General features: G+C 39.3%; 14 protein-coding genes, 2 long non-coding RNA genes, 2 other non-coding genes and 2 pseudogenes across 21 annotated transcripts; 7 read left to right on the top strand and 13 right to left on the bottom strand.

Annotated features, from left to right (window-relative positions):
- The first annotated feature begins 1,028 nt into the window (after nt 1-1,028).
- LOC103441053 (LOB domain-containing protein 37-like) lies at nt 1,029-2,228 on the top strand. The gene is made up of 2 exons (XM_008379750.4): nt 1,029-1,499; nt 1,597-2,228. The coding sequence occupies exons 1-2, from the start codon at nt 1,316-1,318 to the stop codon at nt 2,085-2,087; spliced, it is 675 nt and encodes a 224-aa protein (XP_008377972.1). The 5' UTR covers nt 1,029-1,315; the 3' UTR covers nt 2,088-2,228.
- A 5,129-nt stretch (nt 2,229-7,357) lies between these two features.
- Nucleotides 7,358-12,707, bottom strand: LOC103441052 (QWRF motif-containing protein 2-like). The gene is made up of 6 exons (XM_017334003.3): nt 10,892-12,707; nt 9,823-9,942; nt 9,443-9,556; nt 9,252-9,341; nt 8,532-8,639; nt 7,358-7,916 (listed from the first exon to the last, which is right to left on the bottom strand). Exons 1-6 carry the CDS (start codon nt 12,329-12,331, stop codon nt 7,842-7,844), a joined length of 1,947 nt encoding a protein of 648 aa, XP_017189492.3. The 5' UTR covers nt 12,332-12,707; the 3' UTR covers nt 7,358-7,841.
- A 15,235-nt stretch (nt 12,708-27,942) lies between these two features.
- On the bottom strand, nt 27,943-29,943 carry LOC103441056 (uncharacterized). Its single transcript, XM_008379752.4, has 3 exons — nt 29,439-29,943; nt 28,530-28,591; nt 27,943-28,284 (listed from the first exon to the last, which is right to left on the bottom strand). The coding sequence occupies exons 1-3, from the start codon at nt 29,536-29,538 to the stop codon at nt 28,087-28,089; spliced, it is 360 nt and encodes a 119-aa protein (XP_008377974.3). The 5' UTR covers nt 29,539-29,943; the 3' UTR covers nt 27,943-28,086.
- Nucleotides 29,944-30,452: 509 nt separating this feature from the next.
- On the bottom strand, nt 30,453-32,012 carry LOC139187422 (small ribosomal subunit protein uS14z/uS14y/uS14x-like). The gene is made up of 3 exons (XM_008379753.4): nt 31,849-32,012; nt 31,403-31,502; nt 30,453-30,662 (listed from the first exon to the last, which is right to left on the bottom strand). Exons 1-3 carry the CDS (start codon nt 31,908-31,910, stop codon nt 30,654-30,656), a joined length of 171 nt encoding a protein of 56 aa, XP_008377975.1. The 5' UTR covers nt 31,911-32,012; the 3' UTR covers nt 30,453-30,653.
- LOC114826682 (small nucleolar RNA SNORD14) lies at nt 30,785-30,909 on the bottom strand. Its single transcript, XR_003775740.2, has one exon. It is a non-coding gene; the product is annotated as a small nucleolar RNA SNORD14 (small nucleolar RNA).
- LOC114826705 (small nucleolar RNA snoR99) lies at nt 31,037-31,155 on the bottom strand. The gene has a single exon (XR_003775761.2). It is a non-coding gene; the product is annotated as a small nucleolar RNA snoR99 (small nucleolar RNA).
- Nucleotides 32,013-32,853: 841 nt separating the features above from the next.
- On the top strand, nt 32,854-38,231 carry LOC103441054 (casein kinase II subunit alpha-2-like). Of its 4 annotated transcripts, XM_029106845.2 has the most exons (11): nt 32,906-33,130; nt 33,738-33,867; nt 34,090-34,284; nt 34,456-34,613; nt 35,037-35,127; nt 35,240-35,305; nt 35,658-35,836; nt 36,033-36,096; nt 36,180-36,248; nt 36,483-36,567; nt 38,012-38,231. In XM_029106845.2, exons 1-10 carry the CDS (start codon nt 33,045-33,047, stop codon nt 36,540-36,542), a joined length of 1,098 nt encoding a protein of 365 aa, XP_028962678.2. In that variant the 5' UTR covers nt 32,906-33,044; the 3' UTR covers nt 36,543-36,567; nt 38,012-38,231. The 4 variants fall into 4 exon arrangements, 3 of the variants coding, with proteins under 3 accessions (XP_028962679.2, XP_028962678.2, XP_028962677.2); XM_029106846.2 differs by lacking the exons at nt 35,658-35,836; nt 38,012-38,231 and adding an exon at nt 35,575-35,657 and having other exon boundaries at nt 32,854-33,130; nt 36,483-36,656; XR_011583354.1 differs by lacking the exon at nt 38,012-38,231 and having other exon boundaries at nt 35,575-35,836; nt 36,483-36,656.
- On the bottom strand, nt 36,874-37,788 carry LOC103428757 (uncharacterized protein At2g23090-like). Its single transcript, XM_008366881.4, has 3 exons — nt 37,491-37,788; nt 37,237-37,277; nt 36,874-37,149 (listed from the first exon to the last, which is right to left on the bottom strand). Exons 1-3 carry the CDS (start codon nt 37,564-37,566, stop codon nt 37,030-37,032), a joined length of 237 nt encoding a protein of 78 aa, XP_008365103.1. The 5' UTR covers nt 37,567-37,788; the 3' UTR covers nt 36,874-37,029.
- A 5,442-nt stretch (nt 38,232-43,673) lies between the features above and the next one.
- LOC103428756 (glycine-rich protein 5-like) lies at nt 43,674-44,710 on the bottom strand. Its single transcript, XM_008366880.4, has 2 exons — nt 44,383-44,710; nt 43,674-44,307 (listed from the first exon to the last, which is right to left on the bottom strand). Exon 2 carries the CDS (start codon nt 44,282-44,284, stop codon nt 43,793-43,795), a length of 492 nt encoding a protein of 163 aa, XP_008365102.2. The 5' UTR covers nt 44,285-44,307; nt 44,383-44,710; the 3' UTR covers nt 43,674-43,792.
- Nucleotides 44,711-51,150: 6,440 nt separating this feature from the next.
- LOC103441065 (subtilisin-like protease SBT1.7) lies at nt 51,151-54,340 on the top strand. Its single transcript, XM_008379760.4, has one exon. It carries the CDS (start codon nt 51,699-51,701, stop codon nt 54,012-54,014), a length of 2,316 nt encoding a protein of 771 aa, XP_008377982.2. The 5' UTR covers nt 51,151-51,698; the 3' UTR covers nt 54,015-54,340.
- A 237-nt stretch (nt 54,341-54,577) lies between these two features.
- Nucleotides 54,578-57,322, top strand: LOC103441064 (subtilisin-like protease SBT1.7; annotated as a pseudogene).
- A 120-nt stretch (nt 57,323-57,442) lies between these two features.
- Nucleotides 57,443-58,864, bottom strand: LOC103441063 (protein arginine N-methyltransferase 2). The gene is made up of 3 exons (XM_008379757.4): nt 58,484-58,864; nt 57,989-58,384; nt 57,443-57,901 (listed from the first exon to the last, which is right to left on the bottom strand). Exons 1-3 carry the CDS (start codon nt 58,755-58,757, stop codon nt 57,588-57,590), a joined length of 984 nt encoding a protein of 327 aa, XP_008377979.1. The 5' UTR covers nt 58,758-58,864; the 3' UTR covers nt 57,443-57,587.
- A 793-nt stretch (nt 58,865-59,657) lies between these two features.
- LOC103441061 (uncharacterized) lies at nt 59,658-62,356 on the top strand. The gene is made up of 5 exons (XM_029106848.2): nt 59,658-60,134; nt 60,562-60,676; nt 60,803-61,438; nt 61,559-61,742; nt 61,965-62,356. Exons 1-5 carry the CDS (start codon nt 60,058-60,060, stop codon nt 61,985-61,987), a joined length of 1,035 nt encoding a protein of 344 aa, XP_028962681.1. The 5' UTR covers nt 59,658-60,057; the 3' UTR covers nt 61,988-62,356.
- Nucleotides 62,331-64,593, bottom strand: LOC103441062 (protein TRIGALACTOSYLDIACYLGLYCEROL 5, chloroplastic). Its single transcript, XM_008379756.4, has 5 exons — nt 64,462-64,593; nt 64,275-64,357; nt 64,151-64,195; nt 62,828-62,860; nt 62,331-62,710 (listed from the first exon to the last, which is right to left on the bottom strand). Exons 2-5 carry the CDS (start codon nt 64,312-64,314, stop codon nt 62,547-62,549), a joined length of 282 nt encoding a protein of 93 aa, XP_008377978.3. The 5' UTR covers nt 64,315-64,357; nt 64,462-64,593; the 3' UTR covers nt 62,331-62,546.
- A 1,972-nt stretch (nt 64,594-66,565) lies between these two features.
- LOC103410710 (3-oxo-Delta(4,5)-steroid 5-beta-reductase-like) lies at nt 66,566-68,197 on the top strand. The gene is made up of 2 exons (XM_008349385.4): nt 66,566-66,725; nt 66,817-68,197. Exons 1-2 carry the CDS (start codon nt 66,687-66,689, stop codon nt 67,948-67,950), a joined length of 1,173 nt encoding a protein of 390 aa, XP_008347607.1. The 5' UTR covers nt 66,566-66,686; the 3' UTR covers nt 67,951-68,197.
- Nucleotides 68,198-75,135: 6,938 nt separating this feature from the next.
- On the bottom strand, nt 75,136-77,205 carry LOC139198329 (uncharacterized). Its single transcript, XR_011583709.1, has 2 exons — nt 77,004-77,205; nt 75,136-76,845 (listed from the first exon to the last, which is right to left on the bottom strand). It is a non-coding gene; the product is annotated as an uncharacterized lncRNA (long non-coding RNA).
- A 17,549-nt stretch (nt 77,206-94,754) lies between these two features.
- LOC139198002 (uncharacterized) lies at nt 94,755-97,655 on the top strand (annotated as a pseudogene).
- Nucleotides 97,656-109,867: 12,212 nt separating this feature from the next.
- Nucleotides 109,868-110,929, bottom strand: LOC139197935 (uncharacterized). Its single transcript, XR_011583335.1, has 2 exons — nt 110,757-110,929; nt 109,868-110,540 (listed from the first exon to the last, which is right to left on the bottom strand). It is a non-coding gene; the product is annotated as an uncharacterized lncRNA (long non-coding RNA).
- Nucleotides 110,930-112,783: 1,854 nt separating this feature from the next.
- On the bottom strand, nt 112,784-115,577 carry LOC103441066 (uncharacterized). Its single transcript, XM_008379761.4, has 2 exons — nt 113,517-115,577; nt 112,784-113,151 (listed from the first exon to the last, which is right to left on the bottom strand). The coding sequence occupies exons 1-2, from the start codon at nt 115,330-115,332 to the stop codon at nt 113,069-113,071; spliced, it is 1,899 nt and encodes a 632-aa protein (XP_008377983.3). The 5' UTR covers nt 115,333-115,577; the 3' UTR covers nt 112,784-113,068.
- A 20,748-nt stretch (nt 115,578-136,325) lies between these two features.
- LOC103421120 (uncharacterized) lies at nt 136,326-139,174 on the bottom strand. Its single transcript, XM_008359155.4, has 3 exons — nt 138,442-139,174; nt 137,367-137,714; nt 136,326-137,282 (listed from the first exon to the last, which is right to left on the bottom strand). The coding sequence occupies exons 1-3, from the start codon at nt 138,874-138,876 to the stop codon at nt 136,659-136,661; spliced, it is 1,407 nt and encodes a 468-aa protein (XP_008357377.3). The 5' UTR covers nt 138,877-139,174; the 3' UTR covers nt 136,326-136,658.
- Nucleotides 139,175-141,274: the final 2,100 nt, after the last annotated feature.

Consider the following 141,274-nt stretch of genomic DNA (forward strand, 5'->3'; position numbering starts at 1 on the left):
CGGTGGAGTCGAACCCGGGATGTAGTGGGGGCCCGGACCAGGATGTGACATGAATAATATAGCAAAAATGTTCTCTACCCCGTCTATAAGAATCATGATCTTTAACTTGCACAAAATTTTAAGTGGGACATTAGTGGACCTTAGCTGACCTCGTCATGAACAGTAATGGTGGCACGGGCGGAGCCAACCACAAGGCTAATGTGGACTGTAGTCCAGGGAGGTTTTTTGTAAGTATAGTGCTATCTACACTCATTTATATTTCTCACACATCCCTCTCAGTTTTCTACCTTCAGATTGAGTGAATTGACGAAGATCAATGACAAAAAATTAATAAAGGTGAGTGAATAACACTATCCTTTTTTAAACTCATGCTTTAATGGCTTATGTTAATGCATGTAGCCTATATAGTCCACTCAATTCCTATATAGGTTATTATTTAATGTATATTTATTTGAGGATAGTTAATAAATAATATTTTTTATGCTACAAGTAATAAATTAGTTATATCTTCCCTCCCCCTTCTATCATATTCATTAAAGAAAAAGACCATTTACCCTATGAGATTTCGCCTTCGTACTTCTTACTCAAGAAAAGAAAAAGAATTTTCCTTTAGTTCACAATTAAATTCCTATCTCTGCAATTCCTTACTTTTCGTTGCGATTTTCTAATGAATGCAACCTTTGATATGTTCTTAATCGCTTTATTTACTTATTCTTGATTTATTTAGTAGGTTAATTATTTATATGGTCCTTGAAGTTGTTAGTTAGGGTTATGATTTCAAGAATTGATTATATTCTATTGTTGTTCTTTTATATTGATTGTTATATAATTTTATCGTAAAATGAATTGTTATTATCACTAAAAAATCTTATTCTACACTCCAAATTTTCTATATTGGGAAAGAAAAACACGCTTGTAAGGAGTGTAGAATGAGATTTTTGGAATGCCAATAACACTTTTCTACCGTAAATACTACAATCTGTTTTCATAATTCTTCATATATTATTTATTCATTTCAAAGACAAAATAAAGAGGAGGATGATGAAAAGCGAATGCGGAAAACATTCAGTAAACTCCTAAACTCAACCACAGTTTCTTCTCTCTCCTCTCTCAGTCTTGTAGTCTCTCTCTAGTTTCTTCTTCCTGCTTCTCTAAATACCAAAGCGTAGCTTCAAGACCCATACTCTCACTCCCTCCCCTCAACAAACTCAACAAACTCAACAAACCAAACAACTTTCAACTGAGAGAGGGATTTGATCACTCACCTTTGATTTGATTTAATTTGTTTTGGAGGGAGGCTGATCGGACGGTGGAGATGAGCTGCAACGGCTGCCGAGTGCTCCGGAAGGGATGCAGCGACACATGCATACTGAGGTCGTGCCTGTGTTGGATCGACTCTCCCGAAGCCCAAGGCAACGCCACCCTGTTCCTCGCCAAGTTCTTCGGCCGCAGCGATCTCCTCTCCTTCGTCTCCGCCGTACCGGAAAACCAACGCCCCAGTAAACAACCAATTAATTAATTAAACAATATTGCAATAATTTTACACGATTAATATTTGCCATTAATTGATCCATATTTTTCCTTTTTCTCTATCAGCTCTGTTTCAGTCTCTGCTGTTCGAAGCGTGCGGCCGCACGGTGAACCCGGTGAACGGAGCGGTGGGGCTTCTGTCGAGCGGGAACTGGCACGTGTGCCAGTCGGCGGTCGATACGGTGCTCTCCGGCGGCGCTTTGAGGCCGTTACCGGCTTTTACTACGCCTGCCCTCGACGAGTCTTCGGACGCGTTCAGCAGAGGCGCATGCACGCCGAAAAACCGCTACTGTCCGTCGGCGGCGGCATACTACGACGCAGAGCGAATCCAGCCGTTCGAGGCGGCGGGGCTCTCTCTGAGGCCGAATCTCGTGGCGGCAGAGAGAGGAAGAGGGAAGGGAATGTGGATCTGCGTAAGTGCCGCGATGGATCAGCGGCGGAGGGATACGGTGTCGTTTGATTCGGAGGAGTCGGTGATGACTACGACAACGACGAGGACCTTTGAAAGCGGTGGCGGCGATCTGAAGGATCGCAAGCTTCTGAACCTTTTTGTCTAAGTACTATTAACCTATGAGAGAGAGAGAGAGAGAGATTTTGATCAACTAATAGCAAATTAGTACTCGTAATTAGAAGTGATAATTGAATAATGTATTCCGAGAGGAAATACGATAATCGGAGCCGATCAGTTTTGCGTTGAATATTCCGGTGTTCTTCCTTTTTCTTTTTTTTTTTAATTTAAATTTTCTGTTTTTCAATTATTTGTTTTATTTTTGGAGCCCGTTCTGTCGATAATGGCAATGGTTACGTGTCGGTGATTGTCGCCTCTCGACGCAGGTTTCCATGGGATTGTCCTGGCCGTACATCATCTGAGAATTACACCTATATGATTTTCTGATTAAATCACGGTGATGACGACACGTGGAAAATGTCTTGATTTTCTTTAAATAGTGTTTAACTACATCATCTACAACATTAGTGTATTTGATTTCACACGACTTCATATTAGTCTAATTCGACATGAGATTGTTTTATTGAAATTTGAGTAAATTATATAAAACTATTTTAATTAAAGATAGAACCATAATTTTATATTTCATGTTTTAAACATTACAATATTATACTTCAACGTATAAATTCGTTGTAATTTCAAAGCTCCTATTAAAAATTCTGTCAATTTTTTTTATTAACGGCTGACGTGACAGCTAGGCAGCGCCTCCTCATTCAATAAATTAATTAAATATTAACAAATGAAGATATTTTTTAACAAAAAAATTAAAATATTGAATATGGTCCCACCACTAAGCTTAGCACCTCATTCCCCATCACCACCACCGTGCATACTCCTTCTCCCACACCAGACGCCACCCTCGCCTTCGTAACTCCGGCGAAGTCCTCTTCCTTCTCCGACCACCGGATTGTCCTCGCTAGCGTTTGATTATTTCTAAAATTCTTTTCACCCTCTACTGTTTTTTTGTCCAGGATTTTTTTTTTTTGAAGTTTATCTTCTACCTCTCATTCTCTCCGGCCTAATCCTCTCCCTCATTTCCCCTCAGAACACCCGTCGTCCTCCTCCGACTCCTCCCACAGCCCCCATGGGTCGAATAGTAGCCTCTTTTCTTTCCTTCCTCCTGGGTCTCTTCAATTCGAGCAAAAAAGCAGCAATCAAACTCATCAAATCCATCCCCGCCGCACCCGCATCTCGTCTGCAACCCAATTCTGCCGTTGCTTCTGCCATCTCCTGCTCCATCCTCTCAACCGAGGCGAAAATTACGAAAAATGATAAAACCCATGAACCCGCAAAACCCAAGTTTGATTTCCCCAAATGACAAGTCCCTCTGCCATCATTGTCGAATCGGTTCTCGAAGAAACTCGAGCAATCCGAATTGGTGCTCGAATGAAATAGTGCAATTATGTAACTCCGCGATTTGGTGGAGGCCCGTTCGGCCACTACTCCGAGGAAGACGGGCGGGTACCGGAGCGAATTGGCGGAGACCCGGTTGGGAAGCACGATGGAAGGAAAAGGAGGCTCTGCGCCCACCTTTTTCATTTAAAAAAAATTATTATTATTATTTTTTTTTTTTTAAATATCAGCCCATGTGTCAATGAATATAGAAGACAAAGTCGGACCGAATCTGCCACGTCAGTAGTTAATAGAAAAATTGACAGATTTTTTTTTTTTTAACATCAGCCCATGTGTCAATGAATATAGAAGACAAAGTCGGACCGAATCTGCCACGTCAGTAGTTAATAGAAAAATTGACAGATTTTTTAACGGACATCTGACATTGCAATGAATTCATAACTTGAAGTATAACATTACAATGTTTAAAACATGATATATGAAATTGTGGTTCGGTCTATAGTTGGGGTATTTTTATGTAATTTACCCTTCAATTTCTATTAGGATCGTGGACTAAAACTTATCAATATTCTCAATACACTGTTGTGAATTGTAAACTAACAACGCATATGTATTTTCATTTTTTGCCACAGTGCGACGGTGGAGTTTGCGCATGATATTGCGTGTTGAGCGATATTTCAACGTGCGATAATGGCGTTTGCACATGATATTGCGTGTTGAGCGGTATTTCAACGTGTGATAATGGCGTATCGAGGTGTAACAAAGTTTTTCTCGTTCCCACTGTTTTCAACATGTGACATGACGGCAATACTTTATGCAATATGGGTTGATGGCGTTCTACCACCTCGAAAACATGTGCAGGAACAAGCATATAAATAAAAACTTGAACTTGAAACAAAGGGAAACACAAAATGTAAAAATGCTCTCAACCCGAAAAAAATGGAAAAAAATGCTTACGTAACTGGTGACAACATGTGATCTATAATTTAGTCGATGTCAGATGTGCTTCTGATTTCCGATTTTTACTATAAATCAGTATGTGGAGTTGGTTGTAATTATTGATTATTCATTCTAACTACTATTGGCGTTTTGTTCAAGTAGAAATGTGGAATTGGATTCCCTTACGAGCAAATGGTGGGGATCCTCATGACCCACTAATATGGGCCGTTGGATATTGATCAAACGGCTACAATTACTATAACTTTTAAAGGGATCCCTTGTTTGTAGGCGTTTGATCAAAATTTAACGGCCCATGTTAGTGGGTCATGAGGATCTCCACCATTTGCTTAGGAGGGAATCCAATTCCTAGAAATGTTAAGGGGGCACTCTCAGGGTCGGTTTGGCATTGCTGAGTTTTTTTTTTTAAAGCAACTTTTTATAAAGGTTGAGGTTAAAATTGTGTTTGGTAAATAAATTTTTTTTTAAGAATGGGTTCAAAACAGCAGAAGCAACTTTTTTTTCACAGCATACAATCCCAAATTAGCTCTCAAAGTGGGACTCTACATGTACTCTCTATTGCCTCACTGTTTAACACCAATTCTCATGCTAACATTATAAAACATTGTGCCACAAGCATGAGGTGGTAAAGAGTCCATGGAGAGTTCTACTTTTGAGAGAGTCTCCTTAACATTTCTCTTATTCGAGATAACACAAAGATTGGGGGAATGCAAATGTCATGCCATTTGCTTTATCTTGTGCGTATTGATAGAGTAAATTGTATTTTGCATCTTCAAGTTTGAGTTGTAACCTTATACATATCTTTAAAATATTGCAATTTTATATACATGGTTATTATTTAGTTGCAATATCATATATCATTATATAATTTTTTAATTCGCCGTTAAATCACATGTTAAGTGATAATATAACGAGCCAACTTAGTACTACGTACGGTCTACTGGTATTTCTATTCACTTGTAAGTAAGAGGTCTTAAGTTCGATTCGAGTCAAAGCAAAGTTAAACAACATTATTATGACAAACTCATTGTAAGGTTTATCCCACTCCCTCATCCCTTGATGTAGATACTATCGGTTGTTAAAAAAAAAAGTGATAATGTGACGAATATACAACAGCCCACCCGTCACCAACAAGATTAAAAAAAGGTCTTGGAAATTGTTATTAGCATTAAAAAAATCTCATTCTACACTCCTCACAAGTATATTTTTCTTTCTAATTATAAAAAGTTTGGAGTGTAAAATGAAATTTTTGGAGTGCTAATAACAATTCCCAAAATCTAATATTCATCATAACTAATAAGCATCAACTTGATTTTCCTCTTCTTTTTTTTTTTTGGGTATTTGTAAGATTTTCTGTACAAAAAATCTTTTTGAAAAGCGATAGCGTTATATTGATAATAAGACAATTAATACAATCTTTCAAAAGAACAACTTGGATGAGATTAGGAGGTTCTCCAAAATGATAAATAAAATTAAGTTTAAATATATAATCAACTTAGCTAATTTGTGGACCACAACATTAACGAGTGTCGAGATGAAAAACTCAAGAGCTAACATCGGTTGCGAAGTCATCAGCTGGTTCCCTTTTAGATGCATTAAAAAGTGGAGAATGAGTCACAACGTTTTATAATAAGCTATTTTTGCAACCAGTTGTTAACACATCTATAACATGACAATGAACCACAACTCAGTATTCAACTCCCTAAAAATATGAATCATCTTTGCGTTCGTGTAGTCAATCTTAAACCTCCTCTAACTTAGAAGAAACTGAATATCGCTAAATCAACCATTCGTATGTATACACTTCAACTTCATTGAACCATTCTCATCAAGAAAAAAACAAAGCTGAAGCTCACTCAATTTGGAAACGGTGACTTGCGAGTTGCATTGTTTTTCTTTTATGATAGTGGTATATTTAGGTACATCTAGAGCTCTACTTCAAAAGTTGGTTTATGACCTCAAATTCTTAAAGCCAACCCTCTTATAGTAGGCACTTCACGTGCCATCTAAATAAAAGGGTGGAGTTATTGTGTCAGAGGCCGGCGAGGCAGGGATGGATAAATGGAATTTAATCAAAAGCATATGAAGAATATGGAGAGGACCGCAACCGAAGGAGAATCAACGGATGGATTTGAAGTGGGGGAGAAGTGGGACCCAGAAAAGCAAGAAATTTTTGACCAAAAGAAAAATGAAAGCGAGAAATGGTGCGGGGCACGTCATCCCCCATCCACGGGCAAAAACCTCCGCCGTAGGAAGTGGGTTCCTCGGCGTCACCACCTATATATATTTTTTTTATTTTTTATTTTTTCGAAAATAAAAAAGGTAGACCTAGGAAAAGGACACACATCGACTATTTGTTCTAATCCGTTCGCTTCGCCGCGTCTCTCAAAGATGCTGTGTGGGTCCCCCACCTACATTTCTCTCCTATTCTCTTCTCTCATGATTGGCATTGCGTTGTTCATACAACACGCGGGCACTTTTACTTTTACCGACCCATGTTAATTTTTTATCATTGACTTTTTTTTCAATAGTTTCGATCTAACGATCTAAAATTATGAAGTATGTGTGAGAAGTAAGTGTGTGAATAACATTAATCTTTGTCAAAATCCTCCCTAAACTTCTAATTCATTTGTAAAATTTTCCCCAGTAACTTTTAATTTCGGCTAATTATCCCGTACACTTTTTATAAAAGATTGTTAGATTCAAACCTTGTTGCAAGGAAAGAAAATCTGTGTAAAATATATATACTTAGGCAGGGTCATTAGGTAGCGGGCTGTATTTTGCGTGATCAGTTACACTAGATTGAAGCTGTTGTATTTGCTCGCGCAAAACAAATTCCCGCTCATGAAAGTTTTCTCGATAATTAGACTCAGTTACGTTTTACTTCTTTTGATTATAGAAATGGAGCATAGATTCGAACCCACAGCTTCCTTCAAATAGTTGAAGCCCATGGTAATCTAGGTAGATAGCATTTACAAGCAATTGTAGTTTAATATCAACGCCGCCCGCTAATAGAAAAGCTATTAAATTAAATATAAATTAAAAGCATCACTGCACATATTTACACATTTTCCTCTTGGACTTTGGATACCCTACAAACTTTAGTGTCCGGAGCTTAGGAACCAGGAAATCCGATTCGTCGGTTTATGTGAGATGCCCAGCTGAATGAGTTAATGGAGACACCCGGATTCAATTTAAGTGGTTCGGATTGCCCGGTTCGAGATCCGGAGAACATCTCTATCCTTCCTCTTTACTTGCGGATAAAGTAAAGGTGTATACAAATTAATTTGATATTGACAACACAAATTTCTTGCTATCTATGCACGTAAACATCTCAATTCCGCGTAGTACCTTAAACACAGCAACAGGCATAATTGAGTCTTCTTCTCTTGTTTTCGCTTCGGCTTCATGGATTCGAAGGTAAATATGTGCAAAAGGAAAAAGAATCTGATGTTGTTGTTAGCTGTTTAGGCAGTCATGATACGGTTTAGCTTTACACTTCCGCCGCGAGGCTGTCAGGTACGCTTTTCTGTTGTAAAATATGTGTCCTGAGGCTACATTCCTCCACCTGAGTATTAAAAAACAGAATTTTTTGCAGATAAGATAAACAATGACAAAGAGAGGACAGGAATGTTAAAAGGTATTGGAGAATAGAAAGCTGCACCACTCAAATTCTACCCCTAAAATGATTGGTTAAACTGTCTCCCAAAATTAGGCGAAGTTTTCGGGACCCTTGTGTTTCTAGAAATTAAACTGAGGTAGGTGTTTCGGTTATGAACTAAGTTTCATGATTGGTTTTGGATCGGAATAAAATTTGAGGCTGTAGAAGTACAGGGAATAATGCGATCGATCCGGATCATATTCTTCTATGTGATACTTTATGTCAAGTGGATAGAAATAAGGCAAGAGGAATCTGAAAGAAGGCCAGTATGCATTTTTATAATCGGCAAACTGTACCAGCACCGATAACGTCATATATTGTTGTCACATCTATCATTCTACCTTTTCACAAAATCAATGGTTCAGATTATACAGCAGAATTGTTCAGGAATAACTTATGAGGGTTGGGTTTATCTCATGGTAAAATAATGGGAAAATTCACATCAGTTACCACTAAACTGGTGTCTACTTCCTATCCGATGGGTGATTAGATATTGAAACCGAAACCAAATACGAATCTTACCTGCATGGCTGCAACTGTTGACAATAGATCTCTGCACTGACCAAGCAAAGCATGCTCCTTCGCAGTTATATTTGCAAGTTCAGCCACCAAAAAGTTCACATCCCCAGCCTATCAATTACATGTGGTTTCAGACCAATGGAAGAAAAAAAAACACAAAATTTTAAACAGGAAGTTCAATAGTTACTCAGTTAGGGCCAAATGCATTGTTATTGGACATGATTATTGGCTGCTCCATATCCAAAGAGAGCTAGAGCTAAATGCTTTGCAAGTGATAGAAAACATTTTACATTCATATCGCTCCATGTTTATAAGATATTTCTAACCACTGGTATTGATAAGTGAAAACCCACGGAACCCTTTTGTTATACCCATCAGATTTCATAGTTGTCACGTGTGATTTATACTGTATTCTGCTCAAAAAGCCAGCACTGGTAGCGATAATTCTGAATTTCTAAACTACATCGTTTATATCCACAACCATAGTAAGTCAACTATCACACTCTAGAACCCGCATGGATTATGTCACAACCATTATGTCACAACCTCTATTTGCAGTCCTGGAGGGACTCTAAGCATAGATTTTTAGAAGGCATGCATAATGAATAAAATTGCGGATAACAACAATCAACTCACCCTTCATCATGGTCCTGAACTAATTATAGATGCAAAAAACAAACATAGATTGCAAGGATTCCAATGATAAAAATAAAAGAAAGTCACCTTCGATAACAATAAGTATATTGATGATGCCATCGCTTGCATCACATCAACTGCTGAAGAAATAGCATCCTTCACATTGTAGACATCAGCCTGTAGCAATGAAGAGCCAAAAAAATGAAAAATTGTTAGGCAAGGAGCTGTCAGGGTATATAAGGAACTAACTAAAGAAGAGATATATGAGAGGTACATACCCTTGCTCCAACAACTGGAAGGCGGAGCGTGCTAGCTTTCAAAGCTTCAATGGCCCCTGACAAAGAATCCGAGTAATCCCGATCCATAAGTGACAACTCTTCCAGATATGTTATCTGCACTCATCAAGATAAAGGATTAAACTCAACACAATACATGCATTGAGGAGTACAAAATGGCCATGAAGACAAAGACATAATTCTTTCCTCTAAAGAATAAGTAATTTTTCAGATTTCAGTCAATCTATCTGTGCATGTGTGTAACTGAAAATTGAGCGCTAGATGGCCTTTAGAAGTAGAACTCACATGGAAATGAACTGAAAATCATGAACCAGGCCAAAGATTGATAAGAAATAAAAGCAGAATGTAGTCAGAGGTCTTACTTGCCCCTTTAGGATGGATGTTATCTTCACATGTTGCCTCAGCAGATGTAACTCAATCCGTTTTTGTCTTACAGATTCACAAAGTCTTGAACTCGTTACCCATGCATTATAGAGGCTTCCCTGATGGAAGGAATTTTAGACCGAATTAAGTATAACACATATAACAAAGCAAAGAGAAGCAGTTAATCCTGAATTCATGCATCCTTCACTAATTCAATATTTATTCATACTACCTTAGATTCCTTTTTAAAACAATAAGTTTTAATCAGTGGTAACTATCCACATCTATCTACAAATCACTTTCATCCCAAGTTCTGAAAACAAAATTTATAGAATACTATTCGTGCACAACGAGTTCTACTTTGATAGTCAAAACAGGAAAATAATTAATCTAGTATGTGTTTGGAAGAAGATTCCCAAACAAAAACCTATTGATCTCATATGGCAATAATAATTCAATACAGCATTTTGCCACCAAGCTGCATGTCAAACTTCAATCATCATGCTTTTGCGCCAAGAAGCTATCAGCTAACCACCCTAACGGTTCTCATCAATACACAAATATGCATCACATGACAAGTAACATCAAATGAATTAAAAGAATCCATTTTTTCCCTTTCTCACAAGTCACAACTTACAACTTAGCACCCCTGTTTTACGTCATTCATCCTCCCCAAACATGTTTTTAGATCAGAACACACAACACAGAATACCTTAGCTTACTTCAACATTGACTGCAAATACAAGTCTCGTTTCAATTTACGCTGTCAATATCCAACTTGGAACATTTGAGGGGATAATCGACAATATATTATGAACAAAACTGAAGGGGATGCCATATAATGTTAAGAGAATCGAAACCTGAATCACAACTTAAATTTATGATGATAAATTCTACAACCAAGAGATGTAAAGGCGATCAATTAAGAAAAAGAAACCCAAAAGCAGTCAGATTCCCCTATAAAAACAAAGGTCCCATAAACAAGAAAATAGTTAACAAAACAGAACTATTCAATATGTGGAACCAAACAATAAGCCAGACCTTAAGGATAAAGTTCAGAAGCTATACCTCTGCATTGGACCTCTGTGCAGCTAGGGTGGCATCAGCTCTTGCATTTACAAAGCGCCACTGCAAGAGCCGGTTATGTAATAGCCTCACCACATGTGCATCAACCATCCGGTTCTCTCCAACTTTCCCTCTTCGAACATCAGCAGCGAAACTTAAAACTGAAGGCATGCTCAAATTACTACTTGGAGTAGCCAACACTCCATTCCTCATCCGAGAAGGGCTCAATCCCCTCATAGGCGAAGATGGCACCAACGACCTGCTGAGCTTACTAGGCGAAGCAGGCCCAGCAGCTCCACGAATAGGGGATAACTGCCCCCTGCTATTCACCACACCTCGAGGAGATGACACTGGACTATCCATAGATAACCTGTTGCTCTCAATATGTTTAGGAGAACCCATATTTTTGGTTGCATTACCCTTATTAGACTCTGATTGGCGGCGCAATCTACTGTTAGTCTCTTGCCAAAACCTTGCAGGCACAACAATCCCTCTAGGCCGTGGTGCTTGTCCAACACCAACGTAGCCATTGGTGCCGCCACCACCGCCATTACCAAGCTCGTGCGGTCCTGAATTAGCACTGCCAAAAGACACACTATCAAAATTCGACCAAGTCTCGGTCTCGGACTGTGTATTACCTGAATGGCCCCCATCAACAGCCTCAGTAGCTTTCACTGAGACTAAATTGCAGGAATTCAACCTCAATCTCCCATCAACATCATCCACCATTGAGCTTTGTAATGCTCTAACCACATTGGCGCCAGATCCACTCATCCTCTTCCTCTCATCCGTGCAATCCAAGCTCCTACTCATACTATTCGGTTGTCGCAATCTCGCAGGCCACCGCTGCTGCTCTGTCGGCTTGGAATTCTCACTCTGATCTGCTCTAAACGGCGTCGTCGCCTTCCTCCTCTCCGGAGTGCCTTTCCTTGTACTCGGAGACGGCGCCGGTTTCGCTTTACGCACCTGGAGCGAGTACGACTCGCCCTGAAACGACACCGATAAGCTCCTCGTTGAAGTGAACAGTAGCTTCTGAGCCGCGGACATTTCACCGCCTCCAGCACCAACATTCCCGGTCCTCAAATTCAAAGAATTGGGTCGAGGAGTGACAGCTCTCCTCCTCTCCACCGATTGCGAGCGCTTCACAGACTGCGACAACGGCGTCGCCGCCGTCGAACCGCCTGTTCTGGACGGCAACGGAGAGGGACAACGCCTCGAATTCGAACAGGTAGAGGAAGAAGTAGAAGATGAGGAGGACATGTACCGGGAAGTGACCTCCCGAGCTTTGAGGCGGCGAGGAACCGCGAAGCCATTGTCGGGTTCAGAAGGCAGAAGAGGAGGCCTTACGGTGGCGTTTTGGGGACGACCTCCTCCTTGGGACGCGGCCTTGGGGTTCAATGTCGTCGACACAGCAGCTACCATCGCAGAAACACAAAATCCCATTCAAATCTCATCCTCCAAAAACCCTAACCCCTCGCAAATTAACAAAACTCCAGGGACCTAAAAGCAAAACCTCCGACTATCCCTGCGAGTTCCGCAGCTCCGAGAAAATTAAACAATCGCAAAAAAAAAAAAAAAAAAAAATTAGGAAAGCAGAGAGAGAGAGGGAGAGTGAGAAATCACAGAGTATGAAGGAAGGCGGCTTTTCACAAAAGTGCTTTTTCGGGGAGTGATCGGATAGTTGGGAATGTGGGAATATATGATGAAATATGACCGTTACGATTAAATCGGCGAGAGAAGAAGTTGCTTAGGCGAGATTTGGGAGTATAACTGTCGTACTACCATGGTTGTGGCTCAATTCAATTCCCCTTTAAATAAATATTTTTCTATTCTGGTTTTTTATTTCCTTTTTTATTTAATTTTTTTTTTGGGTCGCACGCTGGGTTTTAGGCAACGAGATCTTTTCTAATTATTAATCAAATTCAAATAGTAGGTTAGGACGTGACTGAGAAGTTGTTCAGTCTTAACCGCCTCGTATTATTTTCTAATTGTTAATCAATTTTAATCAGTTATTTATGACATTATAACTCGTGAATTCTGAACATATTTTTTAATTAAGATTATATTTTAAATATGCAACGTACCAATCATTTGTACTTTCTGAATTTTTTTGTTTCTGTTTTGATTGATCTAGTTGGAGTCCCTTGGTCCAGAGCTGTTTCTCCTAGCACCGTGAGTGGATTTTTTTAAATTTTTTTTTTTTTTAAACTAGCTCTGCAATTTAAGTTTCTTTTCTTTTCTTGTGGAGAAAAATTTAGGGGTACCGGCATTTGCGTCAGGTGATGTTCTCACAGTGAAAATTTCTTAAGATATTTTTTACTTTCTTTTTAATTAACTAAATTTAGATGTTAAATTTTCACAAGTGGGAAACACCATCGAGGCACAAATGACAGGAACACACTTGAAAATTTCTCCTTCTTGTGTCGCGGTTATTCGGCATTGTGTCTTGCTTTTAACCAAAAATATATTATTATAACATATAAACTAATAATATCACATAGTTATATATGGTTGACAAGCTCAAAATATGTTGGATTTAACTTATGGAGGCAGATTGCCTACCCTCTTGTTACCGTGCCCTTCCCATCCCCTCTTATTTATGCGGTTACGGTAAATCACATCAACATTTTATATTGATATTTTAATAGAGATAATAAGACAAAAAGCAATAGGAATATAAAATATTGACGTGATTTAACCGTGACCGCACAAACAGGAGGGGATGAGAAGGGCACGGTAACAGGATGGCAGACAATCTGCCTCCTTAACTTATAGCATGAAATTATGTGCACTTACATCATTGAAGATCATGTTTTATTTTCATGTTCTCATTTTCCACAATATTTTACCGATTGTATAAGCAAATTTGACTGTGTCGTTGTGGATGCAAATTTCCGCTGTTTTCTTTTTTGACGAAAATGTATCTGCAAAATAATAACACTTCAGATTAAGGCCAAAAGTCTTACGCACTCACAATGAACGAGGGGGGTTTTTGGTCGAAGAATTTTTGATGCCAAAGTTAGAATTTGAAAGAGAATGTAGTTAAGAGTTTGTGAGAAGGTAAAAATGGCTTAGCTTTTTAGTGGTAAAACATGACTATTTATAGGGGAGTGACTGGCCCTATTTGAAAAATAGGGGCTGGCCATATATGGTCAAATTGTGAGTGTAATTGGAAGATATTATGTGAAATAATACCTTGAAATTAATTTGGCAATTAAACCTAAATTAAATAGAAAAATTGGAAGTTACCTTTTAAATAAGGATTTGATGAAGAGTGATGAGAGAAATTTGAATAAATATCATTTTGATCACCTTCGACTCTTTATTGATTGAGTCATTATTATCCGTTGCATGCGTATGGGAATACCGGTGTACATCGAGGATAATTTTATCATTTTCATCTAAAAAGCCACATATCACCTCTATAATTTTCTTAATTATTTTTTACTTCATAGTCGTTACTTCAAACATTGAAGTCGAAATATCATTATCGTGATTTAAGCTTATAAATTGCACGCCACGAGGTGGTGCGTAATTTGTGTCGCCGAGAACAAAGGAGAGATGCGAATGAATGTAGAGGAGGAATGTGAATCTTCGAAGGAACGTTACGGTTACGCTATCCTTTCTTCAACGCGGGTACTAAAAATTAGGCCTTTTTTTTTGTCAATAAAAATTAGGTGTTTAGTTGACCAAACCATTACAATATCTGGATTCTATCAATTTTCTTGTCAAATACAAATAAAATAAAAACAATTACAAATAAATGAAGAGACATCATTATTTTCAAAATCTTTGTTTTCGAATTTATGATTTTGGTGATGATTTTTCATGATATTTATGGCTGAAGTTCGATGAGATATGCACACACAATTATGAAAAGTAAAAATGGTGTTTTCAATTCAATCACACGATAAGAAAATTAATTATTTGATATAATTTCATATCTTCTTTTTTTCCGTTCTTGGGTATAACGAATTAATATCCCAAAACTTTGCCACTCATTGAAGTTTTATTTTTCTTTTTATTGGGTTCCAGGTGGGTTTGTTATCATAAGCTAGCTCCATTTTTAGTGGTTATAATCGATATTAAATAGAGGGGAAGAAATTTTTCAGTGTGTTGGAAACACGACCTGATACACGATACTCTATAATTTAAATGGTTGAAATTTATTTTTTCAAGTATATAGTCCCTTGTATAATAACGTGTGGTGTACAACCCTATGTTCCAGACACATTGAAAAATCTCTCAGAAAGGGGCTGCGTTCTATCCCGATAGCTTTGAACTGAACTTACAGTGAATACTTATAGTGGATTAAAGAAAAAAACTCTATCCACTACAATGATTCATTACTTGCTCAGTTATGGGGAGTAAGTTAATATTATGTACTAATTGGTTTTCTAGTATTAGTCTTGGATGGCTTAAACTCCGCCTATGTATCTTACATTGCCGGTCCCAAGCCCGGATAAAGGAGGAGGGGGAGGGCGTCAGGTAGTCGACAGCCGGCACTCCATGATCACGTTGAATCCTTATGAAAATGAATCCAGAACAAAATCGCGCTAAAGCTAGGGCGTCACCCGTAAGTGGCGCGCTGTGTGGCCCGAGCACAGTGATAAATGAGCAAGGGTCGCTGTATCTCCATCGGCACCCGGATGCAGTGTTAAATGAGCAAGGGGGCCATAGAAACTTCTTTTCGAACGACTCCACTCAAAGTTGTTTGGGAGCATATGCTCCTATCAACTTTACACGGGACACACAAAAGAAGTACTTTGATCCTATTAGACGGGGGAGGGTGAAGAAGCTAGGACAGAAGGGTAGAGTTCAAGAGAGCAAAATGCGTTTAGGAACGTGGAATATAGGAACCTTAACGGGAAAATCTATGGAAGTAGTGGAAGTTATGGTGAGGAGAAGGATAAATATTATGTGCCTACAAGAAACTAAGTGGGTTGGTAGTAAGGCAAAGGATCTAGAAAACTCAGGGTTTAAACTTTGGTATTCGGGCACAAATAGAACGAGAAACGGTGTTGGCATCATCGTGGACAAGACCTTGACACAAGATGTTGTAGATGTCAAGAGGGTAGGAGATAGAATCATGGCAATCAAGATTGTAATAGGACAAGAACTTATCAATGTGATTAGTGCGTACGCACCTCAAGTAGGGTTGGATAAGAGTTCGAAGGAGAAATTTTGGGAAGACCTTGGAGACTTGGTGCAAGGAATTGCTCAGATGGAGAAGTTATTTATAGGATGAGATTTAAATGGACACGTGGGCAGGGAGACAGGCAACTATGGAGGTTTCCATGGTGGCCATGGTTTTGGGGAGAGAAACGAGGATGGGGAAGCTATCTTGGATTTTGCAATGGCATATGATCTCTTCTTAGCCAACACCTTCTTTAAGAAGAGAGAAGAACATGTGATCACCTACAAGAGTGGGTCGTCAAAAACACAAATAGATTTTCTCCTAATGAGGAAAGGAGATCGTATAACTTGTAAGGATTGCAAAGTTATACCAGGAGAGAGCGTGGCTAATCAACATCGCTTGTTGGTGATGGATGTACATATCAAAAGAGTGAGACAAAAGAACAAGACTTGGAAGTGCCCAAGGACTAGATGGTGGAATCTAAAAGAAGAAAAACAAGTCATTTTCAAAGAGAAAGTAATCACCCAGTGTGTGTGGGATAGAGAGAGGGAAGCTAGCCAAATGTGGGATTCCATGGCTAGTTGTATTCGAAAAGTAGCAAAAGAGGTATTAGGAGAGTCCAAAGGTTTTGCCCCACACCAAAAGGAATCTTGGTGGTGGAATGAGGAGGTACAAACAAAGGTGAAGGCTAAGAAGGAATGTTGTAAAGCCTTATACAAGGATAGGACCGATGAAAATGGTGAAAGGTATAGAAAAGCGAAGCAAGAAGCGAAGAAAGCTGTGAGAGAAGCTAAGTTAGCGGCTTATGACGATATGTATAAGCGACTAGATACCAAAGAAGGAGAGTTGGATATCTATAAATTAGCTAGAGCAAGGGAAAAGAAGACAAAGGACCTAAACCAAGTGAGGTGCATCAAGGATGAGGATGGAAAGGTTCTTGCTACAGAGAACGCGGTTAAAGACAGATGGAAAGGTTATTTTCATAATCTTTTCAATGAAGGACATGAAAGGAGTGCTTCTTTAGGGGAGTTGAGTAACTCAGAAGAGTGTAGAAACTACTCTTTTTATCGTAGAATCCGGAAGGAAGAAGTGGTTGTAGCTTTGAAGAAGATGAAGCATAGAAAAGCAGTAGGCCCAGACGATATACCAATCGAAGTGTGGAAAGTTTTGGGAGAGACAGGTATAACATGGCTCACTGACCTTTTCAATAGGATTTTGAAAACGAAGAAGATGCCAAATGAGTGGCGAACGAGCACTTTGGTGCCTATCTACAAGAATAAGGGTGACGTACAAAATTGCATGAACTATAGGGGTATTAAGCTAATGAGTCATACAATGAAGCTCTGGGAGAGAGTCATTGAACATAGATTGAGGCAAGAGACACGGGTTTCGGACAACCAATTCGGGTTCATGCCAGGGCGCTCAACCATGGAGGCAATCTATCTCTTACGAAGATTGATGGAAAGATATAGAGATGGGAAAAAGGATTTACACATGGTCTTTATAGATTTGGAAAAAGCGTATGATAGGGTCCCAAGAGACATTCTTTGGAGGATTTTAGAGAAGAAAGGAGTACGAGTAGCATATATCCAAGCTATAAAGGATATGTATGAAGGAGCAAAGACTGCCGTAAGAACTCATGAAGGACAAACCGAAAGCTTTCCCATAACTGTAGGATTACATCAAGGCTCATCCTTAAGTCCTTACCTTTTTGCGTTGGTAATGGATGAGTTAACAGGACATATTCAAGATGATATTCCTTGGTGTATGCTTTTCGCAGACGATATAGTGTTGATAGATGAAACTCAGGAAGGGGTAAATGCAAAGCTTAACCTTTGGAGAGAAGTGTTGGAATCTAAAGGTCTTCGCCTAAGCCGATCAAAGACAGAATATATGGAGTGCAAGTTCAGTGCAAATGGAGGCCAAAACGAGTTAGGGGTGAGGATCGGAGATCAAGAAATACCAAAGAGCGACCGTTTTCGTTACCTAGGATCTATCTTGCAAAAGAACGGAGAATTAGATGGAGATCTCAACCATAGAATACAAGCTGGATGGATGAAGTGGAAGAGTGCATCCGGCGTGTTGTGTGACCGTCGTATGCCACTGAAGCTCAAGGGAAAATTTTATAGGACGGCAATAAGGCCAGCGATGCTGTATGGCACAGAATGTTGGGCGGTGAAGCATCAACACATACACAAAATGGGTGTAGCGGAGATGAGGATGCTTCGTTGGATGTGTGGGCACACGAGAAAGGATAAGATTAAGAATGAGGATATCCGGGGTAAAGTAGGAGTAGCCGAAATTGAAGGCAAGATGAGAGAAAATCGGTTACGGTGGTTTGGACATGTGCAACGAAGGCCTACTGACGCTCCGATTAGAAGATGCGACTATGGGACAGAGGTTCAGGGCCGAAGGGGTAGAGGAAGACCTAGGAAAACTTTGGAAGAGACTCTAAGAAAAGACTTAGAGTACTTGGATCTAACGAAGGACATGACACAGGACCGAGCACAATGGCGTTCTAAGATTCATATAGCCGATCCCACTCAGTGACTTGGATTTTCCAAGTCTCCAATCGAGAAGTTTTCCTCACTCGGGAAATTAAGGGAACACTACCCCAACCTACATGCTCCACTCAGAAAGCTTCAACATACAAGCTTCAACAAAAGAAAATTCAAAGAACTTAGCGAAGAAGGTTTTGGTGTATTTAACACAATACGTTGAAATGAAGGAAAACTTATTTATTGATATCCCCGATAAGCTACAAATGTGTACATATACATGAGTCAAAATAAACAAACAAGAGGGAACCTTCACAAGGGTTGCTTAGGAGAAGTCTCAGCAGTCGGTAGAGCCCCAGAAAGAGAAGGCACCGGAGGGGGATCATTCGGAACCTCAGTACTGGACAGAACCCTAGAAGGAGGAGGCATCAGAGGTGGATTATTTGGAGCTTCATTACGCGGTACAGCCCCAGAAGACGAAGGCAATAAATGCCTTTGGAACAAACCCACAAATCTCTGATGATCAAGTAAAACCTGACCATCAGTTTCCTTCATCTGGTCAAGCTTCCTCTTCATGTTTGTAGCATAGTCATGTGCGAGCCGGTGCAACTGTTTATTCTCATGCTTGAGCCCTCTAATCTCCTGTTTGAGACTCATCACCTCAGCCGCCAATGATTCAACTTGGCGGGTTCGAGCAAATAGGCGTTGGGCCATATTAGACACAGAACCTGCACACTGAACACTGAGAGCCAGCGAATCCTTAACAGCTAACTCATCAGACCGTTTAGAAAGTAGTCTGTTATCTTTGGGAGTGAGAAGGTTCCTGGCCACCACCGCAGCAGTCATATCATTCTTCATCACGGAATCCCCAACGGTAAGAGGACCAGTAGGGGAGACGAAGGATGAGCGCCATATGTTGTCTGGAGAAGGCGGGGCTGCCTCTTCAACAAGGTTCAAGTCAAAACGACGGTCGGAGGGGCCAGACATTTTCAAAGGTGTTGAAGAGAGAAGAGGTTGGACAAATCAAGATCTTAGAAGTGCAAGAATGGAGCTTCTACTGGTGGAGATTTCAAGTGTGCTTTGGAACTTAATGCCAGCCCCTATAAAAATCTGCACTCGACGGATCTTCAGAAATCGAAGAGGCGCCTGCTCAGAAATCGAAGAGGCGTTTGCTTTCTCAAAAGCTGGGCTGCTTAGAGACCACGAGGGTTGATATCAGAAATCGAAGAGGCGTTCGCTTTCTCAAAAGTTAGGCTGCTCAAAGACCACGAAGGCCGATCTCAGAAATCGAAGAGGCGCTCGCTTTCTCAAAAGCTGGGCTCCTCAGAGACCACGAGGGCCGATCTCAGAAATCGAAGAGGCACATACTTTTCCAGCCTTGTCAGCACCTGTCACACGCACACTCAGCTTTGCGGAAATTATGGGCATTCTGTCGAAGACTTCTAAGGAAGTAGAAAACACATGAATCTTACTGTTCAATCACCCACTTCCCACACGCAACACTAGCTCATGGGTACCACAGATAACTTTGCCAAAGTTCTCTGCCAAAATTGAGCACGTAAAGCTTGCAGCTCCTACTACATCGCTCTGACCAAGAAAGGTAAAAGAATAGCAAAAAAACAGCACTAACAAAGTTTAGACCCATAAATTTTGAAGGTCTAGCTACCATATTATTACCCACAAGGGTAAAGGAACAGTACCACTGCTGGATAATTGGAAAGTCCCTGTGTGTCAACCTCTGTGCTTCGTGGCAAGGTAGACTAGTAAACATGCCCAACCTTTACTCACACTCGAGAAAACACTACCAATAAGATTGCTTGCTCCAAAATCGAAGAGGCACCGTCCTCCGAATCTCGAGAGCCAGACTCCCAACATGACTACTTTCTCAAAAATCGAAGAGAGGGTAAAGGAAAAGTACCATTGCTGGATAATTGGAAAATCCCTGTGTGTCAACCTCTGTGCTTCGTGGCAAGGTAGACTAGCAAACATGCCCAACCTTTACTCACATTCGAGAAAACACTCCCAACAAGATTGCTTGCTCCAAAATCGAAGAGGCACCGCCCTCCGAATCTCGAGAGCCAGACTCCCAACATGATTACTTTCTCAAAAATCGAAGTGACACTGCTCCCCGAATCTCGAGAGCCAGACCCCCATCATGATTGCTTTCTTAAAAATCGAAGATGCATCGTTCTCCGAATCAATCGAAGAGACGCTCGCTTTCTCAAAAGCTGGGCTGCTCAGAGACCACGAGGGCCGATCTCAGAAATCGAAGAGGCACCTACTTTTCTAGCCTTGTCAGCACCTGTCACACGCACACTCAGCTTTGCGGAAATTATGGACATTCTGTCGAAGACTTCTCGAGAGCACAGACCACTTTTTCAAAGTGCTCTGACAGAGTTAAAACATTTGAAGCTGGCAGCTCCCACTACCGTGCTATGACCAAGCAGGGTAAAGGAATAGCATTACTACTTGTTGTTAGGGAGACTCCTATATATGTCGACCTCCATCCCCAACGGACAGGCAGACCTGCAAAAATGTTCAACCCTTCCTCATATTTGAGAGGGCACTCCCAACGAAGCCTTTCGAAATATTCAGCTTTCTTTCCCCCCGATAATACCTTTGCAAACAAGCTATACTAGAGCAAGAATATCTCATATCATCAGGGTTAAAAGCAAGAGTATCCCATATCATGCTTTTTCCTTGTCTTTTCCTTTGGCCTTGTTGTTACCTGCAAGACAAGGAGAAAGAGAGCAATCAGTCAGCACTTGGAATCAAGCTTCCAGCCAGGAACTGACTGCCTGGAACCCCTTACCTGATTACTTACCTGGCATTGCTCTCGAGTACTCATCTTCAACATCTTATGTTTCCAGGGAAGATACCGCATCTGCTTGAGGAACAGATAGGGCAAGTGCGAAGGATACAAGGAAGCATGTGGAGACAAGCGTAACAGCACACGTGCCGATACATCCATTACTCTGTCAAAAGCAAAAGTATCCCATATCAGCAGGGTCGAACGTACTCTAGATTTGATGGACTTGTTTTGACCCTCAAATTCTTCAGTCGGCTCTGGAGGAAACCAGAAAACCCTCCAGCTCAGTTCAAGAATAAGCCTGTGGAAAGTTACTTCTTCAAAAGCAAAAGTATCACATATCATCTCTTCTCATCTTTCTTCTCTTTATCCTTCATGCTGCTGCAAGATGGGGAGAAGGTGAACAATCAGCCGGAGCTCTGATTGCTTACTTTGTCTGTCACCTCTTTCAGCAGATCCCCTAGCTCGGCGACCTGGGAGACTCCTACTACATGGTTTGTATCGCGCTTGACCAAGCCTGAAACTACAAGTAAGCTTCAAGTGAAATTGATACATTACCTTGTGCATCTCCACCAGTTAAAGATACCACTCCTGGATGGAGGAAGAGTACTTCCAGAGAAGATGCCACATCTACCTATGAGACAGATAAGGCAAGTCAAGACGATACCACACTCCGATACTTAGAAGTTTCGTGATTACGAGATCATTCTCTCACAATATTTCCTAATGTCATTTGTACTAAATCATTCACTTGTACTCACTAAAGGAGAGCTTGAACCTATGTACTTGTGTAAACCCTTCACAATTAATGAGAACTCTTCTATTCCGTGGACGTAGCCAATCTGGGTGAACCACGTACATCTTGTGTTTGCTTTCCTATCTCTATTCATTTATATACTTATCCATACTAATGACCGGAGCAATGTAGCGAAGATCACAAAAAGCGACCGTTTTTGCTGCCTAGGATCTATCTTGCAAGAGAACGGAGAATTAGATGGAGATCTCAACCATAGAATACGACCTGGACGGATGAAGTGTAAGAGTGCATCCGGCGTGTTATGTGACCGTCGTAGGCCACTGAAGCTCAAGGGAAAATTTTATAGGACGACAATAAGGCCAACGATGTTGTATGGCACAGAATGTTGGACGGTGAAGCATCAACACGTACACAAAATGGGTGTAGCGGAGATGAGGATGCTTCGTGGGATGTGTGGGCACACGAGAAAGGATAAGATTGGGCATGAGGATATCCGAGGTAAAGTAGGAGTAGCCGAAATTGAAGGAAAGATGAGAGAAAATCGGTTCCGGTGATTTGGACATGGGCAAAGAAGGCCGACTGACGCTCCGGTTCGAAGATGTGACTACGGGACAGAGGTTCAGGGCCGAAGGGGTAGAGGAAGACCTAGGAAAACTTTAGAAGAGACTCTAAGAAAAGACTTAGAGTACTTGGATCGAACGGAGGACATGACACAAAACCGAGCGCAATGGCGTTCTAGGATTCATATAGCCGACCCCACTTAGTGGGAAAAGGCTTTGTTGTTGTTGTTGTTGTTAGTCTTGGATGGCTTAGCTAACTTTGAATCATACAAAAGTGAGAAGACAATCACATTCCTTCATGCTTTGTAACTCCACTTTCCTTAATCTTTCTCTTTTCTTTATGTTAATCTTAAGTCGTTCTAAATCTTGGCTTTTTAATGCAATGATATTGGAGCAAACCAACTCTCTTTCTTAGCACAATCTTAACTATTCCTCGATTGTATGCGCATTTGTATCGATTATTTAGAGCACTTATCACATGCTTTCTATCTAAAACACTCATCCCGTAACTATTAACTATCTTTTCGTAATGAATGATGAGTGTTGTAGATACAAGGATGCTTGTACCATAGTCCGAAGACATTCTTTTTCCCCCAACTTAAATCCCTACTTTTTATATAATAAAGTAATTAGGATTACTCATCTGTCACTAAACAAACTTTTAGTGATGTGATTATCAATCGCTATTCACCAATAAACACATCGTTTTAGTCCACAGCTTATTTAGGATATAATATTTTGTACATTTTTTAAAGCTAACCTATGATTGCACAGTTGCACTTCATAAGTTAATGACTCAAAGGAATTAAGCGTAATTAAAGACTTGTAGTTTTGAAAACAAACAAGTCAGCTGCAGCCAACTTTTGTATATTATTTGCATGTTGTCACTTAATTAACCAACAAACTTAATTATGCTAGTTTTTGTTAATTAAATTATTAAAACCTACCAAGCAATACTTGTAAAGGAAGGGTCTGAAATATGGAACGATACGCCACATATTATTATACAATTGGAGAGACACTTGAAAAATAAACTTTTATTCAATTGTATAATGACATGTGGTATACCGCCTCGTGTTTCGGACACACTAAAAAATTTCTCTAAAGGAAGAGGGAGGTCTCTGCCAAGACTTAGCTTGCTTTTTGTCTCAGAATTGCATCTTATTCAAACTTGGACTTCACTTCCAGTTTTAAACCTAGTTTGGAAGTTACTGCACATTTCACTGCTGTAAATTGCAGTAACTGCTATTTTCAACTTGTTATATCTCCTTTGTTCAAGGAACTAGCTCTATCACCCTTTCCCTTTTCTCCTTTTTCTCCTTCTATCCCTTCTTCAACACTGTATGTGTTTGGATTTTTCTAAAAAAGAACAAATGTTGAGAACCACTCAATTTTACGATAAGAAATAACTTATATATGGGAGATTCTGATGACTTTATTCTAAACTAACAACGTACTGTCGCGTGAAAAAGTTAAAAAACACATGAAAATGTGTGATTGAAATGAGAATTGTCATTGTGATATTCAATTGTTGATAAGTTTCCCTCCAAACTCACAGAATTTTTCAACTTATGTCTTTTACATTTAATAGGGTATCTCGTGCAAATTCAATCAAGTGTCGAGAGAAACTAAAAATACAAAAAAAATAAATAAATGCAGAGGCAGAATGATGAACAAGTAGGTATAGAATACTAGTTGTGGGAAGCAATGCATTTGATTAGAGAGGAGAGAAATAAATACCTGCCTAAATTCGATGAAGAAACAAAAGTTAAATCGGATGCCCTACATTCCATTTGTTTTGTTGCTTAAGAACCACCCATGATCACTGTTTTATTGCCTAATCCAGATCAAACCCCTATTAGTTAAGGCCATACCCACTTCTCAACGTAAAGAGGGACAATCTTAGAGAAGAAGAAAGCATCTTTGTAGGATGCTGTGTCCCCTTTTGCCTCTATATTTCCTCCACTTTGCTTTGTATGCCTGTCTTTTCAAGGTCCCACCTCTCTCCACGCGAGTTCTATTAGGAGATGAGAGAGACTTGCATGCACCCGAGTGTATATTTTTGTTGTTTATATAATATTCATCGTGTAATTTAACCGTATGATGGTTTTTTAGACGCAATTTGGGTAGACTGATTATATGTAATATTCACCATTCATACATATTAGGCACACATTTGAATACATTAGCTCCCAATTGTCGGATTAAGACACCAAATTTGTTCACGAAGTTATACATTATAGAAGACGAGAGATTCAATGAGCCAAGACGTCTGAAGAAACATGATAAGTTGATAAATCCGAGATTAATTCGTTACGGCTTGTTTGAAACTGCTTTTAAAACGGTTTGAATTTTTTATGAAAATATTTTTGGAACCAATGTTTAGTAAAAATGCAAGTGAATTTTGGAAAAAACACTTGAAGTGCCTTTCTACAAGAAGAACATAACTAGTGGAACTCAAAAATATTTTCTCTAAAGAGGTTTTAGTTATTTTAAAAGCACTTCATAATAAGCTCTTAAACTCTTAAGTTGTAAAGACAACTTAAAACAATCAATTATGTCACTAAATAAGAAAAAGAAGAAAATTAAATACAAGTGAGATATTAACGCATACGTCTTTAAGAAAGACAAAACATCATAAAAAAAGTTAAGAAAGACAAAACGTCGTACATAAAGTTAAGAAAGATAAAACGTTGTGCACAATGCCAAACTGATTAAAACAAGCTACAATTGATCATTTTTTGGACTTTTACTTAGGCTGGATGCACATGAATTTTGGTCTGCTAGATAATTTTGTTCCATCATAGCGTAAAAAATAGGATTTAGGACAAAATATGGTGGTGCTCATCAATGTGTGGACAATGACTGAATATCCCACACTTAAAAGCCAAACATTAATCTTCTGTTAAGTTTCTATCAAGCATATAAAGGGATTAAGGGCTGCAAATTTATGACGGATTAAAGTCGCCTCAGTCATTATCAGCATGATGACATGGTACGACCGTCTTCTCTTTTTCGCCAGAAGAATGATCAAACGAATCTGTCACAAAAGATTAGCAACTAATGTACACAAAACCTACTAATCTTGATCCACAATTTAGTTGCAAAAAGGAAAAACAGAGAAACCATTTAGATGGAACAAAATTCTCAGTTATGGAAACCTACCAATTTTTCGGACATACGGCTACCGTACATACCAATTTATGCAACTAGTGGAAATACATACCATCAGAAACCTACCATAGGCGGACTACCGCAGTACGATTTCGTTGGTAAATGACGGTTTTCGAAAGCAAAATGACTTGGGAAATACTACTCAATCCACATCACATCATATAATTGATGGTAATTAAAAGTAACTAAATGTGATTAGGTTAGGTAAACCGTCCATCCAAAACATGAACCATATCTCACGTTGAAAGCTATATATATGTGGCCTTTTAACTTAAAATAGTCTCTGAGAATGTTATAATTTGTACTTAGTCACTTTAAAATCGATAAGAATGATTCATGAGATTGTTCACCGTCAGTCATTTTGATTCTTTAGTGAAAAATCCCCATTTAAAAGAAAAAATGACAAAAATATTCTCATTTTTGTCAAATCAGCCCATTGTATATTAAATTGAGAATATTTTTATCATTTTGCTCCTTATTTACTAAATATTTTTCACAGAATAAACAAAATGATTGATAGTGGACAAACTCAGGGACAACTTTTATCGATTTTAAATCTCAGAGATTAAAATGAGGAGTTATGACAATTTCAGCAACCATTTTAGCTAAAATTCCTATATATTTATGTACTCAAAAGCTTAGGAGAAGTGGTACTATTTTTCATGGTCCCCTTAGCTTTAATCAATAAGATGCTTCTATCCTTTAATCTTTCCACACCCAAAGCCAGAAAAAGAGCTTGACAGTGGGACGGTAATGGCTCAGTTTTCTTTTGCCTAACTCTTATTATTATGATACTCAATATTTTCTGCAACTTGCCTGCCAATATGAAATCACATAATTTCTCACCCAAATGATGTTTTAATTTTCGGCCCAATTCTTATCATTAGTAAATTAAGGACCCTAATTATCATTACAAGGACTAATCATTCTGTTTATTGAATCAGGGAAAAGTGAAAGGTAGGAAGTAGAAATGAGTTAGGACCCAACAGAAGAAAAAGAAAACAGTACAGATGGATCCTCAAAAGCTTGAGAGAAAAGGTAGGCGGACATCTTTATGTATTCTATTTTCGCTTATCATATGATGAGAGAGATAATGATAATAGATATCTAACCTAAGATAGCAATAGAATGTGACAGGAAGATAAATAAAATGAAATATACAAAAGGAGAGAGCGATAAATATGAAGAGATATACAGCCGGATATAGCTAAGATTCTCACGTTTTGCTATGAATTTGTCTTTGCTGCCAACTAACATGTATTTGGTAACCAAAAGCTCTCACTTTACCTTTTTTTGTTTTGTTTTGTTTTTGTTTTTTTTTAAGGAGACCAGCTGGTAGTTTTGCTAAGGCAATTCACCATTTTGGGGGTCAGAAAGACTCACAAAAGCATTTCAATCTTCATTTGACCACCATCGTATGATTCACCAATGCTAAATATCGAACCCAAAATGTACCGTTTGGAATACGGGCTTAAAATCCGTCTTCAACCACTATGTCACCCTGTGATGTTTAACCAAAAGCCATCACTTGACCACACTAATCTTTAACTAACATGATAATATTAGTTTATCTCAATGTCAACCCTTTTCCAACAAGACCTGATCTTAAGTTCTTAACTACCATACTATCAAACTTTCCTGAGCCAACCCCACTCATATTATAACAATTTGCAAATTAAAGCTTAGGAATGTGAAATCATCCAAAAAAGTTAGGCTCTAAAGTCTAAAGCATGTTCCTATGTATAAAATTTCAACAAAAATAGTAAGGCCTAGTTTTGTCCAACTAATACTTATTGATATAGTAGTTATTTTCTTATACAAACGACAATCTAAACTAAATAAATCAAGTATGGGAAGAGTGATTGAACTTACGGATTTTGAATTAGGGTATCTAAATTAGGGATTTTGAATTAGGGTCTCTGAATTAGAGATTTTGAATTGGGGTCCCAAACTGTACCGTAATACCGAATTTTTTTTTGAAAATACCAAAATTTTGGTTCGGTTTTGATTTTTGAAATCCCGTCCAGAAAAGGATCAGTTCGGTATTTGGTTTGTGCTTTTCGGTTCTGGATTCCAATCCGAACCACCCCTAGTTATTTATGTTATAAGACACAATAAATTCATATCATGATAAGACGACATAAGTAGTTTGAAATGTGCATGAGCGTTACACACAAAATATGCATGGAAGGTTGTTAAAACAACTTCCGAGTTGCAGATAACATCAAGATTCTAGTAATGAAAGGAACAGGTCTAAAGCTGGCTAAGGAGTACCGCGGGGATTGGGACGAGCAGGAGGCGAAGGCTTCGGAATGTACGGGATTATAGGCGCACCGTGCTCGATCGGACCGTGTTTGATGGAAGCTTTCGAACTCGGAGAAGGATCAATAGGGCGGTAATCATCCAGATGCACATTGCCAGCACTGCCCTTCTTCTGTGTCCTTGGAGCGTAGCCATTCTCCTGCAGTTTGAGAAACAAAAGACAAATCCCAACATCATGAAGAACTCGTATTAGTAAGATGATTAAACAGGCAATAACGTCCTTTGAGCTAGCTTGTGAATAGTGTTTGACACGAGGACTTCCATGCAACGGAGATGCTATTATGCATATATTAAATAATAATATTCTCGTTGCAGGTAAGTTTCTTCGGTCTGGCTTTAGGACCAGGGTGATACATGCTTTTTTCAAAAGGTTTGTGGATCTACCTTGAGCTTTCTGTATGTAACAATCGTTTTTGGCCCACCAGCATGGACGTTGAAGAGACTATCTGTAACAACACCAAGGAGATTGTAGTTTCAGTATTAGTTGGTAACCAAAAATTACGATAAATAGTTGGTAACTTTAGTGTTATTTAAGAGCAAAAATATGGTGGTTTTCACTCCCATTAAGCAATGTTTAAAATATCTACGAAATTATTGATATTTCCGTCCAAATATTCAAAAAATAAACAATCGATAAGAGAGGGGGTGAAATGCAAACTTCCCACTATATTGGTGAGATATAGGAAAATCAATGAATATCGATGATATTTACTAATTCATTGTTAAAATTTCGCTGAAACCCATTGCAAATTTCAAACTTTTGATTTTTTTTTTGAGAATTTTTTCTCTAATTCCGACTAAATCTGAATAAGTTGATACACCCATCCCATAACGAATTCCCATAATTTTCGTCAAAGGCAACCGATATCGATCTATACATTCATCGATATTTCCATAAATTTACATATCAATATTTCCTCCTAGATCGATATTTTAAACCTTGCTATTGAGCCATTAACAATTCATAATTAACTAATTACAAAATTATCACTACTTACATAATTCAAATCAGAAAATATAAAACCTGGTAGCTCAACACATGAAAGTAAAGAATTTTCAAGGGGATTATGCATGAATTTCTGCCCATGCAATTATATAAGAAAATGGTTAGTACCGAAAAGCACTGGCCCTACAAATTACACAAGATTATAACCTCAAATGAGTGAGTAAACCAACTAAACTCAAAAGCCAAAAGCCAAAAGCCACTATTTTTTTACTACTATTTATAGATTTGAGAACACCATTAAAAAACCATAACCAAATTCAACCCCCAAAAAAAGATTAAAAATTTACCCGGAAATAAGGAGCCATTTCTGCAGCTGGAGACACTGAGAAAGAACACTACAACTGTTCCGAGCACAAAAGGCAAAACCCAAAATCCAGAAGCCTTCATGGTGCTTTTTTACTTCTTTTTTGGTCTCAACCACCAGGCCTGCCGTCGCGCCAAAGATTTTAAGACAACAACGAAGTCCACCACCAGGAATTCCGGCTCTAAGAAGAAGACGAAGAACCCATGTCTTTCTTTTTGCACTGCTTTTTTTGTTGTTTGTTCTACGGTGGTGAGTGAGTGATAAAAGAGATAATGTGGGTGTCACTGACGCTTCATTTACTGCGTTTTCTTTCTAATAAGTAATAACAGAGCAGAGCATTTAAGAGTTTTTGCAGGCAGAGAAAGAAAGCAATCTCGGGTGGGGGAATTTAAAGGCTTCGGTGTTCAAGGGTTACCGTGGAATGTGAGCTTTTGGGCACGTCTGCGGCATTTGGCAGAGCCCCATTTGCACGGTAAAAAACGGAGGTAAATTGTCTGCCCTCCTGTTATGGTACAGTGCTCTTCCCATCCATTTTTATTTAGACGATCACGGTTAAACCACGTTAACATTTTATGAAGGGTAAACAATCTGCCTCCATAAAAAACACCCTTAAACAATTATTTTAAGTTTGTTATAGGTTGATTAATACAGAATTCCCCGTTAATTGGTTAATTTCTTGTTTGGTCGCCGAGAAAAGAGAGGAAAATGATCGGAAAAACGTAGCTTTTGAAATATATTAAGTAAATTCCTTGAATTTTCTTGAGAAACAAACAGAGAGTGAGTTGCATGACCATGAACTGACCGTCTTATGGGCGTAACCTTTGCACATGACTCATCTTGTTTTAAATTCTTCTAAACCAAGAAAATGACAACAGAGTACGGAATCAAGCCAACTTAGAAAGATAAATGAAATCTAATCAAAACCTGTGAAGCAAGTTAGAAAGATAAATGAAATCTCAGACCATGAAGGAATGATAAAACCAAAGAGAGAGAGAAATACCCACTGGAAAACAAGATTTCGATTCTACGAATAATTTCAACAACGGCTCAGTCAACAGCTAATTGTCAAAACTTCTAAGATTATACTACATTATGGTCTTGGATAAGAAAATGAAAAGGTACAGCAACAATGAAACCGATCCCGAGCTCCATACTTCAGACAACTTGATGGCCAATCTGAATCAGGCAGTCTCTCCATTTAGCGGTACTGCAACGAAGATACAACGCAGCATAAGTACCCATCCAAATTCAAGACGCGGACACGGGCACACAAATTTATAACAAGCAAGATAGCTGTAGAGAAGAGTGGATAATTCTAAATATCAAAAAAATCTCAGACATCCAAGGAAGGATAAAGCAGCATTAGCTCTCAAGCCTGGCGAAAGGCGAAAGCTCTTAGGCGGCCACTGCGAATGTTCTTGAGAAACAAGCCTTAGATTTTGTCATCATCGATATTTGTAAGATAACGATTTGATCTATAACAGTTCGTAATAAGATCTCGAATCACATCCGCATAAACAAAACTCAAAGTACAAGAATTTCAAAAGATCAACAAAATGAATAGGAAATTTGACAAAAATAAACTATTCCATCCAACAATGATCAGCAAGACACAAAAAAAGAAAAGAGAAAAAAAACAGCTGACAAAGTGAAAGGATGGAGGTAGGTTGATTTCATGGACTTGTACATCCCCAAAGCAATCAAACCGCTGCTAAAGGGATAACGTAAACTCCACAAAACTATATGGTATATTTTCTCAGTCCGCTAATAAAATGAAGATATAGAAGTATCGAAACCTACAAAAATTGCAAAACTAACACTAAAGCAGAAAAATCAAGCTGATTCACAATGTATTAAAGGCCTTTTCAATCGAGGCAGGGAACCAAATGCAGATTATACAATCAAAACAGAAACAAAGCAAAATGACAAAAGAAATTGAATTCATACCTTGATGAAGCCAATCTCCTTGGCGTTGCTGCGGAAGCACTGCCTGCAGCACATCAGCGCGTACTTCCGGATCAACCCATGAGGGTTTCCACACACTCGGCTGTTCAAATTAACAAAAAAAATTCCATATATCACACCCAAAAAAATACATAAGAAAACCACTAGCAGCACATAAGTATAAAAATCTGCAACACACCATAAATCCAGCCCCGTGATTAAGATTCTTGAACGTGATTAATTAAGCTAATACAAACTCAAAAGCTCCGGTAATACAGATAATATTTTACACATAAACAATCGCATAACACACATATAATATCAACAAAGTAACTTTTCACACATAATCCAAATCTCAGGAAGAATATCAGTAAAATAATCATGCGCAGATCAAAATTAATGCAGAATTTATGAAAAAACAAGTGAGATTTGGGGATTAAAATTCATACCAAGTGCGGGAACCCGGGCCGTAGTTCTTGGGGTGAGAGTTCCAGACGTTCGAGTGTCCCATCTTGAATCACGCTAGGGTTTTCTTTCTGCGTCGCCTCGGCAGCTGCGGGAATACGATGGAGATATTAAACCCTAATCCTTGTGACTCGCATTTGCGAAACGTTGTTGGTTATATAGTACTAGGTACAACGCTGCGTTTTGGTCGTTCTTGCCGCCTCCGTGCAACGTTGCGCTTCATCCTCCAACCGGCACGTGCTGTTGCCAACCAGGCCTTCATTTGGGCTTTAGCAACCAATCCTTAGAGGCTCTGTTCAGAATTTCAGTCCATATGTGATGTTGGCCCAAATAAGGAGAGAATTTTTAGTATAGTGCTCGCGCCACATCATCTAAAGACGGTCACTTAGTATTACGAATTTACAATCTAGTGATATTTCTCTTTACTTATAGTTATAAGTGAGATGTCCTAGGTTTGAATCTCCTCGAAGGCGAATTTGAATAACCTTATTGCTAGCCCATTGTGAGATCAAGTCCACCCTCACTCCCTTACTGTAAATGATATCATTTGTTAAAATTAAAGTTGACTTGACCTCACAATGGGCTAGCAATAATGCGTTTTTTTTTGTGTATGTTAAATTTATCATGTTAACGAATCGTATCGTATTAAACTTGTTATTTTAATGGGTTTAAAGTATTAAAGTGGGCCACAATTCACGTCACTGCACAGTCATTGGGCCAATAAGTAAATTACACGACCCAAGTTAAAAAATAAAGTAATGTTATTCATACCATGTTTTTGTATCACATTTTCATACTACTTTAGGTAGAATTTGATATGAATAGCACATCATTTAAATTAATAAGATTTTTAAATTTAATTCATTATTTAATAAACTAATAATTAAGAAAAATTAATTAATTAAATAATAATTATGATATACGAGAAATCTTTCTCCTTCATTTGGGTTTTACAAATATTTTTCAAACGATTTGACTGTATGCCGTATAGAAATGTAATATAAAAATATGGTATGAAAACTATTCCTCGTTAAAAAAAATAAAAAAAAAAGGTCCGGAAACCTGTAACATCTTTACGGGAAGCATCTGCCACCCTGATCAACCAGTCCGTCTGTCGATCTCCGAGCGTACCAAAATAATAATAATAAAAAATGAAATAAAGAGATAGAGAGAGAGAGCAATGTCCAGGGCTCGCGTATACGCGGAAGTCAACGTTCAGCGCCCCAGAGATTACTGGGATTACGAATCCGTCACTCTTCAATGGGGGTAATAGTCTAATCACAACCACCTTTGCAATTGAACTTTTGATTTATTTTTCTTCTTTTTATTTTGAATGTTTAACTACACCTGCTTATGTCAATTTGCAATCTTAGGGTTCATAGATTATAAATTTCTCAATTCGACAAAAAATGTGGTTTGTTCTATCTTGCTGCATTGTTATGTGTGTCTTTGTTGAAGGTTCCGGGTATTGGATTTGCATTTGTTAGCAAATTGTTGTATAATTACTCACGCTAGGGCCCGCTTGGGACGTTCGAGTGCAGAAGCGCTTTTGGTTAGCTGACAACGCTTTTAGCTATTTCAAAAGCAGTGCTTTTCGCATATGTGATTTTAGAGATTTTATTTATGAGTATCTCGTGGCGGGCCTTGGCGTAAATTGTTTCCTTGTGACCGAAAGGTCATATGTTTGAGTTGTGGAAACAGCTTCTTTGTAAAGAAGGGTAACACATCCCTCCTTGACCATCGCAGAGGGGAAACCTTGTTGGCTTGAGTCGGCCTTTTTTATATATTATTTTTTAGTATCTCCGCATGACATTTTGAAGGTGCATTTTTCCAACTCCTGTTCTTATTGTTTACTTCTTTTTGTTATGCTCAGTGAACAAGATGACTATGAGGTTGTTAGGAAGATCGGAAGAGGAAAATACAGTGAGGTCTTTGAAGGTGTAAATGTCACCAAAAACGAAAAGTGCGTTATGAAGATCCTTAAACCCGTCAAGAAAAAGAAGGTTGTGATTTTTTAACTTGTCCCCTTACTCTAGCATATACATTGTTGTACCTTTTACTTATTTCCCTTTCTTTCAATTTGTTTCGATGGTGGGCATGTTCTAGGATGGATTGGTAATTTGTATAGTCTGTGAGTCATGGCAATGATATGCTGAACTTGTTTAAATCCACATTTCTGTATTCCTGTTTCACTTAAATACAGTAATTTGTTCGTATTCATGCAGATAAAAAGGGAGATAAAGATACTACAGAATCTTTGTGGTGGTACAAACATCGTGAAGCTGCTTGACATTGTCAGGGATGAACACTCAAAAACTCCTAGCTTGATCTTTGAGTATGTGAACAGTGCAGATTTCAAAGTGTTGTATCCCACACTGACGGATTATGACGTTCGCTACTATATATATGAACTTCTCAAGGTTTCTTATCTTATCCTCTTGCTAAACGTTTATTTTTCTAACCACTTCGGTACATATACTTTTACTGACAGCAATCTGTCTTTTAATTGTGTGAAAGAATGTCATGGTTCCAACTTGTACTGCTTAGCTGCTGCATGCTTGGCTAATCAAAAGCTGGTCTCCTAATTGCAGGCATTGGATTACTGCCATTCGCAGGGCATAATGCATCGAGATGTCAAGCCTCACAATGTTATGATTGATCATGATCTCCGGAAACTTCGCTTGATTGATTGGGGTCTCGCTGATTTCTACCATCCTGGAAAAGAGTACAATGTCCGAGTAGCTTCAAGGTAGAATCTCTTCGATCCTCTAACTTTATTACCAATTCATTGAATTGTTAGTTTTCTTCTAGATTCTGGAATGGCATATATCTATTCATTCTTTTGTTTCTTCTAGGAGTAGGACTTGGGTTGGATCAACCCAAAATTTGGACAACTCGGGCAAGAATCTTCCTTAAGTCGAGCAAACTTGGACATAATTTCTTAAGTTGAATAATAGTTGTAGGCACTGTGATGATGGTGCTTTGTGCAGTTATTGCTCGAACAGTTATCAAACAGAACTTGCAGTGAGACTAAGTTTATTATCAATAGATTCAATGGTGTCTGATGGCAAAAGGGTTTGTAGTTAGTTCAATGCCAGCTTCTTACATTGTCAACATGCGAATTCTCTGTTTGCTTTGCAGAAAGTATATAAATTTGAATGCTGTTTATCAGGCACTATAAGGGGCCTGAACTTCTCGTGGATCTGCAAGACTATGACTATTCGTTAGACTTGTGGAGCCTTGGCTGTATGTTTGCAGGAATGGTGAGGGTTTATGCTTCCCTGTTGTTACTGTGTGTATTCAGGATTTGTGTAGCTGCTACATTTTTGTTAGTCATGACGGATTTTTCTCAACAAGGTGTTATCTTTCTTGCAGATCTTTCGCAAGGAACAATTCTTCTATGGTCATGACAATCAGGACCAGCTAGTGAAAATTGCTACGGTACTTTTGGTTTCGTACTTGGCTTGAAGATCTTATTATTGGCAATCCATACCTATATGATTTAGCACTTCAATCCACCAAAACTAGTTTAAAAGTCACCTCAAGATTGTTGAGTTTTACCTTTTTTCTGTAAGTTGATCATACATTTACTGTTATACTGTTGCAGCACTGAGGTTTCACAAACCGTCTGAAATGGTGGTGAAGTCTTTTTGGCTATAGTGTCTATATTCATATAACTTGTTATCTTATGTTGATGAATTCTTCTTCAGGTTCTTGGGACAGAAGAATTGAATGTATATTTGAATAAATATAACCTTGTGCTTGACCCTCAGCTCGATGTTCTTGTTGGAAGGTATACTTCTCATCTTTAGCCTGGAACCGGAAGATACACTTACATGATCAAATCGTTATGGTTGAAAGATGGTTTTGGGCCTCTGGTTCATATTTAACCCAAAAAGGAAAGGCATCGCTTTGTCTGTCTTTCTGTCAGATGATGCTTAAACGTTGCAGCTGTATCAGCAAAGCTATAGAGTAAAAATTTATCCTCATCTTTCCATTTTTATCACCTCCTCTTCGTGGATAAATAAATAATGAGTAAATAGTTGAACAAATAATTCAAGGAGTCAAATGAACAAAAAACAGTTGTCCATGCCATACTCACACATCATTCTAATTTCCTCCTCTTTTTTTTTTTTTTTTTTTTTTTTTTTTTTTTTTTCCAATTTAGGCAAAGCAGGAAGCCATGGTCAATATTTATCAATGCGGAAAATCAGCATCTGGTTTCTCCAGAGGTAATTTTCTTTTGGGTTTCTTTTCTTCTTCATCTTCTTTTCCTTACTAGTGATTATTTGATCCTTTTTTTCGCTATGCCCAGGCCATTGATTTTCTAGATAAGCTTCTTCGATATGATCACCAGGAAAGGCTTACAGCAAGAGAAGCAATGGTATTATTTAAGATTAACTGCTGTTTCATTTCATTCCTTTCTTTTTCCTTCATGTGAGTTGAACATATGTCTATATAGTGGTCAGATGCATAATGTTAAGTAGTTTAATTACATATAATGTTCAACCATTAAGCACAAAACATAATTATCGTCAGGGACCTTCACATTTTACACATGCTCAGGGTCTATTGTTATACTTGTAAAGATAATAAGTTCACGTATTCCATGTTTCAGGCTCATGCATACTTCTCCCAAGTGAGAAGTGCAGAAAATAGCTGGATACGGACGCAGTAACTCCAGACTCCAATAGAATCCTTTGGTAAAAAAACTTGTATCCCTTTTGTCTTTCTGTGTAGACTGTGAATGATCACTAAAGAAAAATATTTATCTAACTTAGGTTGTTCATTACATCCATTCTTTTCAAATTTTTAATGCCGATATTCTTTCTTTTCCGAGCACATAATTGTATTTTTCACTTGTTATGACCTAGTAATTAATCAGAATGCAGTGCAACAGTATTTGATGGTCTCAAAACCTGTTTGCTTTGGTTTGCATATTTGAGATTTTGCAATATGTTGGTCCATGTATGCGTCCTAAAACAACAATCGAAATTCCAAAAACAATCTTCAATCAACCAACAAACATGCACTTTTATAACATATTCCCCAAATAGATTTAAGCTAATTAACATCCAAGAGTCTAGGAAGAATCTTTATGCAGAACCTCCGCAGTGAACTTCAAACACATTTCTACAATTTCTTCTTTTCGGGTCGGGAACTTGTCATTTTTGAAGATGAGGGAAACATGTGTAAACATCAGATTTGGGATGTTTTGCTTCTGCATGCTCCCTGCACTTCACCTCGCTCGTCGTGCATATGAATACTTGCATACACACCTTGCACTGCAATCATCAATCACTACCTTGCATCAGAAACAATGCAGATGTTCAAAGTACAATGAAATTTTGGTGCCAATTAACTTCGTTTACCTGAATTGTCATTGATTTCTTGTTTGATTCAAGCTGGCTGCCTGCGTGTCGAGAGATGCACAAATTAGTAACACATACATTCCTTCAGTACGAAGCTAACTTCTGTTTGGTGGCACGAAGCTAACTTCTGTTTGGTGGCTTAGAAAATGAGTTATAGAAAACTCATCACTACAACTTAATTACTTGGCTCAGAAGCACACAATTAGTTTCTGAGGAAAACCAAATTGAAAGATCGGAGGGGGGGTGACAGGTACCTTTGGCAGCATTTTTTTGCTTCTCCATGTTCCTCTGGCGAGCCATCTTCGACTTCTGGCCGTTGCCTCCTCCCATGGCTTCTTCTCCTTCTCCTCCTTCTTGGTCTCTGAATGCTTCTAGGGCAGGGTTATTAATGCTGCTAGAGAAAGAGGAATGTTTTTACTTTTAAGAATGGCCAAGAAGTTGTGATGATGAAAAGGACATATCTAGATCACTCTCATCAATTAGGTATTGTTGGAGCCAGTAAAGAAACCACATATCCAAGGGCTACCTAGAAACTTCCCCTCAAGCCTTGAGGCTCTGTTCACACCGGGGACTTACCTACGCTCTCAGATGCCACTGTGGTGTCCTAGAAAACGATATAATGTCATGTGCTTTAACTTTTTACGTGATATTATGTCATTAATTTGAGATACTTAGGTGGCACCATAGTCTACAAAATGTTTCATTTGGATTGACTTAGCAAATGCATTCATACCACACGTGGTGCTATGCTCACTAGTGGTGTGTGCTTGTACAGCTGGAGCTCACAACAAATTGTGGTTTGGAAGCTAAGCAAATAAATTGACTAGAAATATGAGGATTTCTGTTGACACCGAAGTTTCATCTTTCCAATTAGCACTACTGTCTACTGATATGAAAATGTCTTGTATTTGAGTCACATGTACGTAATAATGGTTTAATATTTGTTTTAGTTTGGTGACTAATTATAATTGGCTTATTCTGAAGTTTACCGCAAATCCTCCCCTGAATATGAGAACCAATAGAACATTCCTTAAACACCCAAAATAAACCAATAGAACCCACATTTTTGTTGTGTCACCAATAACCAACTGCTTTTATCCAATAGAGCTAGACAAAATCTTAGGTGTAAACAAATATATATTAGCTTGTATCTATCTTTCTTTCTTCATATGACGTGTCATGTAAGAAGATAATTAAGTACGAAATATCATACATCTGATTACACCTAACTTTATCTCATATTTGTTACTTAATACTACTGTCTAGTGATATTTCTTTTCGCTTATAAGTAAAGTCTTAATCCAGTTTCCATTCTTTCATGTAAATAATGTCGTATGTATTGACAAAATTTTTATCTTCATCTTTAAACTCTTTCACCTAATAACCAATCCTGACCCATTACCTCACCCCCGCCCAATAAAACTCACATTTGAACTCTTCGTCTCCAGATAGCCCAATTCTAACTCGTCACCTCACATCTCGACCGGACACAACCCGTTCCTTTTAGCCCAACTTAGCTCACTCAATAAGAGGCCCATGTTTGAAGCCCAAGACAGGCCCACCACAAGAATGTGTGACCCAATTGGCTGATTCCTTGAGTCGAAAAATAAAGTTGAAATAGTGAACCGAAAAAACCTGATTCTTTGAGTGAGTGACTGACCTGGCCACGACGTCAAAAGATTATTTTATGGATCCGTTATACATAGATGATATATCACTTATTATTATATAAATGATCAGATTTTTATATTAAAAATTAATAACATAAAAATAAAAAAACTTACTACTTATATAATAATACGTCGTATATTTCTGTGATACAAAAACAATATAAAATTTCTCCACGAGATGTGCAGAAAATAAAAAACGATAGCAACAATGCACATGACGCCACCAACTGTTATTAAATCTACAAACACCCACCAATCGCTGACCGCCGTCACCGATTGTCTGGGACAGGATAAGAATGAAAACGCATCACAAAATGACAAGCTTAACCTCCAAGAAAGCTTAACCAGCTCCACTATAGAATTTTAGATTAGACTGATTGCACGATAATACATCACTTCTCTGCAAGTTCCTAAAAGACGATAGCCATTTGTTGGACGGTTGACTTGAAGTTAATATTTTAGGTAGTTAGACAGGGTTTAGATGAATTTAAGTAAATTTATTATACATAGTATAAATTAGTTTTTATTTATAGTTAAAAAAAATATACATGTACTCAAAAGAAAAAAAAATTACATAATTGTATTGAAAGACATAAGTTACAAAATAAAATGAACTATAAATATAATGAGCGTTTATTCGAGTATTAACAAATCTCTTATATTTTATTAAAAAAATAAAATGAAAAATAAAAGTTATCACTTTTCTATATATGTGAGAGTTGCGACTTATGTGAGACTAGAGTTGAATACGCAACGAACAAGATTAACAAAATAATAAGAATATTATTAAACAAATGAGAATGCCGGAACGGCTACAAAACCCTAAGAGGCTATATTGTGACTAACATAATTCTCAAACTAAATTACAAGCTCTATTCATAGAGCAATAAACCTAAGAAACCCTAATGCGTAAATGCCAAAAATACCCTACTACAAAATCAAATCAAATCTCTAATTAATTTCCCAAATAAACCTAATAAATTCCAACAACTAGGAGGCATCTAAATAGGTCTAAGCGTCATTTCTTAATTTTCAAATGCATAGAAATATAATTCGGATTGTGATTAGCCGCCTAACATCTAGGCGGAAATTTTTAGAATATGCTTACATGAAATACGAATGTAGAAGTAGTTATGTAGCATACTATTAATGCAAAGAAAATCTCAATTGCGTTATATTATTAGTTTGAAATGTGACGAAATTTCAATTGCGTAAAATTGCATTATATTATTAGTCTGAAAGGTAATGGTGTGTTGGTTGGGGGAGGGATCAAATTTTCTACCGCTACACTTAATTTAAATGCAGGAGATTCGATCTCGGTTGAGGGTGGAGGTCTTGTAGCTTCAAGGGGACTGGAAATGCATGGACCATTTGAGCACGTCCAATAGGAAACGGAAGTGTGTCCGTCAGAAAAAGTGACGCAAGGGCAAGGCAGCAGAAAGAGCATTAATTAAACATCAGAATATGCTTCGCTCTGCTCTGCAAATATCCCTTTCTCTTTGCTCACCTTTGATTATTATTTTTAATTAACTTTTGAAACTCATCGCCCAATCGCTTTTGATCTCCCTTTGTTTTCATCCTTCGATTTCAATTCGCTGTTCGCAGAATTTTGGACTCTAGCTAGTAAATTAACCACCATGGACCTCGTTCAGGACCTGTTTCTGACGGCGTCGCTGGCTCTGATCCTCTCTTTTCTCGTCGCCAAGCTCGTCGCCCTGGCGGTTGCTGGCCGCGAATCGGAGGCGGAGCTCGGGGAGGGTGGGAATGGCGGCGGTGAAGGAGTTGGCCTGGAGGAGGTGAGCTTCGAGGAGAGGAGGCTGAAAGTGGAAGGGGCTTTTCGAGGTCAGAGTCAGAGGAGGGTGGAGCTTGAAGGAGAAGTGAAGGAAGTCATTCGATTCGAAGGGGAAGCGGTTCATCAGGCTGAGGAGATTGCGGAGCCGCTGCAGCAGCATCGAGAAGGTCGTGGATTGACGGAGGAGATGTTGGAGGAAGAGTCGGTGGCGGTTGTATTGCCGGAGAAGTGGTCAGCGGCGGTAGGATTGCCGGAGAAATGGTCGGATGACGGGGAATTCGAAGGAGAAGCGGTTCATCGGGCTCAGGAGATTGCGGAGCCGCTGCAGCAGCATCGAGAAGGTCGTGGATTGACGGAGGAGCAGTCGGTGGCGGTTGTATTGCCGGAGAAATCGTCAGTGGCGGTAGGATTGCCGGAGAAGTGGTCAGATGGCGGGGAATTTGAAGAGGAAGCGGTTCATCGGGCTGAGGTGATTGTGGAGCCGCTGCAGCAGCATCGAGAAGGTTGTAGATTGACGGAGGAAGAGTTGGTGGCGGTTGTATTGCCTGAGAAGTCGTCTTTGGCTGTAGGATTGTCGGAGAAGTGGTCGGATGGCGGGGAATTCGAAGAGGAAGCGGTTCATCTGGCTGAGGTGATTGTGGAGCCCCTGCAGCAGCATCGAGAAGGTCGTAGATTGACGGAGGAGGAGTCGGTGGCGGTTGTATTGCCGGAGAAGTCGTCAGTGGCGGTTGGATTGCCGGAGAAGCGGTCGGATGGCCGGGAAATGGAGAAAGCGAGCGAGTTCGATCGCGGAAGCTCGGAAAACAGAGAAGCGGAAGACATTGGCGCGAAGTCAGCAGGAAACGACGTCGTTGCTGAACAGTCGGAAGAGGTTAGGGTTGTGGATTGCGAGGAAACTAAGGAGAAGACACACGTGGCGCCAAGTGAGGTTAAATCGGGAGATTTCAGTGACGAGGATGATTGGGAGGGGATCGAGAAGAGTGAGTTGGATGATGAATACACTGCGGCGGTGAAATCTGACGGACACGATTGATCGGTCGGCGAATGTCGGGTATCCAACGGCTCTCAACACTTGAGAGTGTGCCAAGTGGTATTAGACTTCCTGTTATCTCTCTGTTAATATAATTAATGGGATGTGCTATCCACACATCATTTTTATTTCTCACACACTTTTTTTTAATTTCTACCCATTGATTTTCTTTAATTCACCCGATTCAACGGCTCAAACTTAGAAAAGTGTGTGAGAAGTAAAAAAATGGTGTGTGGATATCACATCCTATAATTTATTTGCGTAGCTATTCATATCTCTCTGCTTAATGAATTTGTGTAGCTATCCATATCTCTCTCTGCTTGTTTTTACTTGTCTCAACTCTGAAAAGATGTGAAAAATGTGGAAATACAAGCTGTTGAAAACAGAAAAAAAAGTAGGGAAATGCGAAGCAAGATATCTAACACTAACCAAGCTGGAAAAATATGAAAAATGTGGAAATACAAGCTGAAAATTCCATACCCGTACTCATACGGTATATCCTAGGTTCAATTTCTATCGGTGGTAAATCTTACAATAAAGACTGCAATGATTGTGAATCTTTACAACACTAAAAAAAGTGGGTGCTTCGCCACCAGGCCCCTTTTAAAAATAAAAAACCAAGATATCTAACACCATTACTATACACACCACAAATGGAATTTATAGATCGGAAATTTGAAAAAACAACAATGAAATGGCAATGTGTGTGAATTGAAATCTAAGTGCGTATTCATGTAAAGTTATATTAGAAGTAGAGGGCCTAGTCATTGTTGTTTCTTATATTTTGTCGAGGGTAATGGTTAGGGGTGCAACTTGGGTTAGGCCAATATGAACCCGCTCATGTCCAATCTGATTTTAAATCCAAACAAGCGGGTTTTTTTAGTTATAAACCCCCTGAACCCAACCTAATTTCAACCCCGTTCATTGATTGGGTTGAGTTGGGTTGATTATTTGCCAGTTCATCCCCAACCTAACCCAACTCGACTAACCAAACCCAATTTAACCAGATTGTAACCCATATCAATTAAAGCTCATACGACACCCAAGTGAGCCAAGTCCAAAAATCAACGCCCTTTCTAATATTATTATGTTTTAATAAATTACCGTTTATAATTACTTAGGCTTTTAGGGAATAAGAGGTTTTGATTAGTCAGCTCATATTCATAGTCTTTAAATCCTAAAGCTTTATAGTAGATTGATTTATGAAATTAAAGTTAGCTAGCTTTGATGCTACTTGGTTTAATTTTTTTAGGAATTTATGGAAACTAAATTGTTACAAGAAACTTGAAAAAGTTGAGTAATCCTAACCCAACCCAATTAAACCCGAGCCCAAATGAACCCAAATGAAAGCCAACCCGAACCCGAGAAGTTGGGTTAGGATTAGGTTGACCTTTCAACCCATCCGAATTGCACCCCTAATGCTAGGGCATTAGCTACTTAGACTAAATTTTGTAAACTATATAACGTGATTGATGATTGGATTATTATTTTAGTGTTCGTCTATCTACCATTACTCTTTGTGACCGTCTAAATACATTTTATTGGTCTGCAATGTTTGCATTGTTCTGTTTTATTTCTTTCCCTCTAAGTACTCCACCTTATGCGCAAGGATTCGTTTGCCAACGGTCTGAGAAAACTACCTACCAACTCTGTTATCCCTCCCCATCTATGGGAAATCTCTCTCTCTGAGTCGGGCAAGTGATGAGGTCGAACAGCGTCATTTCTTAGTTCCCAGTACAAATCTGTTCTGCATATATGCATGCATAGATGTGATTTATCTGCATGTTACTCGACACTTTCATTTCCTTGTCATTCAAGTTAAAATTGTTGGCATATATTTTTTGCAACGCGTAGTTGCGACTCTTTTCCGCAATCTTTCCTCTTTATATCAGGCTTCTAATTTTTCAATTTCTCATTGACCCATTGCATTACAGAACGGGATGTGTTACAGAACAGAAGTAAGACATTTTATTTGGTTTTTCTTACTTCTTGTCCCCATAGGCATGCTACATTGGAAAATACTTATTCATCTTACTCTAGTAAAATTAGGGAAGATTCATGGAGCTAGTTCATCTTTTCATCATGACCATATACTCCACCGCCCGCACCCATCCCGCCACCATAACCTGGGCCTGTGCCTGCCCCAAATCCACCATCTCCTCCACCGCCATTACCAAATCCGCCGCCATTATGAAACCCACCACCATTCCCAAATCCGCCACCATTACCCAATCCACCACCATTGTGAAACCCACCACCATTACCACCATATCCCTTGCCACCGCCATTATCACCACCAAAGCCTCCGCCACCACCAGAGCCTCCTCCGCCGCCACCAGAGCCTGAGCCATAACCTCCGTAACCATCAGCTGTCAGTCCTTGAGAAGCAGCAGCCTCTTCACTGTGCCAATTCTTTATCCCATGGTCCAAACCAAGTCTCTTGTCTATCAGATCCCTCCCTTGAATCCCTTCTCTGGTGGCTTCAACTGCTACGTAACTAAAAATCCCCATAGCCAAGAACATTAGACTCCATGAAACTGCGTTGCTCCTCGCCATGACTTTTCGTATCACCGTTGTACCTTCAGTAGAGAAGATAAACATATGTTAGTATTCCAAAAGGAGATAGAGAGAGAGAGGGATAGAAGAGAGCTCACCGTTAAGTTATGTGACGTCGTTAGTCTTCCGCTTTACTAAGCTTTGAAGGGCCTTGATGATCACTGGAGCTGAGAGATTTAAACCGAATTTAAGATGGAGAGTGAGAGCTTTAGTCAATGACCCTAACGAAATAAGGTAGGTTCCTTAGATTTATAAGGCCGTCTGTCATAGGTTATGAGTTTCTAAGAGCTGCATGGAAGATTGGCCCGGGGGGGGGAAGGTAAGGTTGCAGGTCTGCGTGATGACGATGACTCGTGCCAGCTTGATTCTGGTGGTGATGTCGATTTGCATGACCACAAGGCTTCAAAGTTGCTGCATTATAATTCTGCTTCTGGAATTTTAAGCTTCTACTTTCATTGGGCTTAGTAGTCTATGGGCTGTTCCTTTTCTTTCCTAGAAGTCCAAAACGGACAAGAGCACAGAAACAGGGCTTTTCTTTAAAAAAAATGAAAGATACGAACTAAGAGGGCATTGGGTCGGGTTGAGGCGATGAATTTGATACGTGTTTTAAAAACTAATGTCGAAACATGCAGCTGGTTATATTGGTCGAAGCAGACGTGCTCCTCTCTATGCACTTGAGTTCGAATCCCGTTCACTTTAGTTTAAATACTTAAAAATAAATTATTGTTTGTATTAGAAAAGGTCAAACAAGTTTTATCATCTATGTAGTTTCCACAGTTTCGTCCATGTATTTGTAACCGGGCTTCTTGTTGCAAAATGTTGTAATCCGAAACACTAAGACATAGAGAAGTATGATCCCGTTATTTGTACGATACTTCTCACTTATACAACGGTCACACTTGATTTCACTTTAGTCCACTCACAGTGCTTTCACTTTAGTCCACTCACAATGCAAGGCCCCGGAACACTCTTAAACATAAATATGACAGTGTATTATTAGTAGAGATGTTATAGTACTGGTATTCGTAACCATGTAAGTTTGCCCTCCACAACTAAACACGGTCACGACCGACACTTCCAACGGACTATGGTCGTATAGCGTTGAAAGAAGGGTGGTACGGATTGTTGGGAGTGATGTCGAGTGTTGAAAACTCCCGCAATCCGACCCAGACCTGCCACATGATGGTTGACCCCACCGTCAGGGTTTCTGTAATGTTTCTACCTTAAGATTTTTTATTCATGATCTTAAATAAAACTGGGATTATTATATTAGGATTTGTTTGGTATTCTATTTGAAATTTTTTTTATCATTTTTCAAAATATTTTTTAAGAACTTTTCTTGAAAACAATTTTCTTTATGACTCAAAAATTTGTTTGGTATGCGATTAAAAAATTTTAAATCTTACAACTTAAACTGGACAAAGAAATCTAAAAAGAGGGGGTCGGAGGAAAGAAAGTTGAGAGAGAGGAGAGATGAGGAAAGAGAGTAAGACATGATTGGAGGAAAGAGAAAGAAGAGAGAGGACCGGAGGAGATAGAGAGGAAGATGATTGAAAGAAAAAATCGAGATAATGATGAGAGTGGATTGGAGGAGAGACGAAAAAAACAATAAAAACAAAAACAATAAAACAAAAGAAGGGGGACATAGAAAGAAGAAAAGAGAGAGATAGATTTTGAGTGAGAGGGGAGGAGGGAGAGAAAAGAAATGAGTGAGTTTAAATTTTTAAATTTTAAAAGCTCACTTTTTGTTTTTTTAGAGAATAGACTATATTTTTTAGTTAATCTTAAGTTCCGTTTTTTAAAATAGTCCTACCAAACAAATTTTTAAGGTCTAAAACTTTAAAATTATTTATGAATTTAAAAAATTGGATTCAAATAGAGTATCAAACATATTCTTATTTTTTTAGATAATTTGTTGAGCTAATAGACAAAAGAAAGTTACGTTTATTTCCAATATGCCTTTGCCTGGCTGCCTGGCCGGTTTGAAAACCCAAAAGAAAAAGAGTGTCAATCAACGAGGTGATGGCCCCATAATGTTGAGGCAGAGGCTGTGCTGCCCTACATAGTGACACCAATAAAGCTCAGTACTAATCACACATCATGTTTTGTTTTCTTACATTTTTCAGGATTTGGATCATCTTCCAGGTAATTGGTTGGGATCCTCCTGATCAGTGTCTGTGGATCGTTGAATTTTATCCAACGATTACAAAAAGAAGGGTCCTCTAAAAATTATAATAATTGTAACTGTTGGATAAAAATCCAACTGCCCACAGACACCGATCAGGAGGATCCTGACCAATTGCCTGGAAGAGGATCCAAATCCCATTTTTCATACATTATATGATGGGGATGGACGTATGATTAACACAATTATCCGTTATAATGAATGTAATCATAAGAATTGCAATTCGTTTGGAAATGCTTTTAAAATGACTAAAAGCGTTTTTGATGAGAGTGTTGTTGAAATCAATTCTTAGTAAATATGCAAGTGAATCTTGAAAAAAACATTTTTTCCCTGCAAGAAACACACAACTAGTGCAGGAAGCAAAAAGCATTTCAAATGCTTTTGAAACCCAACAATACTTTGATCAAAATCGATTTCAATCATTTGAAAAACACTTTCAAGCGAGTCCTTAACTATTGTTGGTTTAATGATACTTATCATCTTGATGTTGCAAGATGTCACAAGTTCAATATTTTTTTTGTTGTTTTTGCCAGTTGTAAAAAGCGTTGTGAAGGTAAGGTCGTTTTAGACATAAAAAACGTTGTAACACAAGTTGGATTTTTCTTCTTATCATGTGATGGTTGTATGTAGTAATCAGAAAAGACAATGCAATATACAAGCAATCAAACGACAATTGACTAATTAAGACCACCTTCAAATCTTCTAATTAATTATTTGGAGACATTGAGTGGGAGAGAAAATGACATTTCAACTACGATTACATAATTGTTAATTATGCATGCCATGTGGCAGTTGCTTCAAGCACACATCGCCCACCCGATTTCCAGTAAAGTTTTTTTGCATCTGGATTATCCTATGTGATTAAGATTTTAATTACGTTTATATAATGCATGTAGACGGTTTTATATTAGAAATTTTAACGAAAAACTCGCGGTACTGTTCACTTTAATGAAAAACCACATTTTTACACTAAAAAATTAATTATGGTACTATTCATTTTACCCTTTATTTTGTCTTTATCGTTAAAACTTAAACTTTTCAAATTATTTTTATTAGTTTTACTTTTTATATTTTATTGGAATTTGGAAGCAGTCCATTAAACTTAATTTTAGGGTTTATATCGCAATGAAAATGTTATTTTTTTTGTGACCAAAATATCACGAGTTCATGTCGTAAAAACAATTTCTTTGCAAAGTAAAAGATAAGACTTCATACGGACGATAAACATTTCTTTCTCGATCATGCATAGCGAAGAACCTTATTGATTTACAGTTGCCTTTTACATCGTAAATTAGCAGAAACTAGATGCCAATTTACTGATAAAGATGTGATGGGACAATTATAAGGAGGCAAAAACAATGGAGGGGGCCGCAAAATTAAGATTCCTTGAACAACCTAGCTAAATTAGTGATTCTTTAAGAACTCAATTGTACCATTGCTCGCTTTATCATGATATCATCGTTGAACATTGTTGTAACAATTCGGAAATATGACAAAATTAAAAACAATCGATACATTAGCTCTCTCACGGCCACACCCCTGTTGTTCTATTAGCTACCTTTTGGTACGTGGAACGAGATGAAACGGAGTGAGACGAGATGTTCCGTCCCACATTTGATGCACCTAAAACGGATGAAACACGTTGTTCCACAAGACGAGTTTTGGATGAATTTTCGTTCCACCTCATCCCCTGGAACGACTCATTCCACATATGTGGAACACAAAATTATAACCTCTCTGTCTCCTTCTTCTTCCTCCTTATTTCCATCCGAGGGCATATTTGCTTCCTCTCCGTTCCATTTCGTCCCGTCCTGTCCCATTCCGTTCCATCCCTTCCCGTCTGCATACCAAACAATACCAAGTAATTAAATGCAAGCTAAAACACTGTTGATGTAATTAATATTGAGTCGTTGTTCTGTTTCTTTGAAAATCTTGACAATAATCGTTAATCATCAACTTCAAAATTGATTAAACAAAGTTCACAATCACATTGGTTTCACATGCTGTCAATCATTTTGGCCAAAATGTGGACTCCATCGAACGCAACAAGAAATGATATTAACTCAATTAGATACTTATGATCCAAACATATCTTCCTTGAAATCTGAATAAATTTCACATAATTCTCTATTAGCTTCAACTGGAAGTTAGCTTAATTAATTTAGAATACATGTATAGTCCTTAATTTTTGATTGGTAAAGAGAAGTAATTATATAGATAATCCAACCCTTAATCCATGTTTTATTGCTTAGAAAACTACTTACAAATGTGAAATTTTCCATCTCCAAACTTTGTTTTTAGATGAACAAAAAGTTTAGAGGCAGATCGACTACTCTCACCACCAACATTAAAGCATATCCACAATCTCAAATTGAAAGAATATACGCGTGACAGCTAACTACGACTCATACACTAAACAATACAAGGAGGAATCCAATAGGAGCTTCCACTTATGAATTATTAGTGGTAGGGTCCCTTTTCCAGCTAATGGACTAGGAGGTAGTCCAATCTAGCTTATAAATACAGTACGTGCATGTCTTTTTCTTCTATGATTAAATAATATAATAACAATTACCAATATTTAAATTAGATTCGTATGAAGTATGAACAAGTTATAGTATCAATTGGTGCATAATTTACACAAGATAAACTTTGATTAATATACGCTATCTATCTCTCATCTCTACCACCACCACCACCATGCAGTACGCACGCAGGGTCACATTTGACGGCCAATTTCAATATCTGATCATTATTGTGCTTTTTCATGAGACAGATATACAAGTAATATGTATTTATCGTTTTTAGAGATTATTTTTTAATGGCACTAGAAACACCAACGTTACTATGTATACTAAATTTTAGTTATTAATTGATGTTTCATGATATAGGTCTAGCGGCAGAGGGGAAGCTATGAAGGGACCAGGATGGTCCTAGACTTATCCTAACATTTGTTTTTACGCAGAAATATTTGGTTTTATGCTTATGATTTTCAAGGTTATTATGTAGGCTCAAGGCCTAAATCCAACGTTTTTACTTTACTTTTTTTATCGGATTTACTTTACTTTATTTCTATGGAGTTCAAGCAATCTATTGCTTGTGCGCTTTGAGGAGGACTCCATTTTGGAAATCAGTGGAGCAAAGAGGAAGAAAGTCCTAAAAGCTTGTGATTTAGGTTTAAGGAAGAGGATGATGAGGACGTCACCATACCAGGTCCAAACGATGGTGCTCGGTTGCTCACCACATGACGGAGTAATTTTTGTAAGATCAGGAGAGTGTTTTAGATTGAGACATTTGGGCTCCTCCTAGACTAAAATCCTGACTTTGCTACTATCTACTGGTGAACTTTATTTACTCGTATCAAATCAAACATCGCAATATTTCGGTTACCAAAATTGTGGGTAAGAAGTTTATATCTTAGTGTTATTATCACAAGATTGTAATGTTTTTTTTAATATCAATATGGTGGTGAGATTGAAAGTTGGTTGAAGGCACATGATAATCATCACCCTCAGCAACTGTCCACATTAGCCTAATCAATGTTAATGCTAATTTAAGTGAGATTTCCACTAAAACCATCGGATGAGGGATGATGATTGCACTAATGTGGAAGGAAAATATCAGGATCAAAATCAAACGACAAACAACAAAAAGATGCCTTATGATTTCACGTCCAAAAATAATTAAACACCGTAGAACAATACATATATCAAAATTGTTTTCCCTTGTGAAACACATCGCAACAAAAATTGTGACGTCCAAAAATTCCATTTCACAATTCAATATATATCAAAATTGTTTTCCGACGACCGTGATGGTGTCGACGGAGAGAATAGAGGAAGACGGTATTGGACTCATAACCTATGTTAATCGACAAGTTATGTAACCCGTGCTATTCTGGTTGGACTTGTAATCAAAGTAGGAATCCGATACGTGATCGCCCATTATTTGCATAAAAAACGGTACAATAGACTCAAGTCAATTTTAATGGTTCATAGCCTATCTCATCAGACTCATCAAACGAATCTTAAAGACCTGTAAAAGTAAAAGCATGGTGCCAAATTTAGTAAATTTTACCCATTCATCTGAAATCATGGACAGAGGGAGGTAAGGCCCAGTGGGGGCACATGCCCCCTCTTATCCTTTTTTTTTTCATTACAAATTATTCAATTAATCATTCTCATTTTTTTTTTGCTTTGCAGATTATTCAATTAATTATATTAAAATAATGAAAATCCTCTTTTAGTTTTTAAATGTTCCTTCATTTTGGATAGTTTTCTCACGCACTAATGTCTAAATCTTGTTGAGTTGCATGTATTTGGTTAATTAGTACAAATGAGCATTAGATTGTCAACAATTAAAGATAAAATTAGACAATAGAGTAATAAAATTAGGCATTTTGTAATTAATTTTTTCTGCATTTGTAAAAGAACTAGCTTTAAATGTCCAAAAAATGAGCTCAAATTTTTTAAGGTGCCCCCTCTTAGTTAAATTTCTGGCTTCGTTCCTGTCTGAAATTGTTATTAGGTAGAGTAGGCTTATGCAGCACCTTGCCCTCTAGGCTTTTATACTATGTTCACAAGACATTGCTACACATATTTAACAAAGAAAACCAGAAAATAATTGAATCCTACCACAATGATTAAACCAAACCTAATAAAACCGAGCTTAATTAAGTATACTTAATTACTTTTTTTTTATTGACTTTAGGTATTTAGGCTGCCCCACTAAACACCAGCAATTATGAAGAGACAAATCACTTTTTAAACCATAGGAGTCTAGGAGGAGCATAAAAGAATCAAATTTGCAATCACTTCACAAGAGTTTGTTAGAAAAGAGATAAAGCAATTACAATAAAATAAATAAATAAATAAATAAAGTAATACTACAATTATCACATTTTTATATTACATTTGTAACATGTTTTCGATAGATTTAAGGTCCATCAACACATGTGAATTCCGTCTCTTTCAGAGATAAAAATTTGATATGAAAAATATGGTAATAGTAGTTTTTTGTAATTTTAATTTCCCACCATCAGTTTTCTAGTGGGGGACATCTATTTAAATGGAGGAGAAGTATCAAACAAAATCTCTCACGCTGTGTGAAATTGCACTTCCACTTCCACTTCCATCGGCCCTTGTAATTTTCCCGTACAAAAAAAAAAATAAAAACTCCCCTGTTCCCTGAAAACTCAGAAAATCTCAGAGCTTGCAGAAAACTGAGAGGATGAAGATATCCAGTTTCATGCTTCTGCTACCAGTCATGCTTCTTGCTCTCTCTCGCATCTCCGCTATCGTAGCGGAAGACGCGAGAGAGCAGCAGGTGAAAAAGACTTACATCATTCACATGGACAAGTCCGAAATGCCGGCGAGTTTTGAAGATGATCATTTCCAATGGTATGATTCTTCTTTGAAATCCGTGTCGAGTTCAGCCGACATGCTTTACACTTACAAGACCATAATCCACGGCTTCGCCACCAGGCTAACCGCCGAGGAAGCTGAGCTGCTTGGGAAGCAGTCGGGAATTCTGTCCGTTCTGCCCGAAAGGAGGTACGAGCTGCATACAACTCGGACGCCCGAGTTTCTTGGATTAGGAAAGAGTGAAGCCCTCTTGCCGGCGTCGGGTAAAGTGAGTGAAGTGATTGTCGGAGTGGTGGACACTGGCGTGTGGCCTGAGCTCAAAAGCTACGACGACACAGGGCTCGCGGCGGTACCAAGTGGCTGGAAAGGGGTGTGTGAGGCGGGAACAAACTTCAGCTCCTCAAACTGCAACCGGAAACTCATAGGCGCGAGGTTTTTCTCGAAAGGGTATGAAGCTACAGTTGGACCAATCGATGTGAAAACAGAATCGAAATCACCACGAGATGATGATGGCCACGGAACCCACACCTCATCCACTGCAACCGGTTCCGCAGTTTCAGGAGCTAGCCTCTTTGGTTATGCTTCGGGGACAGCGCGAGGGATGGCGCCACAAGCTAGATTGGCCGCGTACAAGGCGTGCTGGCTTGGTGGGTGTTTCGGCTCTGATATCACAGCTGCAATGGAGAAGGCCGTGGAAGACGGTGTCGATGTTTTATCTTTGTCTATTGGGGGATCACAGTCTGAATATTACAGAGACACTGTTGCTATTGGAGCTTTCTCTGCCGCGGCGCAGGGGATCCTTGTGTCGTGTTCAGCTGGTAATGGAGGACCGGAAGCAGGGAGCCTGTCCAACGTTGCGCCTTGGATAACTACAGTGGGTGCTGGAACATTAGACAGGGATTTCCCGGCTTTTGTTAACCTCGGAAGTGCAAAGAAATACAGAGGTATATCACTGTATAGGGGAACATCCTTATCTAGGGGATTGCTTCCGCTTGTATATGCTGGCAATGCAAGTGTCTCCTCCAGTGGCGGGCTATGCGCTCCTGAAAGTCTGACTCCCTCAAAGGTTGCAGGGAAAATTGTGGTATGTGATCGAGGGGGAACCCCTAGGGTCCAAAAGAGTTTGGTGGTGAAAAAGGCCGGCGGTTTAGGGATGATTTTGACGAACACTGATGCTTACGGAGAGGAACTTGTTGCGGATGCGTATCTACTGCCTACAGCAGCGGTTGGTGCGAAAGCTGGTGCTGCAATAAAAAGCTATATTGCCTCGCAATCTAATCCTACAGGCACAATTGCGCTTGGAGACACGGAGTTAGATGTGCAGCCCTCTCCCGTGGTGGCATCATTCAGCTCAAGAGGACCGAACCTAGTCACCCCGGAAATACTCAAACCAGACCTAATAGCACCGGGAGTAAATATCCTTGCTGGGTGGACTGGTGCGATTGGACCAACCGGACTAACCGAAGACAAGAGGCATGTCACCTTCAACATCATTTCGGGTACTTCCATGTCATGCCCGCATGTGAGTGGTTTGGCCGCCCTTGTCAAGGCCGCTCATCCAGAATGGAGCCCTGCAGCCATTAAGTCTGCACTCATGACTACATCCTACACAGCATACAAAACTGGAGAAACCATCATAGATGTAGCATCTGGAAATCCTGCAACGCCGTTTGATTATGGTGCTGGGCATGTGGATCCGATGGCAGCCCTCGACCCTGGCCTTGTTTATGATAATGCGGTCGAGGACTACTTCAGCTTCCTCTGCGCCTTGAATTATAGCTCAACTGAGATCAAACTAACCACTCACAGAGACTTCACTTGCGATACAAGCAAGAAATACAGGCTTGGAGATTTCAACTACCCGTCTTTTGCTGTTCCCCTAGAAACATCTTCTGGCACAGGGGGTGGAACAGGTGCTTCAACAACTGTAAAATACACAAGGACACTGACCAATGTGGGTACCCCAGGAACATACAAGGTCACGATAACTTCACAGGCGCCATCAGTGAAGATCTCGGTTGAGCCACAATCACTGACTTTCAGTCAAGCATACGAGAAGAAAACATATACCGTGACTTTTGTTGCTGGTTCTTCACCATCCGGTACAAGCAGCTTTGCTCGGTTGGTATGGTCCGATGGGAAACGCACAGTAGGCAGTCCAATTGCTTTCACCTGGATATAATTTTGAACAGCAGCATTGAACAACTGATCTAACTCAGATCAGGGGTTTTAAGGTTCCTGCAAAAAGCCCAATTGTATATTTCTTAGTATGTTGTGAAATTATCCTGTACCTCTCTTGTACCGTAGCAACAGCGCGAATGTAGCCGGTTCATGTGTTTTTTTCTTCACAGTTGAAGTTAAAATGGGAAAGAAGAACAGATGGAAAATAATTGTACAGGAAACTGTGTGAGGAATGGACATGGGGGCATTGAAAAGAATTACCAATTTGTATTCATATATATAATATGTAGCCAAAATATATGGATGATATAATCTTCCATTTTCTCACTTCTGGGCCTCTTTTTTTTTTTTTCACACCAAAAGAAAGAACACCTGGGATCATATTGTAATCATCACAACTTCACAAGACAGGCTACCAATTTCGGGTACGACAAGTTACACGATTCGAAACCTGTACGAATACAGTTGTTTCCGATGTGATAAACGCCCACAGGCACCTCCCTCGTACCCCTGACCAGAAGATGGTTAATTTAGCACGATTCACTTCTTCCTTTATCCTTTGATGCTTAAATTGGACCGCTTATCCAAATCCATTCATGAAGTCCAATCAATGAAACAAATCTGCAAATGTGAATGGAATCCCGACTTTTTCCGCCTACGCTTGACTCAATGGACAAAAATTAACAAGATGTGTAGAAAAAGAAAAATCATGTGCGGATTTTAATTCCAAAAGGAAAATAATACTAGTACTATTTTAAGTGCCATGTGATGTAAGTTTCTTTTTCCTGTTTTTTAGTCAAGTGCCATGTGATGTGGGTTTCTAAGAGGGAATCTCCGGCACTCTCATGTGCAGAACAGAGTACAAAGAGAGCAACCGGAGAGAAACTCCCATATTTGCCAGAAACTCGATGTTCTCAGACTTGCAAAGATTGAGACGATGAGAATGTCGGTTTTCATACTTCCCGTGGCACTTGCGCTTCTGCTGCTCTCTAACATCTCCGCAATTGCAGAAGACGAGAAAGAGCAGCAAATGAAGAAGACGTACATCATTCACATGGACAAGTCCAATATGCCAGCAAGTTTTGAAGATGACCATTTCCGATGGTATGGCTCGTCTTTGAAGCTGGTGTCGGATTCAGCAGACATGCTTTACACATACACAAACGTAATCCACGGCTTTTCCGCGAGGCTGACTCTTGCAGAAGCTGTGCTGCTTGAGAAACAACCAGGAACTGTTTCTGTCCTGCCTGAATTGAGATATGAACTTCAAACAACTCGGACGCCTGAGTTCCTTGGAATATCAGGAAAACATGCAGCTGTCTTCCCTGGATCGGTTAAAGTGAGTGATGTGGTTATTGGAGTTGTAGATTCAGGTGTGTGGCCTGAGAGCAAAAGCTACGATGACAAAAGTCTCGGCCCTGTGCCGAGAAGCTGGAAAGGAAAGTGCGAGGAGGGAAAGAACTTCAACTCCTCAAGCTGCAACCGAAAACTCATTGGTGCGAGGTTTTTCTCAAGGGGGTATGAAGCAGGACTTGGACATCCCATGAATGAAACCAAAGAATCAAGATCACCAAGAGATGATGATGGTCATGGAACTCACACTTCGACCACTGCAGCCTGGTCCCCTGTTCCAGGAGCTAGCCTCTTCGGCTATGCTTCAGGGACAGCAAAGGGAATGGCAACGCAAGCTCGAGTAGCCACATACAAGGTTTGCTGGCTTAGTGGGTGCTTTAGCTCCGATATATTGGCCGCAATGGACAAGGCTGTTGAAGATGGCGTCGACATTCTATCTTTGTCTATTGGGAGAAAAGGGTATGAAGATTATTACAGACGGTATTGACATTGGAGCTTTCTCTGTTGTGGCGAAGGGAATCTTCGTGTCATGTGCAGCCGGAAATCAGGGGCCATTTAAGGTCAGCTCGAGCAATAATGCTCCTTGGATAACCACTGTCGGTGCTGGAACATTAGACCGGGATTTCCCTGCATATGTTAGCCTTGGAAATCGAAGAAAATACAGAGGTATATCAGTCTACGGCGGAACATCCTTACCTAGTGGATTACTTCCACTTATTTATGGAAGCAATGGAAGCAATCTATGCATTCCTGACAGTTTAGTTCCTGCAAAAGTTGCTGGGAAAATTGTGGTATGTGATCAAGGGGAAAACCCTGAGGTTGAAAAGGGTGCGGTGGTCAAAAGGGCTGGTGGTGTAGGGATGATTTTGGCGGATGCTGAAATTAACGGGGAAGAACTAATTGCCGACGTGCATCTACTGGCTACAATAATGGTTGGCCATAAAGCTGGTAAGGCAATAAAAAGATATATTGCCTCCCAGGCAGATCCAAAAGCGCACTTTGCTTTCGGGAAGACACAGTTAGGCGTCGAACCCTCACCAGTGGTGGCAGCATTCAGCTCTAGAGGACCAAATCCAGTCTCTCCGAGCGTACTCAAACCAGACCTGATAGCACCGGGAGTGAACATCCTAGCTGGGTGGACTGGTGCAGTTGGACCAACAAGACTAGATGACGACACCATGCGGGTGAGCTTTAACATCCTCTCAGGTACATCCATGTCGTGCCCACATGTGAGCGGGTTGGCCGCCATTCTCAAGGCTGCTCACCCAAAATGGAGCCCTGCAGCCATTAAGTCTGCTCTCATGACCACATCCTATACAACATACAAAAATGGAAAAACAATCAAAGATATTGCTACTGGAAATGCTGCAACACCATACGATTACGGTGCTGGGCATGTAGACCCCGTGGCAGCCATTGACCCTGGCCTTGTTTACGATCTTGCAGTCAAGGACTACCTAAGCTTCCTCTGTGCCTTGCATTATACAACAACAGACATCAAGAAATTGACTCACAGAGACTTCACCTGCGATTCAAGCAAGAATTACAGCGTTGGAGATCTTAATTATCCATCTTTTTCTGTAGACCTATACACAAATTCAAACAACGGTGGAGCAGGTACCGAAAAATACACGAGGACTCTGACCAATGTTGGTCCACCAGCAAGATACAATGTCTCTGTGTCCATAGACTCTACACTTGCAGCGTCAGTGAAGATCTTGGTTGAACCAAAATCACTGAGTTTCAGTCAAGCATATGAGAAGAAGACTTATACTGTGACTTTTGTAACTAGTTCCATGCCATCTGGTACAGACATATTTGCTCGCCTGGTCTGGTCTGATGGGAAACACATAGTGAGTAGTCCCATTGCTATCAGCTGGTTTTGATTTTATTAACAATCCTGAACCTAATTTACCTACAGATCATGGTGCTTATAAATTCATTGCATTGTGCAGTTTTTTTTTTTTTTTTTTGTGTTTTGTATTTTGTCCAAGTTATCGCCCACAACACATCGATTTTCTATTTTCTGGAAATCCACATTGAGAATTATACTCAATTAGCAGTTGAAAAGAGACATTCAGAAATTTAAAATATCACTACAAAACTAGAAATTCATAGAGCTGTCTACAATGCAATCATCATGAAATCAATCACAATGAAATATCTTGAAGTTACAATAAGGAAAAAAAGCTAAAATATAAACTAAAGCGAAGTCCAACTATCATTCCGTATCATCTACAGACTGACAAACGGGGAGGTAATAAGTATCGAGCTGCCAATACTTTTGTTTGACACCTTCCCAAACTTCGTCTCCTAAACAATCCTTGACAGGCAATGGAATGAACTGTGTAGAGTAACCCAAATTCTGAAGCTCTAGAGAGACCAAATGACAGTAAACAACATGGAAGAAGGCATTACCTCCGCAAAGGCCATTGAAGAACGAGTAGATTCCCCCGGGCTTCAACAACACGGGAAGATGCTGGTGGAACTCTCTCAGGTCTTCGTAGTACTCTCCGTAGGTGTCAAAGAAAATCCCTGCACAAACGAACCCAAAATTTCATAAATTTACATAAATTGAAGCTTAAACCGTCAATTGAATTAGCTCATTTCTATTTCACCTACCATCATATGATTTAAGCTGAGGTAGCACATCCTGCCATCGGCCGAATATTATGTTCACATTATCCTTCTGAGCCCAACCGGTTCGAATCATACGCTGATAAACCTCCGGGTGAGCCTCAACGATGGTGTGCGAAGCAGGGGAGTATTTCTGAATGGCTGTATCCACAAGCCCCATTCCAAATCCAATGTTCAATATATGGCCACCTCCGGAACAAACCGCTTTCGCGTGCGCCTCCATTAACGGATGCTCCCACGCCATCATCACCGCCTTACAATTCGAGTCCATAAGCTTATCCTCACTAAAGCTCACTCTGTCTTCCAAATAATCACCATCGCTATCCCCGTCCTTCTTCTCCCTCCGCGCAATCGTTCCGAGTACCAATTCAGCTTGAATCCCTAATATTCAACTCACATCAATCAAACACTTGCATTTCTGATTCATAAGAAAAAATCCAAATTACAATCATTTTCTAATTTCTATGATAAATTACGTACCGGCATTGAGGAGGATGTCGTAGGCGTCCTCGTGGCCTGCTTCCATGGCGAAATCGCCGGCGGAGAGATTGGAGGGGGATAAGGCGTTCCAGGGCGCGCCAGCTTCTAGAAGGGCTGTGACGGCGTCGGCGTGGCCCAGCTTGGCGGCGTGCATCAGCGGATTGAGGCCTTCACCGTCGAAGTACGTAACGTCAGCTCCGGCGAGTATTAGAGCCTTCAGCTTCTCGGTGTCGCCGTTCCTCGCCGCCTCACATAGCTGCGCGCCTTCTTCCATGTCTGTCTCAGTGTACAGTGCTGGTCAAAACCCTGGTCAAGGTTTATAAAGGTTTGCTCTTCTATTTGCACCCAGCATCGGGATCTTATTACCCAACAAAATACAAACTTCCAATTTTACCCCTACACATTCCAAATTATTTTAAAGGACATATTGGCTTGAAATTGATATAAAAAAATAAATCTTGATCGCGCAAGTGATCAAACACTCTTATAAACTCATCGTATCACTTATGTATGACTCATTTTATCTTTGTAATCATTAGAATAACCAATTTTGGTTAATTCAACACTTAAAGGTTGTAATCATTATAAAATCCTAGTGCATATTTTTTATGAGTAAAATTGAGGGGTACAATTGGAAGTTTGTTGGGTAAAGAGACCATAAATGGTGGGTGGAAAATGAAGTAAAATGTAATACTGGATAATAAATGTTGGGTGAAAATAGATGCATACTAAATGTGGGCAAGGAAAGACCATGCTGATCTATGTCATAGAAAATGAAATTTTTATACAACCTAGATCTTTCTTGAACCACCTCAATTTTCGAGTCCAACTATTCTAGACACAAAAGATTCGGAGATCCTCAATTTGAAAAAGAGCTACACCTATATACGTTGCAGCCTAGTAGCATAAAAACAACGCTGAGACTAATAACTTATGTACTTATGAAGAACCATGTTCACTGATGCGTGTGAAGTTCACAATTCATCAAATTAGAATCAGCGTACTCAAACGTGAACAACTCCTCGTTATATAAGTATAATAAACTCAATTCAAGTGACTAAAATTACGGTTGTATCTTAAGAAAAATGGGTGAGGAAAACGGTTGAGAGAAAAAGGAAATAGCCAAGAAAATTGTTAAACAATTGAAGTAGCGATTATAAAAGCCAAGGAAGTTGTCAATGGACCACAATCACCCACGCGGTGGCGCATCACCATCTCCATCACCATCACCATCCAATCGACCAATTTTGACCCCTCTCCAAACTCTCAACTTCACCAGACGACATCGTTCTGGCCTTTTTAGAAACTCCAGTTATTTACGCCTCTCTCTCTCTCTCTCTCTCTCTCTCTTCCCCAACCCAAATCTTCTGTCAGCTGCAAATCCAAATTGCATCGCTGAAATAACGAAATCTCTCCTCACCCAATTTCCCCTTTTGCCCTCTTTGTCTATTTCTAATTTCTATTTGCTTCAAATTAATTTCGGAATTAAATAAATTTTCGAGCTAGGGTTCTTTATTTTTTTTTGGAATAAAACAAGATTGGTTGCTAATTCATAAATTTGGGCTGATTAATTAATGGCGTCAAGTTTTGATCGGTGGGAGAAAGATCCATTTTTTCCGGCGGCCGAAGAAGTTCAAGAATCCGCCGACAGGTAGCATTTCTCATTCTGTTATTTCTACCGCTCCAGTTCCAAATATGTTCATCAATTTGTAGTTTTTTTCCAATAAATTTGCAACTTTTCGACGTTTTATTGAATTTTGAATGCATCTTTAATTTGATAGCTTCCAGCACATTTGAATCAAATCTCAGCTTTAGGCGACGTTCAGCAGAAACGAAATTTGGCCCCATTTAATTAAAATTCATGATTTACGATTTAATGTTCCATTTTTTTCCTATACAATTTGTTTATAAACCCATTGAGTAATCGGTGTTTATCCGTGATGTGTTTATGTGAAAACCGGAATTGGGGTTTTTGTCTGCACTTGTTCTTCAAATGCAAAGTGCATTGACTGCTAAGGATGATATTTGGTTTTTGTTGTAAATTGTATGTTAATTTTGTTTTCTATGTGGTTCTGAAGGATGGAATCTACTTATCGGACATGGATCCACGCCAGGAAGGACGCTTCCTGTATGTGGGATCCCGAGGAACTTTGCAGGGATCTTCGTACAGCTCTTGGAACTACCAAATGGCAGGTCCTCTTCTTTCTTTTGCTCTTCAGCTATGGCTGCTGCCGTTTAGGCAGACCAACAATATGAATTGGTGCTATGCCCTGTATCAGTGTTGTGATTGGTTGATTGAATTTTTGTGTGGCAATGCAGTTAGAGGAGTTTGCACGAGCAGTCAGGTCGAGTTATGCGAGAAGCTCATGTGAAGACGCAAGAGAGAGGCACCGTGCATTCATTGTTGCGATCGAGGAGCAGGTTTCCAAAATTGAAAAATCGTTAAAGGAAGCTGCCCTTTCTGAGGGCAAGGCTTCTCAGCCTTGGGTGCGTTTGGATGAAGGGGAGTGCAATGAACTTGCATTTTTTCTTTCTGGACCATCTGCTTCCGAAGAGAAAGTTCTTGTTAAAAGTAACGACAAGGATGTTGAAAAACCACGAGTCACAGATGGAGATACGGCGCCAGGTTGTTCAAAGAACTCATGTGGTTCGACCGAGTTGGGCTCCCAGAAGACTAGGGAGGAGAAGTCACATGGGCATAGGAGGACAGCTAGTGATAGTGCTGACGTTGGTGCCTGGAAGATTGCAGTTTTCGATGATGGATACGTACCAAGTTCTTCTGCTATGATGGTTGAGCATCCTGTACGAAAGATTCCTAGTATGTCTGGGTTTCTTAGTTCCATGGAAACCGCGTCAAAGTTGAAGTGGTCAAAGAATGGTTTTAGGAAGTGGAAGGCCGTCGACCGTCATGAAGATGCTGATACTGCATTGTTGCCACCTAGTCAGTTGACTAGGGTATGTACACTTTACTCCTTTGATTTAATTGTCTGGTCTGTGGAATGCTTGGACATACTACGAGACCTTACATTCTTGGCATTGTGTTACTAGTGATTAAAATTCTTGTTTTCCATTTAGGGCATCAATGCTTGCTTGGAAAAAAATAAGAGTTGTTTGGATAGTTGCGATGAATGCTACGATAAACCGTTGTATGGCTGGTACGGAGCTATCCAGAGACAACTTCAACGGTCTCAGTACTATATGCAATATAGTTGGCCTGCACGCGTAGCACTTTGGATCGGTGTACTCCTTTTCTTGATTGGTAAGCTTCACATAACCCTGCCAGATCTTTGTTTTGCACAGAGACACAATGTTGAGTTGCAATTTGGACACAAATGTTGTCCGAATAGCTTATATGTGTTGCTTATCCAGCTAATGATATTTTTTTAAATGTTTGTCATGCTAACCGAGCGTGTCCTTTTCTGTCATTTCTTGTTGAAGTGTAGTTTTGTATTCATGAGTTTGGCATTTTCGTTCTTTGCAGTATTTGTGTTGCGTGCGATCTGAGCTGTGGCCCTTGTGTCCACAGTTTTTGGTAGATCGTGGCAGGACAAGGAGAAACTGTCAATCGATGGACCTAGAAGTAGGGAAATGCAATACTATTTTCACACATTGTTGAAGTGCCAAGCGATGAGCACAGCCTAAGAGAACCTTCAAAGGATTCCACTTTTGTTTTGATGTTTTCCTCCTCCAATTTTGATACCTTTGAAGGAGGAAAACTTCTGCTGTATTGTAGCGATATCAGCGAAAGTTGTAAGCCGAAAGATATGTGCTACTGCATCTTGTAATATAAATTTTCTTTCCTATTCTGTGTGGCTTCGCGTTATGTACTGTGACTGTTTCTGTAGTATATAAAATTTAGTTTTCTTACGTTTACTTACGATATGAAATAAATTTTCGTTTCCATCCTCAATATTCTACAAAGTCAATTGAAGTACTGCATGCGTAAAAAGATCTCCCATTTTCTCTGCATTGGCACCTAAGTCGACTTGCATAGCGACGTAAGCTGGGTCTGCGGTTATGGATTCGGTTCACAGCAATGATGAGGAAATGCTGTAACGAGAAGCTATCGTGAGGCACGAATGTCCCGGTTGCTTTTCTGTAAAGCACCATCTTGATCCTTCTTGCCGAAGTCTATGCCCTGGTATGTGACCCCAGATGAATGATACTGACTACCAAAGGCAGTGCCGAAGCCCCATCCGAGACCTAGTCCAACCCCACAGCCTCCGCCTACGAAACAATACACCGGTTAATGTCAGATGCATCGTGATGTACTTGACATAGATCCAACACATTCTAAAAATATAAACAAGAGATTCCGGTTTGATTAAAAGGGAAAGGTTATACCTACACCAAGGCCCAAGAAGTTCAAAGGTGTGCCTGTAGCAGAAAAAACGTCGTAAATCAGCAAACAAGATGCATCACAGTACATCAGTACGAATAACAAACAGTGTTAAGTAAATAAGGATAATTCCTTAATGCTAGTTAGTCCTATGCTGAAATTGGGGGCTAACAAATAGTTAGCACATCATATGATAATCTGTATGAAGCTTAAATGCAGCCTCAATCTCGACTCGAGAGACACAACCAGTCCAACACTTCTGCATTGACTAATGATCAAGTAATCACTAATTGATCCAAACGCATAACCAGACTCGCAAGGTATCAAAATTTTGGCCACGCTAGAGAGGAGACGGATCAAGGGATTTTTGCACTGGTGGAAAAGAAGAGTGGAGGAGGATATCTCGTTTTCAGTCAAATATACATGCCGAACAGCAAAACCCTCCCAATAATCCTCCTGGTACAGATGCTTTAAGTTCAAACCAATCGTTAGTGCACCAACATGATGAAAAAGAATCTCAATTGGCCATCAGATGGTCCAAATATTAACATGTTTATGAGGTTCCTAAATTGGCCCATGGGGAAGAACCAATTCCTACTATTCCTTTCAGTTAAAACTACCCTCCCTCCAAGAAAAGCGGATTCCATTGACATCACATCCGTCTTGAAAAGCGGATTCCATTGACATCTCATCCGTCTTGAATAAATCTCTAGTATTCAAAGAGCCTATTTCTCCTCTGAGAGAGTATCAACAAATGTTTACCCCACTACATTTTGACAGTGAAGAACCAAGTAGAGGATGAACCAAATGAAATCCTCAGCTTACAGTCCTTTCGCGAATTGCTACAAATTTCCTTTTCTTAAAAGATAGAACAGAGACACCATCAAATGACCATACGAACACAAGATTTACGAAGATGCCAAGGTGATCAGAACAACACCACCTCCTTAACAACTCAACCGTTGAGAATTGGTGTTTATTTGTCAACCCTTATTCTAAGAAACGGTGCTAAAAAACAGATTCACAATTCACAGACTTTGCACTTCGAAAGTTCTTTTCTTCATTGCTCATAAACCGCACAGAAATCATTTTGAAACCATTCGCCTTGTGGATCCACAATATCTACCTAGATGATATGCTGTAAACACTTCTTTTATTGCACAATTTGTGGAAATGCCTAATTAATAGAAAATTACGCTATGAAATTAAGCACCAAAAGCTGTTTTAATTCTTCTAATTAACAATTCTAATTGTTATAAAGATTAAACATTTTTCAGGTAAATGAATTAAAAAATGCAATCAAAATTCAAGCGGGAGAAGGAACCAACCTCCGAAACCCCATCCAACGCCGAATCCGCAGCCAACACCAAATCCTGAAGAAAACAAACTGAATTGGTCACGGCCTCATCGCACCACATAGATTATAACAAAATAAGTCTTACGAAATCGTACCGAATCCAACGCCAGCTCCATTGAAGTTGGTAAGAACCATCGCTGCAGCTATGGCGGTTTGCAGGCCGGAACTAGCGATCAAGCTTCAGCATTTATATATTCAGTATAAATTTAGGTTAAAAATGTTTAAATTAAAAGGGAATTTGAGTGGACGAAGTTCATACGAAATCACGGAGAAGGGAAATACCTATGAAGCTCCAACAATGGTGATTGGGTCCGAGTCCGACTGCAATGCGGTGTGCTCAACCAGTCTCCTGCCTTCGTTTATCAAACCAGCTAGCTAACTGAAGACTGGATCTTTACGGGAATACCCATGGACAATGGGCCAGTCGGCTCTCAAATAAAGCCCTTCACGAAATGGCTGTACCCATTGCAGGCTTGGGCCAGCCCATGCATTCCTTTCAATAGAACGTACGTAATTGCTTTTCCCGCCACCAAGAAAAGAAACTTGAAATTATTACATTTTCCATATTTTTATATAACGAGATGAAGGAAGTTGCGTTTTCCTGTAAAACTAATTAGTAATGTGAAAAATGGCTAATTTCTTATAAGCTCTTGAAATATTTGGTTCATCACCGATGAGGAACTCTGTTCTTCACTTTCTCACATGGTATTTAGTGATACTAAACTCATCAATTATGGGAGTTGAATATTATTACTTTCATTTACACGTAGAGAATAATATCACTAAACTATAGTATTACCAACCATTGACACACAAATGCTTTAGTTACTAACTCATTCCGAAAATAAGAAGTATGAGCATTAACTATGGACGATATATTGGTCCTACTAGCATCATCTATTATCAGTAGAGTAATATGATAGGGAGACTAAATTTGTAAATTTTTTTTAAAACTAAATGACATGGAAATTGATGATTGAAATATTACTTAATCGTTGATAAATGTGCACATTTTCCATTGGTGACATATCATTTAGTTTACAAATTTTTTATTCTACAAATTTAGTCTCCCTAGCATTATCCTTATCAATACTATACAACATTCATTAATCCATTTTATATCACTTGCATCAGTAACATCATGTAAAAGTGTCACCACCGCACTCAAAAATTTATCATACATGATTTCGATACCATACAATAATTTCTCTGAAACCTTTATCTATCCTAATGTTAACTATTTACTCTCACTCTTGGAAAAACCAAAAAGGTTAGGAATTTAGGAAAGATTTTCAGTGTGCTCAGATCGCCGGCACATACATCATATTTCATTTTACAATTAAAGGGACACTTGAGAAAAAAAATTTCCTTAATTTATATAATAATATATGATGTAACATCATGTGTTATGAATACATTAAAAGATATTTCAAAAGAAATAGAGATTACTACTATTGATTGCATGATTATGTATTATTATTTTGGATCATGATTCACATGTAGTGTTATTTAATTCCAATAAGCAGATAAACAGACAAATATATGACAAAGATCCACGTTGGCAACAATGTCACGGCTCATGCAGGTGGCTGCAGCTGCAAACAAAAAGATTGGCAGTTAGATTTCACCTAATATTTGACCGATAACTGCCCTTCTCAACTTCTACATGTCACCTCCACCGTCCACTCCCCAAACTCTTTCTATTTATTGATATTGGTTTTTTCTCAGTTTTATTTGCCACCCCGGCGGTTCTAAAGTATGAGCTGGTGGCGGGCCGGAGAGTGAGACTTAGCTCCTTACATTCTCACATGATATTTAGTAATACTAAATTTATTAATTACGAGAGTTGAATTTTATTACTCCTCATTTACAGGTTATACGTAAAGAATAATATTACTAGATTATAGTGCTAATATAATGATTGAAAACTTTTAAAATCACTCAAAACGCTTTTAAAATGATGGAAAGCTTTTTAAAATGATTGAAAGCTCCTTATGTTTCATTTCTATGGCCATAAATTTTCTTTCATGTTTTGTCATGGCTTGTGTTGAAACACCGAAAATAGTCCCATTCTGTGCTTCATAGATAGAAGGGTTAATGTTCTTTGTCCAAAAATAGAAAGACAAAAAGAAAGGGTTAATGTTGGTAATATTAAAAAAAAATAAATAAAAAAATAAAAAAAGAATAAAAAATAAAAAAAACTTCAGGGACCAATCGTTACATACATTAGAACTCCAGGGCGCAAATTTGAATTTACCCTAGACTGAATTTGTTAGATTATTGGGCATGGACTTGGAGGTGGGCCCTAAAAGAAGATAAAGCCTCCACGTCACCGTTAATGACGTGGCACAATCAATCATCCGGCGCAAAAAGACAATTCCACCCCGCTACTCCATGTGAGTAGTTGGCGCAGAAATGTTGAAAAATCGAAGACGCGAAGGTACAAATCCGATCAAAATTTTGGGAAATTAATTTGTAATTTCTCAGAGAGTTCCAAATCCGAGAACATGAGCTGGTGGTGGGCCGGAGCTGTTGGCGCTGCCAAGGCAATCACAATTTCTCCGCCATCGATCCTTTTCAATATTTTTTTTTTCCAATTTTTTTCCTAATTAACGTTTTTAATTCCGATTTTTGCAGAAAAAATTCGAAGAAGACGAACACCTGCGCGGCCCGCAGAGCGTGGGTCTCGTGATCGGCGTCACCGGCATAGTCGGCAACAGCCTCGCGGAGATCCTCCCCCTCTCCGACACCCCCGGCGGCCCATGGAAGGTCTACGGCGTCGCGCGCCGTCCCCGCCCCAACTGGAACGCCGACCACCTCGTCGAGTACATCCAGTGTGACATCTCCGATCCCGACGACGCCAAAGCCAAGCTCTCTCCGTTAACCGACGTCACTCACATCTTCTACGTCACCTGGACCAACCGATCCACCGAGGCAGAGAACTGCGAGGTTAACGGTAATATGCTGCGCAACGTTTTGGACTCCGTCATCCCGAACGCGCCGAAGCTCAGCCACATCTGCCTCCAGACCGGCGCCAAACACTACGTCGGACCGTTCGAGTCCTTCGGTAAGATCCAGCCGCACGATCCGCCGTTTACGGAGGACTTGCCCCGATTGGACGCCCCAAATTTCTACTACACCCAGGAAGACTTGTTGTTTGCTGAGGTGGAGAAGAAAGAGGATCTGACTTGGTCGGTGCACCGACCCGAGACGATTTTCGGGTTTTCCCCTTACAGCTTGATGAACATCGTGGGCACGCTCTGCGTCTACGCGGCGATATGCAAGCACGAGGGGCTGCCGCTGAAGTTTCCGGGAAGCAGTGCGGCGTGGAATTGTTACTCGGTGGCTTCTGATGCTGATCTCATTGCGGAGCAGCAGATATGGGCGGCGGTGGACCCGCATGCGAAAAACGAAGCGTTTAATATAAACAACGGGGATGTGTTCAAGTGGAAGCATTTCTGGAAGGTGCTGGCGGAGCAGTTCGGGATAGAGGAGTATGGGATTGACGAGGGAGGCGGGAGGCTGAGCTTGGCGGAGCGGATGAAGGGGAAGGAGGGGGTGTGGGAGGAGATAGTGAGGGAGAATGAGCTGCAGGCGACGAGGTTGGAGGAGGTGGGGGTGTGGTGGTTTGTGGATGCTATGCTGGGTGGGGAGGCTATGATTTGTAGCATGAACAAGAGCAAGGAGCATGGGTTTGTCGGGTTTCGAAACTCGAGGAATTCGTTTGTTACTTGGATTGACAAGGTGAAATCTTTCAAGATTGTGCCTTGATCGATCGATGATTACATTGGTGGATTGGTGATGTTCGTTGTGGGTTTCTTGTCCTTGTTCTATATGTAGCACACAAACTACTGTTGTGATTTTATAGTTTGAAATTTGATGAACTTTATTGTGTTTGTCTTCGATAAGGAAGAAAGTTGTCATTTTCTCTACCGTGGTATTATTTCATCCTAAAAACATTATAATTGGAATTGTTTCGTCGTAAAAATGTTATAATCGAAATTGTCCGTATTATTTATGTCGGTTATATATGGTGAAATTATGTCATGTTATTTGAAATTAAAACCTTTTGCTTTAACGAGGAATACGAGTTTGCGGGAGATTGAGAGGCTTTTGGTAACACGGATGATTTGTGTAATTGAGCGTTATCAAATTGGAAACGTTGTCCAATATCGCCAACTTTTTGGTCTGATACCGAAGGCCCATTGAGCTCATTCACTCAACAGGTGAGTTTGATAATTCTTGTTTTGTTCCCAAGTGTTAATGAAATGAATGAAAACGTTTTTAGTAAAATTAATTTTTTATTCTAAAAACATTTCAAGTATTTTTTCAGAATCCATTTGATTTTTACTAAAAATTAGGTTCAAAACAGTTTTACAAAAACATTTTGAGTCATTTAAAAACATTTCTAAACGAGTTTTATATAATAATAATAATAATAATAATAAAACGTTTTAAACGTAAGCAATGAGCTCTTCTCAATAAATATCTCAAAGTCATACCCAAAAAAGAAAGAAATTATGTTAGTCGGTGAGTTTGCGTGCGAAACTTCTTGAATAGTATGTGACATTGCCCTATATGAGGTAATTAACCTTTTGGGCCTCATCCTAATGGGCTTTAAGCCCAACTAATCAAGCAAAATAGTACACTTTCAATCTTTTTGCTAGGTCCACATTCTTTTGCGATCTCAGTTTCAGTGTTTAGGTTAAACAGTTCATGTGCTATATAGAAGCTCATCGGTTGATGGGATGTTGAAATTTTAGTGTGACACGCAAATAGCTGCGTGATGCTACTGATCGAATTCCAATGGTGTTTACTGATCATGGGAGTCAGTGTGGTCAATGCATAAGCAAACTGATTTTTCATTCTCAATTGATAAATTGGAGGTAATTCGTCTTGAACTTTAGGGGCATGTCTTAAAAAGTGGTTAAAGATATCGGCACCATTTGTAATTTAAATGTTTTGTATAGATTAAATGAAAGCTTACCCTGAATTGCAGAAGGGTTTAGAGAAATGTTTTTGGGTTCTAGAAGCACTTTAAGTGCTTTTTTCAGGATTCATTAGTTTTTTTACTAAAATTAGTTTCAAAAGCATTTTCACCAAAAACGGTTTCAGTCACTTTAAAAGCAATTTCAAACGAGTCCTCAAACAACATAATAAATTGCAAAAAAGATGTTTTTTTTCCTCAGATAGTGTGATAGTAGTAGTAACGTGAGATTGTTCTACTACAATATGTGTATCTATTGGTTAGTATTATAAGTGAAATCTTTTGAGTATAATGGTAATATGGTATACCATCATGTAGTGTTATTAAGTCATATTAACCAATGATATATGGCTGTGACATGTGGCATGATCAAATGTGTCAAGGTGTTTATAAGAGGTTAAGGTAGTTAGAAGGATAAGGTTGTTAAGAATGATATAATTGTAATTGTGTGAGTTAGTTAGAGAGATATTCTTGTAAATGTGGGCTATGGATGTTTACCATATGAGATATTCTTGTAATTGTGTGAGTTAGAAGTGTTAATGAAATGAATGAAAACGTTTTTAGTAAAATTAATTTTTTATTCTAAAAACATTTAAAGTGTTTTTTCAGAATCTATTTGACTTGTACTAAAGATTAGGTTCGAAACACTTTTACAAAAACGTTTTGAGTCATTTAAAAAAATTTCTAAACGAGCTCTATATAATAATAATAATAATCTTCTCAATAAATATCTCAAAGTCATACCCAAAAAAGAAAGAAATTATGTTAGTCGGTGAGTTTGCGTGCGAAACTTCTTTAATAGTATGTGACATTGCCCTATATGAGGTAATTAACCTTTTGGGCCTTATCCTAATGGGCTTTAAGCCCAACTAATCAAGCAAAATAGTACACTTTCAATCTTTTTGCTAGGCCCACATTCTTTTGCGATCTCAGTTTCAGTGTTTAGGTTAAACAGTTCATGTGCTATATAGAAGCTCATCGGTTGATGGGATGTTGAAATTTTAGTGTGACACGCAAATAGCTGCGTGATGCTACTGATCGAATTCCAATGGTGTTTACTGATCATGGGAGTCAGTGTGGTCAATGCATAAGCAAACTGATTTTTCATTCTCAATTGATAAATTGAAGGTAATTCGTCTTAAACTTTAGGGGCATGTCTTAAAAAGTGGTTAAAGATATCGGCACTATTTGTAATTTAAATGTTTTGTATAGATTAAATGAAAGGTTACCTTGAATTGCAGAAGGGTTTAGAGAAATGTTTTTGGGTTCTAGAAGCATTTTAAGTGTTTTTTCAGGATTCATTAGTTTTTTTACTAAAATTAGTTTCAAAAACATTTTCACCAAAAGCGGTTTCAGTCACTTTGAAAGCAATTTCAAACGAGTCCTCAAACAACATAATAAATTGCAAAAAAGATGTTTTTTTCCTCAGATAGTGTGATAGTAGTAGTAACGTGAGATTGTTCTACTACAATATGTGTATCTATTGGTTAGTATTATAAGTGAAATCTTTTGAGTATAATGGTAATATGGTATACCATCATGTAGTGTTATTAAGTCATATTAACCAATGATATATGGCTGTGACATGTGGCATGATCAAATGTGTCAAGGTGTTTATAAGAGGTTAAGGTAGTTAGAAGGATAAGGTTGTTAAGAATGATATAATTGTAATTGTGTGAGTTAGTTAGAGGGATACTCTTTTAAATGTGGGCTATGGATGTTTACCATATGAGAGCTGTTATTCCCATCCCAATGTCTTATCTTCCCACCCACCTTTTTTATGAATTTTTTAATTACAAATTTGTCCATTTGAAAAAAAAAGTTTGGGAGTGTTAACTCTCACTCTATATTTATAAAATTTGTCTGCCTTAAACCCTAACACATCATTCCCATCTCATTTCATTCAGAGAAAACAAAAAGAATGAACTTAGAAGATGATGTTTCTATGGAAGAAGTGAATGATTATGTCTCCGTCGAAGAGGTAAAAGATAATTTTATGTGGGTCATCTTGTTTTGTCGACATGTATAGCTTTGTGACTTTTTATTTGAATTTGCATTAGGTTAGGTGCAATTTGTTTCACGTTTTCCTATGAGAATTCCTGGAAAACTGGAATTTGTTTTCATTAGGTTAGGGTAAATTTGTTTACAAAAGCCAATTCCCACATAGAACGGAAGGTTCAGCGAGGCAATAGCAAGGGCGGGGGAGGTTCCACCAACGGCGTCACAATCTTGCTGGCGCTGTTGCATTGCAGCGACGACCATGATTCGTTTCTCTGCTGCTGTTGCTGTATCTGAGTGGCGGCGCGTAGGTTGCAGGTGCGGGAAGGGCGGTTGCTCATGGATAAGGAAAACATGAGGGCCGGGGCCGATGCCTTGTTGTCTTTCTAAGGGGGTTGTTCTTGCTGTTGGGGCTTTGACGAGGATCAGACGGCTGGGATCAGAGGAAGTGAAGATTCCAGAAACATGGTTTTGGGGACATCGAGAAGAAAGAGAGAGGGTATAAGATAAGATTACATGTGTAGGAACAACAACATTGGGGGTTATGGTTTATGGTTGATTTTGTTTTTGGTATTTTAGAGTGAGAAACATAGAGGAGAGAGGAGAGAGGAGAGAGAAGAAGAAGGGCATGGAGGGGGAGGAGGAGGAAGAAGGACCAAAAGCTCCAAATCACCATTCACATATCATCGGGGTTTATTATTTTCTAAGTTAATTGGGAGTAGCTTCATTAAATTGTATGAGGCATGTCTCAATTTACGTTCAACATACATTCATCTGGTGCTAGTGACTGAAGTTTTTCATTTTATGTTGTGCGGACTGTTGTCTTTTGTTTAGTCGATATATACATCATGCTCGGAAAAGCATTCTTGCCATACATGGGGTTTATTATTTAATGAGTTAATTGGCACTATTTTCAACTTGATGTAATGCCCATTTATTTACGTATGGTGGAATTCGTTTGCACCTAGTAGATGAATCTGGTAATAATTCAGCATCTACACATATGGTGGACTGTACTAGTGAATTTACCACAAATAAAGTAATATTTGCTTAACTTCGCAATTGATTCACTTGTACTCTTGTATGTTTATTCATAATGTGCAATTTTGGTACGTAGTTATTCAAGAGTAGAGAATAATTAATACAATGGGCTCGAGAAATTGGGAAGGTCAATGGTTTTGTTATTGTGACGTTACGATCCTATCAAGGTGGAAAAGATAACAGGAGCCCTAGACTAATATTGGGTTGTGAAAGGAGTGGACAATATGTAAGTCGAATTCACAAAAAAGACATAAAGGATGAGGATAGAAGGAATTATGGAACGAAGAAATGTGGATGCTTGTTTCAATTAAAAGGTAAAAAGCTAGCAACTGATGATGATTGGATATTGACGGTAGTTATTGGAGTGCATAATCACATAGCAGCATGCCATTTGGAGGGTCATTCATTTGCTAGTAGATTATCGTCTGAATCATTATTGACTGATATGTCTAAAAGTTTGGTGCAACCAAAGGAGATTTTAACTACACTAATACGAAGAGATAAACGAAACGTATCTACACTAAGGACAATTTATAATGCACGTCAACATTTGAGGCTTTTGGAGAAAGTGGGAGGTCCCAAATGCAACAATTGATGAGTAAGCTATCTGAGCATAAGTACACTGAGTGGCATAGGAGTTGCCCAAAGACTAATACTATTTTGGACTTGTTTGGAATTGTTACATGCATTTCCACATAGTTTGATTATGGATTGTACGTACAAAACCAATATGTATTGTATGCCATTGTTAGAAATTGTTGGAGTTACGTCAACTGATATAACATTTTCTGTTGGTTTTGTTTATCTTTCTGCAGAATGAGAAGATAATTACGTTTGGGCCTTGAGTATATTGCGAGGACTCATGGATGGTATTGTATGCCTGATGTTATTGTGACAGATAAAGAAATGGCTTTGATGAGGGCCATTGAACTTATATTTGGTACAAGTAAACATTTATTATGTAGATGACACATCATTAAGAATGTGCTAGCCAAGTTCAAAAAAAAATATAAGTCCAAGGAAGACTGCAATATATTTTTGGAGAAATGGAATATAATGGTTTCATCTTCTACTGAAGCCGATTTCATAAGGTAGACAAGAAAACTATGCAATGGGTTTAGTATGTATCAAGAGATGATTCTGTTGATGCATAAAATCAGAGGTCTTGGAACAACGTCAATCCGACCGTAAATCTGCAAGTAATGTAAATAACACAAGATGTATCGTGGTTCACCCCAAGGTTTGGGCTACGTCCACACTGATATTGTATTTCTATGAGAGGTGAGGGGAGTGAGGGAGAGAGCTTCTGAGGGTGAGAGAACTATTCCCATGGCCTAAGAAATGGCCTCTGGAAGTGAGGAGGCTCTCTCTAATTGTGAGGGTGATGGGTCATTTTATAGAATAAGGGTTCCTCACTTATTACATATTTGCCCCTTCCTTTATTACATAATTACATTTGAGTCCTCCAAGTATTTATACGAGATCTAAATACGGAGGCCCTAAGTATGGTATAAACAATAGTCCCCCAAGTCTTCAGTCAAAAGAGTCTTTTGGCTGGATACTTGAAATTCAGTCCATGTGTGGGCCGAAGTAACTAGATGTCGTCTAGGACTGATACTCGATATGAGGCGGTGCTCAATCTGAAATGATGCTCAACTAGAAGTAACATATGTTGCGAGGCTGCTCTGCTTGTGGCTTGTGTTGCCTTAGTTGGCTCGGCTTGTGGCGTTGAAGGTGAGGGAGTCCCTTTTATAGAATAAGGGGCTCGCTCCTCAATACATGAATGATGAGCTAGAGTTGATGCTCTCTAATGATGGTGAGTGAGTCCCTTTTATAAAATAAGGGATCGCTCCTCAGTACATAAATAATGAGTGCTCTCTAATAAAAGTAAGGGAGTCCCTTTTATAGAATAAGGGCTCGCTCATCAATACATGAATAATGGGTTAAGTCCCCCGAGTATTTTTCATGAGGCCCAGTTAAGGCCCAATATATGGTACATAATGTAGTCCCCCAAGTCTTCGGTCAATAAAGTCTGTTGGCTGGAGACTTCAAATTGAATCCATGTATGGGCCGAAGTGGTGGTTGTTCGGAGGTGGTATTTGTATACCCTGCACTGAAGCTTTGTAGGTGAAGCTTTGCAAGTGAAGCTTTGAAGCTGGAGCTCTGTAAATGAAGCTTTTGAAGCTAGAGCTTTTTGTAAATGAAGCTTTTGAAGCTAGAGCTTTTGTAAATAAAGCTTTTGAAGCTAGAGCTTTGTAAATGAAGCTTTTGAAGCTGATTTACATGAGTGATGCTCATGAATGTTTATGTTGATTGACATGAGTGGTGCTCATGGATGTTTGACATAAGTGATGCTCATGAATGTTGACATGAGTGGTGCTCATGAATGTTGACATGAGTGCTACTCATGAATATTGACATGAGTGATGCTCATGAATGTTTATGCATGATTGATATGAGTAATACTCATGAATGTTTATGTATGATTGATATGAGTGATGCTCATGTATAATTTTGAAGTACTGGGCGTACTTTTGATCACCTAGTGGGTGATAATGGTGGCAGGCTGCCGAATAATTTTGGAGCACTGGGTGTACTTTTGATCACCTGGTTGGCGATAATAGCGGCTGGGTGCCGAATAATTTTTTGTGGTACTGGATGTACTTTGGTTCACCTGGTTGGTGCTATTTTGGGCTTATGGGCCTTCGCTCTCCACACAACATTCCAGCCCATTTATTTTGGGCTTTGCCCTTTTTTTTTTGTTTTTTTGTTTTTTACCCTCTGATGGGGTTTATACAGATGTCTCCGAAAGATAAGAAAAATAATTTACATCATTCAGAAACAAGAAAAGTAAATCACATCATTCTGGTAGGGTGTTTATTCCTTGCTTTTGTAGTGTCCCTATGTGCTATCGCAGAGGAAAGCTTCCCTTTTGCTTTCTGTTTTTTCTCGGTTTTCTGCTTTTGTTTCCCACCCTATTTCATAACTCAAGTAGACATATCCTCTGGGCCTTCAGAAAGTGATTTCACATGGGTACCACCCTGTAAAGAAGATGCTCCTTGAAGCAGGAAAGCAAGAATGGTGAAGCTGGTCAGCTTGGTTATGGATCTAATGGCTGAGAAGCACAAAGATGCTTATTTATTTGTATCCTGCTTTATCGTGGTGTGTGGCTCATCATTAGCAACCTTCATCTTTGCACTCGACTATTTGGATATTTCAACCACAAAATTAAATACACTACCACCCACTTGCAATGGTATATCATGCCAAGTCGAAACCTTTTGAACGGAATGGTCGACGAAGAAAAAGATGGTAGTCTAGGGTTTCGGGCTGGCCTTCCTTCTTGATTTGAACCTCGTGACTGTAGATAGCTGTGCAAATGAAGGACCTCCTGCTCCTGGACGAAGACGCCAACGACAGCGATGCTGCTCTTTATCTAGTGAAGTAAAGGCTAGTAGTGTAGAGCACGTTTGTGAAGCCTGGTAGTGCAGAGCACGTTCCTCGAGGTCATTTTTTTCCTTTTGAAAATCTTGAATGCGCTACTTAGCACGTTTGTGAAGCCTGGTGAATTTCGAGTCGAGATCAAAGTACTTCTCTTTCTGAAAATCCATGATTTTACAAACAGGAGGATCGGTCTTGGCTTCAACCTCAACTAAATCAAGGTTGAGTTTCCTTACCCGTTCCAGAGCTTCACACTTTAAGACAATAAAATGCTCTTCATCCAACACAAGCCTAACAAACTTAGCAGTAATCTTCTCATCCATACGCGAACCGCTCGTGCTCTGCTCTATCTTCTGGATGAGAGCAGCAAAGAACCTAACTTTACTGCCGAAATCAGTAGGTCTATCGTGAGGGATCAAACGTGGGATTTCTGACACGCATGCCTTCGAGTGTGAAGCAGTTGGGTTGATTAAAGCGGCGTAAGGGATAGTCTTGGACTGGTATGACAACTATCGAACCTTTGACTGACCGATTCTACTCCAAAACGCCATCTTTTTTTATGTTGGTTTCATATATTGGATTGTGGCACTTGAGATCAGAGAGAGAGCGCAAGTGAGTGATGACTGAGTCGAGAGGAGCGAGTGAGCCTGGCCTTGGCGGTGTCGATGAGCTCGTGATCGCCGAGGATTTTGATGAGATGTGATGTGATGGGATGGGATCGAGGAGACAGAGAGTGGGTGGTGGTTCTGTCACTGCTCTCTGAAATGTGCCAAAATTAAGGAGAGAGAAACTGGGTTGCGGCGTCCGCTCCGGCGACCCGCGAGAGAAACAGCTGAGCCTCTGATTTTGTCAGCCACCACTGGAAGAAGAATAATCCTTCCAGTTTACCAGCTCATTTTCCTCATCATTTCGCATGACAAGGCACGAGACCAACGTATCTGATTGTCCGTTGGATCCATAGATTTTGTGATTGTCCAGTGTGAATCTGAATCAGGAGCTCCGTTTCCATGGCAACGAGGAATCAGACCTTGGTTTACAGAAAGTATAGGGATGCGTTGAAGAGCGTCCGCACTCCCACGAGCTCATCCGTTTCAAGCTCCGCTACAAGTATGGTTCGATGATCTTTAAAGTGGGGTTTCCCAAAAAAATGTTGTCAACTAGCGATCACATCAAAACGAGAATAACAAACGTTGGTTCCTCTGAAAAGGAGAGGTCTGTTTGCCTTCGATAGTGAATTTCCCTAAGGTTAAAAAAAAATGGATTCTTTGTTTCTCTCTTTTCTTCTCCCAATTGTCTTAGAAAGGAAGGGAGAGAGAAGGGGAGAGAGAGCAAATGGAGAGCGTTTGGAAGATTTCACCTTTTTTCCATTTTTGTGTGTGTGAATGCTGCAGTTGGCGTGGAGGACTGGATTGGATGGCATGTGTCAGGCAACCCAGGTGAGGACGAAAAAGAAGGAGAAGATAGTTCAAACTCAGTACCAGAAGACATTTGGACAAGTGTTGATTATTGGGATTTTTCAGGAGCTTGCAGGTACAAGGCTTTTGGGATTTTTGCAGATTCACAGTTGTGGAGCCAAAAATATTCACTAGGCGACACGTGGATTTTTGGACAAAATAGGACAAAAATACCCTCGAGGCATACCGGGTCTCCTACACGCGAGCAGTGGAGAATCATCCATCAACCAAGTCAGGAGTACCCAAAATGGGTAACAATTCAAAACCTATTTCATATATGTTTTTACCTCATTTTTTCCTTATTCAATTAGCCATTTATTTCAAACATTCCATAACATCCTCAACCAATTAATATAATCAATATATTAAAGGCTATTTACATCACCAAATCACCCCAAAATCACACCAAGGTCCGGCCATTCCCATCCAAAAAGAGCCTATCATATTCTCTACCTTTTCCACCATTTCCCCTTTTTAATTACCCTAATTAACTAGCCAATTAATTCCAAAAACCACCAAAACATTCATCTTATGTTTAATAGCCAAATAAATTGGCTAATTAAACCTAAATTAAACCTAAAAACCCTAGCCACCTCCTATCCCTATAAATATACTCCCATTCTCACCAAAAAGCTAATTCCAACACTCTTGCAAAAATCCTAAAATTCTCTAAACACTATTTCTCTCTAAAATTCTAACTTTGGCATCGGAGGTTCTTCGGCCAAAGCCCCCCCCATTCATCGTGGGCGCATGAGGCTTGTGGCCATAACCAAAGGTGTTAGTTATTTTGTAGGTGCAATTTTGTCCAAGATCAAGGAGGAAGAAATTTGCATCCACAAATTGGTGCTTTCATTGAGAGTTGAAATCCATACTCGTAGAAGACTCTCGCACAAAAAGGTTTTTTCTTTATTTTCTAGTCCATTTGAATATTTTTCATACGTTCTTATTATTAGAATTTTTTACTTGCAAAGGTTATTTGATAAAACGTATAAGCAAAATATAATGGCTAGAAATTTAGAAAATTCCACAAGTGAAAATTCTAATGTTCAAGAAATGGGATTGCGGAGATCCGTGAGGCTAAATGCGACAATAAGGGGAGCGGCATCATCATCACGAGCTTCCACCATGGGAACCACCGTGGTGCCTTCACCACGGCCACCATGGGAACCACCGCGGTGGCTACTTCGGTAGCCACTCGTGGCGAGGTCCATGGAGCCTTCACCATGGCCCGGAGATCCGTGAGGCAAAATGCGACAATAAGGGGAGCGGCATCACCACCACGAGTTTTCACCATGGGAACCACCGCGGTGGCTACCTCGGTAGCCACCCACGGCGAGGTCCATGGTGCCTTTACCACGGCCACCATGGGAACCACCGCGGTGGCTACTTCGGTAGCCACTCGTGGCGAGGTCCATGGAGCCTTCACCACGGCCCGAGCCGTGCCATCCAAGGCTTACGGTACCAAGACCACGATCCAAGCCGTGCCATCCAAGTTTACGTGGACCCAAGCCCAAGCCTCGCATTCACATGCACCGCGCATTGAGCAGCCTGCTTCCGTGACCCAGCCTGCTCCTGCCAAGCAGCCCACTCCCGTGGCCCAGCCTGCTCCTGCCAAGCAGCCTGCTCTCGTGACCCAACCTGCTCCCGACGAGCAGCCCACTCCCGTGGTCCAACCTGCTTCCGTCGAGCAGCCCACTCCCGTGGCCCAGCCTGCTCCTGCCAAGCAGCCTGCTCTCGTGACCCAGCCTGCTCCCGACGAGCAGCCTGCTTTCGTCGAGCAGCCCACTCCTGTGGCCCAGCCTGCTCTTGCCAAGCAGCTTGCTCTAGTGACCCAGCCTGCTCCCGACGAGCAGCCCACTCCCGTGGTCCAGCCTGCTTCCATCAAGCAACCCATTCCCGTGGCCCAGCCTGCTCCTGCCAAGCAGCCTGCTCCCGACGAGCAGCCCACTCTCACTGCCTATCTTGCTCCAGTGGCTTTCCAAGCAGCCCAAGTCGGCCCAAGACTATCTCAACCATCCAGACCTACCATCGAACCGGGGGCATTCTCACCATATTTTTTCGCGGGTTTAACATTTCCCAACTCAAATCTCGCGCCCGAAGTCTACCACCCTTTCACTGCCCAAGGAGGCACATTCCTTCCAAGCTCTTCTAATCCAAATGGCGAACAACACTTGTCTCGACAAGTCATAGAGTTGACGAGCGCCCTTGCACAACAGACAACCTTGGTGAATCAACTTTTGCAACGCATCGGGATCCAACGTGCCCCGGACGAGGTATCCCGAAGTAGGACAAGGGCAGACGAACCTTTCCAGCAGCGTCCCGGCAAGCAGCCATTCGACCAGCCACGAGCCGAACGTTCAGGCAGTGTACATTCCCGATTGGGCCCCCGAGATAACGTATACTCCGGTCTTAGCGCGCGGAGGAGCGTGTACTCTCGACTAGGCTCACGGGTGAGCATACATTCACGGTTGGGGTCACATTCCGATAGTCAACATGAGCAACATTCCGGACAAAGTGTTCATTCGCGGCTAAGCCCACAAGGAGCATCATCCACCTCACATCAGAGTAGGCAGCACGACGGACGGAGAGAAGCAGTCACTCAATCCAGCTCAAATTCAACGAGCAGCCTGCGAAGAACTCGCTCGCCTGCTAGGAACGCACCACATGCACTGCATCTGCGGCGTAGACGAGCCAAACACATGGAAGAGCAGCCTAGACCAGCAAGTCATGGCTGGGGGCAGCCGAGAGCTCCGCTACCCCAACAAAGGCAAATTCAGGAAGAAGTAGAGAGACTCTTGACCAAGCGATTGCATGATTTCCAACGCAATGAGGTCACCGACGAGGCACTACGACGGAACATGACCAACATAAGCAGGTCACCCTTCACGGACGAAATCGAGCAGGCAGAGCCTCCACGAGAGTTCAGCATGCCACATTTCACATCTTTCAAAGGGGATGAAGACCCGGAGAGACACTTAAAGCGCTACCGAAGCACAATGATCCTTTATCGAAACAACGATGAGCTTATGTGCAAGATATTCGCCACCACTCTACAAGGCGAGGCGCAAGATTGGTTCTACACCCTGCCGCCACAATCCATCCGGAATTTCTACGAACTTTCTTTGGTTTTCACCAAAGAATATTCATCATATCGCTCGATCAAAAAGAAATCTGATCATTTGTTCAACGTCAAGAAGAACCCAAAGGAGTCACTTCGCGACTATGTGAGGAGGTTCAAAGTAGAGAAGGCAAAAATAATCGGATGCAACGACTCGATAGCTAGAGCAGCCTTCCAAAAAGGACTTCCAGCAGACCACCCGCTATTCGGAAAATTGATCATGAGAGAAGATCTAACTCTAGCAGACTCTTTTGCTTTGGCAGAGAAGTATGCACTTTGGGATGAGGCTCGCCAATGCACATTCAAGGACTTGAAGAAGTACCCGACATCACATCCCTAGAAGCAGCGGAGGACTTATTCACATGTTTGACGGTATCTAAAATAGCAATAAGCTCTACCATCATGCGAGAAGAGATGGGGACCCGACTACCTGTATTCCATAGTTACCTGTATTCTACAGTTCAAAAGCTCTCCTCGATGTTATTAAAAATTCAAAAGCTAACTTTGGCGATAGTTGTTGCAACCCAGAAGCACAAGTTTTACTTTCAAACGCATGCAATCATCCTAATGACGTACTATTCTGCCCAATCCAGACGCGCGACGATAAAGGCGTAGACCCTGACGGATGTAAAGTTTTCTGACGAACGCAACACTAGAAGGACACACCCGAAAGCAAGTTTTGTCCTCGTCACCCTAAAAGATTTTACATAGGAGCAACATGTACCGGCAGTTGAGTACCATTTCTTGCTGCGCATCACACGGCCCTAGCCGACCCTTGCTCAATGATTCAACTCTAGAGTGGCCCAATACTGGCAGTTGAGCATCTCCTGTTGCGTATGACATGGCCCCATCTCCACAGCTCCCTACTGCGTCTTCACGCCGAACCTAGGTGACGCAACGGAGCAGCCCAACGATGCCTCAGAAGTAGCTAAGCACACTCTAGCTGCGCCTACTCCACCCGATGGAGACTTCTGGCATTTGCATGTCGACGACGCAGAAAAGCCTTCATCACTGCCGGCAGAGAAGGCTCCAAAAAGATGGATCCCATCTGGGAAGGTCCGTACAAGATCAGCAGAGTAGGGGCAAGAGTAATTACACCCTCACCACCATGAAGCGGCAAAAAGATTGAAAAGAAATGGATGGCCTACAATCTGAAGAAGTACCATGTGTGACCTCCTGCTACATCAAAACCCGAAGACTCAATAAGCTCGACGGGCACCACCTCACAAGCTGAGGACTATCCAGTTGTTATGCAGTTTCTACCTTACAGCTAAAGTTCTCGTTCGTTTCACTCGTTTTTCAATGAGGAATTTAGAAGTAATCACAACTTGGCTTGGCTGCATGCTTACAACAACTAATCACTCCTGCACTTCAAAAGAAGACTGCGCCCTTCTTAGGGACTCATCGCAGGAATTGCGCCCCCTGAGGGACCAACCATGCTCTCTAGTGCGAGAGGGTAAACAAATTCTCCGACACCCATATGGGTCAGCTCTCCAAGACGGGAGGATAAACTTTACACTCCGAATATCCAGACGTGGATGAGCCTGGCTGCCCTAGTATAACTAGATGCACGATGGCTTGCGCCGGGATTCCTAGAAGTAGCCGCAATGGTCTTTTTCAAGGCTTAGCTAACTGAAGGATTTTGGGTCTCTTGGCCTAATCCGTGGGGAACCGGGCCCTAGAGACGGAGAGGGCACATTACGCAGTACATCCGATAGACGGCTGCCCTGGAATCCTAAAGCTGCTACCGAGTGCACTAAGGTAGCCTACGGATTCCGGAAGACTGCCTACGGCTTGCCCTTCGAACAGTGAAGCTGCACTAGACTTATACAACCGCACATTCTTGTGAAAGGTTAAACAAGCTAGCGCGCATATACGAAGTTTTATCCACTGCCGACATGCTACGTAGTCGATAAGCTTCACCTCTGCCAAGCGCGGAACAACCTACACCAAGTCCTAAAGTGTTGTGATACTTGCTACGCAACCTACGGAATTGAAGAAAGTCAAGGTTAACAGCCTAGTGGTTACGCGGACTTGTCTGCTTCTGTAAGTAAGGCATTCGGCTGCCAACCCTATAGCTAACAACTTTGCAAAGTTCTACACCAACACCTACGATTGCATAGGCTACGCGAGTTTGTCTGCTTATAAAAAAGTAGCATGCTTGCTACTGGTCTATCAAGTCTAAAGGTTAGGGCATGAACAAAAGAAGTGAAGATGAAGAAAAACGAAGGAAAACATGTTTATAAACAACTAGCAAAGGCCGAAGGAGTTCAAGCAAAACAAAAGCTACAAGGAAAAACAAAGAAAATCCTAAAGGCTACCTAAAATACTACACTACAGCAGCTTGGACATCCCACGACTACTCGGTCGCCACACCTTCATCCGGCGCTTCACCCCCGGCTGCCCCAATCTGGGCACTAACTTCTCCAACTACTTCACCAATGGAAGCCTTAAAATTAAAAGCAAGCAAGTCTTCTGGAGAAATAGAGAAGCTCATCCACTCCATTCTTAACATAAGCAGCAAAACGAAGCTCAGAAATTGCAAGCTTACGATCTTGAATCTGAGGCGAATCAATCTCAGCAGCAAAAGGAGCAGGCTTTGGCGCCACTTTAGCAGCAGAGTCCACCTTACCACTCTTCATAATAGCAAGTCTCTACAAAGGTGAACCGGACTTGGCTCCCAAAGAACGTCCTGGTACAGACTTCGGCACTGGGGGCATGATAAAACCTTTACACTGAGCAATCTTATCCATAATTGTACTAGCCTTTCTCAACATGGAAGACGCCACATGCTCAGATCTAGCAGCTTTATTTTTCTTCCCATTGGAAGAAGTCATGTCAATCACATACCTCTCGGTAGCAAGCGAACCCTCATGAGCAGCAGAAGAAGTCTTTAGTTTTTTCTTAACTGGCATCTCATGAGCAGGCGGGGAAGATCTCTTCTTTCCATCTTCATTCATAGTAAGCTTCACGACAGCGATCAGACAAGCCAATGCATCCGCCTTGATCCTCTTTACCTCCTCTTTCTGGAGCAGCCCACATTTCTTTCAGCAAAGAGGACTAAGCAACCAACGACATTCATGGTACTCAGCAGGGGAGCTCAACCCAGCATTCCAGCAGGCAGGAGACCTGCATGCCCAACATTCCAGCAACCCATGAGACCCGCAATCTCCTTATTTCTCTCAATCGCCAGCCTGGCTCGAGTCAGGTCCAAGAGCCCAAAGGACATGAGCCATGCGGCTCGCCTAGCACTGCGCCCCAGCGCCACAATCCTCGACCCCAGCTGCACAAGCTGCCCTTGGCTCAAGCCAAGCCAATCTACCCAAGCAGTGGTCCCTGCCACGACATCTCCTCAACCCATGCCAAGCCAACTCCTAGCCCCTGCCAGCCGACGTACTGCACCACCCCGACGGCTGCCCCGCAATAGCACTAATCCAAGAAGAAGGCAAGAAAAATTAAATTTTTCTTACATCGGTGCGGCACGAAGAAGATGAAGAAATCAACGAAAGACGGTCCTTTGCACGGGCAAGATGTAGAAGATTGCTAGAGGAGGGGGAACAAATATCCTCTAACTTTCTCTCTCTTGTGGGGTAGAATAAATTGCTCTCCAAAGTTGATTTAATAACCCACTTAAGGTGGACTTAAATAGGCTTTGAGAAAAGTTTATTTCCCTTTCCTAGAAGGGCCTAATTTCCAATTAAAGAGAGAATCAACATCAAAATAAGAAGCAATCCTACGTTTCCTAAAGCAAGAAGATCTCTACACCTGCTGCCCTTTCCTACGAGCAGCCCAACAGGTGTGGGGGCATTTGTGGAGCCAAAAATATTCACTAGGCGACACGTGGATTTTTGGACAAAATAGGACAAAAATACCCTCGAGGCATACCGGGTCTCCTACACGCGAGCAGTGGAGAATCATCCATCAACCAAGTCAGGAGTACCCAAAATGGGTAACAATTCAAAACCTATTTCATATATGTTTTTACCTCATTTTTTCCTTATTCAATTAGCCATTTATTTCAAACATTCCATAACATCCTCAACCAATTAATATAATCAATATATTAAAGGCTATTTACATCACCAAATCACCCCAAAATCACACCAAGGTCCGGCCATTCCCATCCAAAAAGAGCCTATCATATTCTCTACCTTTTCCACCATTTCCCCTTTTTAATTACCCTAATTAACTAGCCAATTAATTCCAAAAACCACCAAAACATTCATCTTATGTTTAATAGCCAAATAAATTGGCTAATTAAACCTAAATTAAACCTAAAAACCCTAGCCACCTCCTATCCCTATAAATATACTCCCATTCTCACTAAAAAGCTAATTCCAACACTCTTGCAAAAATCCTAAAATTCTCTAAACACTATTTCTCTCTAAAATTCTAACTTTGGCATCGGAGGTTCTTCGGCCAAAGCCCCCCCATTCATCGTGGGCGCGTGAGGCTTGTGGCCATAACCAAAGGTGTTAGTTATTTTGTAGGTGCAATTTTGTCCAAGATCAAGGAGGAAGAAATTTGCATCCACAATAGTGGTGAGATGAAAAATTGAGAGATAACCGATATAACTTTTCGTGTCGATTCCCACAGACGGCGCCAAATGTTGATGCACAAAATCGGAGGTCTTGGAACAACGTAAATCCGACCGTGAATTTGCAAGTAATGTAAATAACACAAGATGTATCGTGGTTCACCCCAAAGTTTGGGCTACGTCCACACTGATATTGTATTTCTGTGAGAGGTGAGGGGAGTGAGGGAGACAACTTCTGAGGGTGAGAGAACTCTTCCCATGACCTAAGAAATGGCCTCTGGAAGTGAGGAGGCTCTATCTAATCGTGAGGGTGAGGGGTCCTTTTATAGAATAAGGGCTCCTCACTTATTACATATTTGCCCATTCCTTTATTACATAATTACATTCGAGTCCCCCGAGTATTTATACGAGATCTAAATACGGAGGCCCTAAGTATGGTATAAACAGCTTCAATATGTTATAGATACTTGGTTGAATCCACATAAAGAAAGGTTTGTTGCAACATGGATCGATAAATATATGCACTTTGGGAATACAACCTCAAATAGGTAAGCATTTATCACTTGTTACTTTATTTTCATTTTCATTTTCTATTGAGATTGCTAAACCCTTGTTACTTTAACAGGGCCGAGTCTTCACATGCCAAATTAAAAAGATATCTTGGAAATAGCCAAGGAACATTTGAGACATCATGGGAAAGTATACATGCTCTGCTTAGGTTGTAGCACACTGAATTCAAGGCTTATTTTGAGAAATGTTTGATAATGGTGCATCATGATTTTAGACATTCAGATTTCATGGAATTTCGTGGCTTTGTCTCAATTAGTGCACTATATATGGTCCTAAAAGAGTAAGAGTTGTCCAAAATGAACGGTATTGACTTCGAGGCATGTGGTTGTGTTTTACGAGACACTCATGGATTACCATGTGCTCATGAGATTGTTATATACATAAGAGATGGTCGACCTATTCCACTTGGGAGCATTGATCCCTATTGGAGGAAACTTGACATGAAGTGTACACCTATAAGAAATGCAACAGAGTACGATTATGATGCAGAGATGGAGTTGTTTTATAGGCGTTGGATATAATCTGATGCAACTGCAAGAATGGTCCTTAAAAAGAAACTTATGGAGTTAGTATTAACACAAACTACTTTACTTGTTGAACCATCTGTGACAACCAAGACTAGAGGTATGCCAAGTAAAAAGGCGGATAAATCTACTTGTCGTGATCCGTCATTGTTTGAGATTGTGGAATCGGAGCAAGAAAGTTATTCACTTGGTGATCTTTATCCTGAAATGAGTTCAAAATAAAAGAGGCGACCAAAGGAGAAGCTGCATCACACTCTTTTAGTTAAGTTAATTAAGTTAATTAATGCATTTCCAGTAGCATTGAGGCCATACATTATTCTTGTAAAAGATGTGGCAGCTGATGGACATTGTGGTTTCAGAGCAATTTCATCATTATTGGGTTATAATGAGGATGGATGGGTACAAGTGCGAAAAGATTTATTACAAGAGTTAGAGACTTACTCAAGTTGCTACTCTAAGCTATATGGGTTTGAAAATAGGGTCCATAAGTTGAAGCATGCATTGAGATATTTTGAAACTCATGCAAACATTGATCGGTGGATGACTATGCCTGACATGGGCCATATTATTGCATCATGTTATGGTTCAGTACTTATCCACCTATCAGATGTACAATGTCTTACATTTTTACCTCTTCGAACATAACCTATACCACTAGCAACACGTAAGGAGATCGCCATTGGATTCACCAATCATCATTTTGTGCAGGTATGGATATAAGGATTTATTTTGGAAATTTTTGCAGGTGATCTTATAAGGATTGAATGCATTTACTTTAAGATATAAATGTCTTGTAGTCTAATTTAATTAAGTTGTACTTTTATGCAGGTGTTCTTGAAATCAAGTCATCCAATTCCTCTATAGCCACAAATTGGGAAAGATACTATGAACCATGGAGTTTAGAATGGGCTACTCTTTACATTGATCGTATACAACAATTCAAACTCATTGTAAGGTCTACTATTATAACTAGAGAGATCGTGGAGCTTGACGAAAATTGAAGCTGGTAAGCAGCGCCATCGTGCTTATCTGTCAAACAATTCCAGATTCTATTCATAGTATTTTTTTTCGGTAAACTCCTGCGTTTCGATGCTTTTCTGTATTTTTCTGACTAGATTGCTCTTGTTTTGTTCCTTAGGGAATATGAATTGGGATTTTTTCTGTCTTGTTTTGCTTTAGAATTCGTGCTCTGCGTTTATATCCAATTGACCATTGCTCATATACAAGAAAAATAGCTTATCAATAACAAAAATAAATAATCTGGCACAAATTAACCAATAACTTACAAAACTAGAACAAACCCATAAAGTACAAAAATGTGCGACAAAGTAAGAGAATCTCCAACATATGTGGCAAAAATGAAAATTGCATATGAAAAAGAAAACAAGGGGAAAAGCAAAGAATGAAAACCCAAAATTCTTCATTCCCACCCCAATTGGAATTTGGAAAGAAATCAGGGTTTTTTTCCTTTTCTTTTTTCCGGTTTTTAGAAGTTTTGTTTATATATTTTTTTTAAAGAGAAATTTATCTCTAATTATATATAGGGTTATTTTAGGAATAATAGTAGGTGGGAAAATAACATTTTATTTTTTTAACTTTTTATAGTGGGTGTAAATATAACGTGGATGGGGAAATAAGACAACGAGTTGGGTTTAGCAGCTCTCTTACTATATATAGCCCTTAAGTCCTTACCATTGTAAGCAAGTTTGATGTAATGAAATTGATATTTTCTCAATACACAATCATATTTCTCTTTCTGTTTTTCTGCATTTCTTCCTTGGAGTCTCATTTCTTAGTTTTATCAGAAGTGTTGTACACAAAACCACCAGAGCCGTTGGAAGTCTCATTTCTTCCTTTGAGCAATAACCCTTCTTCTTTGTCCATGGTATCACCATATCCTAAATTGTACACAAAACCACCAGAGTTGAAGTTTTTGAAAGTATTTAGGTGTGCAGTTTATCCATGGTTAAGGCTATACAACTCAAATAAGTTGCAGACAAGATATGAGAAGTGTATATTTCTAGGATACTCTATGGGATACAAATGAGTTATTTGTTACAACTTAAAGTCTAGAAATGCAATTATTTCCAGACACATTATATTTGATGAGATTGTATTCCCTTATACAAGGATTCATAGATCAGTTCAAACACATAAGTCAAACACTAGTGCGCCTAATGAAAGAACAGTAGTTATTCCAGTTCAAATCCCATCAAGGCATTCAATTCATGACAACACAGCTACTCAAAGTCACTCTGTGGAGACAATGTCTTATTCTCCTCAATTTCAAGACATATTTGTGAATGACTCGGTTTCATCTGGAACTCAAGATCAATCATCAGGTTCTATAGGTACTGCATCTGGATTATACGATCACACAATGGGATCTCTGGCTTCATCTCTCAGGTTTCAGGAATTTGAAACACATTCATCAACAAGCCATACTCTTTCCAGTCTAACTAATACATCTCCCTTGCTTCTTGTCCTAGATTCATCACTACTACATGTAATTCTTCCATTTTCTCCTGCTACTGAGAGCATTAATCAATCTAGTGCTTCAAATAACTGTATCCAAACAAGACTTAAGACATGAGCTATATCTAGAAAAGTTTATTCCTCATTTTTAGCTACTATACTAGAACTGTCATCTTTACAAATTGACAATTTTGTTGAATCTACACATGATATCAATACATGTGGTTTTTAATTTTTGGCTGATATAAGTGAAATTGAAGAATCAAAGAGTTTCAAGGCTGCATCCAAAATAGCTCAGTGGCAACAAGTAATGCAAGAAGAGTTTGATGCACTACAAGCTCAAGGTACATGGCAGTTAGTTCATCCTCCATCAAATAGAAGTATTATAGGTAGCAAGTGGGTGCACAAAATAAAAAAGAACCAAGATGGCAGTGTGTCAAGATACAAGGCAAGGTTAGTTGCTCAAGGTTTTAGTCAACAAGAAGGATTGGATTACTTTGAGACCTTCAATATTGTGGTTAGGTATACTACAGTGGCAACTCAATTTAGTTGGGAATTGAGACAATTAGACATCAAAAATGCTTTTCTCCATGGTGACTTAGAAAAAGAGGTTTACATGCAGTAACCACATGGTTTTGTAGATCATACTCACCCAACTCATGTGTGCAGACTTATCAAATCTTTATATGGCCTCAAACAAGCACCAAGGGTATGGAATTCAAAATTTACCAGTTTTCTTCCTGCACTTGGTTTTAAAGCTGCATTATCAGATTCAAGTTTGTTTGTCCACAGTGATGGGACAGATGTTACTTTACTTCTCCTTTATGTCGATGACATCATTTTAACTGGTTCTAGTGCTCTCAAAATTCAATATGTGATTACAGATCTTGTAGCTGTTTTTTATCTTAAAGATATGGGCATATTGACATATTTTTTGGGTCTGCATATTCAATATCAACTTGATGGCTCATTACTTGTCAACCACTCAAAATATGCAAATGAGTTATTAAAGAAGGCATGAATGGAGACATGTAAACCAACAACCACACCCTCCAAACCTCATTCACAACTACTTGTTGCATAAGGAACTCCATTAGCTGATCCAACTCATTATAGAAGTCTTGTGGGTGCACTTCAATACTTGACATTCACAAGACCTGATATTGCACATTCAATTAATTTGGTATATCAGTATATGACTTCACCAACAGATTTGCATATGCATTTAGTGAAAATGATTATAAGGTATCTACAAGGAACATTACAATGTGGCTTAAAGTACATTAAATCTGATGAATATATCATTGAGGCATACTCATATTTTGATTGGGCAACCGACATTAATACAAGAAGATCAATTATTGGTTTTGTTGTTTATCTGGGATCCAATCCAGTGTCATGACAGTCTAAGAAACAATCAATTGTTTCAAGAAGTTCCACAGAGGCAGAGTATAAAACTCTTGCTCATTGTGCAGCTGATGTATATTAGATTCGATCTCTACTCAGAGATGTTAAATAGTTCATTTCAAATCCACCAAGATTGCATTGTGACAATCTCTCTACCCTAGCACTATGTTCCAATCCAGTGTTTCACTCCAAAATCAAACATCTTGACACAGACTTCCATTTTTTAAAGGAAAAAGTTCAAAAATGAGATCTTGTGGGGCAATATATACCTACTGAGTACCAAGTTGCAGATGTGTTCACAAAGGGTCTATATAGTCCAACCTTTATGAAACACTGTAACAATTTGAAGTTGGGAGTATCAGGTTCATCATTGCAACAATAATCTGTTCACAGCTAAAGTTTGTGTTTCAGGTTAAGTACTTCTGCAAACCAAGCTTGGCAACTCCAAGCTTTGTTTGAAGGGGAGTATTAACCAATGATATATGGCTGTGACATGTGGCATGATCATATGTGTCAAGGTGGTTATAAGAGGTTAAGGTAATTAGAAGGATAAGGTTGTTAAGAAGTATATAATTGTAATTGTGTGTGTTAGTTAAAAGGATATTCTTGTAAATGTGGGCTATGGATGTTTACTATATATAGCCCTTAAGTCCTTACCATTGTAAGCAAGTTTGATGTAATGAAATAGATATTTTCTCAATACACAGTCTGTTATAAAATGTGGATAGCCCAGATGCGCATTAACTTATCTTTTTTATATTTGTGAATCTTGCTTTGGAGCTGTACATATTGGCTGGCAACAAGGCAGCAAACACTATCATTCTCTTTACATTCCAAATTTGTGCCTATGAAAGCATGAGATGGATGAGAGCAAATGCACACAATGATACGCGCCAAAGAGAGGAAGGAAGGAAGAGGAAGAAAGAAAAGAGGGGAAGAAGAGAAGAGAGAATAGAGAGAGTTATCCTTGTACTCTTATTATTCCAGATTATAAATGAAAGCACCACTGCTACCCCGAGGACATACTCTAGTCACACTGATTGTAGAGGAATCTTGTAAATATTGTGTCTTATTTCATTTATTCCACTGCACACACACCACCAATTTTACAACACGTTATCAGCACGAGAAGCTCTTGTGTCAGTGGAAAGCACAACGCCACAAATCTGATTCACCTCTGTCAGCTAGAATCTCATAGATAAGAAAATCTTTTCATTTCATCTTCAAATCTCTGTACTACTGATTTTCTTGAAGCAACTATATATATATATATATTGTTGTATGACTGTATATGCTTTGCAGAAGCAAAAGGGTACATACTCAAAATTCGTAGAGAATCTGACAGCTATGTAAACAGCCTCGGAACTCCAACTTGCTGACCTCGGATTGAAATACTTTCTTCTTGAAAGTTGTTCATCCGCCCAGTATCTACAACATATAAAAATTTCAGAAAATTCCAAAGGTGCGATCATCCCAAATGTTTGAAATACCAAACCAGTTTCCAATTTCCGCAGAAAACTGGACAGCCACCTTATGAGTACCAAAACTCCATTTTCAGCGGCTCAGATCGAAATTATTTCTCCATGAAAGTTCTTATGTATCATCTTATCTATATCATACTAAAATTTGAGCTAAATCTAAGGGTTTGATTTTCTCATAAGTTGCAGGCACTATCCTTGACTCTAAAACTTATGGGAACCGTTTCGACTCTTTTGAAACTCACCGAAGGAGGAACACAAATTGAGACTTATTGTTACTATCACTTCTTGGGTAAATAAAAGGACTTAGAACTGTGAAACAAAAATAAAATAAAATAAAAGGGATGAAACAAAAGGAAGTGGCATACAAAGAAAAAGAAAAGAAAAAAAAATGATGGAAACTTAATCATCACCATTTTCTATTATTGCTTTATATATGTGAATGGTGCTGGTTTAAAGCCTTTTCACAAGTTCCATTTACTTAAATGCAATTTATTTACAGTGGGTGGAATTATCACCATTTTCTTTAAGTTTTGATTTATTTATGTGAATTACGCTGAATTAAAACCCTTGTCACAAGCTTTATTTACTCAAAAGTAATTTATTTACCATGGTTGGAATTACCGCCTATTGCTTTAATTTGTTTATTGTACTTCTTTTTGTTATGATGAGTATATACAGAACCCGAAGTTCCTTGATCAGATCAGATGCTACAGTTTCTTGATCCTCATCATATAAAATGATTGAACCTGAAGTTCCATCATTTAAAAAGATCGAGCATGAAGTCCTTTGATTCTCAAGATCAGACATGAAGTTCCTCAATGAGTACCGTAAGTTTGAAGTGTTGCAGTGCCACAACTTAATTGTAATAAAAGCCATAAGAGTCTCAGTCCACATATTATTAAATAAGGACCAGAAGTTCATTGATTCATGTAAATGATGATTTAATCCATGCATATTTGCTGGAGAGTTTACATCTCAAAGTTTTAATGATTATTGCATGTCATTGGGCATTGATGTTGAACACCATGTTCCTTATGTCCATACTCAAAATGGTTTAGCAAAAGCATTTATTAAGCAGACGAAATTGATTACCTGCGCTCTGCTCATGAAAACGAAATTGCTAGTTTTCTACATGGGGACATGCCATTTTACATGATGCATTATTAGTTTGGTTGAGACTTGTTGCCAACCTTTAATACTTCTCGGAACAACTCGGGTTTGGGCACCATCTAAACATTACACATTTACGAGTTTTTGGTTGTGCTATCTATGTGCCTATTGCACTGCCACAATGTACTAAAATAAGGCATCATCGCATATTGGGGATATATGTTTATCATGTGGTTTGAGAATTGTCATTTTGATAAGACAATTTTCTTGCCGTTAGGGAAAAGACCGTTCCAGAAGAACGATGAGAAAATACCATTCCAGAAGAACGACGAGAATAGACCATTCTAAAAGAATGACAAGAAAATACCGTTCCAAAAGAACAATGAGAAATGTCATAGGATGTACCCATTTTGTCTTATTTTGATTCACGAAGCAATCTGTAACATCCCACATCGCCCAAGGGAGTGGATCATGTAAGCCTTATATGTATATTCTTATCTCTACCTAGCACGAGGCCTTTTGAGAGGTCATTGGCTTCGAATTTCATTGGAACTCCGAAGTTAAACGAGTTCGCTCGAGAGCAATCCCATGATGGGTGATCCACTGGGAAGTTCTTATGTGAGTTCCCAGAAACAAAATCGTGAGGGCGTGGTTGGGGCCCAAAGCGGACAATATCGTGCTACGGTGGAGTTGAGCCCGGGATGTGGTGGGGGCCCGGGCCGGGAGGTGACACAATTAATGTGAAAATGAAGTGAGAATAATTGAATGATGCAACGATGTGCCAATCAAATGCCAGATGCATTTAATGAAGCAACAAAAGTGATAAAATCACATATACTTGCTGCAAATATGTTTACAAGAGTTGATGTCCTTGTTGGACAAGATAATGCGGCAGCAAATGATTTATCAGTTGCACGCCTGAAACATGGCAGACCCTCAAACTCAAAAGATTTAATCATTCGAAAGAAGAAGAATATGACACTACTGAACTATTGCATTCCTGAAGCATAACTGTTACATGCTGGAAGTATGACAATCACTGCATAGATACACGTCCCAGAAAGGATAATCCGTGGACATGGAAATGTTGATGTCTCATGCATGAAACATGATATACGTATATGTTCCAATGACTTAACTCCTGGAAGTGGAGATTAAAATCCAAGCTCTATAACACTAAAGAAGAGGTTATGATCCACATTCTCTAAACTATGATTATCCTGGAAGAGATAATGTAATGCCTTTAAAGAGATAATGGATATCCAAAGAAATGAAAAGGTTTTATTCATACGCATGAACATGAGAATATGGGATCACAGATTGATGATAACCAATGGTAATTTTGGTTTTTACAAGTAGCTACTAAATTCATCTATGAGCTGTGTTAATATTGAGTCTCGTTCTGTTTGCGTTGGTGAAAGGAAAAATTATTGGCCAAAAATGGAGAAAGGCAATTCCATTACAATTTTGTAAGAACGTGGGAAAAATGGACCTATATATGTATATAATACAAATAGCCAAAAGATGTTGAACCAAGGAGGTTACATATGGGCATTTGTAATACTGTGAAATAAACTTACATGATATGACACAAGGTTACTAATTAAAGCTTGAAATTATACTCATGTAAACGAGTTCATATGAATGGAGAACTATATATGAAGGGTTATGAGTCGCCCACATCATATCTCTATAAGTAAATTCCCTCAAGTATATATGGGAGCAAATTGTTCTGTATAAGTTCTAAAAGGGTAATGTGTCATGAAGTGTAGAAAATCCATGAAGGATTCAAATTGCTTGAAGTAAGCCCTGGAAGGGGTAAAACATAAATTATGTATTAAATACCAATGGATGGCATAAATTGCCTTAGTGAGTACTTTCATTATGATATTTGTTTATACCATACTTATGGCCTCCGTATTTAGATCTTGTACAAATACTCGGAGGACTTAAATGTAATTATGTAATAAAGGAATGGGCAAATATGTAATAAGTGAGGAGCCCTTATTCTATAAAAGGACTCATCACCCTCATAATTAGGGGATACCAATTCCTAGGCCCTCTCATCCTTTCAAAGCTCTCTCTCTCTCTCAGAAATACAATAATCAGTGTGGACGTAGCCCAAACCTTGGGGTGAACCACGATACATCTTGTGTTATTTACATTTCTTACAGATTCACGATCGGATTTACGTTGTTCCAAGACCCTTCCGGTTTTGTGCATCAACATTTGGCGCCGTATGTGGGAATCGACACGAAAAACTATGTGGGTTCTCTCTCAATTTTTCACCTCCGCCATAAATTTGCAAAACCCAAGAGCCCAAAACCTCACTTTTGGATTTTTTCCAGAAAACCCTCAATCTCTCTCCCTTTGGGTTTTATTTATTGGTGTTGTACTTGGTGCATTTATGAAAAAGTCGCTCACAAACAGCAGCCCTTATTTTTCTCTTTCATTACACAAACCAATTTCCTGTTCCCAGATTATTACCTTTTTCTTCCTTTCTTTCTTGCATGCCTTGTTGAAACACCGCCAACAACAAACGTGTGAGTCGTGAGAGAATATCATGTCTCGCATGTGCTCTTAGTGAGGGAACAACGGCCACAAATCCCTCACATGCACAGATGTCAGCGGCGGAGGCTGTGGTGGCCCGACCGCCCAAAATGGCATCATGCTTTTCGGTGTTAGAGTCACAGAGGGAAACGCGTTCAGGAAGAGCGTTAGCATGAACAACTTGTCCCAGTATGAGTGGCCTCAGCAGGCCGATATAAACGCCGAAGCGGGTTACATTTTTGACGACGTCGTCCACGCCTCTGGACACCGCCGCGAGCGCCAGAGAGGTGTTGCTTGGACGGAAGAGGAGCACAAGCTGTTCTTGGTGGGTTTACAGATGATAAGGAGAGGATATTGGATGGGGATATCTAGGAACTTCGTGAAGACTCGTACGCCGACTCAGGTGGCGAGTCATACTCAAAAGTACTCCCTCCGGCGCAACACAACGACGTCGCAGATCTAGTTTCTTCGACATCAGCATCGATACCCCCTTGAATTCATTGATGGAAGAAGATCTAGGCGAAACCTCACCATTAGTTGTACCAGTATTGCCATTCCCACCGCAGTCACACTCTAATTTGGGTTGCAATATTCTTGGAGGGTTTCCAGTTTCGACTTTTCCAGCAGCCTTACTTATCACTGGTGAAAGCTCACCAATACAAAGTAAGCTGATATCATCAGGATTAAACATAAAGCCTGTTGATGCACAAAACCGGAGGTCTTGGAACAACATAAATCTGACTATAAATCTGTATGAAATGTAAATTACATAAGATGTATCGTGGTTCACCCCAAGGTTTGGGCTACGTCCACACTGTTTACGTTTCTCTGACTGTATATATGGATTACAAGGGTGAGGAGGAGTCCCCCTAGAGAAAGAGAGAGTTTGGGACAGAGTAAACCCAACATAGGGCAATACCCTCACCAACTCTATCCCAAACTCTCTCTTTCTCTGGGGGACTCCCCCTCACCTTTGTAATCCATGTATACAGTAAGAGAAACATAAACAGTGTGGACGTAGCCCAAACCTTGGGGTGAACCACGATACATCTTGTGTAATTTACATTTCATGCAGATTCACGGTCGGATTTACGTTGTTCCAAGACCTCATACTCCGTGGACGTAGCCAATCTGGGTGAACCACGTACATCTTATGTTTGTTTCCCTGTCTCCATCCATTTATATACTTATCCACACTAGTGACTGAAACAATCTAGCGAAGGTCACCAACTTGACACTTTTTGTTGTACCAAAGTCCTCGCTGATTATGTGCATCAACATTTGGTGCTGTCTGTGGGAACGACACTTATTCCCACTCTCTTCAGCTTTGCCAAGCTGGTTTCCACCATTCGTACATTCTCTTTTGACCATGCATCCCTCTCCAACATGGGGAGCGAAGGAAGCCACAACACACAGAATGACACCCATTTTGCACCTAGTGCGAAACAATGAAAGAGGGTTGCTCTTCAAGCTAAAGTCGATGAGCTAGAAGCTCAGAACAACAAGATAGCAATGAAGAATGAGGTCTTCCAGGAGCAGTATAAGAAGCTCTTTGAAACGCTCCACGAAACTAGGCGTACTTAAACATGCGAGCTCGTTGCCTCTGTGGACATCAACCCGGAGGGTCACCTCCCTTTGACATGGGTATCCCTGATGAGGAGCGAGCTAATCATCAAAACATTGATCAACATGAGACTTCTCTTAACCTAGATGCTTCGACCCGAAGTAGAAGAAGTGGAGGAAGACACCTCTTTGCAGAAGGGTTGGAAGGATCGAAAGCCATTTATTGTGACTGCCGAGACTTCCTAAAGCAACGTCGAGAGAATCCTCTCCACATATGCTCGAAGATCAATGACCCAAGGGTTTCTGAAAGACTCGGTCCCCTCCCACGACCTAGGCTGACTGCTAATCTAGGGAAGGAACAACATGTCACAGAGGAATATGAAGGTACATGGGACTCTGAGGTATTCCGACAGATTCGCCCTAGAAGTCAGTATGGCGAGTCCAAGAAAAAACCACACGCCCTTGCTCAAACTTTCCTACTTCCAAGAGGTGATGGAGACTTACAAAAGAAAATTCCAGTGGCACATGACTCCACTCAGGACCCTCTTGTCCTACAGCTCATTGAGGAAGTAAACAAGTTGAAGGTCGAACGTCAGGCCAAGATACCTGACTGGAACCAAACCAGGTCTGGCCCTCTCACAAGAAGGATCCTCGACACCCTTCTTTAAGCGAAGACAAAACAAAAGCTTGGTTTACAACTCTATACTGAAAGGGATGACCTAATTGAACACCTTAACCTCTTTGAGTCCACCATGGCATATCAAATGCACACCGACGAAGAACGATGTATTCTCTTCCCCTCCACCCTTTCTGGCGGAGCTCTAAACTGGTATTGCCATTTTCCACCTGAGACAGTAGACTCATTTGAGGAATTGAGGAAACTGTTTGTCTCTCAACACGTCTTCCAGACCGATCACTTGCATTCTGCAGTTGACTTGTACACTATTTGCCAGAAGTTGGACGAGTCACTACGAGAGTATGCCGGTCGCTTCAGCTATGAGTATTCTCGCTGCGCTGAGGCAGATAATAAGACCGCCCTTAAGGCCTTCACGGTAACCCTACATGATTGTTTCTTTAAGTACATGATCAATGCCAATATTTGGAGAACTTACTCTGAGGTGATGGCACAGGCTTACAACCACGCCTCCACCAAAGCAAAGACATACCAAGGGAACCCCCATTTGGTTAACCCCTATCAAAAAATGGGAAGTGGAAGTTAAGTTCTACCAAGTGAGGAGATATTGGCCATTCAGACACCCATTGCATCATATCCTGCCTCATTTAGCTACTCGCTAAGTCACCAAACGTATTTGTCTCTTGGTAAGAGGAAAGATTTTTACTCCCAGCAAGCCCATTACAACAAGAGGGATAAAAGTTCGTATCAAGACAACCAGGGTGAACGTACCGTCGACTATTATGATTATAGGGCCAAGCCTTACTCTTTCAAAGTGGAGGACTAGGTACTGAAGGAAATGCTATTATAAGAAGGCATACACATTACGAATGTTTTGACTCTCAACCGCCTGAGATCTTTTGTCACACAAGCCATTCGACAAATATTTAAAGAAGAGGGAATTCAGACAACTTCTTCTGAGTCTTTTGCGTTCCTAGCACTAGAACACTTGGTCTACGTTGACCTACCCTTATACTCCAACTCATAGCTTCAACATGCGTACTTTGACAAAAAGTATGTGATACTAAGTGTTACAACCAACATGGTTCACATATCAAAAGCATGGATTCCTTCATGCATAGCAAAACATTCATAAGCATCACTCATATCAATCAACATAAACATTATACATTCAACATATTCATACATTCCAACACATTCATACATAAGCCAACTGTGCTTCGAAAGGGTTCAACATACTTTGTGTCTTCGACACTTGCTACAATGTGCCTCAACACCTTGCCTTTATTCTCACCAACCAGGTGATGAAATGTGAAGAATGAACTCATCTTCGTGCCACCAACCAGGTGATGAAATGTACAACCTGTACTCTCCTTCATGCCATCAACTATGTGATGAAATGTACAACTCATACTCTAATATTATTTGGCAACTTGCCACTTATAGCACTAACCAGGTGAAGAATGAACTCATCTTCATGCCACAAACCAGTGATGAAATGTACAACCCGTACTCTCATTCATGCCACTAACCAGGTGATGAAATGTACAACCACTACTTTAATATCATTTGGCAACTTGCCACTCATGCCACCAACCAAGTGAAGAAGGAATTCATCTTCATGCCACCAACCATGTGATGAAATGTACAACCCGTACTCTTCTTCATGCCACCAATCAGGTGATGAAATGTACAACCCGTACTCTAATATCATTTGGTAACTTGCCATTCATGCCACTAACCAGGTGAAGAAGGAACTCATCATCGTGCCACCAACCAGGTGATGAAATGTGATGAAAGGCGATGAAGGAACTCACATTCGTACCATCAACCAAGTGATGAAAGCAACTCACCATTCATTCCACCTACCAGAAGACGAGTGGTACAACTTGTACATGTGAACTCCTAGCATTCACAAATAATCAAAAACCCTCAAGCTTGACAACTCAACTAGGGAAGCACTTATGCCCAACAAGAGTTATAGTCACCAACAAAGTCTTATTGCAAGCCAACAACAACTTCAGTGCATGACATACGAAGATCAAGCTATTCAGCCATCTTGCATCTGCTTCAGACATTTCCCCTCTGTAATAATGCAAACACTACAACTCGTAAAAAGCTTCACACTCTTGAACAAGATAGTGTGAAGCAAAACCAATTTATGTTGCCAACAAGAGCTTCATCAAAGGAGTTCAACCACAATTTTCAAAAGCTTCACACACTCTTGATCAAGACAGTGAAGAAAAACCAATTTATGGTGCCAACAAGAGCTTCATCAATGGAGGGCAACCATAATTCTTAAAAGCTTCACACACTCTTGATTAAGACAGTGTGAAGCAAAACCAATTTATGGTGCCAACAAAAGCTACATCAAAGGAGTTCAACCACAATTCTCAAAAGCTTCACACACTCTTGATCAAGATAGTATGAAGCAAAACCAATTTATGGTGACAACAAGAGCTTCATCAATGGAGGGCAACCACAATTCTCAAAAGCTTCGCACACTCTTGATCAAGACAGTGTGAAGCAAAACCAATTTATAGTGCCAACAAAAGCTTCATCAAATGAGTTCAACCACAATTCTCAAAAGCTTCACACACTCTTGATCAAGACAATGTGAATCAAAACCAATTTATGGTGCCAATAAGAGCTTCATCAATGGAGGGTAACCACAATTCTCAAAACCTTCACACATTCTTGATCAGGACAGTGTGAAGCAAAACCAATTTATGGTGCCAACAAAAGCTTCATCAATGGAGGGTAACTACAATTCTCAAATCTTTGAGGCAAATTCAAGACTGTTTGAAGCAAATTCAATTTATATGGTTCATCCAAACCTTCGACTACTACAAGGTGTGGCTTGCATCACAATCTCTTGCTTAACAGTGTGGAAGCAAAATTTGTATATGTTGTCTCTCCCACATTTTCAAATTTCTAGTTTCCTTAAAAAAAAAAAAAAAAAAGGGAAATTCAACAAAGCTTCATCATTAGAGGACAACTACAAATTCTCAAAAGTTTCACACTATCTTGATCAAGATAATGTGAAGCAAAATCAATTTGTGGTACCCAACAAAGCTTCACCAACAAAAGCTTCATCAATGGAGGACAACTACAAATTCTCAAAAGCTTCACACTATCTTGATCAAGATAGTGTGAAGCAAAATCAATTCATGGTACCCAACAAAAGCTTCAACTCCAAAGCTTCACCAACAAAAGCTTCATCAATGGAGGACAACTACAAATTCTCAAAAGCTTCACACTATCTTGATCAAGATAGTGTGAAGCAAAATCAATTCATGGTACCCAACAAAAGCTTCAACTCCAAAGCTTCACCAACAAAAGCTTCATCAATGGAGGACAACTACAAATTCTCAAAAGCTTCACACTATCTTGATCAAGATAGTGTGAAGCAAAATCAATTCATGGTACCCAACAAAAGCTTCACCCATAAAAGCTTCATCCATAAAAGCTTCATCAATGGAGGACAACTACAAATTCTTAAAAACTTCACATTATCTTGATCAAGATAGTGTGAAGCAAAATCAATTCATGGTACCCAACAAAAGCTTCAACTCCAAAGCTTCACCTACAAAGCTTCAACTCCAAATCTTCACCCACAAAAGCTTCACCCACAATAGCTTCACCTACAAAAGCTTCACCCATAAAAGCTTCACCAAAAAAAGCTTCACCCAAAAAAGTTTCACCCAAAAAAGTTTCACCCAAAAAAGCTTCACCCACCACAAAAGCTTCACCCACCACAAAAGTTTCACCAACAAAAGCTTCACAAAAGCTTCACCTACAAAAGCTTCACCCATAAAAGTTTCACCAACAAAAGCTTCACCCACAAAAGCTTCCCCCACAACAAAAGCTTCACCCACAAAAGCTTCACCTACAATGCTTCAACACAAAAGCTTCACCTACAAAAGCTTCACACTATCTTGATCAAGATAGTGTGAAGCAAAATCAATTCATGGTACCCAACAAAGCTTCAACCTCAAAGCTTCACCTACAAAACTTTAATATATATATATATTTTTTTTTTCGGAAATTCGAAAATTCGCAAAAACAAATGCCTAGGCCTCCTCTTCTTTGGGCCTAACAACTTTCATAACAAATATATATGAAGAATGAGTTTTGGGCTACCACTTAGAAAGGAAATGCCTCATTCGTCAACTCCCTCGACCGGAGACTTAGGGGACTCCTACCATATGCTACTGCACCTTGATACTCGGAAGTCTCACGACCACTCAGTGACTTGGATTTTTCAAGTCTCCAAACGAGAAGTTCTCCTCACTCAGGAAATTAAAGGAGCACTACCTCAACCTACATGCTTCACTCACAAAGCTTTAACAAAAGGAAAAATTCAAAGAACCTAGTGAATAAGATCTTGGTGTATTTAACACAATACATTGAAATGAAGCAAAGCTTGTTTATTGATATTTTCGATAATTTACAAATATGTATATATACATGAATCAAAATAAACAAACAAGAGGGAGCCCTCACAAAGGTTGCTCAGGAGAAGTCTCAGCAGTCGATAAAGCCCCAGAAAGAGGAGGCACCGGAGGGTGATTATTCGGAGCCTCAGTACTAGGCAGAACCCCAGAAGGAGGAGGCACCGAAGGTTGATCATTTGGAGCTTCATTACGCGGTACAGCCCTAGAAGACGAAGGCAATAAATGCTTTTGGAACAAACGCACAAACCTCTGATGATCAAGTAAAATCTGACCATCAGATTCCTGCAGCTGGTCGAGCTTCCTCTTCATGTTTGTAGCATAGTCATGTGCGAGCCTGTGCAACTATTTATTCTCATGCTTGAGACCTCTAATCTCCTGTTTGAGACTTATCACTTCAACCGCCAATGATTCAACTTGACGGGTTCGAGCAAATAGGCGCTGGGTCATATTAGACACAAAACCTGCACACTGAACACTTAGAGCCAGATAATACTTAACAGCCAACTCATCAGACCGTTTGGAAAGTAGTCTGTTATCTTTGGGAGTGAGAAGGTTCATGGCCACCACTGCAACGATCATATCATTCTTCATCACAGAGTCTCCAATGGTAAGAGGACCAATAGGGGATAAGAAGGATGGGCGCCATATGTTGTCTTGAGAAGGCATGGCAGCCTCTTCACCAAAGTTCAAGTCAAAACGACTGTTGGATGGGCCAGACATTCTCAGAAATGATGAAGGAGAAATGAGGTGCAATAAATCTTTGAAGTAAGCGGAAAATTCCTACAAGCAATAACTCTCTGAATTTACTTCTTGCACACAATTGGTGCCCTTATAAAAGAAAGGGCAACAAGGCTATTGGTTCAAAAATCGAAGAGACATCACTATCCGGATTCCGAATAGGCACCACTTTCCATACGCAACATCAGCCCCTCTGGTACCACATATAACTTTGCCAAAGATCTCTGACAAAGTTTAGACACATAAATTTTGAAGGTCCAGCTACCCCACTATTACCCACAAGGGTAAAGAAACAGTACCATTGCTTGATAACTAAAAAGTCCCAATGTTTGTTAACCTCCGTGCTCCATGGCAAGACAGACTGGTAAAAATGCCCAAAATTTACTCACATTTGAGAAAACACTCCCAACAAGATTGCTTGCTCAAAAATCAAAGAGGCACCGCTCTCCGAATCTCGAGAGCCAGATTCCCAACAGGATTACGTGCTCAAAAATCGAAGAGACACCACCATCCGAATCTTGAGAGCCAGACTCCCAACAAGATTACTTTCTCAAAAATCGAAGAGACACTGCTATCCGAATCTCAAGAGTCAGACTCCCAACAGGATTGCTTTCTCAGAAATTGAAGAATCACCGCTATTCGAATCTCGAGAGCCAGACTCCCAACAGGATTACGTGCCCAAAAATCAAAGAGGCACCACCGCCCTCTGAATCTCGAGAGCCAAACTCCCAACATGATTACTTTCTCAAAAATCGAAGAGGCACCACCGCCCTCTGAATCTCGAGAGTCAGACTCCCAATAGGATTACTTTCTCAAAAATTGAAGAGACACTGCTTTCCGAATCTCAAGAGTCAGACTCCTAACATGATTGTTTTCTCAAAAATTGAAGAGGCACCATTCTCTGAATTTCAAGAGCCAGATCCCCGACAGGATTGCTTGTTCGAAAATCGAAGAGGCACCGCTCTCCGAAGTTCGAGAGCTAGATTTCCTTGGATAAAGCTTGTCTGCAATCTTCACAAGCAACATCAGCTTTCCAGATACTATAGACCACTTTTTCAAAGTGCTCTAACAAAGTTAAAACACGTGAAGGTTACAGCTCCCACTACATTGCTATGACCAAGAAGGGTAAAAGAATAACACTACTACTTGTTATTCGGGAGACTCCTATATATATCGACCTCCATCCTCCACAGTCAGGCAAACCTGCAAATAAAATAAAATGCTCAACTTTTCTTCACATCCGACAGGGCACTCTCAACAGATTCTCTCGAAATACTCAGCTTCTTTTCCTCCCGATAATACCTCTGCAAACAAGCCACACCAGAGCAAGAGGATCTCATATCATCAGGATTAAAAGCAAGAGTATCCCATATCATACTTTTTCCTTGTATTTTCCTTGGCCTTGTTCTTACCTGCAAGACAAGGAGAAAGAGAGCAATCAGTCAACAGTTGGAATCAAGCTTCCAGTTAGGAATTGACTACCTGGAACCCCTTGCCTAATTACTTATCTGGCATTGCTCTCGAGTACTCATCTTCAACATCTTATGCTTCTAGAAAAGATACCACATCTACCTGAGGAACATATAGGGCAAGTGAGAAGGATACAAGGAAGCATGTGGAGACAAGCGTAACAGAACACGTGCCGATACATCCACTACTTTATCAACAGCAAAAGTATCCCATATCATCAGGGTCGAACGTACTCTAGATTTGATGGACTTGTTTTGACCCTCAAATTCTTGAGTCGGCTTTATACTCTTGAGGAAACCAGAAAATCGTCCAGCCCAATTCAAGAATAAGCCTGTGGAAAATTACTTCTTCAAAAGCAAAAGTATCTCATATCATCTCTTCTCCATTTGCTTCTCCTTATCCTTGTTGCTGTTTACGACACAAGGAGAATGAGAATAATCAACCGGAAGCCAAAGTCGAACCTCCGATCCAGTTTGCTTGCTTGGAAGTCTGATTGCTTACCTTGTCTGTTACCTCATTCGGTAAATCTTCTAACTCGGCGACTTGGGGGACTCCTACTATAGGGTTTGTATTGCACTTGACCAAGCCCGAAACTACAAGTAAGCTTCAAGTGAAATTGATACATTACCTTATGCATCTTCATCGGTTAAAGATACCACCCCTGGATGGAGGAAAAATACTTCTAGAGAAGATGCCACATTTACATATGAGACAGATAAGGCAAGTGAAAATGATACCACACTTCGGTACTTAGAAGTTTCGTGATTACTCAATGGCTTGGATCTTGCAAGTCCCCAACCGAGGAGCTTCTCTCACTCGAGAACTTAAGGGAGCACTGTTTATACCATACTTGACTAATCCCGAAACTACTGAGCATCGGTCAACGTTATACTGTCAATGACCCATAAGAGTTTTCCTCCAACCAGGAGGCCAATCACAGTGCGACACGTGTCGACATCAGAAGCTAATCATAGCACGACACGTGTCAACATCAGAAGATAATCACAACATGACACGTGTCAATGTCAGAATGAAACTAGAAACTTTCTTCTATAAATAGAGATCATTCTCTCATAATATTTCTGAATGTCATTTGTACTAAATCATTCACTTGTACTCACTAAAGGAGAGCTTGAACCTATGTACTTGTGTAAACCCTTCACAATTAATGAGAACTCTTCTACTCTGTGGACATAGCCAATCTGGGTGAACCACGTACATCTTGTGTTTGCTTCCCTGTCTCCATCCATTTATATACTTATCCACACTAGTAACTGAAGCAATCTAGAGAAGGTCACCAACTTGACATTTTCTGTTGTACCAAAGTCCTCACTGATTTTGTGCATCAACAAAGCTAATAAATGAAGGCCGCATACTTTCGTTTCAGAGTTTAGAGAGGGTTCGAAGTGTCTCTATCCCTTATTCTCTCAATCTCTCTCGAACATTCTTCTGCTCTCGAGAAAACTCAGAGGATGAGCGATAACCACCACCATGGTTATGGCGGCCCGAGCTTCTTCTTGGGCTAAGGTGCTCACGATGTTTCGCTCTTTCCTTCGAGTGGCTCGTAAGTTCACCGACTACAACATCAGGGAGTACATGAAACGCCAAACCGTCGATAATTTTTGTCAGAATCGGAACCTTTCGGACCCGTCTGCCATCTCTTCCACCTTCTCAAACGAGAAGGCTCAACTGAAGGTTGCTAATCGACAGGCTCTCGTTTACTCTCTATACGCTCTGAAGCTCAAGAGCGTCATGGAGGTTCAGAACCCAATCAAGCACTGAATTTGATTCTTTCCAGTTCTTCAATTTGTTGGGTGTTTGTTAGTGTGGGATTTATTAGGGTTGTTGATGCCGGAAGAGAAGAAGAAGAAAGTAAAGGCTAGAGCCCTGAATGCTCAGCTTCAGGCTGTTGTTTTCTATTGCTGGGGTGGTTTCTGCCACAGCCGCCATGGCTGACGCCACAGCCGCCATGGCTGACTCCACTGCCGCCTTATCTGGGTTAAAAAAAGATGCGCATATGGCAAAGACTGATATGGCTGTGGCTTCTGCTGCCATTTTGGTTGCTGTCCAGTGTGTAGAGGCGGATGAGGCCATGGAAGCTGAGCAGGAACACCTTGTTACAGTTGTCAACTATGCCGTGAATGTCCGGTCTGCTGGCGATATCATGACCTTAATTGCTGCAGCAGCAACTCGCGGTGCTTCTCTCTGTCACCATCCTCAATGACGACTCTACCTTTCCACATCTATCAGACTTCCGACCGACCCCAAACAATCTTCCTCCTCTTCTCGATCTCTGTCTGTGGAGTAAACAGATGCACTTTTGGAAATGGCGCTGTTGAAATGGAAGCTTGCGTCATGGATGACAAAAAGAGATGTGGAGATGATTCTAAGCTCACCATTATTAACCGACCACAATAACAGGCTATGTTGATGTCCGCCATCTGCCAAAAGAGAAAAGAAAAAGATGAGCTCTCAAGTAGGCGCAGTGAGCACCAACAACAGGCAACTGTCAACCACTCTCACAAAGGAAAAAGAAAAAAAAAACTTGCAGATAAGAACATTTTTCCTAACCCTTTTATTATTAGCTTCCACTTTAATTATTTCTACCACACCTTGTCGGCCGTGATAATATATATATAAGTACATGCAGAGAGTGATGGTGTGTGGTGTCACATGACATGCACAATAACAGACGAATACAATATGTGATGATTAGGGCACCTAATGAAACTGCCTGCCATTTTATATCCCCATTGTGGCTAATATATATATATATATATTCTAATAACCTACATATTTAGGCAATACCTAATGTATTATTGATTTATGCTGCATGTCATTTATCAAACAACTGAATAAATCATTTATTCATGATTATATATATACACACATATTTAGGCAATACCTAGTATATTGTTGATTTATGCAACATGTCATTTATCACACAACAGAATAAATCATTTATTCACAGAAGGCACATACTACAATATTTTGCCTTGACAAACTTTGTCAATTTGATTTATTCATTATACGGTCGTACTTATACTGTCATTTATTGTCAGGAATTATTGAGCAACTAGATCCACTGATCAACATTGTTGCTGATTAAAGAAGTCTACCAACTTATAAACTGATGAGCCACGTGCTCATAGTGATATTTTGTCTGACCGGGCACCCTCTATTATCACCAACCAGGTGATCAAAAGTACGCCCAGTACTCCAAAATTATACATGAGCATTACTCATGTCAATCATACATAAACATTTCATGAGCATCACTCATGTCAATCATACATAAACGTTCATGACCATCATTCATGTCAACATTCGAGCATCACTCATGTCAACATCCATGAGCATTACTCATGTCAATCAACATAAACATTCATGAGCATCACTTATGTCAATCAGCTTCAAAAGCTTCATTTACAGAGCTCTAGCTTCAAAAGCTTCATTTACAGAGCTCTAGCTTCGAAAGCATCATTTACAGAGTTCTAGCTTCGAAAGCTTCACTTATAGAGCTCCAGCTTCAAAAGCTTCATTTACAAAAGCTCTAGCTTCGAAAGCTTCATTTACAGAGCTCTAGCTTCGAAAGTTTCATTTACAAAGCTCTAGCTTCAAAAGTTTTATTTATAGAGCTCTAACTTCAAAAGCTTTATTTATAGAGCTCTAACTTCAAAAGCTTCATTTAAAAATTTAAAAAAAAAAAAGCTCTAGCTTCAAAAGCTTCATTTACAGAGCTCCAGCTTCAAAGCTTCACTTGCAAAGCTTCACCTACAAAGCTTCAGTGCAGGGTATACAAATACCGCCTCCGAACAACCGCCATTTTGGCCCATACATGGATTCAATTTGAAGTCTCCAACCAACAGACTCTATTGACCGAAGACTTGGGGGACTACACTATACCCCATATATTGGGCCTCAACTGGGCCTCATAAAAATACTTGGAGGATTTAGCCCATTATTTATGTATTGAGGAGCGAGCCTTTATTCTATAAAAGGGACTCCCTCACTTTCATTAGAGAGCACACATGAAAAATACTTGGGGGACTTAGCTCGCTATTTATGTATTGAAGAGCGAGCCTTATTCTATAAAAGGGACTCCCTCACTAGAGAGCATCAACTCTAACCCATCATTCATGTATTGAGGAGCGAGCCCTTATTCTATAAAAGGGACTCCCTCACCTTCAACGCCACAAGCCGAGCCAACCAAGGCAACATAAGCCACGAGCCGAGCAGCCTCGCAGCATGTGCTACTTCTAGTTGAGCATCATTTTAGATTGAGCACCACCTCATATCGAGCATCAGTTCAAGACAACATCTAGTTACTTTGGCCAACACATGGACTGAATTTCAAGTCTCTAGCCAAAAGACTCTCTTGACTGAAGACTTAGGGGACTACTGTTTATACCATACTTAGGGCCTCCGTATTTAGATCTCGTACAAATACTCGGGAGACTTAAATGTAATTATGTAATAAAGGAAGGGGCAAATATGTAATAAGTGAGGAGCCCTTATTTTATAAAAGGACTCCTCACCTTCACAATTAGGGGAGGCCAATTCCTAGGCCCTCTCATTCTCTCAAAGCTCTCTTTCTCAGAAATACAATAATCAGTGTGGACGTAGCCCAAACCTTGGGATGAACCACGATACATCTTGTGTTATTTACATTTCTTGCAGATTCACGGTCGGATTTACGTTGTTCCAAGACCCATCCGGTTTTGTGCATCAACAATATTGTTGCAACATACTAAAATCTCTTGCAAAAGTTAATGATATTAGATTGGAACTCCTGAAGGGTTTAGAAAAATTATAAAGTGTTGAAAGGAATATTGTCTCGAGCTGCAGATCGAACAATATGCCAATACGAATCTTATCCATGATGTTTATGATATTAAAGAACCATATGGATTGAAGATTATAAGTTGAATACTCAAATGATTAACCAATATATAAACACTAAGAATGATCATTTGTCTTCGTGAGAGTAAAGATGAATTGATATTTGGTTCAAAAGTACCATATCTTAGTGAAGTATATGCTTTATTGTATTTAGCACAACACTATTCTTATCCGTTAAAAGGTTCATTGATTTATATTCTTGGAACTAGAATATTTCATTGTTTCCTCATTTATTTATTGATTATGAAACTAGAAGTTTCCATGGGCTTCTATATCTAACAAGTTGGAATAAAAGTTTTTAGGCATATTAGAGGAAATTTTTATACATTCAAGTACTTAGCAGAACCCCAGAAGGAGGAGGCATAAGAGATTGATCATGTGATGCCTCAGTACTTGGCGGGACTCCAAAAAGAAGAATCATCGGAGGTTGATTGTTTGGAGCCTTTGTACTTGGTAAATCTCTAGACAGTGGAGGCAATGAGTGCCTTTGTAATAGGGCCATAAACATCTGATGGTCACTTTGAATCTAACTTTCAGATTCCTGCAACTAGTCAAGCTTTCTTTTCATTCTCATTGAGTAATTATTTGCAAGCATGTGCAACTTTCTATTTTTGTGTTTGAGCTCTTTAATCTTTTGTCTAAGACTTGCCATTTTAGCCATTAATGATTCGACTTAGCGAGTTCGAGCTAGTAGATGTTAGCTCATATTGGATACAGAGCCAACACACTGAACACTAAAAGCCAGAGAGTCTTGAACAACCAATTCATCAGACCGTTTTGAAAGTATCTAGCTATCCTTGGGAGTGAGAAGATTCCTAGATATAACTATAGCAGTTATGTCATTCTTCATTACAGAGTTCCTAATTGTAAGAGGACCATTGACGGATAAGAATGATGGGTGCCATATATTGTCTTGAGGATACATGTCTGCATCTTCCTTAACATTAAAATTAAAACAACGGTCAGATGGGAAAGCCATTTTCAGAAATGATGAAGGAAAAAACAAAGGGGAAAATTTATACAAGCAGCAACTTTCTGAGCATGCATTTTGAACACAATTGATGCATACATAAAATAAGAGGCAACATGGCCACTTGTTCAAAAATTAAAGAGGCACCATTCTTTGAATTTCAAAAGTCAAATTTTCCTGAATAAAGTTCGTTAACACTTTTCAGACGCAATCTCAGCTTTTTTTCAGATATCATAAACAATTTTGTCAAAGATCTCTAACAAAGATGAAACGCGTGAATTTTACAGTTCCAATGACACCACTTTGCTGACTAACGTAAAGGAAATGATCCCAAACAACACCACTACTTGCTATTGGAAAATCCTTATATATGTTAACCTTCATCCTCCATGGCAAGGTAGACCTGCAAGAATGCCTAACTCTTCATCCTCTCCGATAGTGCATTTTTCAACAAAGCATCTCGAAATACTCAGTTTTCTTCCTCTTTGAGAATAACTCTTCAACCAAGTCACTCAAAATGCTTAACTCATTTCCTTAGCAAGAAAATAGTTTTGATCGAGAAGTTTTGCATCAGTATCAAAACCTTTTACTATTTTCTTAAAGAGTAAAAGTATCTTATATCATGCTTTCCCTTTGTCCTGTTTCTTTGTCGTTGTTCTTACCTACAAGACACGGAGAAAGAGAGCAATCAATCGGAACCTGAAATCAAACTTCCGATCCGAAACTGATTACCTGGGACCTTCCCTGATTGCTTACCTAACATTGCTCTCAAGTAGTCATCTTCAACTGTTGTTAGGTCTCGGATTTCCTTAGCAAATACCTCAGGACAATTGATATGATGTTGGCTCTTTACACTGAAGATGCTAAGCATGGATGAGTCGCTGAGAAGTGATGTTTTGAAGGATCATTCAAAGGAAAAGGTTGCGCACCACTTCTGCTATGCAAGAGATTGAAACAGAAAGATCAATGATGAGTCCACAGAAGTTCAAGTATGGCGTAGATACGCATCAGCCTAAAGAATTTGAAATCAGGGGGAGATACTCATCAGGCGGAGCATACATATCAAGATTTTAACGAGGTAGCCGATATTTACATATGGTCATCCAGGGGGCAGTGTTATAAAATGTGGATGGCCTAGATGGGCACTAACCTATCTTTTTTTATATATGGGAATCTTGCTTTGGAGCTATACATATTGGCTGGCAGCAAGGCAGCAGGCACTATCATTATCTTCACATTCCAAATATGTGCCTATAAAAGCATGAGATGGATGAGAGCAAATACACACAATGATACACGGCAGAGAAAGGAAGGAAGGAAGGAAGGAAGGAAGGAAGGAAGGAAGGAAGGAAGAGGACGAAAGAAAAGAGAGGAAGAAGAGAGGAAGAAGAGAGGAGAGAAAAGAGAGAGTTATCATTGTACTCCTATTATTTCAAATTATAAATGAAAGCACCACTGTTGGCCCGATGATGCACTTCAGTCACATTGACAGTAAAGGAACCTTGTAAATATTGTGTCTTGTTTCATTTATTCCACTGCACACACACCGCCGATTTTACAACATTGTCATATTTCTCTTTCTGTTTTTCTGCATTTCTTCTTTCAAGTCTCATTTCTCAGTTTTATTAGAAGTGTTCATAAATCATATATTATAATATGAATGGACGATAATATTTGACATTTCAAGGACTTTCACTCTTGAAGTGTATGAATTAATAACAATGCATGATGGAATGCAGCTTTCCGACCTAATTATTGAAGATGAGCCGATATATATAAGTTAACCTAGGTTCCTATGAATTAAAAGTCAGAAATGTACAGCTTGCCTACCACGAAAAGAAATTAGAGTAGACAGCATATCATAAAGTAGAGATTTTGTGTCTAGCTAGTTGCATTGCCTGATCTGGGTGTAATTCTGCCGAACTTATTCAAATTATAATATGTGATGATAGACTGAAGAAATTAAAAAAAAATCATGAAATCGCCTTTTTCTTTCTACCTAATTGATCATGAAAAAGACTTCTAGGGTTAAATTAAGCTGGTTAATTTAGTTGATCATCTTTTGTAATTTGGAAACTTAGAGGCCTCTGAATGATGAATTACGTAATGCCTTTTTTTAGGTGGGGTCTTGGTTAGGTTTGGGTGCTTGAGGTATTTCCTCTAGTCCAGATTAAAAAAAACAAAAAAAAAAAATTAATGAAAATGGTTTGAAAACTTTAAGTTTATGATAAGGATAAAATAAAGAGTAAATTGAATAGTATCAGGATTAACTTTTTAGTATAAAATATGATTTTTCGTTAAAATGAACAGTATTGAGATATTTTCGTTAAAGTTTTCTTAAAAAAACCTAACCTTCCGTCTAAAAGTAGATGCTTACTGCCACATTCAAATTTTAAATTTAACTTTTAATACTCGTTTGATAATTATTTGAGTCATTGTTTCTACTTTTTGGGTCTCAGATACGACGAATATATAAAGGAGAAATGAGGATGAAGAAGTGTGGTGAGAGGGAGGGAAAGAACAAAGATGAATTAACGAAAAAAAAAATCTTGAAAGTAAAAAAGACTTGAAGTAGTTGTTGGTTTTTAGTCTCTATAATTTCTTCTACATCTCTCCCACCATTCTCTCTCCACTCTTCTTCATTAGTTATTTCCACCATAAACTTTCTCCACGTCTCAAGCACAACATGGTAAAACCAAAAATCGGTTATATAACACGTAACTTTTTAGATTGAGTTTAATTGAAAATATTACGAAGAAATTTTAAAACGACTGCTTAAAATGAGTCATTTGAAAATCTTTCTTCTACTGGCTTTGTAATCCTGAGAAGCGCATTTTCAACCCTTCATTCTAATGTTTTATAGGACATTTTTGACTCCTACATTAATTTGTTTTTAGAAATCTCTCATCCAAAAACACACAATTATGATAAACACATTATATTCAAGATCATAAAGTGGAGTAACTTCAGAAGACAAAGGCATGCGTGTGCAACCAGAAAAGCCATGTTATGGAATTAGGTATACCTTTTAACCTTTTCATTTCGTCCTTCTCTTCATTTGAAATAAACTTGTTTAATCAATATGCCCAAGTGGTCCTCTCCACCTTTGCCATATTTATATATTCGAACATATAAATATAGTTGAGTAATACTCTTAATTACCAGATGCAAAGTAAGTTTTTAGATCGTCAAATTAGATATTGTTAATTCTGATTGGCCAAGAAATTAAACACTACCTTATGTATCGCTTAACCTAGAGATAACACTAATTAAGCTGATCGTGAAGGAAATTAACGTATGCAGTTGTATATTTAGCTTCAAAGAAGGACAGACACTATCAACTGCATAAACCCTAACTTCAACAAAAACTTAACATCTTGTGGCCACAAGTTTCCATATCGCATTGAGACCCAATGACCCATCACAAAAACTTACACTGACTGGGCCACGACCAAAGCTTAATTACATCGTTTTTGTCCTTTCCATCTTTCTCCAACTCTCTTCCTTTAATTGAGTTAAAGGTTCTTCAAAAATGGTGGACAGACCTGAAAAAGATATACAGTACAAAAGTGAATGATACTTTCCACATATATAAACCTTAAAAAGTTGCATAGACTTACGCACACCGCACGTTAGAAAAATGAAACAAATATATTAACCCAGTATTTGAATTTCAAACTCTACTACTGATCTTTTGTAATGTGAAAGAGTAACTTACGTGGTACTCTTACATTGCCACCGTAACATCTTGTGTTAATGTTACGATGCATTATAGAAAAAATTGATATATATCGTTGTATTATTAATACAGGATGTCATAATAATTATGTATCAGTGTCATCATGTAAATTCTTATCATGCTAAGGATCTCATTATTATGATATTCGAGTGCTAATTTTAGTTCACATACCTTTCTTCTGCATCACAATTCTCATCATTTCATCATGGTAATCTTGCTTGTCACTGCTACTCTCGTGTAAGTTAACCCTACTTTCTGACTTTTGTACTTCTTTAATCTCTTGAAAGTCTTGATCATCAACAGTTGCCATCTTTGACCTGGCAGTGGCAAAAAGCCACGTGGCGTCCATCTGTTTGCTGATCATACGTGCTGCATAGTATGGAACCTTCACACGTTTGCTACTCTCAGACTTGATGCACCCATTGATGAACATCAAACAGTCCATCATGCTTTCCTTGGCCAACCCTTTCATGTCATATGCCTGTGATCTCCTCCAAAGACTTTTGCTGTGAGAATTCACTGGACTCGACAAGCAGAGAGCTCTTGTCGAGTCTCTAATGGCGGCATCTGCGTCTCCGATCAGCAATTCACACTGAGCTCTATTGCTATAGAGCACCATTCTTTCTTTTCTCAACCCTAATGGGCACATTTTTAATGCTTCAGAATACTTCATTATAGCTTCCTCTATTTCTCCTATACAAAACATATGATTTGCTTCTTGTTTCATTAAATCCACCAAAACCCTACTTTCCTCAATTTTTTCTTCAGACAACAGTCTCTCCTTCTTCCTCCTCTGTACCTTCAAATTCCAAACCTCTTCCAAACATTTTTCAATTCTTCTGTTTTTGTTCAACTCGTTCAGAAGAAGTGCTTTTGTGATTGCCTCACCTAAGTTTGATCTATCTCCAAGGCTTTTGAGCTCAACCAAATCGACAAGAAACAAGGCGGCCATATCGATAACTTTATACCTCGTATTGGGGTCTTTGAGAAGCAACAAGAGGCAGTCGATTCCCATGTACTGCCAGTCATCTGAAGACCTTGAGAGATTACACAGGCTCTCAATAACTACCTTTGATTCAGCAATTTTTTTCCTTCCATATTTACTATAGCACAAAATCCTAACAAGTCCAATCCCAGCTGGCGATGAGTGATTTGCCAATCCACCCCACATTCCACACAACTCTTTCAAAAAGTTCCCCTTGCAAATGAGGTTCAAAGACCTCTCTTTGCAAGCAAAACAATTTAAGATATAGAGAGACCAACACTGAAGCTGACTAGCCCATTCCTCAGCCTTGCAATTCTCCATTTCAAATCCCCCAACACCTCTTGTGAGCAAATTACAGTGATATTTCTGTCTTTTTATCTCATCCTTCACCCCGACAAAACTAACATACACCACATCAAGACATGTAGAGGCTAACTTTATGGCCAACTTCACCACCTCTTCTTCGTATTCCGCCACAGCTTCGAATGTCCTCTCGTAGCTTGCAAGGTGACCTAGCGCTCGAACCGCGACCCTTTGCTCGACCCAACTCATCTTCCCTCTCAGAAGCTCCAAAAGTGGTGGAATCACGCCCGATGCCACCGCCTTTTCGGCAAACGCAGCCTTGTTCATGGTATAAGAACCAATGACATGAGCTGCATAGTAAGGGATGAAGATGTTTTGGTCCCTCTGAATCCAACTAGTACTCTTATTGTTGATGCCTTTGTGGATAAACCTTGCCATGCAATCAAAGATTCCAAGGGATGGGAACTCCGGGTCGTCAGGGTGAGCCATAGCAACATTCCATAGGCTGCTCAGCACCAGAACATTTCCTTGGTCTTCTCTGAGAGGTAGTTCCTTAAAACAGGCTGATATACCAGCTCTTCTCTTGAAGGAGTTTGGCTCTTTCATGGTGCAGAAGAAGCAAAACGGTCGAGTGCAAGCCTGTTCCTTTGTAACATTGGTGGGCAAGGTTTTCTTCTCCTTTTTCTTCAGGTAATCCATGACCGAAGGACCAACGTTGAGTTTAGGGCTTTGGATTTGTTGAGAGCAATGGGGGGAACTGAAAGGAATAGGTTAAAATTGTTTAAGTGGGCAGAGTGGCCAGGTGTTGTAGCTTAGTGACATTAATGGCGCATGTATAGTGTTTAAAATCCTATTATATATGGTGAAGCATCTTTGTACTTTAGAATTATTTGTGCCTTTAGAATTTTTTCTACTGTAAACTATATGTACATATAGTTTGTCGTAAACAAAACTTCTCTTTCACTAATGTATACACTCGTGTGTATTTCTTTCTAGTATGCACCGGTGTATATTTGGGACACTTTGGATGTGATCCGTGACTATCAATATTTTTTTACTGAAACCTTGTTTGTTTTTAGTTTTTTATCGAAGTCTCTAACATTAGTGTAATAGTGTAAGTTACTATATTTTTTAAATTAAAATTAAAAATTGAAATTTGTATTTGTTTATATTAAGGGAAGTGTTATTGACACTCCAAAAATCTCATTCTACACTCCTCACAAGCGTATTTTTCTTTCTAAACATAGAAAGTTTGGAGTGTAGAATGAGAATTTTGGAGTACCAATAACAATTCCCTATATTAATGAGATTTTAAATATAACCCATAATTTGTGGGATTAACAATAATAAAATATAAATTATACTCTCTATTATATTGTGTGTGTGTGTGTATTATCAAATCACAAAAAAAAAAAAAAATGTACCCATATAAGTTTAAAAATGAATTAAAAAAATTTGAATGTATTTTATATTAAAAGTTTGGGTAAATTTTATATAAAAAATTTGTACATTTTATATTAAAAAAGGGTACATTTTACAAATAAAAAATTGGTATATTTAAGAATGGGTACATTTAAGATTAAAAAAATAACAAATTGGTATATTTAAGAATGGGTACATTTAAGATTAAAAAAAATTGAAAATTATATGAATGGGTACATTTAAGATTAAAAAAATGAGAATCTTTTTATAAAAATACTAATGGGTACAAACTTATTCTAATTTAATTTAATTTTTTTTTTTGAAAATGTTTGAATTGAAAATTAATTAGGAGTTTAATAGAGGTGTGAGTATCCTAAATCAATTACTAATTTTTTTTTTTTTAAATGTAATAAACATGTAAATGCATTATCAAATTAATCAAAATTGGAAAACAAATAAGGTCTCAGTCCATGAATATTAGTAATTAAGAACCGGATACTAATTATTCCATATTTATATTATACATTGAGACTGCGCATTAACTATTCATTACTTTGATTCATGCTATATACCAGAGTATAGTAAAATTTTGACTCATTATGTAGTTACTAGGTCCTGCAATGAGAGAGATGGTGCATGCGTCGCGATTGACGATCTGATTTCTAAGGTGGGTTTGCACTTTGTTAAATTCTTTTACATGAAGCTTAGTTCTTATATAATTTGTAATATTGAATCCAATTTTTGTATGGAATCATGTGGTGTTGGGTACATATTTTACAAATTCCTGGCCTAGTGACAGCCATGCAAGTAACAAGGAAACAGGCCTTCGCAATTGTCACCCGACATTGCAAAGCAAAGTGGTCCTCATTTCGGATGGAAGGCCTTTAAATTTCTTTGAATCAGGATTATTAGTTTTTAGTTTCTTCATTAATCTGCATTGTTTCTTGTAAATACTAGTTTGTCTTCATACAGCTATTTAAGGATCGCGTAAGCAAGATATATCGTAGATTCTCAAAATCTACCAAGTATAATTCCAACCAATAAACACTTGTTAGAACAAAAAACTTTCTGCTTTTCAATGCACATTTGACAGCATGTTGTCTGGAACCTTGATTTTCGTTTTAAGTTCGCTTGTCAACAGGTCTAATGCTACTCTACTAATAATCTTCTCCAAAAGCTGTTCTAAAAGCCAAAATCTAGGTCCTTCTATTCAACTAATAATAATGCAGCAAAATGGACTGTGATTACAGATGGGGTTTGTTGCTTGAGCGATCTGAGGGACCACAGCTTGAAAACGTGGTTTCAGTTTCGGACTTAAATGGCAAGGGTACACTACCATGGTGGCGTCCCGTGCCATGTAAATTACTCTCCTTTAGTCTGCTGTAGTATAAAGTGGTTCATATGGTCCTCCTCAACTTAACCTAATTCAAACAAGTATTAAACCCCTAACTAGCAAAACTTTTAGAAAATAGAATTAGTAATTTAGTACATCTGGTGGAGGTCTCAAGAATATGCGGCTGTTACATACACATACTATATATAGATTGGACAAACAAGAGAACATGAAAAGAGGCGATTTATTAGAGTATAATCTTCTCTAGAAAGTTAATTAGGGTTTAAACAATACACTTCGAAAACTTATTGAATATTATTGAATTCTTTAAACCCTAACAGCTGTAAAGCTGTGTTAGCTGTGTTTAGCTAGGGTTTAGTGAGCTGTGTTATTCCCTCTTCTGTGTAAAGCTTGTTAATAAGCTGTAAAGCATGTGTTAAGAGAGTGTGGAGGTCATCATACTCTCATGCTTGCTTAGCTGACTTGCTTAGCTGCCATTGTCCCCTACTCTCCTCTCTCTTTCCTGATTATTCCTCTATTTATGCTTAATCTTGTAAACTGTTTTGATATACTGAAATATACATTAAGGTTTTCTATATGGTATCAGAGCAGTGATCCCTCTTGGACCTGCTTCTGTGTTCTTCCGAAATCCTACTAAATTCAAACCAGTTAAAGCCATTATGGCAACATCATCAGAGAAAGTTTCAAAAAACGAAACTATGGATACCAACCCAATTCAACGTTTGAGCTCAGTGCTCCTAAACGAATTCAACTATCTGCCTTGGTCACGAGCTATTTCTCTCGCTCTTGGAGGACGTGGAAAGCTCCAGTTCATTCAAAAGGATGATATCATGCCCGAAACAACTTCACAAGATTATGCAGCATGGGTGTCCCAAGACCAACTTATCATGTCTTGGCTGTTGAATTCTATGGAACCAAAGATGGCTGAGATTTTCAGTTATTCAGTATCATCTCACCACCTTTGGATTTCTGTACGAGACATGTATGGAGATCTAAACAATGCTGCGCGAGTCTTCCAGCTGAAGAAAGATCTTACAGAATTACAACAGGGAAATCTCTCTTTTGTTCAACATCTTGGCAACTTGAAGGCCAAATGGAATGAATTGGATCTCTACAGACCTCATACCACGGACACAACCATTCTTTTAAAGCGTGCTGAAGAAGACAAAGTGTTCCAGTTGCTTGCCAGCATCGGACCAGAATATGAGGACCTTAAAAGTCATCTCCTGATGACACCTGAGCTTCCCACCTTCCAGATGGTCTGCAACGTTATTCAACGCGAAGAAATAAGGAAGAAGGTCATGAATGCAGTCGTTGTCGTTGGAGAATCAGATCCTAGGCCATCAGAAGCAAGAGCCTTCACCTCTTTCAGACCATACAAGGGAAAACGACCAGACTTAAAGTGTTCTCACTGTGTGAAAATAGGTCGTCCAGGCATTGGACACATAAAAGAAAAGTGCTGGATTCTTCATCCAGAACTTAAACCCAAGTTCAATGATGAGGGAAGAGCACCAAGAAACCAAATGAAGCCTGCCTACACTCCTCAAGGAAACCTTGTTTGCGACAATGTCTCAAAAAATGTGATGAACTCTTCTTCTAGTCCCATTACTCTCATAAATGAATTTGCTAACTTCTTGCAACAGAAACAAGGGACAACAAATCATGAAAATCCTGCAGCCATGCTCGGCAAGTTTGCTGGCTTCCTCGAACAGTCAAGCTCAGTGTCACAAAATGATGTGCCAGGTATTGTTGCAACTATTTCCACTGCATTGGATCTTAGTAGTAGCCGTGGTTTTTGGATAGTCGACTCAGGAGCTTCTGATCACATGACTAACGATGCATCTTTACTAAATGATTTTCAAAACTTCTCCACTCCTTCTTTTGTCTCCGTAGCTAATGGCACCAAAGTTAGTATAGTAGGCATAGGAAAACTCAAAATCTTCTCAAGTAAAAAGGAATCCCTTGTCATGCATGTCCCTTCCTTTCCTTTCAAGTTGCTGTCAGTAGGAAGAATAACACAATTGCTAAATTGTCTTGCAATTTTTTCCACTCACTGTGTGATTTTCCAGGACCGAGTTTCGAAGGAAACGATTGGTAAAGGTTTCTTCCTCAATGGACTGTACTATGTCAACTTCTCTTCAAGTTTTCCAAAAGGTTTCTACGTAAACTCAAACACAGTAAACAAGGAGCAGCTGTGGCACATGAGATTAGCTCATCCTTCTTCCCATGTTATGTCTTTTATTTTTCCTAGTTTCTGTAAAGAGATTTCAGATTGTGAAGTTTGTCAAAAATCTAAGTCCACCAGGTTACCCTTTCCCCATTCTCTCTCTAGAGCTACCAAAGTTTTTGAAATTGTCCATTCCGACATTTGGGGACCTGCAACCTTAGAGTCTTTTGATGGCTACAGATTCTTTATATCTTTCATTGATGATTTCTCTAGAACTACCTTTGTGTATTTACTTAAATTCAAGCACGAAGCTTTCCAGTGTTTCAAAAATTTTCATAACTTAGTTCAAAATCATTTTAACTCTAATATTGGCATCTTAAGGTCTGATAATGGCTCTGAGTATACTTCCAAAATCATGACAACTTACTTAAGTGAGCATGGAATCTTGCAACAAACTAGTTGTGTAGGAACACCACAACAAAATGGCATTTCAGAAAGGAAGAACCGAGATTTGCTTGAGAAAACACGATCACTAATGTTACAAGCAAACCTTCCAAAGAAGTTCTGGTCTCAAGCTATACAAACCGCTGCATACATCATAAATCGACTTCCTAGCAGAATCTTGAAGTTTAAATCTCCTTGTCAAATTCTCAAGGGGAGAGATATTGACATAAGTCATCTCCGTGTGTTTGGATGTGTGTGCTATGTGCATATTCAAACTATTCACCGAGATAAACTTGATCCAAGGGCTATCAAGTGTGCATTCGTAGGCTACTCAACTTCCCAAAAGGGATACAAATGCTATGATTCTAAAACCAGAAAGGTGTTTGTATCCAGGGATGTACGGTTTGATGAGACACACTTCTTCTTTCAGAAGCATGATGATGAACCTCAGGGGGAGCTCTCATATGAAGTGTTTCCCACTCCTCTCGTCCTTGATGATCCAAGACTGTCAACACCGCACAATGAAGCAATTGAGATAGAGCCAGCTCATGAAAATATAGAAGCAAATAATGAAGAAGTCCTCCACGAAAGGAGAGAGTCCCTTGAACAACCTACTCATCCACGAAGGAATCCTTCTCGAAACAGACAACCTCCAGCCAGGCTTGATGATTTTGAAATCTACATGCCTAGATATCCTATTGGACAAATGGTTCACCATAGCAAGACCTCCCCATCTCATGCAGCATTTGTCACTAAGTTATCTCAACACTCGGAGCCTCGATCCTTCGAAGAGGCAAACCAATCTCCTATATGGAGATGTGCTATGCTTGAGGAACTGAAGGCACTCGAAGAAACTAAAACTTGGAGCATTGTTTCTCTGCCAAAAGATCAACGTGTGGTTGGGGCAAGATGGATTTACAAGACAAAATTTAACTCAGATGGAACCATCCAGCGGCACAAGGCAAGGTTAGTTGCAAGGGGCTTCACGCAAACCTACGGGGTAGATTACAAAGAAACCTTTGCCCCGGTGGCAAAGATGAACACAGTTAGAGTTCTTCTTTCGGTGGCTATCAATTCACAATGGTCTCTACATCAAATGGATGTAAAAAACGCTTTTCTTCATGGAGAGTTGGAAGAAGAAGTGTACATGCGCCTACCACCTGGTCATGAACGAGAGAAGGAACAAGGAGTAGTATGCAAGCTTCACAAGGCCATTTACGGTCTCAAGCAATCTCCAAGGGCTTGGTACTCAAAACTAAGCTCTGTCCTTATGTCATCCGGTTTTAAACGAAGCAATGCAGATTCTTCAATGTTCACTAGGCTTGGCACACATGGAAGATTGGTGGTACTTGTTTATGTTGATGATCTCATTGTCACAGGAGATAATCCAGAAGAAATCAATGCTCTCAAAGCCACCTTACATTCAACATTCTCAATCAAAGATCTCGGCAGACTTAGATACTTTCTCGGAATCGAAATGGATCAATCTCCAACGGGGTTGTTTCTAAATCAACAAAAGTACGTTCTCGATCTTTTAGAAGAAGCCAATATGATGCACAGCAAACCTGCTAAAACACCTCTACCAACAAATTTCAAGCATGAAACCTCAGGCATCCAGCTTGAAAATGCATCGGAGTATCAAAGGTTGGTAGGAAAACTTATCTATTTGACTATAACTCGACCTGACATTGCTTATGCTGTTAGCTTTGTCAGCCAGTTCATGCATTCTCCCACATCTCATCATTTGCAACTTGTTAAAAGGATCCTTCGATACTTAAAAGGCTCAATGTCTACCGGGATTTTCATGCAAAACAACGGACACTTCACCATTGAAGGATACACAGACTCTGATTGGGCAGGCAACGTCCTTGATCGCAAGTCCACAACTGGTTACTGCACTCTTGTAGGTGGTAACCTCGTCACGTGGAAGAGCAAAAAGCAATCTGTTGTAGCTCGGTCCAGCGCAGAAGCTGAGTACCGTGCAATGGCATCTACTGCATGCGAACTAATTTGGCTAAAGAGTTTGCTGCATGATCTTGACATCATCTCTTCCAAGCCAATTCTCCTCCACTGTGATAATCAAGCAGCGATGCATATTGCTGCCAACCCCGTCTTTCATGAACGAACAAAGCATATCGAGGTTGACTGTCATTTCGTCCGCAACCAAGTCCAGTCCAAGCTGTTACAAACTGCATTTGTTCGCTCCAGTGATCAACTAGCCGATGTGTTCACCAAGCCCCTTCCTTCTTCTCAACTTGATCGTATTCTCTTCAAGCTTGGATCCAGAAAATCTCTCGATCCAGCTTGAGGGGGAGTATTGAATATTATTGAATTCTTTAAACCCTAACAGCTGTAAAGCTGTGTTAGCTGTGTTTAGCTAGGGTTTAGTGAGCTGTGTTATTCCCTCTTCTGTGTAAAGCTTGTTAATAAGCTGTAAAGCATGTGTTAAGAGAGTGTGGAGGTCATCATACTCTCATGCTTGCTTAGCTGACTTGCTTAGCTGCCATTGTCCCCTACTCTCCTCTCTCTTTCCTGATTATTCCTCTATTTATGCTTAATCTTGTAAACTGTTTTGATATACTGAAATATACATTAAGGTTTTCTATAAAACTCGTGTGTAACATGACTCTCTGGTGATTGGTAACTAGGTATTGGTATATGCAGACATGTTTCTGATGTTGTTTAGTTTATTGCTTGTTCGTACGACTGGCGTGGAGAATACCTACATTGGTTTCTAAAGCTCATGATGATTGGAATGCCTTTGTTTTCAATCTTCAAAAGATGTTAATATATCCTCACTTAAAAAAAAAAAAAGAAATTCAAATTAAATGAAACTAATGAGAGATAATTAAGCTGGGAGTTTTTTTTTTTGGTTACAAACTGCATCCTCTCTCTTTGGTGTTATTGCAAGGCGCAAAAGCATGATGAAATATGAAGGATTATATCATGTTCAACAGATAATGTAATAATTCTGTAGGCCATAAGATTGCTGCAAACTGGTCATCACTTCGAACTTGGCTTCGAGTCTCCTCCTAGGTGCAAGGCATCGTATAATCGAGTGGTTATGTAGTTTTTTCTTGTTATGCTTTGGCGGGCCAATATACCATTGACCAAATGTGAAAATTTTGTATGTCTGGCCAATGTTGGTTAAGCCAGTTGATAAAATCAGTACAGCCAATGTAAGTATTGGTCAAATCTAAGTTGCAAAAATCTTATCATCAATCACGGACTCACAGTAGATCGTAAAGAATATGTGGTGAAGAGTGAATTGATCAACTGCCCACACATCAACACTATACTTACGTCAACCCTGAAGGTGTGGAAGTGGTGCCACTGCACAGGGTCCATTGTAGGAAATATGATGAAAATATTTGAAGTGCGCTCATGGTTTAGTGTGGGTTTGTGTTTTGCAACCTAGTGAAAGGGTGTGAGTTCGAATCCTGACATTGATGACTTTCATTTTGCTTAATTTAAAAAAATTGACATAAAGAAATCCTGCATAAATCAAATCATGGACAATTTGTACAAATCAAACTAGTAACCAGTGAACTGTTTGCTTCCAACTCAATTTTTGATGTTTTAGTTTATAAATTCTAAGTTATTATATTATTTAAAGGGAGACTTTGGATGCGGTCCCTAGTTATGAATAGTCTTTGACTGAAACCTTGTTGGTTTTCAATTTTTCATCCAAGTCCCTGAAATTAATTGATAATTTATTTCTATGTACGTTACTATATTTTTTTAATTAAAAATTAAAATTTATAGTTGTTTATAGTAATGAAATTTTAAATAAAAAACCATAATTTGTGGGATTAAAAATATTAAAATATAAATATACTATTGTGTGTGTGTGTGTAAACATGGGTACATTCATAAAAAATAACCAAAAAATTATTGTATCAAAACATGGGTACATTCTTCAAAATTGGTACATTTAGCAAAAATAAAAATGGGTACAAATAAATAAAAAAATATGGGTACAATACAAATAAAACTTTAAAAAATATGGGCACAAAAAGAAATTAATATATGGGTACAAATTAAAAACTGAAATGAAAATTGGTACAAATTAAAAAAGGGTTGCAAATTAAAAATGGGTACAAACTAAAAATAAAAATATATGATAAAAATTTAGCCATAAATATAAATATACTAATTGTAACATTTTTAATATTAAATGAATATATTTAGAAATAAAAATATTTTATTATTGAAATAATTAATGATATTATTAATACAAAGGACCTTGATCAAAAATTGAAAAGTAATAAGGTTTTAATCAATAGAGTAGTAAAAATAAGGATGAAAACCTAATTACTCCATATTTAAATAACTCGAGAAAGCTAGTAATAAATTAGAGGGTTATAGTTTAATTTTGCTACATGGCCCCCAAAATTTCAGAACCAGCTCTGTTACACATTATTAAGATAAAAAAAAATATTTATTCTACTGGTGATAGACATTTTTCAATGCAACGGAGGCATCGGTGGAAATCCACACTTGATGAAACAAGTATTAGCACATTGCACTTCTTTAGGTAAATGTCAATCTTCCATGCATTTAGTGAAGCAACGATCGGTTGGATAAAAAGTCACAGCAGTTGGAGACAAGGAAGGTAGAACTGGACACCTTTGGAAGCATTGTTCATCGCATCCATCTGGTGTAACCAAATCCAAATGACAAGTACTACGATATGACAGTCCTGAAAGCAACGATCTTCTTGTGCAACTGCATGACCAGCAGTGATCAATAGGGTAATCACGATCACCACAAAACCTGAATGGACAGCCTTCGACTCCATGTTTAAAAGTGTGTTATGATTCAGTAGACACTCACTCCGCTTCTAAAATACTCTTAATCTCCAATTATTATATAGGGGACAGCCCTACTAATATTTCCAATGTATCTGCGCCTTGGATTGGTCGCATCTTCTTAAATACATCAGGATTTAATACATGAAATGAACCGCACAATCAATACATGAAATGTATCTTAAGATAAACATCAAGGATGTATGTTCGTTGTATCAGTCATTGCACCAGGTTAAAAATAGCCCTTATTGAAATCAGGTCCACACTTCAATTTAACTACATTTTAGACATCATGCCATTAAAGGTACAATACCAAACATGGAAGGGGATCAGATATTAAGTACACACCAAATCAAAGTCTACAAAATACGAATTTTACATAAATAGTAATTGATCTTAATAGGAATCTCTAATCAGTATTGATTCTAAATGAGATCAGTTAGGCAGCTCAATCATCCACCAAAACCCCAAGCCCCAACTCCAAAATGATTTTACATTCGAGCACAACAATTTTCCATGCACCTGAGAAAATCTATAGACAATTCACTATGTACAAGTTTGAAATTACATCGATCCAATGCAGAACTTCTGCACGAACTCAGCTCCTATCTTACCATACCTACCTTTGATGTCAGTCAGTCCATTACAATTATCCTTCTAAACAGTAACAAATCTTAGCTCGGCAGGAGGTATGAAACAGTCCATTGACAAGCCACGGACCTTGAATGCCACTTCCTCAGCTATCCAAGCTTCTTCCATCCTGGTCTTGGTGTGGCTCATTGCAGTTTCTCCAAACCTGAATTGCTTAATTACTGAATGTCCTGAGTGAGCAATCATAATCCCCTCAACGGGTTTGTAATCATCGAGGAATGAGTTGATTGTGTTCTACCTGTAAACAGCATCAGCTCCGTTGTTCTGAATGCGGGTCAAATGGGACTTGGTTTCATGCTGGAGTGTTAGGCAGTTAATTTTTGAATGATTTGCAGGTGCTAGGCATCATATCATCGTGTAATTATGTAGTTTTTTCTTGTTTTGGCTGTCCAATATACCATTGATCAAACGTTAAAATTCTGAATATTTGGCCGATGTTGGTTAGGAGAGTTGACAAAATTAGCACAAACAATGTGCGTATTGAAAGAATGTAAGTTGCAAAATCTTATCACCAATCACAGTAGATCATAAAAAATATATGGTGAAGAGGGAATTGATCAACTCCCCACTTTCAACACTTGTACGACTGGGCCAACCTTGAGGGTGTGCAAGTGGTGCTACCGGACGGGGCTCTTTATCTTTTCTACCTTGTTTGTAGGAAACATGATCAAAATATTTGAAGTGCACTCATGGTTAGTGGGTTTGTGTTTTGCAACCCAGTGAAAAGGTGTGAGTTCGAATCCTAACATATGACTTTCATTTTGCTTTATTTTACAAAAAATTCAATAAAGAACTCCTACAAAATTCAAACCATGCACCATTTGTACAAAACCAAACTAGTTACCAATGCAGTGTTTGTTTCCAACTCAAATTTTGATGTTTTAGTTTATAAATTATGAATTATTTAAATAGCTCGAAAATGCTGGCAACAAAATAGAAAGTAGAAAGGCAAATTTCAGAATGTTACACATTATTAAAGATCACAAACATTTATTCTACAGGTGATAGACATATTTCAATGCAACGAAGGCATCGGTGGAAATCCACACTTGAGGAAACATGTATTAGCACATTCCACTTCTTTAGGCAAATGGCAATCTTCCATGCATTTAGTGAAGCAACGATCAGTTGGATAAAAGGTAAAAGCAGTTGGAGCCAAGGAAGGTAGAACTGGACACTTTTGGAAGCATTGTTCATCGCATTCATCTGGCGTGAGCAAATCCAAATCACAACCACTACGACAATCCTGAAAGCAACGTTCTTCTTCTGCAACCGCATCACCAGCAGTGATCAATAGCGTCATTGCGATTACTGCAAAATATAAGGATCCAAGTGAAGATACAAGTGAAGAAAAGCTATCCAAGTGAAGAGAAGATCAAGGGTCAAGTCAAGTGACACTTGTCAATAGATTAAAGGGATGAGCTGTTATAAGTTGTTAGAATATAGTTGGGATAAAGAGATGGAAGATTAGCAGCTAAGTCAAAAGGAAGATTATATAACAACAATTGTAACCATAACTTGACAATCAAGAAATCAAAATATCTCTCTTACTCTCTCTCTCTCTCTCTCTCTCTTCGTATACATTCTGTGTAAAGTTCTCAAGAACGCAGTGCATTGAAGCTTTCATAATCTTCATACAAAACCTGAAAGGACAGCCTTAGACTCCATGTTTAAAAGTTTTTTACGATTCAGTAGACACTCACTCCGTTTCTAAAACACTCTTAATCTCCAATCCTTATATATAGGACTGCCCTACTAATATTTCCAACGTATCTTCATGTTGGTTTGATTGCATTAAGTACATCAGGATTTAATACACGAAATGAACCGCACAATTAATACATGAAATGCATCGTGAAATAAACATAAAGGGAGGAATGTATGTTCAGTGTATCACTACTTGCACAAGGTTAAAAATAGAGTTTAATAATCACACACCCATACAAAATTGATGGAAAATTAATACTCTCGTTCTACGGTGTATTCAATTGAGATTTTGAGAAATTTTGATACTTTTAATAAATCTAGGCATCAATTAAAATTTTAAGTGATTTTCTGAAATTCGTATATTCAATCATGATTTTAAGATATTTTATTAAAATCTTTAGAAATCTGAGTGTATTCAATTACAATTTTAAAAAGTTATAAAAAGTTGAGGAATTTGAGATTCAATTAGGAACTTATTTTAAATAATTTCAAAAAGTTGAGGAATTTGATGGAGTCATAGAGATTTTGTAGCGTATTTTAACCCCCCACAAATCTCACTTCTTCCCCCTAAGATTTTGGGGAAATTCAATAAATGTTTTACATGAAATCTTTACAAATTATTTAAACTCCATCAAAATCCATTAATGACACACCCCGATCCTAGAATCAAGGCATGCTGGCTGTCACGTGGGCATGACGTAACCAAAAGTGCGACGCGGAAGCAAAAAGATAAAAGAAATACGAAGGAATTAAAACCAGCTACTAGCAATAATATCCAACTAACATGCTAGATTTAAGTGTGAAACACACATATTCAGAGCATAAGTACCAAGTGCAATCAAGTAGTCCATTACTAAATTACAACACCCAAAGGTGAGTCCTACATTTATGTAGTCTGTCAGAATGCCGTGGGAATCCTCGTGAGCCACCAACACTGCTAACTAGAACCTGAAGGGGCGCAAAACAAGATTGAGTGGGTTAGTAAAACAAAGCTTTTTGAAAATATTTTATTTAACAACACTTCTAACCCCTCACTGTAAAACCTGTATACTTTCCCAGAAAAATAGTATATATATAACCATATATAATAGCAAATAACTCAAATCACAAGTCTTTAACACTTTTCGTGAAATATGCCATGTTATGCTTCAAGACATAATAAGGATGCATCAATATAACAGATGAAATAAGGAATCAACCGGAGACCCTGCAGCTGTCCTGTACGGTTAATTCTATAGCTCAATATCCAATCCAACCGGAGTCACCAACTGTGACCTGTATGGCGCTACTCTGCACATAAATCGGAACTACCTGAAGTAGTCTATACGACAAGAATGGTGTAAGAATACGCTCTAGTGCTTCTCTCATCAACAGCTGTATAATAATCTAAAGTCACCTACAAGTCGGAACCACCTCTAATGGTCTGTACGACATGTCGGAACCACCTCTAGTGATCTGTACGACATGCACCTACTTGGATCCAAGGTGAGCGTGTGGTGCAAGGTGAATAATATAAGCACTAACACCAGGGGTGCAGGTTATGAGCTCTCAACACAATTCACATCATCAATAAATCACATAAACAACATAAAACTCACATGTGCGTCCACAACACCATTTCATATATATGCATCATATATTTCATATATTATGCATGCATGACATTTTAAAACATACTTTCATTTAAATTCAATTTCTGGGAAAAATCAGTAGTATATAGGTATAAACAGAAAATAACTGCCCACTCACTGGTATGTCGAAGGATCGTAACCCCCGTGACGCCCTTGAATGCGCTCGTCCTCGTGATAGGTCTCACCTATATGCGAAACAACTATAAAAACGTTATTTTAAAGCACATAACCAACAATACGTAATAACTTCTCATACGATACTCAATTTGGGCATATGAATATACCACAGTGACCTACTCGACGTCACGGACGTCGAGATATTTTTAGAAAAAAAAATTCAACGCCGTACGCGCCGGGAAAGGGACGGTACTATGCGCCCTTACGCGCGTCATCCCCTACCTCCAGACGCCGGAAAATCTCGCCAGCGCCGGAAAACTGGGCAGACCTGCAACTCCCCTTTTCTCGCTCGATTTCGCACCATGTTCGACGAAATTTTCACCAAAATGTCACAAATCACGAGAGGAAGAAGGCTATACCTTTTAAAACTTCTAAATCATTCGAAAACTCGTTGGGATAATTTCACCAAAACCGGCCACCTTCGAACTAGGGCTTCCCGACGTCCAAAACTTCCAAACGAACGTCCCCGAGCTTTGTGGGAACCTTCTTAAGCTCACTGTTAGCTTGGATTGTCCTAAAAACCAACCATTACAAAGTTCGTGAACAGTGATATTAAACGGGGTTACGGTTTCGACGTGATTTCGAGGGTTTCTAGTTCTAAAAGTAGTACCAATCAACTCCGGAGGTTGTAAGGATGAAGGAACTCACATTTTTTACGTCGATCTGGGAAGTTTTGAGGGGTTGGTTCCTTGTCCGTACAAGTTCGAAAAGGAGAGAGAGAGAGAGAGAGAGAGAGAGAGAGAGAGAGAGAGTGAACTGAGAGGGAGGAGAGATATGGGATAGGAGAGAGAGAGTGAGGTTTGTTTTGAGTGTGTGTGTCCTCCTAAGTCCCTAGCCACACAAAATGCAAACCAATTTTTAATCCAACTCAATTTTCCAAAAACTTAGGAATGTATGAATTATTCAAATAAACATGTCATACATACCTTAGCAACCTTTAAGGGTAATTCCGTCATTTCACATCCACGATAAATGAAATTTCGGGACGGGTTGTGACAATTAAATTCCCTTAAAATCTCAATTGCATACACCGTCCAAAGACTGAAATTTTTTACTTTTTTTTTCTTTTTGGTATTTGGGATGAGATTGGGGAAAAAAAATTAGTGTTACATTTCGAAAAGGTTGATGGAACACTATAATGGAAGCTTTTCTCTCTCGTAGCGTAAACATATAGAAAATATAGACTGAATGATTTTATTCATAGCACAAAGGTTTATATATACAAAATGTATATGCTTCATGTACAAGTAAAAATCTCATGATTAAATACAGAAATACAATCAATATCAGATTACAATATTAATTCTTAAACCTTAGAAGATACGGTTTCACTCCTCTAACAAATCATTCACTTTTTATGATAGAAAGTGTAGCCTTAATCATAAAAACTTGGAACCCGTTTGCTGACACAATTGTTTTATTTTTACTCGTGTATGTTGACTTGAGCTTCAGTAATCCTAGTTCCTAACACCTCAAATGGGAATTGATCAACTCCCCACTTTCAACACTTGTACGACTGGGCCAACCTTGAGGGTATGCAAGTGGTGCCATCGTATGTGGCTCTTATCTTTTCTACCTTGTTTGTAGGAAACATGATCAAAATATTTGAAGTGCGCTCATGGTTAGTGGGTTTGTGTTTTGCAACCCAGTGAAAGGGTGTGAGTTCGAATCCTAACATATGATTTTCATTTTGCTTTATTTTACAAAAAGTTCAATAAAGAACTCCTATTAAATTCAAATCATGCACCATTTGTACAAAACCAAACTAGTAACCAATGCAGTGTTTGTTTCCAACTCAATTTTTGATGTTTTAGTTTATAAATTATGAATTATTTAAATAACTCGAAAATGCTGGCAACAAAATAGAAAGTAGAAAGGCAAATTTCAGAACCAGCCATGTTACACATTATTAAAGATCACAAACATTTATTCTACAGGTGAGAGACATATTTCAATGCAACGAAGGCATCGGTGGAAATCCACACTTGAGGAAACATGTATTAGCACATTCCACTTCTTTAGGCAAATGGCAATCTTCCATGCATTTAGTGAAGCAACGATCAGTTGGATAAAAGGTAAAAGCAGTTGGAGCCAAGGACGGTAGAACTGGACACTTTTGGAAGCATTGTTCATCGCATTCATCTGGCTTGAGCAAATCCAAATCACAACCACTAAGACAATCCTGAAAGCAACGTTCTTCTTCTGCAACCGCATCACCAGCAGTGATCAATAGCGTCATTGCGATTACTGCAAAACCTGAAAGGACAGCCTTAGACTCCATGTTTAAAAGTTTTTTACGATTCAGCAGACACTCACTCCGTTTCTAAAACACTCGTAATCTCCAATCCTTATATATAGGACTGCCCTACTAATATTTCCAATGTGTCTTCATGTTGGTTTGATTGCATCTTCTTAAGTACATCAGGATTTAATACACGAAATGAACCGCACAATTAATACATGAAATGCATCTTAAAATAAACATAAAGGGAGGGATGTATGTTCAGTGTATCACTACTTGCACTAGGTTAAAAATAGAGTTTAATAATCACACACCCATACAAAATTGATGGAAAATTAAAACTCTCATTCTATGGTGTATTTAATTGAGATTTTGAGGAGTTTTGATACTTTTAATAAATCTAGGCATTCAATCAGAATTTTAAGTGATTTTCTGAAATTCGTATATTCAATCATGATTTTAAGATATTTTATTAAAATCTTTAGAAATCCGAGTGTATTTAATTAGAATTTTAAAAAGTTATAAAAGGTTGAGGAATTTGAGATTCAATTAGGAACGTATTTTAAAGAATTTTAAAAAGTTGAGGAATTTGATGGAGTCATAGAGATTTTGTAACGTATTTTAACCCCCAAAAATCTGATAGATTGTATAATGGGATGGATGGCTAGGATAGTGCCATGTGTTGTTAGATTAGTGGAGTGGTGTTATAAGGTGTAAACTATAAATATCTGAGTGTAATTATCACAAGGTTTTAAGAAATGAAATATCAGTGCATTCTTCATAAACCTTTCTCTCTCTAACTTCTCTCTTCTCTCTCTCGAGATTACTTACTGTGTAAGTTTGTTGATAGAGTTGACATGGTATCAGAGCCCATCACCATCTGTTGCTATGACTGCTAGGACAGTGGCATCTTCTTCAGCACCTCAACAAAAGTTTTGGTTGGTCGATTCTGGTGCTACCAACCACATGACTTCTGATATCTCAAATTTACAAGAGGCAGTTCCCTATCCATCATCTGAGACTGTCACTGGTGCTGGTGGTGAAGGTTTAGTAATTGCAAATATTGGCAATTCTTGTATTTCTACAACACAACATACATTTCATCTTAAATTTGTGTTGCATGTGCCTCAGTTATCACAGCACTTGTGTTCAATGTATCAGTTATGTCGCAATAACAATTGTCGCTGTATTGTTGATGAATTTTCCATTTGTATACAGGACAAGGTCACAGGACAAATCCTCTACAAAGGACTGACAATGCCGTATATCCTCTTCCAGTTCTCAAACCCTCAAGGTTAATTTCTTCTCCAGCCTCCTACCCTGCTGTTTTTCTTGGTCAGAAAGTTTCTTCGGAGTTGTGGCATTGTCAATTAGGTCATCCAACTAATCTAGTCGTGTCCACTGCATTAAATAAACGTAATCAGTCTGTACCTTGTACTTCACCCTCCAAAATTTGTGTTGCTTGTTTGCAAGGCAAGTTCACTAAACTGCCTTTTCCTAGTGTTGCTTCCAAATCTGTTGTTCCTTTTAAAGTCATTCACACAGATGTTTGGGGTCCATCCCCTAATATGTCTATAGAAAGATTTAAGTACTATGTCTCCTTCATAGATGAATGTACGAGGTACACTTGGATTTTTCCATTAATGAATAAAGCAGCTATTTTTCATACATTGGGTCACTTCTTGGCTTTCATATCCACTATGTTTGATGCCAAAGTTAACATACTTCAAAGTGATGGGGGTGGGGAAAATATTAGTCATCATTTTCAAAGTTTTTTAAAAGATAAGGGTATTTTTCATCAAAAGTCTTGTCCATATACCCCTGAACAGAATGGGTTGGCTGAGAGAAAGAACAGACATATAATAGAAACTGCCATAACTCTTTTACAACAAGCTTCTCTTCCTTCTCAGTTTTGGTTTCATGCATGTGCAACTACAACTTTTCTTATTAATAGGATGCCAAATGCTGTCTTGCACATGAACTCTCCCTTTGAAGTTTAATACAAATCCCCACCTACACTTCATCATCTCAGAGTATTTGGGTGCGCTTGTTATCCACCTATGAAACCATATAGATCCACTAAGTTGGAACTCAAAACTACTGAGTGCTTGTTTCTTAGGTATGCATCTCAACATAAAGGATATATATGTTATGATCTCCAAACTCATAAACTCATTGTGTCAAGACATGTACTGTTTGATGAACAAAAATTTCATGGTTTACCTGTTGCATCTCAGCCTACCTCACCTACACGTAAACAATCTTCTTTTGTTGATCATCCTACTAAATTTACTTCCATTACCTCTATTCCAATTCCTTATCCTCTTGTGGTTCCATATTCCACTGCTCCTGATTCTCATGTTACTCAGTCCCGATCTTCATCAACTCAACAATGTGACCTTGTCTGTTCTTCATCAAAGGGTTCTAGCTCGTGTGATTCAGTTGCTTCTGCACCAAGGGAGTCTTCCGTTCATTCAATAATACATTATGAGGATAATCCAGATGTCACTACTTCTCAGGTTGCTGATCTTCAATCTGTGCTACTTAACTGTCATCCAATGCAGACTAGGTCTAAGTCTGGCGTTTACAAAAAGAAAGCTTTTGTTGCTCAACAGTGCTCTGATTCCGTGTTTCTCAAAGAACCATCTACCTTTCAAGCTGTTTCTAAATCTGTGCAGTGGCAAGCAGCTATGAAAGACGAAATGGATGCTCTCTTACAACAGCATACATGGACACTTGTTCCTTTACCTTCACACATGAACTTTGTTGGATGTAAGTGGATTTATAAACTCAAGAAAAGTCCAGCTGGGTTTGTGGCACGATTTAAGGCTCGATTGGTAGCCAAAGGTTTTTCTCAAGAAGCTGGTTTGGACTATTATGAAACCTTTAGTCCAATTGTGAAACCTACTACAGTTCGGTTGATTTTAGCATTGGCTGCTTCTTATGGTTGGAAACTCAAATAATTAGATGTCAAAAATGCTTTTTTGCATGGATTTCTTGATGAAGAGGTCTATATGTCTCAGCCTCCGAGTTTTGTTGATCAAATGCATCCTAAGTATGTTTGCAAGCTTGAACGGTCTTTGTATGGTCTCAAACAAGCTCCCCGGGCTTGGAATAAGAGATTTTCTAAGTTTCTTTTTCAATTAGGATTCAAGACATCTTATGCCGATCCATCTTTGTTTGTCAAGTCTACGGATCACTCCATTGTTGTTCTTCTTCCCTATGTGGATGATATCATTTTAATTGGTGATAGTGATGTAACAGTCCAATATGTGATTTCCCAGTTGACAAAAGAGTTTGATATGAAAGATCTTTGTCTTTTACATTTTCTTGGATTACAAATTGAATATCAGGCAAGAGGTCTCTTTGTTCATCAACATAAGTATGTGAAGGAGTTGTTGCAGAAGGCTAATATGGAAGAATGCAAACCGTGTCTTACACCCTGCCATCCTAATCAGAAGCTTTTGAATCATGGCAGTCCTCCTATTTCAGATCCTACAACTTATAGAAGTCTTGTAGGTGCTCTGCAATACCTCATATTTACTAGGCCAGACATTGCCTTCTTAGTGAACCAAGTCTGTCAATTTATGCATCAACCTCCTGAATCACACTTTACTGCAGTCAAACGCATACTAAGATATCTCAAGGGTTCTATGGATTTAGGTTTATGTTTTACACCTGGTTCCCTGCATTTACAAGCTTATACTGATGCTGATTGGGCTGGTGATCCTAATGATCGACGATCAACAACTGGTTTTGTGGTGTTTATTGGTTTAAATCCTATTTCTTTATTGGTTTAAATCCTATTTCTTGGAGCTCTAAGAAACAACATACTGTGAGCAGGTCTTCTACCGAAGCATAGTATAGGGCTATGGCCACTACCACTGCAGAAGTGGTATGGATTCAACAATTACTTCGAGATCTTCACTTGCCACAAACTGATGTTCCTTTACTCCATTGTGATAATATTTCTGCTATGGCGCTTGCTACTAATCTAGTTTTCCACTCCAAATCAAAACACATTGAAATTGACTGTCATTTTGTGCGTGAAAGAGTACAACAAGGTACAATCCTGCTACAGTTTGTCAATTCTAGTGATTAGTATGCAGATATGTTTACCAAAGGGTTGTGTTCTCCTCAGTTTCGTTTTAATTGTTCTAATCTCATGCTTGGTTGCTCTCAGCATGTGCTTGAGGGAGGATAATAGATTGTATAATGGAATGGATGACTAGGATAGTGCCATGTGTTGTTAGATTAGTGGAGTGGTGTTATAAGGTGTAAACTATAAATATCTGAGTGTAATTATCACAAGGTTTTAAGAAATGAAATATCGGTGCATTCTTCATAAACCTTTCTCTCTCTAACTTCTCTCTCTCTCTCTCGATTACTTACTGTGTAAGTTTGTTGATAGAGTTGACAAAATCTTCCCTGAGATTTCGAGAAAATTCAATAAAAATTTTAGATAAAATTTGTACAAATTATTTAAACTCCATCAAAATTCATGGATTTATAAATCCATTAAATTTTCTTAAAATCTCAATTGCATACACTGTCCAAAGACTGAAAATTTTAACTTTTTTTTGTGTGTATTTGGGATGAGATTGGCGAAAAAAAAAATTAGTATTACATTTCGGAAAGGTTGATGGAACACTATAATAGAAGCTTTTCTCTCTCGTAGCTTAAACATATAGAAAATATAGATTGATTTTATTCATAGCACAAAAGCTTATATATACAAAACATATATGCTTCATGTACAAGTAAAAATCTCATGATCAAATACAAAAATACAATCAAGATCAAATTACAATAGTAATTCTTAAACCTTAGAAGATACGGTTCGTGGACAAGACTCCTCTAACAAATCATTGTCACTTTTTATGATAGAAAGTGTCGCTATTGGCCTTAACCATAAAAACTTAGAATCCGTTTGCTAACACATTTTTTCAGTTTTTACTCGTGTATGTTGACTTGAGCTTCAGTAATCCCAGTTCCTAACACTTCAATTTTACTGCATTTTAGACTTCGGGCCATTAAAGGTACAATACCGAACATGGAAATCAATCAGATATTAGTTTCCAAAAAAAAAAATCAATCAGATATTAAATACAATTTTGCACCAAATCAAAGTCTACAAAATACGAATTTTACATAAATAGTAACTGATCTTCAGAGGGATACTGATTCTAAATGAGCTCCGTTACGCAGCTCAATCATCCACCAAAACCCCAAGCCCCGATTCCACAATGATTTTACACTCGAGCACAACAATTTTCCAGGCACCTGAGAAAATCTACAGACAACTCACTATGTACAAGTTTGAAACTACATTGATCCAACGCAGAACTTCTGCACGCAACTCAGCTCCTATCTTACCATACCTACCTTTGATATAAGTCAGTCCATTACAGTTATCCTTCTAAACATCCATCTTCCGCATAAGATTACTTGCATTGCCTTCATGAGACTTCTTGCATGAAGCAACCTTCGCTCGATATGCACCTGCTGCCGTGGAGTTATTTACATTCTGATCCTGAGGGAGCTCACAGGATTCACTCATAGTAGCAAATCTTAGCTCGGCAGGAGGGATGAAACAGTCCATTGACAAGCCAGGGACATTGAATGCCACTTCCTCAACTGTCCAAGCTTCTTCCATCCTGGTCTTGGTGTGGCTCAATGCAGTTTCTCCAAACCTGAATAGGGTTACTACTGAACGTCCTGAGTGAGCAATCATAATCCCCTCAACGGGCTTGTAATCTTCAAGGAATGAGTTGATTGTGGTCTCCCAGTAAACAGCATCACCTCCGTTGTTTTGGATGCGGGTCAAATGGGAATCTTCCAAGTGTACAAGGAGCCCTGTTTTCTGGCTGAAGTAGCCAAATAAAACATGCCTTATGATCTCCGCAGGCCCTTCGCTCCTGGCTTTCAGCGTCAGAGGATCTGCACAAAGCTTGAGGATGAAACAATCCTCATCGTTGATCTTCTTCTCACCAATGCATCTTGAATTGGTAAACATGCTAGCAGTGGTTCTCGGGTCAAGTCCCTGTATTAAATAAAATAAAAACAATGATTAAATTGCGCATGGAAAAAGAAAACTGAGCCAAACAATGTAGGACTAGCATTTTACCTGAAGTGCACGCCGCAAGGGCCTAACTGGCCCTTTTGCAGCATGTGCGCCAAGCCAAGGTGTGTGCCTCCACACAAGCTTCCCATTGCAACCAGCGTGAACCTTGCTGCCGCCAAGTGCAAGCTCCACATACCACATGTCTGGATGCATCTGCCACAGGACAAAGCCGCCCGACTCTGCTGCTTTGTTGGAATTCTTGTTCCGTACAACCCTGTTGGCTGTTTCAAACTCTGAAGCGATCATTCTCACCTTTCCCATAGCATAAGCATTGTGGATCGAGTTCTGAAGCTTCTGCCCTCCCGATGCCGCTGTATACTGCTGCAATATATACTGAGCAGATGAACTCTCCTGCAAAACATATCCAAAAATGATGTTTACAGGGTCTCTATAAAAACCGAAAATTAATCCCCAATCCAGTAAATGATGGAATGAAATTAATCCCCAGAGCCTTAGATTTCACATCTGTAGTCTGTAGATGTACTTGCATCAAATACTCGGATTCAACATTCCAGTTTAGTTCATATAAATTACATTAAGAAACTGATAACTGCACAACGAGATCATAATCGCCACCAAACCGAGAGATTCTTAGCTATCCACGGTTGTATATCCCTTCTGTCCTCATCGCATGACACGAGAGGTATACAACCGGTTGCAACGCAGACTGTACACATCAAATTCTTTCCCTTATGATAATGAGATCAGCATGCGTGAAGTCAAAGGAACTAACTTTAATAAACATGTCGAGCAAATAATCAAAATGTCCTACCAACTTTTATATATAAAAAACAGGCATGCATTGTGAACTACTTGATGAACCCTTTTTTTTTTTTTAATTAATTCTTTCAGGAACTTGGAAAATGAGTAAACAAAATAATAACTCACCAAACCAACCCAAAAAAAAAATCTACAGAGACATTAATTTTCACAAAAATGAACATGAACAAATTTACAACTTCCAAAGTTGTCAAATTTATACCCAAATTTGGACTCTTTCAAGTTTTCAGCATGCAGTCAAATTAATTGGAGTTGGAGGAGTAATCAGCAAACTTTACAAGTAAAGAGAAGGACTTACAATGGGTGTGTCTTTGATGCTAAGATGAGGCAGAGGCTCGGAGGTGCTAACGTGCACCGGGGCGAGCGGCGCAGCCAGAACCCCAAGCAGTAGCCGCAGATCCGACCTTTTGTAGGCGGAGCACGAAACGGAAGGAGCCCTGCACAGCTGCCCCTTCATCCAGTGGCCCCACTTCCCCTCCATCCTCGAATCTTCACCGTCCGTCCCATCCGGGCCCTCCTTCAGCGGCGACAGCGCCTCGGGTAGCCTCAAGCTCCCGGATCTCGGAACCATCAGCGGCTCCGGCTGCGCCACGCGGTGGTTCCTCCTCCGCCTCAATAAACCCGACATTGGAGACCGGCTCCGTGCCGGACTCTTCGCCCTCGACCTCCCCGGCGACAAACCCCTCGTCACCTCCTCCTTCAAAGCCGAAAAAAAACCCTGCTTTCTCTCCATTTTACAAGTCTGCCCCTCACCCAAAACTCTGCAGAAGATGTAGAAAGATGAGAGCTTTAGTTTGTGGGTTTTCCAGGGAAAAGTGAGAGAGTGAGAAGAAAGACGGAAGCTTTGGCGAAAGCAACTTCTGGGCTTTGAATTTTGGAGGAAATAAAAAGGGAGGTAATGATTAAATTAAGGAAAGATATTGCTGCGAGAGAGACAAGCAGCACTGCAGCACACAGTACTACAGCTACTTCTGTGGGGGTGAGAGAGCAGAGAGCTGTATATATTTATTTATGTTCTCGGAAATTCTTTCATTCTGCGATACCTCTTATTTTTCTCTTTTGATTTTCTATTTTATTTGTCTTTATCTGCTAAATTACTAATTAAAGGAGAATAGTTGTGTTTTAACTTTTTTACTTTTTCTTTGTCTGGTGTGGGGGGTTTGGCCAAACAGCAGGAAGAAGTGAAGGAAAAGGGTGGGCGGCGTCATTTTCCACTTCCCCATTTTCTGAGTTGGTGTCTTGGTCTGGACAAAAACTTGTATGTGTTTGAATGTGACATTATCTTAAGTTAATATACATATGTTAGTCTATTTTGGACTCTAAACACCGTTATAGTGGAGAAACATTTTTAACAACCGAATCACGTGGCTATTTGACTCCCAGGCACAAAATTAACCGTCCAACCCTACTAATAGGAGAATGGTCTCAATCAATGTTCTTCGATTAGACAACGATATGGTTCAATCGTCTAAATCCAATCAATTGCTTTTTGGATGCAACATTAATAGTATTGCAAATCAAATTCACGTTTTCACACCTATAATCTTGTTACTAATAATTAATCATACCCTTTGTATTTATAGTGTTAAACAGAACTAATATTTTACATATTTACTCTCAGAAATACAAACAATGACTATATAATATTAATAATTACATAGTCAAGTATAACAACTATACAGGTGAAAAAATAACATTACACCTATATTTGATTACTCTTTAGTTAAGTTGCGAAACATTATTGACTTAAAATACTGATACCATATGATGTGAGATACTTCAAATTTGTCCTCCTTATTTAGAGTTTCATAGGAGGAGGACGATAGCCTTATAGGACCATAGCCAGAGCCACTGAAGCTTAGAGCAAGTCCACCGGGAGCGGATTGCCCAGCACCCAGCACCCAGCACCCAAAACAGGTCAGCCCCCAACCAAATCACTCCATCCCAGCCTAATAGGCTGGCACCCAGCCCAAGCCAGGTAAGAGACCGGCCCAGAATCGACAAACCCAACAGCTGGGCTATTTGACATCAGGCTTGCGTCAGCTTGATGTCAAAGCCCACTGTGACCGCAATTGAATCGTTCGAGTGTGCATTGTTGGGCATAGTCGCCATCATGGGCACGCAGATTTGACCTGCGGAGATAGAGGGTGCCTGAGAACGGTCCGATTTAAGAGCAACAGTAAGTGGCGCCACTTGCGAAATGGAGATAAGTGGTGGCGGGGATGAAAGTAGCGGCGGTGCTATGGTGGAGTTGGGGCTTGAAGGCGCCGATGAGCAACCTAGTGGTGGAAAGTGTGATGAGGTTTGAATGGATCTCATTGGCAAGGACGAAACCCATATAGAAAGGAGAAAGAAAGAGCAACCCAGTCCCCATCCAACCAATGATACCAAGTGATGGAACCCATTTAGAAAGTCAAAAGAAAATGGCAAATGCAAAGAAATTAAGAAAGTAAACAATTGATAATTTTTTTTTTATAAAGTCAGAAATTTAAAATAATTTTTTTTATTTTATAATAAAAAATAATAAAATTGACTAGGTTATTTTTTGTTAGGGATGGAGATGCATATGGTCTATTACTGTTCATTGAGGTCTATCATTGTTCACTGAATGGATTAAATAGGCTGGATTATGATACATTTTTTTAGAAGTGGACTTGCTCTTACAGGGGAATACAATATGATACCACGACGCCCTGACAATTTCAAAAAAAATTTCTGGTTTCGGAAAACTGGAAAATTTGAGGACATAATCTTTCTTGTGACCAATATGATATGGCAGAGGCTGTGAGGTTCTGTGGGGTTTGGTGCGGTTTAGTTGTTGGCTTGTTGCTTGGCTGCTGCTTCTCGTTGTTGGTAAATTTAAAAGAGGTATTTGCTGGTTTACCTTGTACTTGTATGGAGCTGTTAATTTTTTCTTAGAATTTTAGTTTTAGCCAATTATCCTCCTAAACTTTAACTTTAGTCGATTACCCTCTAAAATTTTATAAAGAGCCAATTTTCCCCTAGAGTTGGATTTTAAATTTTTTTTATCCAATTTTCATCCATCAAAAGTTCCATTCTTTTAACCCCCATACAGTTTGCATGTGTTGTCTATGTGATCAAAACAGATGGAAAATTGGATTAAATTTTTT

The sequence above is a fragment of the Malus domestica genome, chromosome 08 (assembly GCF_042453785.1).
Source record: "Malus domestica chromosome 08, GDT2T_hap1".
NCBI classification, from domain to species: Eukaryota; Viridiplantae; Streptophyta; class Magnoliopsida; order Rosales; family Rosaceae; genus Malus; species Malus domestica.

Bases quoted from the DNA above. Each gene is read 5' to 3' on its own strand.
- LOC103441054 (XM_029106845.2), top strand. From the start codon at position 33,045: ATGTCCAGGGCTCGCGTATACGCGGAAGTCAACGTTCAGCGCCCCAGA. The intron at 35,128-35,239 runs GTGAGGGTTTAT...TCTTTCTTGCAG, and splicing joins GCTGTATGTTTGCAGGAATG to ATCTTTCGCAAGGAACAATT. The intron at 36,249-36,482 runs GTATTATTTAAG...TCCATGTTTCAG, and splicing joins TTACAGCAAGAGAAGCAATG to GCTCATGCATACTTCTCCCA.
- LOC103441056 (XM_008379752.4), bottom strand. From the start codon at position 29,538: ATGAAGGCTTCTGGATTTTGGGTTTTGCCTTTTGTGCTCGGAACAGTT. The intron at 28,592-29,438 runs GTAAATTTTTAA...GTGTTGTTACAG, and splicing joins AAATGGCTCCTTATTTCCGG to ATAGTCTCTTCAACGTCCAT. The intron at 28,285-28,529 runs GTAGATCCACAA...CTCAAACTGCAG, and splicing joins TTACATACAGAAAGCTCAAG to GAGAATGGCTACGCTCCAAG.
- LOC103421120 (XM_008359155.4), bottom strand. From the start codon at position 138,876: ATGGAGAGAAAGCAGGGTTTTTTTTCGGCTTTGAAGGAGGAGGTGACG. The intron at 137,715-138,441 runs GTAAGTCCTTCT...TATGTTTTGCAG, and splicing joins GCATCAAAGACACACCCATT to GAGAGTTCATCTGCTCAGTA. The intron at 137,283-137,366 runs GTAAAATGCTAG...TATTTAATACAG, and splicing joins CCTTGCGGCGTGCACTTCAG to GGACTTGACCCGAGAACCAC.
- LOC139187422 (XM_008379753.4), bottom strand. From the start codon at position 31,910: ATGGGACACTCGAACGTCTGGAACTCTCACCCCAAGAACTACGGCCCG. The intron at 31,503-31,848 runs GTATGAATTTTA...TAATTTGAACAG, and splicing joins GGCCCGGGTTCCCGCACTTG to CCGAGTGTGTGGAAACCCTC.
- LOC103441053 (XM_008379750.4), top strand. From the start codon at position 1,316: ATGAGCTGCAACGGCTGCCGAGTGCTCCGGAAGGGATGCAGCGACACA. The intron at 1,500-1,596 runs GTAAACAACCAA...TTTCTCTATCAG, and splicing joins ACCGGAAAACCAACGCCCCA to CTCTGTTTCAGTCTCTGCTG.
- LOC103441062 (XM_008379756.4), bottom strand. From the start codon at position 64,314: ATGGTTCTTACCAACTTCAATGGAGCTGGCGTTGGATTCG. The intron at 64,196-64,274 runs GTACGATTTCGT...TGTTTTCTTCAG, and splicing joins TGGAGCTGGCGTTGGATTCG to GATTTGGTGTTGGCTGCGGA. The intron at 62,711-62,827 runs GTATAACCTTTC...ATTGTTTCGTAG, and splicing joins CTTCTTGGGCCTTGGTGTAG to GCGGAGGCTGTGGGGTTGGA.
- LOC103441052 (XM_017334003.3), bottom strand. From the start codon at position 12,331: ATGGGATTTTGTGTTTCTGCGATGGTAGCTGCTGTGTCGACGACATTG. The intron at 8,640-9,251 runs GTGACTTTCTTT...TGTAATTGATAG, and splicing joins TATACTTATTGTTATCGAAG to GCTGGGGATGTGAACTTTTT. The intron at 7,917-8,531 runs GTAAGATTCGTA...TTTAATACTCAG, and splicing joins CAACAGTTGCAGCCATGCAG to GTGGAGGAATGTAGCCTCAG.
- LOC103410710 (XM_008349385.4), top strand. From the start codon at position 66,687: ATGAGCTGGTGGTGGGCCGGAGCTGTTGGCGCTGCCAAG. The intron at 66,726-66,816 runs GCAATCACAATT...CGATTTTTGCAG, and splicing joins GAGCTGTTGGCGCTGCCAAG to AAAAAATTCGAAGAAGACGA.
- LOC103441065 (XM_008379760.4), top strand. From the start codon at position 51,699: ATGAAGATATCCAGTTTCATGCTTCTGCTACCAGTCATGCTTCTTGCT.
- LOC103428756 (XM_008366880.4), bottom strand. From the start codon at position 44,284: ATGGCGAGGAGCAACGCAGTTTCATGGAGTCTAATGTTCTTGGCTATG.
- LOC103428757 (XM_008366881.4), bottom strand. From the start codon at position 37,566: ATGGGAGGAGGCAACGGCCAGAAGTCGAAGATGGCTCGCCAGAGGAAC. The intron at 37,278-37,490 runs GTACCTGTCACC...CTCGACACGCAG, and splicing joins GCAAAAAAATGCTGCCAAAG to GCAGCCAGCTTGAATCAAAC. The intron at 37,150-37,236 runs GTAAACGAAGTT...TGATGATTGCAG, and splicing joins AGAAATCAATGACAATTCAG to TGCAAGGTGTGTATGCAAGT.
- LOC103441061 (XM_029106848.2), top strand. From the start codon at position 60,058: ATGGCGTCAAGTTTTGATCGGTGGGAGAAAGATCCATTTTTTCCGGCG. The intron at 60,677-60,802 runs GTCCTCTTCTTT...GTGGCAATGCAG, and splicing joins TTGGAACTACCAAATGGCAG to TTAGAGGAGTTTGCACGAGC. The intron at 61,743-61,964 runs GTAAGCTTCACA...CGTTCTTTGCAG, and splicing joins TGTACTCCTTTTCTTGATTG to TATTTGTGTTGCGTGCGATC.
- LOC103441063 (XM_008379757.4), bottom strand. From the start codon at position 58,757: ATGGAAGAAGGCGCGCAGCTATGTGAGGCGGCGAGGAACGGCGACACC. The intron at 58,385-58,483 runs GTACGTAATTTA...GTTGAATATTAG, and splicing joins CGACATCCTCCTCAATGCCG to GGATTCAAGCTGAATTGGTA. The intron at 57,902-57,988 runs GTAGGTGAAATA...TCGTTTGTGCAG, and splicing joins TCAGCTTAAATCATATGATG to GGATTTTCTTTGACACCTAC.
- LOC103441066 (XM_008379761.4), bottom strand. From the start codon at position 115,332: ATGGATTACCTGAAGAAAAAGGAGAAGAAAACCTTGCCCACCAATGTT. The intron at 113,152-113,516 runs GTATGTGAACTA...TATCTTTTTCAG, and splicing joins AATTGTGATGCAGAAGAAAG to GTCTGTCCACCATTTTTGAA.